At 39.8% G+C, this 144,179-nt stretch overlaps 1 protein-coding gene across 2 annotated transcripts; it reads left to right on the forward strand.

Annotated features, from left to right (window-relative positions):
• The first annotated feature begins 40,128 nt into the window (after positions 1-40,128).
• Positions 40,129-111,011, forward strand: NECTIN3 (nectin cell adhesion molecule 3). Of its 2 annotated transcripts, XM_087758125.1 has the most exons (9): positions 40,129-40,461; positions 68,463-68,801; positions 75,871-76,167; positions 78,032-78,149; positions 81,097-81,248; positions 95,186-95,324; positions 96,660-96,741; positions 107,451-107,513; positions 108,064-111,011. In XM_087758125.1, the coding sequence occupies exons 1-9, from the start codon at positions 40,233-40,235 to the stop codon at positions 108,238-108,240; spliced, it is 1,596 nt and encodes a 531-aa protein (XP_087614251.1). In that variant the 5' UTR covers positions 40,129-40,232; the 3' UTR covers positions 108,241-111,011. The 2 variants fall into 2 exon arrangements, with proteins under 2 accessions (XP_087614251.1, XP_087614250.1); XM_087758124.1 differs by lacking the exons at positions 95,186-95,324; positions 96,660-96,741; positions 107,451-107,513; positions 108,064-111,011 and adding an exon at positions 89,790-94,863.
• The last annotated feature ends 33,168 nt before the right edge of the window (positions 111,012-144,179 follow it).

The raw sequence follows: 144,179 nt of genomic DNA on the forward strand, positions 1-144,179 counted from the left end.
CAAACCTGAAAAGGGAATTTTTTTTTTCTTTGTCCATAGTCCATTGTAGGCCTGTGCAAAGTTGTTTCTTTTTTAAATGCAAACAGCCATATTGGTGAGAATGATGCCTGACTACTGATACAAGAGACAGAATTAATTTTAGGGAGATTATTGAGACATATTACAAGCTTACTAATGAAAGTTTGTTTGTGTTGCTTACTGATCATACTCCTAGGATGCATACAGATAAATGCAATATGTCCTGTAGCTTATAGCAGTATGAGCTCATATTTTCTTGTGATTAGACATGATGCTAACCTCCATTTGGCTCTGACCAAGCCAAGTCTCTAAGAAATCTGTCTTGGCAACTCAACAGCAAGAGGCTAAACAGGTTAAGTGTACATTTTATCTTGATCACCTGCTAGGAAAATTAACATCCACTTTGACTTTATGGGATCAAAACTTCTGCCCATAAAGAAGGTAAGGAAAAACTGAGTGTGGTAAAAGTGTGTATCTGTTAGTCAGTCACAGTAAGAGTCAGCCAGCACCAGGGAGACCACAGGAGTCCTCTTCATGTCTTCATCTTAGCACCCAGTGCTAACTGGGTGTAAACAAAGAGTAATCTTAACTGTGTTACTCTATAACACATCCTCCCCTTCCCCTGCCTCCAATAAATGAAATGATAAAGCTTCTCTTGATGGTATAACTCTGCTTGTCTTCACAGAGGTAAACTTATATGGTGAAGTTCAAGTTTCCTTAAATTAGGAAGCAAAGGCCCCTGTCTTTTATTAAGGCTTGTTCCCGTCATAAAAACAGTGGCACTATGAACAATCCTACAGGTTCAGTTTTGTTTTTCCATTCAGCTTGGCTTCATCTTTACTGCTCTTGACTAACATCCAGCTGTTTCTGCTAACCACGCTTTAATCAAACCTAGCTATCAACATTAGGTATGCTCCAGATGAACAATGTGAGCTGAGAGTGACCATTAAAGACATCCATATAAATGTGATTATCTTTGCATCAAATATCACTGGGCCAGTTGATAGCTATGCTTATAGCATGTCACCAGTCTTGTGAAAAGAATGCAAGTAATGGTAGTTCAGCTCCCACCATTAAGAAACAAGCTTCTCACCTGCTTTGAAAGAAGAAATGGGGACTTTTTAGGAAGGGGTGTTTATTAATAGTGAAATTTCTTTTGTAGTGGGCTCCAAGATTGTTAGAAAGTGTATTCATTCTGCAGTTTGTGACCTATTACAGCTCAGCAGAAATACAGTGATTGGTAAGCAAATCATTTAGCACATTCTTTCTTCCAGCTGCTGACAATCAACCTCTCTTCAACCATCAAAACAAGTTTACCAAGGCTCCTTGTCCTTCTTAAATAGACAGAAAATGGTGTTTTGTCCTTTTGACACCTTGCTTAAGACTGCAGCAGGTTGGAAACCACCTGGTTACCCTTGTTGTTTCAGAAAGGTTTTGGCAGGGTGTAGTTACCTTCTCCCTGCAGATGGTTTTTTGTCAATTTTTGTCAGTTTATCTGCTGTGCTGTCATCTGTTATCCCACAGGTGAATCAAAGGGATGCATCCACTAACGCAGACACGGCTTCAACAGTCTTCCAGATGAGCAGTGCAAATTGGCATATCCTAATGCCTAGTACCTGCCTGACCACTTTACCTCTTGATTTTTTTCTCTTTTGGGGTTTATTCATGATTAGGTTTCATATCACACGTTAGTGAGAGCTCGAAAGTATTTAACTCTCATGCTTTGGACAAAACCACTGCTTTTCATTTAAGAAGAGAACTATGTTATTTCAGAGTTATCAACATAATCAAGGACTGGAAAAATACCTGGGTTTGTAAAAATCATGCGTATAATATGTGACACTGTGGAGCATTGTGGTACAGATTAGGGGAGTTTAAAGAACTAGCATTACCAGAAGGGTAGAAGGGCATCTATTACTAAGACCCTTTTTTTTCCCTAGGATTTGTTAACCTGGAAATTTGCAAAAGTCTTCTCATAGTTCACAATTCTCATCAATAATCAAGGAAACAATATCTATTGTTGAATATTTATATGTTATCATAAAGCTATAGTATGTTTTACTTGTAGGAAGCCTAAGAAAGCCAGGGAGTTTCAAGTAAAAATCTCTACTGCTCAGTTAAATGTCATCCATTACACCAAGTAAGATAGTCAACTTTCAAATAAAACTAGCGTTTTATCAAGAATAGTATTGCAATATTTATTTCCAGGCATTTTGTGATAAAACATTGAAGTTTGAGGTATTATTTCAGCACTTTTAAAACAACTAGCAATTAAATGGCAATAGATAATTCCCTGTCAAAGCTAGAAAAAAACAAACACACAAAATACATGCCTACCTTCCTTTTTCTTTTTCTTCCTGTTTCTTTCGGAAACCCACTTTTTGTTCTTATCCCCTCACCTCTGCACAAAACATACAGCTAACTCTGTAGGTCTGGCCAAGTGCCTCTCTAGCCTTTTAATGGAGTGGCAGGATATGATGTCAGCTGTTGAAGTATGATATACAAAGTTGCATTTTACAGTGAAAATGGGCATCGTTTTCCCTTCAACCAAATGAAGCTGTATTACTGGCAAAGTATTTGTACAGCTAATGCCAGCATGAGTGAGTTATCAGATGAACTCAAGCCGTAGGCTCATTCATGAGGAACTGCTTGAAGACTTTAGGAAGCTGATAGGACCGGAGCTGCAAAGTTCTTTCTGTTATCTTAGCAGAGTTCTGAGGAGCACTAGATAAATCTATGCATCAGACTCACATTAAGCACCTAATCCCTCATCCCAAAAGAATAACTGCATGGTTTTATATTTCATTAACATTTGCTTTCCTGCAGCAATAAAAAAATAACAGAAAAACTTTTTCTTCTTTTCTAATAGAAATATTTTCACCTCATTCTTTGCACTATAATATGGTATATGAATAAGAATCTTTGGCTTGCACGTCACCCCAGAAAAAGAGAAAAGCATTGGCCACAATAGGAAAATAAATCAACATCTTTTCATTATAGAGGCCTGCCACCATGGTCTAGCTTTGTAAAATTTACAAAGGTGAAAAATTAAGATTTTGATGGCCAGGTTGCCAAACCTAATGCACCTCATTTTTTCTGGAGGAAGAATGATAAGAAAAGTAAATGAGAAGTCCTAAATCTTGATCTCTAGAAAATGAAAAAAAAAAAGAAATGCAAACCCTTCCAGAAATAAAATAATCCTATTCCAAATGTCTTCACCACAGCTTTAGTTTCAACACTGAGGCTTTGAAACTTCTAGACAAGGGGAAACAAAGAAACAAGTTCTTTTAATTAATTTTAAGGAAAAGAACAAGAAGTCATCAGCATATTTCTGCCCTGCTATATCCAAACAAGCTTTTTGCACCTCTCCTCACTGAAAAAGAAGTGTTCTTTTTGTGCCTGATACTTAGTGATACAGGTACAGCTTCCCAGAGAACATCCTAGGATCCACTTTGTGACTCTAATGTTATCTGACTTCTAATGAGAATTAGACAATATTTGCAGAATGACGTATGCACATATGCTTTTGCTTTCTGATTCCAGTGCAGCATGATGCTTTTTTTTTTGTTAACTTCTACATTTGAGCAAACAGCTATCTCACCAGAAGGTTTGTTGTTTTTATAAGGCAATTTACAAAGCATAAGAAAATGTTTTAAATGTATTAGAAGGTAATCAATTATAATGTCTTTGTGACAGTCTTTGAAATATACACACACACTCCCCCAAACACATGCTTAACTTGGGGCAAAAATCTACATATGTTTCTGATTCTGGTACCATTACTGTCTGTTTGAAGGACATATTTCCCAAACTAGCACATACCTTCCAAACAAACTCGGACTGCGAACATAGGTTCTCACCACAAAATTTCAAAATATTTACATCTTGGAAGCCAAACTATGGAGCCAGCTAATTCACCTCCAGTTTATATTATATGGCTGTATAACTAATAAGTGAAGTCAGAAAACTGAGTTGCGTTCCTGATTAATGCAGCAATTAAAAATAATTCTGCAAATATAGCATCATTGAGTTCTCTGCCAGTCATTTATGTTTTAGCTGATCTGGTTTTCTATGGAAAGCAGTGATTTCATGTCTGTTGTCTCCATCAGCCACCTCAGATGTGTCAGTCATTCGCAAGTGCTCAACCTGGCTGAGTACGCTGTGCAGGGTGCCGTGCTGCAGCACCTCAGGGAGCATCCCAGCATGGGTGCCACTGGGGACAGCAGGCAGCCCACCCCAGCCATGGCAGCGTGTGCTTGTCACCGCTGCCTGCACTGTTAGCTAGCCACCTCGGCCCCACGCTCCAGGAGTCTCCATGATACACAAGAAAGTACCTCGCACTTCTGATAGCCTGAATTTTCTGTATGCTTGTAAAAATGACATGGTGACTTAAACTTTAACTAAAAAACATTATAAACATATTTTTATAAAAAAATAGAAATTTATTTGAAATTTTTATAAGCCAACATCTTAATGATGTACATTTTGTACAAATAGCTCAAAGTGATTCCCAGGAGAAGATAAGTTTCTTTATCCCCAGTTACAGGTGGCAAAACTGTACATCAAAACCAACATGGGATTCTGTGTTTCACATAGTAAGCCAGTAGCACTATGCCAGTGATCTTCAGCTGTGGAAGAAAAGGTCATACACAGTTACCTCTCAAAAGCTAGTACACCAAATATTCACTAGTAAAATATTTTACTTGTCAAATGTGCTGTCCCTTTAATTTTGCTGGACTTAAACACGTGCAACTAGAGGAGAAAGTCACCTGAGCACAAGTATAATAGGCAATATGTCCTTTCATAGGGGAGAAACACAGATCCTTTCAACCAGTGCACACACTACATTCATTGACAGCACTGTAGGAAAAAATACAAAAATTAAGAAATTGAAAGAGGGCTATTCAGTCACAAAATAATTTGGACTGGGAGGGGGATACCTCATTCAAATAAAAATGGTAACTTTCTTGGAGAATGTGATGAAGGGGTGGTTTAAAACAAAATCTAGAACAGTGGGCAAAACCTTAGCATCTAAAAATTGACTTTGTATGTGGGACATTATTTGTAAGCAAGAAAATTCTTCTGCCTCCCTTTTTAATACCTGGGAGCATAGCAATGTTGTATTTTGCTGGCAGAAAGGACCTTGCCCTGCCCTCATGCAAAGCACATGCAAGTTTGCTTTCACATCTAGTGAGATATGGCAAGTCCACGTTGCACTACTGAACCCAGTTGTATGGTGCCTTTCAGCAGGGCTTAGCTCAAACCACTGGAGAGACTAGGAGAGGGCTCACGCCTGGCTGCCCAGATTATGAGCAGGAGATGGTTGAATCTAACTTTGGCAGCCGCCACTGTCAGTGCTGCTGGTCTGTTTTCCCCTGTCACACTGGAGAAATTTGCACTCACTCTCTTGCACTGTGTAGGGGTCAAGTGTGAGCAATGAGAGCTTACAAGTCCCTCTTTTCACATTTCTGTTGGAATTGGTGTGAATGAGGAGGAATACTATTCAATTCCACCCTGAACTAGCTAGCAAGTTTTCATTTACACACAGATCGTATCATGTTGCTTGTCTGAATACACACCACGTTGAAATCTCCCAGGCAGATTAACAAACATGTTTTAATGCCATGGATTAACAACATGCAAAGCAAATGTTATACAAATATCCTTCTCAAATTAGCAGAAGCAGAGCTCCTTAAATTCACAAGGTTTACATAGACCAAGTAAGCAACACAGATCAGAAAAAAGTTTTAATGTCATTTATGCTGTCAGCAATGTCCAATTCCATTTTGAAAAGATATTGCCATATTAAATGGGTCTGTCAGAACGCACTGAAAACAGAAAATCTCATGTAATTGAATATGTCCATTTGGAGTGAAGCTCTGTTTGGTCTTATCAGTACTGATTTATCAGTTCACATCAGAGAAGTCTCCAGTACTCTTGGAATAATGTATTGTTTTTTATTATCTGCGTGAGCACATATGGTATCTCACAAAACTCAAGATGAGAGAAGTATTTTACTACTGTACATTTCCAATGATCCATCTGTTTGCAGCAAAAGCATGGCAAAGAGATTATTCAACAAAGCGGATTCTTCTAAGTAGACTTCATTTGAAATTTTGTTTAATGAAAAGCATAACCAAACAACTTGTAGAACAGGAAAATGCTTAACGCAGTGGTCAGCACCATCTCCTGCCACTCAGTGATGAGGTGTATGATAGAGCATGATACTTCTCTCTAAAGGGGATAAAGATAATTGCTTGTGGGATTACTCACAAGCTCTAGGAAGAGTTTTGGGTTTTTTTCTGGGTGAACACAAAAAGAAAATATCCGTGCTGGCAGGACCTCCATTACTGTTTACTTCCTTCTTCAGTTCTCCTCAAGGTGATCCCCAGAGCCAGTGTGAATCTTTATGATCTTTTGGACATTTTCTGTCTTTCCACTTATGAATATTTAGAGCCACTTTATTTACTGATGACTGTGAGAACTTCTGAAAGCCTAACATCACCAGCTTGAGAGCCCTTCAAGTATGCACAGGTTGAAACTTCAAGGAGACCAAAGAACTGCTGAAGGATGGAAAGAAAAGCTTCAAATAACAGAAAATAAAAATTAAGCTAAAAACCAGGAAAAACTTCCTGGTCCTTCAGCCAAGCGCAGTTGTGAACTAGATAGCCAAGGGAAACAATGGAAACTCCATTGACTAGAAAAACCTAAAAACAAGCCAAAGAGAACATCAGTGAATTAAATCCATTCTATGATTTGGTTCATACCCTACGTGCATATCTCCTACAGTACTTTAGGTCAGGCTAGGTTTACATTCAGAACATTCTGCTGATACCCTCAAGTCAATGTGAAAACCAGAAATCTCTGGTGGATGTCATGATGCCAGCAAAATCATACTATGGGCAGTTGTTCCAAAATAAAAGATCTTTATATAATTCAGGGAGCTGCCAGAGAAATTTGGCCAACAGCAAACATCTCCTATCTGCCTGATCTGGGTCTACATGAGAGGTTCTCTCAGCGGCGCTACATGAGTGTCTGTAGACAAGGCTTCAGTAGTCAGCCCTTTGGGGGAGCTGAGCTCGCAGGCAGTAATGCTGACCCATGAATAAACCTTGTAAGACTATAGATTGACTTACCAGCACGATACAGTTATTTGTGCACTAAGTTTCACTTTATTTGTTAACATAGTGAAAAAAGTATGCCTTCTTTTATGCAGTCCTGTAATTCATCTTCAGCACAACTACAGCTTCGTTTTTGCACATGAACGAATGCCAAGCCCTGGCATTTTAACATAATCATTTCTATCTAGTTGTGATTCTAGCAAGACTGGTAAATGTCTACACATTTTACACATAAGCAATGAAACTGGTGAGAGCTTATGAACACAGTGATGAATTTATAATCTAAAGCCAAGCTACGGTGTACTAGTGTAACAAGAGTTCATAATTCTTTCTGCAGGCTAAGGAATGTCAATAGGCTGCTTCATAACATAATGAATGTTTGTAGTAATAATTTCATGGGTTGACTGCAATTTAATAGCTTTTATTTCCAATATAAGTTTATGAAGGATATCAGTGGTAAACAGGTTCTTATGAAATATGTCCTGTCAGAATTGCTATTAAGCTGTTGTTGGTGTGTTTGTTGCAGTTTTTACATGCTGTTACTGTTTATGTGATGATCCGGTTTCATAAAACTTTATGTGCCAATTAAAAGCTGGACATTTGCAATGGCTTTACTGAATACTCTTATCGATCAGCTAGGAGCTGGCATGACTCTGGGTTTTAAGCACCAGTTTTATGCTTGTCCAATACAAATTACTTCTGAGTGGCTTTTGATTTACGCAGCACGAATCTATAGGCACTTTGCATTCTTTCCCTCCATCTGCCTGTGTGAATTTGTGGTGTTGGAAGGTGTCACATTCACTACCCAAGGGATTAATTTCCTACTTATTCAACAGGGACAAAGGGAGCAACAGCGTCCTACACACAGACCTGCCAATGTGCTCAGCCTTGACCCGCCTCTAGGGCAGAGTGGGTAATGCATTCCCTCTGCTGTTGCCTCTTTAATAAGAGCACTGAGAAGAGAGAAAAATCAGTGCTATTAGCACTCTTCCGCTAAGAAATGGACCTCAGATCTGTTACATGTGATTTGAACTAGTGACCTAAAGATAAAGATTTTGTATGCTTTTATTGAACCTTTGAGATATCTGGGTTCAGCATTTAAAATACATGCTTATTTTATATTCAGTATGTCCAGGACACAGTGAATTTGGTGATATATTCATGGATTTTTTTTTTTTTTGCAGTAGCAAAGCTGGCCGGGGCAGTTCTCATTGCCCATTGCCACTCCCTCCCTCCATCCCACTCCCTCCATTGTGTATCAACAACTGTTTGTGCAGTGAACCAGATTTAAAACTGGAGTGCCGTGAAAAAATTGTACAAGAGAACAAAGTGAGAGCTACGTAAGCCAGTGCTGATGCCAAAAGAAAAATATGTGCTACCATGTTCTTTGTTCGTCCTCTACTAGTTCTGATGAAGCTGGCTCTAAGTATTTATAAATTAACTATACGGGATAGTACAGAAATTATTTTTACATTCCAAAGCTTGCAGGATAAATCTATATAATGAAGTAACAAATCATTCTGCAACTGCTGTAAACTTATCCTCTGTATGCAAACAACAAAACACAAACAATAAACTATTAAATGGGTAGTGAGGAGGATGCAGCAACATGCGACAATGACAGCAGGAGACTGACCTGCATTCTGACTCAATTCTGTGCAAGTCATTTACAAGTGCTTCAATTTTTGCTTTAAAATGTAAGTAAAGAAAAAAATCACCTTTCACTATTAAGAAGCTCTGAGCTCTGGAGGAGATGAAAGGAGTTATATAAGCGCAAATTACTGTGCTTACTCATTTATATTAAGAAAACGTCAGTTTTTCATTAAATGCTTTGCTTTGCTCAGAAGAATGAGATCCATATCTTGATGTAACAAACCTTATTCAGCCCACTCAAATGACCAGAATGTGTGATTCATTCGCTGTGTGCAGCAGCATTAAGCTTTGCAATAGCTTTGTCTGTGCCCCATAGTGAGATGGGCTGTGATCTCAAAGCCTGGCAGCCTAGGGCACGCTTTGAGCTTGGATGGGAGATCTTTATGAATGCACGTTATATAGTCTTTTTGCTTCAGCAGGTGTCACGTTTCCTTGAGTCAGTATTGCATTAAGCCCTTAATTTGGCATTAGGAAGCAGTGTGCTTTTGGAGGTGTCCTTTACCCAATAATAAAGTAATACCAGGAACCCAGCCGCATGGGTGGACTTCATTTTCTGCGGTGGTGTTTTATCAGGGATACATGTAGGGCTCATAACTCTTACTAGCTGCAAAGCAACATCACATACTTGTTTTCATCTAGAGAAACACCAAATATTACAAGGTCTTATCTTAACTACTTTATCTTATCTTAATCCCCTTGGAAAAAATAGGGTTTCTACACCTTCTGGCTCTAAGACTAGCCAGCCTGCTAATTCTTACACAGTGTGCCTGGCCAGCCTGTTGCTCAGTGTTCCAGAGGTGGATATACATTCTCTCTGGATCTATTCTATTTTTATTGCTGTCTCTCATTTCCATTCCTATCGGCAAACCTTAGATTTGTTCCTCCCTAATCCTCTTTGATGTAACACCATCCACTAACTGACTCACCGGTTAGCAACCACTGTCAGATAAGGTCCTGTTTTCAGGGCAGCTGTTTCCAGCTGTCTGAAGTAGGATTATCTGTAGGGCCAGTCCAGAACATTTATGGACTGGGCATTCCAAGTAGTCGCACATTGCCTACACATGAATAGTAATATTGTCAACAGTAACAATGAGCTGTACTTACTAGAGTGGGGACAAGAGGTTGAAAATTGAGCAGAGAGCTCCTCCACACCAGTTACAAAGTGCTAAAGACAGAACAGCAGGAAGGGGAAAATAGTCTCCACCTACTTGAAGTAGGTCTGAACCTACTTTGTGACCTGCCCTATCGAGATGCTGATCATGACTCTAGTGCATCAGAATAGCCTCAGAGCGGCTAACATCAGCCGCTCACAGCTGAGGAGTGAACCTAGCCTCACTGGTGACATCCTGCTAACTTAAGATGTGCCCACTGGGCTGGCAACAGAAAAACAATCTAGAAGGAGGGTGGTAGCTCTGAATCACCTGGAAATCCAGCAGTGGAGGGAGATGCTCTGAGGAGACAGACACGCCAGACAGGGGAGTCACAAGTAGAAGGTTGTAAAGCAGTCTGTATCTGGCCTATACATCTCTAATGCAACAAGTGTTTCAGAAAAAAATGTCATATAAATGTAATGTATTTTCAGGTTTCATCTAGTGTTACTTAATTTCTCATTTTTCTGTTGTTTATGTTGTAAAAGGTAGTAGATGTGCTCAGTATGCTAACAAGAGTACTTAATGCCTGCTTGTCATTTCCAGTGGCTTGCTTTAGCACCCAAAAGCACATCCTGTTCCATGACTTCTAGCAAGTGTATGCATTACTGAAAACTTCCCTATAGAAAGCTTGTTTATCAGAGCAAATAACGCCTAGCTGTTTAACGCTTGCTGTGCAACTTGTTGAGCTTGCTAGTTCTTTCACACCAAGCTCAAGAGAGACCTAAAATCCAACCTAACAAAGGCTGAACAAGTGCAAAATGTTCAGTGTCTGTTAAACCACTGGTATTGATGTAGCCTCCTCTGGATCCACTGGTGAGGCTTTTGCAAAGACATCGGAAAGATGGCACTACTCACTTTTCCTTCCTTAGGCTTGTGAAGTATTTATATGCTTATGGCTGATGGCTTCCTTGAGATGCTTAGATGAAAAGTAACAAAACCATCCATGACAGGATTTTCTAAATTTTGGGTGACTGTCTGTCTCACTTCTGAGGTTGGAGCGGGAATTTATATTTGAGCTTTGAACCCAAGTATGGGAAATTATGTTTAGCTGTGTCAGTGATGATGTCTGTCATCACAAAGGATTTTGAACATGAATTACATCAGTGATGAATGTAAACAAATCTTTCAAAAAGATAAATGGAGATAAATATACAAAGGAATATTGGCATGCACCTTAGTTGCATGGAGATCCAAGTCTGGAGTTATAAATGAAGTTCTGTATCAGTTGCCATCTGAAGTGGATTCTGAATGGAATCTGAATCTAAGAGAAGGTTTCATCTTGTCCTCCCCCACATCTGCTTTCATGTCTGAAATTTTGTGAAGCCAAAAAGTAGGTCTCAGCATCATTGAACCCAAGGCTATGTCCTGAATAGGCTTCAGACTTGGACTCCTTACCCCAGAACAATAGAGCTATGAATGCTGACTCCATATGCCAGAAATACCACCAAGGTTGGGAGCAAAGTGGGATTGCTTCTATCAGCTGCAGGGCTCATTTATGGCAGTTTAAACCGATCATAAAATTACAGCATTTTTCAAAATTTAGTCTGCAGTAGCTGTAAAGTGAAATAATTGTATTGCATGAGTCAGGTAAATGGTTTGGTAATGATCTAAATAGCTGAGCTTTGGATCAAGACTATAAGTTTTGTTAAAAAATTGAGTTAAGTTTCAGTTCAGCAGGGCAAAAAAGGCATGAGTGCAAACACCCAAATGAGTTCTAGAAACAGCCCTGTCCCCAGGCAGGAGCTGTAAGTCTTCACAGGCCAGGTGACCCACCAAGCAAGAAGTCTGAGGATCTCCTGTCCATGACTGAAATTGCTGAATACGTTGACAGTTGTTAAGCACAGTTGCAAGTTGTGAAACTATTAAGTTGATCCCCTCTGCCAAACCTTTTGGACACATTTTGGGCTAAAAAAATAGTCGTCCTTAGAAAAGAAGCCTGAGGCCATCTGACAGGGTTAAAAAATGTTTTGTAAGCACATGCACATCCCACTTCACTGACTTCTCTTTCATTCTTACTGCCAGCAGGAACTTGTCAAATCAATATGATTCAAATGTATCAGCCCACAGACTTGTGGCATTTATATTTTTATTAGGAATACATATGTGTGCTCCTTTGTCCTCTCCTTAGCTCATTTTTTTCACAGTAGGAATTCTCTCAGCATATTTGGCGTGGAGGCACATCAGCACAGTACCACCTCCAGTGAGTACCAAGAGGCTTTCCAACATGAAGCTGATGAATCCACAGGACTGGAAAAAATAAATGTGAGAGGCGAAGCGCAGTTCTGTTTCATCGCGCTGTGCACTTTGGAGATCATTTCCCAGGCAGCTGTTTCCAAGAGGCTGCTTGCCCCCTCTCTCCTGCTGCCGGAGCATCCGTGCCAAGCTGGCTCTGCAGCTCCCGCAGCACCAGCCTCCTGCCAGGGCATCTCGGCGGGCTGCGACAGCGCGCTGGGGCGGGCAGGGGCAGAGGGGTAATTACTCATTAGCAGTAAGGGAAATGTCTGCGGAGAGACCGCTTTGCAGCAGTTCTTTGCCTTGGGGATGTCCTGTAGCAGTCACTGCACTGGAGGCCTAATTTATTGCCGCCCTTAGGATAAGTATTTCTGCCACAGGAATGATGTTTTCTCCCTGCAGGTCCCAAGAGAAAATAGAGAAGACGGGCGGTGGCTTCATCTTTAGTCAGTTCTTTCATGTGTCACCACACTCAATGTGTGTTTCTCTGCCGAAACAGTCCTTGGGCGCTTCTGAAAATTTCAGCCAGTCACTTCCCCGTGCTTTGCTGGGTCTTTTTGTTCGCAGTCTGGTATTGCTGCTTCATTCTTTGTATTGTTTTCTGCAGTGAGTGGAAAAGGCATGTTACCCCGCAAGCTAAAGGTGGCACAGGCTGTTCTCAACAACATCACTTTAACATAAACCTATACAGATAGAGGTTTTGTTATTTTGTTTTGAGCTGCAGGGAACTTTCCTAGTTTTGCTGTTGCTGCTACAAAGCGTGCAGTGCTCTGAAATGGCTGTCTGCCTGCTAGAACCTTGCTTTTAGGAGACGGGAACTGGCATTTATCATTCATTCCAGTACAAGACTTTAAAGGAAAAGGTGCTTTTTATTCTCATTTTCACATACAGTTTTTTGTTTGTCCTCCCAGACTGAAGAAAAGGTTAAAATTAGACAACTGCAAGGCAAACACACCACTTCACTTGCATGAATGCTGTATTATGCTTCCATCACTTACCACAGACATTTTTCTGTTGACTGCCTCACATGAAGACCTACTAGAAAATAAATTACTGGCTTTTTTTGATTGAAATAATTGTCTTTTTTTTTTCTTTGCTTGTGTTTTCCTTTTAATAGGGAAAGAAGGATAGAAAGAGGGAAATAAAAATGAGTCAGAAAATGATGAATGGCATCTAAATGAGTTGCATGGGAAAGTTAGAAAGTTCCAAAAATAAGGGCACTGAATTAGGATCACATGTGTTAAGAAGTAAGTGTAATAGAATTAAAGCAAGATGTAGATTAGAGGTTCACGTTTCTGGGGTATAACACAAAGGAAATGATAAGTGAAACAAAGATTTGAGGAGGCAGCAATGTACATTAAAGTTAATATTGGTTGAAGAGAGAAAATGAACAGCTAGACTGAGTTTGTTTGGACTGAGGTAAAGAAAGAAAGAAAGTGGTTTCTGATTGTGGTGTGCCTTCCACAGGAATGCAGACAATTGAGGATCTGAAAAAGCTGCTACACTGATGACAAGACGGGAGGATTAAAAAAAATTTGCTGTACTCTACTTGCCTGTCTTTGCCACTGAGTGCAGAAGCCCTGGCTGATCCCTTGATGGCACAGCTTCAATGCAGCTGTGAAAGGTGCAGGAGGAAAACAAGCCTGGGCTCTGAAAACACATGAACTGCTCAGGGAGCACATGCAAAACAATGAATCAGATGTTTTTTAAGTGAGAAAAAGCAACATTGGTCAGGGCAGGGAATGACTTTCATTTATTTCGTTGCTGGCTGACAGTTCTGTTTAATCTATGGTTAATGTAAAACTTTTAAACAATATTTTCATCCTTAGGTGCTTAAATGAAGGCTTTTAAGTCCATTTTCAGCACAGAAATGAAGGAGGCCTGGTTTTCAAAGGCAATGACTTCAGTGAGGTTTATTGGTGCCCTGTCAGTTCCCAGCTAGCTGCCAAAATACAGATTTAGGAGTCCAGCTGTAGTCACCCAAGTACAAAAAGTCTGGCCACAAAATCTACTGGTGGAGTCTGGGTGGGTGCCTTAAGAGTTTAGAGCAAGGCTTTGGGGAAAAAAAAAAACAAAACACAACAACTTTTTGATTGTTGTTGTAGTAGCTAGGCTGATTTAGACAGTTATTTTATGCGTGTGTTACACCTCTGTATCAGTACGTGGGAGTGCAGCAAAACTCTGATCATTCACAGTCCCTCTGAACACTTGGGTTTTCTCTCAGCCCCCGCTAAGTCACCTTAAAACTTTGGCTTGTTAAAAACCTGGGATGCATCTATTTGTGAGAAAAATTAGACACTACCATGCTGCGGTCCAACCCCACCAGCTAGTCTCAAGGCAGTGGGGGCAATTCAGGTGACTGAGCAATGCCAGGTAGAGAACGCAAGCCTTGGACCAGTGTTCCCCAGTACAGGGCTCCATCCCCAGCCCAGCCTGCTTCTCACACAGCTCTCATTGCCCTCTCCTCATGTAAAGCACGTTGAGGTGTGTCAGCAGTAAAGAGAGAAACACACCCATAAAATGCTTTCTCCTCTGAGACATTGTAAAATGACTTATTATTCACTGCCCTTGCTCTCTGTGGTGTCTAGCATAGGCAGATGTGTTGGGGAGGTGGGAGAGGGGTGAAGCAAAGGGATCTGTAAAGTTTTCACCTGTTTGAAGTTTGTGTCCCTGGGAACACAATGCTTGACAAATCCTAGGATTGCCTACGTTGCTTCTTTTTAATATATTCCCTTAAATATTCCTCTGTTTGTCTATACATAGGCGAAGTACGAACAGCTCTGGGAGTAAATTAAATGGTTATTTTATCTCCTGAATTTCATTTTATTTGCACTGCTACCTGGAGAATAAAAGTTCCTGTAGGCTTTCCTTCTAATTAGAAGGCAAAAGTCATTTACAGTATTGAATCATTGACAAATTAAGTGGAAATATTAAAAAAAAAACAAAAACAAACCAAAACAAAACCAAACAGAATAGAGGAAGTATCATTTAGTTCTTCTGAGACAACTGCCTTTAATGTATTCTACCCCACTAAACTTTGGCTTGTTGAAAATCTAGGATGCAGCTATTTGTGAGAAAAATTAGGTTATCGCTCCTTGTTGACTCATGACTTTTTCACATCATTGGCACAAACCCTCAGTTGAAAAAAAAAATTATGAAGCTTTTTTTATAGGTATTTCTAAGGTTTATCTGAAAGCAGTGTCCAGTTCAACACTTTTTAATATTAAAATCAGTCTGAAAATCATCAAAGAACATTATTGGTCCTTGGTAGACAAGGAGCATGGTACACACTGTTATTCTCTGCCAAATTATGAGATGATACCTTACCTACAGGTTCCTAGCAACACTGTAAAGGACCTCATGGGAGTTATGAAGCCAGCTGCAGAACTGCCTTATTGAACATGATGTATTTGATCAATGGAAAGCTGGCAGCCTTCATACAACGGATTGTACTGGCATTGCTGCATCTGGGCACATCTTCCACAATCCTTTAATGGTCCAGGTTAACATATTGCTTTTACATATCAGCATTCGAACATCTCATCGTGAAAGGGGCTGGAGAAAGCGAAGAGCACCAGGAAAAGAGAACAAAGAAGTCCGAAGAGCAGATATAATTGTCCTGTAAATAGCTGATAGAGGCTTTTACGTTGTCCACACAAGTGCATTAAAAGCCACGCTGAATATCCTTCAGTGTAACTAGCTGCAGGCTGAATTTAAGTACCAGTTGAATAGATGGTTAGCAAGGATGCGATATCCATGTTCGAATCCCTGGATTAGTCCTGCAGTTTACACGAGGCAATCCCTGAGGTCCACTTTGTAACTGTTTATCATCATCCAAGGATTTCCTTTGGATTAATTAAAAGATTAATGTCTGGAAATCCTTTGAATTTCCTTTCAGCAGCATAAGGAAGCACTGAAGTTATTTGCCAATTAAACATCTTTGTTTGACTTTCCACCCTTATTTTAAAAGTGATTTGGCAACACAGATAAATGAATATTAATGACAGTTGTCCACCCTTCCTTGTCTTATCTGTGCTTCATCCTCAGCTGCTGCTGTTATGATGATCTGGGATTTTATTTGTATTTAAATTTATGTAAATGGAGGAGCAAACTGGACACGGTGTTGCAGTCCCTGACATGCAGCCCATTAAATCCTCGTTCCAGAGATGCTTATTGTTAAATGCACAAATGTGAACAACTTTCTTTTCACAAAGTCCTCCCTAGACAGTGAACTACTGCTCTCCTTCACAAATTTCTATCCGAGAATCTTTCAAACAGCTGACCTCTTTAAAATCCTGCTATTGTCCCTACCTGCTACAAGTAGCTTAGCCAACTGTGAACCAAAACCAGAGTCTTTTCACTGGATTATGCATTGCAAAAGGCTTTGGATTATTTTGTATGACTGGACCCCTTATTTATAACAAGAAGATTATGGTATTAAACAATAAAGAATTTTTGGACTCATGAGGGTTCAGATCTTTTAATTAATTTGCTAAAAATTTCAGGATAGAAGGCTCTTGCTAATCTTCTAGTGCAATTGATACCATAGTAATTGGTACATTTCTGAACGCTTTAAGCAATGGTACACACAGTCTCTCTGATACTCTAGGTGGCAAAACAAGTCCCGCTCAATTATGCTGTGTAGATAGTGACTACAGCACTGAGGCTTGTTAACTTAGCTACTAGTTTAAAAAAAAAAACACTTGAGAACTGGTAAATTTTAGCACTAGTTATTATTCTGTTGTTATCAGCATTTACATATGGCTGTCTGTCTCACAATCTTTCCATTTATTCATGGTTATTTACCCATGGGATGGTTAAATCAGATGTAACTCACAGTGGTAGAAGAGGATCCCCAGTGAGAAATCCATCACACGGGAGGTTCCACAAGCACCAGACTGATGAAGCTTCATTTTTTGTGAAGTGTTGTCTCATGGCTGACTGTCTTTGGCTTTTTCATTCTGAGGTCAAGGTGAAATTTCTGCCATGGATGGGCGTTTATCACACTCTCTGATGTGTGCATTCTCATGTTCCTAACAAGATACAGGCTTAAATGGTAGTATTTACCATAAAAAGGCACAAACAGGGTCTTGTTCACTTCTGTGACCACTTATTTTCTTAAAATTTGTAGGAATTGAACTATCTTTTAAACCTGTATCTCTCTATCAAAGATTATTGAAATTGGTTGACTAGTTCAAATCTACTCAATGGAGGGAAAAATGCAGTGGGATTATATTATCCTGTTTCCATAGGAAACAGAGCTAAAAATTAAGTAAGTGGCCTATTTTATACCAGTGGTGCAGATGAAGTATGTTCCAGGACCATGACCTTGATGAGATGAGAAATAGAAAGTATTGGAGTCAGGTCTGGTGCGAATGGGGGGAGAGGAGGAAACCTGTGAGCCCTGACGCTGGCCCGTATAGCCAGGCTTGTATCCACCCACGTGGCTACGGGGACACGTACAGGCCTCTGAGGCTCGCGTGATCTCTGCAAGCCAAAGTTTCTCTCTCTTTTTTTTTGCAGCACAAACTGTGAGAAGCGATGTTAGAGGAAGAATTAATGGAGATCAAACAGGCAAACGAGGAATTGGTTGGGAGTGAATGCGGTGAAGTGCTGTTTATACAAAATGTGATTAAATTGGTACCCACAAAGGGATAAGTACTTGAGTAGTGGCAGGAAAGGATTTTTTCACCAGGGATGAGACAGAATAAGTGCAGATGCCCTCCAAGAATGCCGACTACTTTATTTATACCACCATTAAACTCAGCTCATGATCCCTTGCCCCATAGGAGTTTTGGTCCAGCCTTCGCTTTAATGAATTTGGCCCACACAGGACAGTAACCTGGAGAAATTTCTATTTACTTGTAGCAACTTGCTGCTACGCCATGCAATCTGCATTGCCTCACAATGTCTTCTCTTACTGTAATAGCGAGCAACCTTGGAGTGATTTGAACTGTAAATAACTTCTGGGGCTTATCAGACAAGGAACAGTGTGGAGAATAATAAAACCGCTACTGTACTTCATATGCTGAGAACTCCAGGTTAGCCTCACCTCCAGTGAGGCAACTAACTACCTTCTCATGAAAACGAACGGCAGCTCCCTTCCCTGAGACAAGGATCCATGCTTTGAGAACAGATGGTTCTACATTTTATGCCAAGCATTCTGCACTTCACTATTTATTAAATTGGCCAGAGAAGACCATAAGACCAGCTCTCAAATAATACACGTGAGCCGTGATGCGTGCACTGTTCACGCTGAACCCCCATTTACTCTGAGGACCCTTTACGCTGTTAAGGAGTGGAATACACACATGACTGGAAATCAAGTCCTCTGTGATTTTTCCTCCAGCTGATTTGTTTTTAACTCTGTTTCTATTTTATTCCTTGATTCCTTTTTATTTACATAATTTCTGGAAGATCATAGCAATTGCTTTATTAGGCCCCCAGTACAGATGGTGTCGGTCCTAAAGCTGGTGGAAGGGAAGCACTACTGCTTTGACTTCATGTCTTTCTGGCATCCCCTTTGAATCCCTCCTGTGACATAGGTACGTAGTTCTTCATGAGTGCTCTACTTCCTCCTAAAATAAGTGCCAAAACTCCTATGTCTTCAACACGAGCATGCCCGTAGTTTCCAGCAGAGTAGAAAGCAAACCTTCTAGCTTTCCCTTGACTCATCTCCCCAGTAGTGACCAAATACACTGGGACACCCCACATGGGTTGCAGATATTTGCTGTTCTAGAGGGAGAAATTGAGGTGTTTAGATGCTTGGTATTTCTTAGGATTCAGCCTGGTTGCTACCACATTAATCTTCTCAATTTCAGTCGCCTTGTCAGCACTGTAATACAGCACAGTATTATGATCCACACAAAAAAAGAGGCCAAACTGAGCTAATCTCTGTGAAGCTGCAGTTTCTAGAAAGAACAATTCCTGTTATTTAATTTTGGCTACTTGATATTTTTGTGTTTTAGAGACTGCTCTGAAAGGAAAGTATGACCCTGAAATAGAAGTTTAAAGCACTTCACAATGGTCTCAAGTACTAGACAACTGCAGTTATGCATAACCTGTAATCACCGTCTACAGGGGGGCCTACTCTGCCCTCAGCTGTGAAAAATCACACACCGTGTTTCTTTATGAATGCCTGCAATCGCAGTGGCAAGGCTCCTGAGAGAGGCAATATGAACCACAGGTGCTGGAGCTCCGGCCTGTGCGTGTTGGCTGGCAAAAGATGGAAGTGGTTTAACAGAGCCTATGCCCTCTGACCACCTTTGCATTCACTGCCTAGGCTTCTCTTCTTTTTCCTTTTTTTCCTTTAAATAGAAAATAATTCTGCTTTGTATTGCATTGACTCCCGTGTTTGTGTTTTCAGTTTGAAGACTGAAAACAGATCTCCTTACAAATAGACATACGTTTCTGGACAACTTAGCTCCTTAAGCAAAGGGATCCCAAGCCTACAAAGATCAAAGTGGCTAAGAAAATGTTAAGTTAAGGAAGCTGTTTAGTGGTCAAAGTCCTGGATTTACAAGCCAGCGGAAGCTGCATAATCAAATCAGGTCTCTTACAGTTGGTTCCAAAGTAACATCGGCAGGTGGGTTTGAAGACCTGCAGGATGGGTTTACTGAAATGCCACCACCTCTGGAAATTGCACACAGCAGTGGGAGGGCAGGGAGAAGGGAACCAGCTGAGCAAGCAGGGAAGCGGTAGAGGAGCTCTGGCTTAAGAGCACTCATTTTGCTTTCTGTGTGGCTGGAAGCCATGCTTATTTGATTTGTTAGTCCTCACTAGCCAGAAGACTTCAGGAAATTAGCTCTTTTCATCTTTATTCAGACCCAGACTAATGCACAGACAGAGCATTGGACAGCATACTTGTTAAAAGGAAAGATTATGTACTGGGATCTTAGCATAGGGTTGGGCTTGCATGGGGAATCACATCTTCCAAACGGGACAATCGGGCGCTGCCCCATGGCAATGGGGGTGTCACTTGCACAGGCCCTTGCAATAGCATCTTCAGCTGGATCAGGAGAGACCTCTCAAATCACTGTTTTGCTCAGTTCTTATAATCCAGCAGGCCACAGTTCTAGTATACCTGTTATTTCCTCTACTTTGACAAAAGAAAGAATTGAGAGCACAATCTGGACTTCCATTAGGCTGCTTTAATTAAAAACATATTGAATCTTTCAATTCTCAGCAAGGCTGAAAGAAAACTCAAATTCAGTCTGATCATTTTTCTCCTGGAAATACGATTTATTAGGATGAAGTTAGCTTCTTCTTATTTGAGAATTACAGTATCCTATAAAGTCTATGACTCTTGATACTCATATTTCATAATGAGTACATTTCTAAAAAAAAGCCATCCAGAAAATGGCCTGAAGAGAGGAGGAGAGTGGGGAGAAGAGGGAGAGGGAGAGGAAGGGAAGGCAAAAGGCATTTTCTATATATTTCAATGTAGTATCACTTATTCCAGCAAAACTACACTAGTGGTTTTACACTGAGTGAGAATTTAAACTGACATGACTAAATCAGTACCTAAATCCCGGACTCAGTACCTAAAACCCCAAAAAGCAGAGCACCCACCGATCCTGGCACTTTCTCTTTTTATATGCATGTATGTAAAACAATCTTTAAAGGTTTTACTGGTAGCACATTTACTTTTTCCTCTCCAAATAATGACATTTCCATGGTAATCTTTCTTCTCTTCGAAGCTTTTATCCTAGCTTTACAGGATTTCTACTGTACAATAGCAGTGTTCACCAAAAGCTATCAGCAATGCTATCACTTATCTGTAGATACTCCAGTAAATGGTCTTTGGGACGGCCACCTTCTGACATGAGAGGAAACATGTAGTGAGTTGGAAAATAATCTGAAACTCTTCCCTTGGATCTGTATTCTGCAAACTCTTAAACACCCTCAATATTGACTGATTGACAACAGGAATGTACAACACTTGGTTCCCTGGTGGAAACGATCCACAGCTTACAGAATCAGATACCTTGCTTTAATATTAAAGTGGGTCAAGTAATACAGATGTAGCCAAATAATATCGCCTATTTCCAAATTATATGATTGGTTTTATCAAAACAACATAAAATGTTTACTTACAAAGTCTTAACCGTAGGCATTCAGACAGCTTTGTCTTTTTTCATGAATGTTCATCAGAATGTCCAATAGTTTTTCTGGAAGACTAGTGATATTTTACTCTATGGTTAACTAATAAAGTATTAAAATAAATTGCTGAACCCAAAATAAAAGCATGAATAATTCTGTAGGGGAACACACTTCAGTGAGAAGCGTGCCATTTGACTGGATGAAAAGATTCCTGATACAGTTCTTGGGAAATAACTCCATTCCTTCTTCCTGCAGCCATCACCTTCTGTGCAGTACAACAGCTTGTGCACAGTGTTACGTGCGATTTCCCAGATCATGACGTCAGCTTCTTGTTTTTACTTATTGCCAACACCATATGATGGCATCCATGCATTCACTAAAAACACAAACCTATTCGAAGTGATTCTTACCTCACCTTAACCATCAGAAACATAGTCATACAAGAAGAAATCAATTAAAGTTATATACCCCCCCTTCTAAAAACGTCTGCATTTGTCCAACTATGAATTAATTATATTCAGTGATTTATTAAATCACTTCAGGTAACAACATGAAGTTTGCTGGAATGAACAAACATGATATCAGCAAAACACAGCAGACCTTAATCTGTATCTGAAAAGACACTTTTTTATTATTTCAGTGTTTGTATTCTATGAATAAACTTTTTCTTACCATATTATATGGTTTATATTATTATAATATATTATATAAACCATATTATTATATGGTTTATACACAAGATTGGTATAAGTGAAGGAGATCAGAGTCCTAGCTAGCTAGTTGTCTTAACTAACATTCTTTCACCAAGCTTTTTGTTTCTGCTTTTCTGTCCTTGTTATAACAAACATCTTCACATTGAAGTAATAAAATGCCATGCATTCCCATGGACAAAACCAGAGCTTAAAAAAAGCTCAGAAAAGATTTTGCACAGTTCACATGTCAGACAAACTTGTACAGGCTCAAATTGCAACAGGAGACAAAGATCAGAAATTCCTAGAGGTCTGTACATATGCATTCACTAAAGTTGCCTGTAATTCTCGAGTAATATTGGTACAACGTTGTACAGGCACAGAGGAAACAATGAGCAGTTTATAAAAATCTTTACCAGGAGTTTGAGAAGACAAAAGCAAGCGAAGACAATGAGAAGCCTGCATGCAGATTCCAAAGCTATTTCAGTCATGGGAACGCAAACATGGGTCAGTCTTGTTTTTCAGTAAGATGTAATGAAGTGACTCATAACACAGAGACCAAGTACGAATTAGCATGGTATTACAATGACATGGATATTGAAAATGTGAGAATTATATACAAATGTTACTAGGTGAGAGAGAAATCTCAAATTATGTCAACATTATCTGCATAAATAAATGTATGTGTGTATGTGCATCATGTGCAGCCTCCCTCCCCCTGACTTCTAGCACAGAAAAGGTTAAACATAATTTATTTTTTCTTATACTCTTTTACTTATACTTTTTCTTTTACTGGGTCACTTTGTGCTCCCCCCCAAATTCCCACAGAAAAGTGGAAAAGGAAGTTCCATCAAGAAAATCCACTCACGTTAAGCTGAAAGGAGTGATTTCATCTAGCAAAGAATTTACCTAAAAGGTTTACTTTCTGTAGGCACCAGTTCTGCAACAAACATCATTCAAATGATAATCTGTAGTGTGTAGGGGGGGGGGATACTGTCTTTTCTGTGACTATTTTAAATTGTAGGAGTGCTTCAGAAATACGATCCATTGTAGGGCTGAGTCCTAGATCTCCCCGCTTTGCTTGGTTCCCAAATTTATGGCTCATAGGAGAGTTTCAAAGGATGGTGTCTTAAGCTTTGTCTCTGTTCCGGCCCTTGGGTGTCAGGCAGCCCCTCCTCCCCACCAGCACCGCTGGGTAAGGCGACCTGCCACAAACTCCCGTGCTTCCATTCCGCAGGAAATATTGCAAATATTATTGCTGCCACACACTGCGTAAGCTGCTTTGTACATCTCCTGGCTCTCAGTGAATGGCAAGATAATAAAGTGTTTTTCTATAGAGTGCTTGAGTGTGGGCTTGTATTTCCTACAGTTATTCTGAAGTCCTGGACAGAACTGTGATATAACTGATGGTGATGGCAATGTAAATTACAGTCCGGATAGAACTTAAAATATCCAAGATAGAGATTATGTTTATTACTGATGTGGCTTCAAAATTATATCAGTGTGGTTTCAGAGGTATGCTAAATATCAAGACTAACTGACACTGAAACTCTAATGCCTGAAATGGCTTTTTAGTCTGCCTTTTTAGCACAAGGATTGCAAAAGGAACATAAACTGAATTCTTGAACTGCCTTCTTTCTCTCATACAGACAGGCATTAAGCCATACTAGACACTGAATTTCATTTTCAAACTGGCAATTTTGTAATTTTTGGCCACATACTATGTCATCACGAGGAACATAAATTAGATTCACAGTTTTGACACAGGTATTCACCATAATATTTATGATTAAAACACTTTCTTATTTTCATTTACCATCACTGTGTGGAACTTTGCAATTCTGTACAGTCAATACTCTGAACAGTAAGAAACCATTTTTAAAATTCTCTTTTTTTTAATGAATATCATTTAAATAATAAAGATTTTAACTGCTATGCATGAGAAGTAATGACCCAAATTGCAATAACAAAATTAAGCATCTGGGGTGATGCATATAACAATGATTTTAATGTACCTCATCACAATACTGATTTAGCGTCAATTCTGGGGGGAATATGGCAACTATTTAAACACCAGTATTGTCTTTTCTTTTTTTTTCCTAGGTCTACTTTTTAGGTTCCAGAGTAAGCAGTGACCATAAGTAGTAATGGCGTAAAGAATTTTAGAGCATACTTAAGTAACTATAAGAAATTCAATGAAGATGTCTTTCTGAGCCAATATTTAATTAATTCTTAATCATGGCAACAGGAGATCTTTCATGCTTAAGTTGCCATGTTCTCCAGACAAACTTGTCCAAAGAAATCAATGATCATAAAAGTACCTAATAAATTAATTACAAGCATAAATCTCAATATTCTGGTCAAATACTATTTTAGAAAAAATGGTTTCCATTAAGTCTTCTCAAATTTTACATTGTGTTTTTAATTTTCACTACCTCTTTTAAAATATCTCAGCCATGTAACCCTTTCCAACACCGTAGTCTTAACTCTGCTAAGTTGATCTCATAACTTAGAAGACTGCTGAGGAATGAGACACCTGTGAAACGTCACCATGTTTGATTGTAGTTTGGTAAGTTTCTTAGTTATTATTTTGTTTTCTGTTATTTTCTTTGGTAGCTAGTTCTTCTTCAGCAGAAAATGGCTGCACTCTATCAAAATGTCAAGACATATCATTGTTTGTCTTAATATTAATCCTAATTGTGGTAAAATGGGGAAAATGTTCCCTTTCAGCAAATCCAGAAAAGATGTTAAAACAGTCAGTGAAGTCAGTTGATACTGAATCACTACTGTTTGATATAGATACAAAATTTTCATAATAACCTGACAAGCGTTACATGGCTCAGGTTCTGCAACTACAACTCAGTGTCATGCCAGAAGTTTTTGTGTATGGCACTAAGCTGGAAAAGAAATCAGTAGGAGGTCAATAAAAAATTACTGTGATTGTATGTCAATGTGCATAGGACTCCAAAATGTTAATCTCTCATGAACTTCATCCTCCAGTGGAACTAAAGGGTTTGTCATGTGGATTAAAAATGTAGGCGTATGTTTTGTAAATTACCTCCCTAGTGGGGTGCCAGAAAAGAGAGAAAACACCATCCAGATTTCACATTTGAGATGGATGTCTCTGAAGGGAGAAGTCTTAGAGAGGAAAATGGGTTTGTAGCACCATTTTTATAATTAATTAAGGGCAAATCTCAGGAAAGAGTGATTTTAGACATGAACTCATGTGCAAGTGTATGCTTATACCCATGGAGAGAATAATAACAGCACACATCATTATGCCAACATCCAAAGAAGGCTGTGTGTCCTTTAGAGCCTGACACCCCTGAAGGTGTGTCATTTTAAAAGATGCACATACAAAAGCTGCATATATATAGTTATGTTTGGGATTCATGTCAGAGAAAACCTCAGCATGGAAAGAAGACTGATGGTTATTAGAGCCTCCAAGGTTTTAACACCAGGCTGTTAGTCACTTCTTGTGCAGTCCATGGAATTGTTGGTCTCAATAGCTTACCTGGATGCTAATGGTGTTTATGGTCTAGCGGGACAGCAAAATAAGAAAAAAAACCTGATAGGAATCTATCTTCAGTTAAGTGAAAATAAGTAAGCAAATTCAGAGCTTCCAAAAAGTAGAGCTACTGCATTGCTTGTGCATCTGAGAAAACAGAAGTCACTGCTGTCAATTAGTGGAGTTGGTACTCCACTATGGAGGTGCTCTAAGATTCAGCGCTGGGAACCAGATGGAATGAAATCCTGCACTTTCCCTTCTGCAGCTGTTCTGAGTCTGGGCTGCTTACACGCACAGTGCCTACAACTGGCGTTATAGCACAGTCAACAACGCATGAACCTAGTAGCGACCAAAGAGGTTGTAACATAGTTAAAAAAGTGTGCAGTATGTCTTCCCTTTGCTTTGTAAGCTATTGCACTAGTTTTCAGTTAAAGTATGCTCAAACACTTCAATTTTCTTTTCACACCTGTGCAGAGGGCACTAAGCCTGTCTCCAGTCACATAAAGTCTGCTCAGGGGCATACTCTGCTTGTTAGAAAAAGATGTAAAATTCATATGTAAATGACTTGCACAAATTATGATAAGTCTTAGTCCAAAATATATTCATAAAGACTGGACTTCCCTTTCCCTAGTTTTTATGCCTATAATGCAAATGCCTACACCTGAGCTAGTTAGCTCAGGCTTTCTAAATTGTTCAAAGTGAGAAGCAGACACTTTTAAGCATATGTTCACCTACCCTATTTTAGTTGTCCACTTTAAGATGAGATGAACTGCACCACAGAAATGCCTTTTCCTCTCCGCTGTCCATGAAGGAAATCCAGACTGGCGATAATAAATTCAATTTTAATCAGATTAATCCGCCTATGCTTTTTAAGTCCAAGAAGACCTCGTACAAGACACTTCCTCCAGGTGTTCGTGGTGCCATCCTGAGCCTTGGAGTCTTTGTGTACAATCCATGTGACCATTTAGTGGCCTTAGCTGGGTTTCTCTTATCCTGTTGTGAATTTTTGTTCCTGGAGGGTTATGTTGCGGGGGGCACCCCTTGTTAAATTACTAAACTTCTTAAGAAGTTACCACCTGACTTGCATGAAGCCATATAATATACTTCCAAGGGCGGTTGTCATAATCTTCCAAAAGGAAGCTAGCCGTAAGCTGCGTCCGCACTGCCAAGCACCTTTGCAAGGTTTCCTAGCAGCAGCTGGATGTGCCGTAGGGATGCAGTCCATAGGTGGGCAAGCGCAGTTTCTCTAGTTCTGCGCTCTGCTTCGCCCCAGGAGGAAGAAGCTGACTCAGCCATTCAAAGGCTGAAACCGGATCTGTTGTGTTGCTGGGGCTCCATCCATTAATTACCCCGAGGATTATGTCTAAGGCCTCCAGCTAACTTTGGAAATGGTCTGGAGCCAAAAGAAGGAAAGAGGCATGAACGTCTTTCATTTGCGAAAGGCTGAAGCTAGTCAGTAGAAGGTGCTACACTTTACAACACATGAATTTGTCATCCTCGCCTACAGCTGCAAATTCTGTGAATTACAGTAACCCTACATGGAGGTGAACAGTGCAAAACCCATTGTTCTATGTTTTTTTTAATTAGTCTAGTGAATTTTACTCATATAAAATATCAGAAAGTTACACATTTGCACCTACATGGGTATTTTAATATCATTAGTTATCTGCTCTGAATGAATCTGATTAACTACCAGCTGAATTTTATATGGAGAGCAACGAAGAAGTTCTTTTTGCTAGCAGGAGAGCTGGTTTTGAATGTTCACATTCTTGTTTGGAGTGATCTATGGGTAGTCTGGAATCCTGTAACAGGAAGGATTTTGTAGAAAATAGCTGGCTGCCTGATAGAGTCAAAAAGTAGCTGCTGCAGCAGTAAATCTCTGCCATAGTTTTGCTTAAAGGCATATCTAAATGGGGAAACTGAGCATTATATTTTAGAAACACATATGAGAAATGAAAGTGTTACAAGTGACAAACAATGGCTATTTCACCTGGGAAGGCATACATACAAAACCAAAGCATGCCATGAAATTGGATTCTATGTTACATTTCAAGATGGGGAAAAACCCAGCAGATTAATGTTGTTTGTATATTTCCAGCAGTCCTGCAGTCACCTTGTACTTAGCATTGGCCATGAAATGATGGCAGAATCAAACTTAGTAAATATTTATTTAGCTCTAAGGTATTAAGACTAATCCCTTCAGTTTTCCCCTCTGTTTTCCTTTCACACAAATGTGAAAAAGTTGGCGCATGCAAACTTTAATTCACTAGCGATAACCCAAGGGGATACAGAGCCATTTCAACTTACAGAGGTGCTTGCATAAGCAGTTATAAAATCATTATATTTTTGCTGTAATATAGGAGAAAAGGTTTAAACTTTGTAGCGTGGTGGCTCTTAACTGACTGGTGGAGCAGAGGTCTTCTGTACAAAGGTTTGAAGCTCATCATTTTATGGGGATAATTTTGTACTGAGGATTTCTGTGCTTCAACCAGGAGCCAACAGATGCTTGGTGGGGTTTCACTGGATCAGCTTTACATCACTTCAGAAAAAAATATGTGAAAGAACATGGTCCAAATCCTTTTTTTCTTTTGCATCAGCACAGCTTATTTAATAGTTAACACTTGTACACCCTGGAATTGTGCCATGCATCTTAACTCTTCTTTGCCCAATTTATGAGATATGCGTGTCGCACTTCCATGCCAGAGCTCTGAAGTGGGGCTCTGGTGTGTTTCAGAAACGTCTTTCAGATATCCACTTCTGAGTGCAACAAGCTTTCTGCCCCTGTAGCTGTCCCATTCTGCTTCTTCAGCAGATCTCCAAGACTTGAGGAAATAAAGCAAGCCCACGCCGTCCCTTATATCTATCTATACAGGATGGCCTTAAGCCAGTCTTTCAATGAACTCTGTGTGCTCTTGATCAGGTCCTTACCATGACAGTTTTTTTCCTGCAAAGCTGCCTCATCATACCCTGTACATCTTTCAAAGGACGCAGTGAATTAAGCCAGGCCTCTTCAGAGCCCTGGCCTCATTTCCTGCTCTAATGTACTTCAGTTCTCAAGACCTAGTTAGGCTAGTCATGCATTCACACACGGTGCAGCCACCTTTACTTCATTATGTTACCTGTGAACACTGAAAAAACATATTAATTGCATTGTCACACAGTTATGGGTTTTTTTTCCTTCCAAAATGTAACTGGATCTAAACTGATACGCATACACTGGGTTATTGACCCCTACAGTCATTACCAATACAGCAGAGCAAATTATGATTTTTTGAGTTAAATAATTACAATAAAAAAGAAGGGGAAAAAATCTTCTACTACACTGAAATTGAAATGGACTTTTTCTGTGTATTTTTCATTGAAATGTTGCATTTTGTTCTCAGATTATGTACCTCTAATTATTTTGTCTTTTAAAAATATAGACCACTCGCCAATGAAAAATGTTGTTCGAAAGGAAAAGCCAAAATGATTCATTAAAAAAATGTCAAAATAAGCAGTTGGTGTTCCTGAAATGAAACATTTCAGGTCTTTTTATACTGCTTCCATATTTTTTCAGTCGTAATTATTTGCCAAATTACACTCATTGGTGTGAACAATTTCGGTCACTTTAGAACTGTACTTTCAGCGACTTTTCCAGTAATTGAAAAAAAAATAATCTATCCCTGCTGTTATAACAATAAAGGATGTTAAAATATTCACTGTAAAATGGAGCAGGAACAATAGACACAGTCATAACAGCTGAATAAGAAACAGTATTTCTGTTTCATGAAAGTAATCCAGTAGGCATTTTCCAGGCTGTCTACACTTAACAGTCATGAGTGGTCTATAGCTATGTCTAGAAGCAAGCCTTCTAGCACCTCACGTAAAACATTCCTTCATCTCCCAGGTTGAGGTTCCTCTCTTGCCTGAGTTAGATTCTGCATTCGGGTCTCCAATAGCATATCCTCGCATCAGTACTTTAGTGACTTCTTTCTTTATCAGTGCTTGTGCCATTGTCTCTGTCCACTGAAGATACCTAATGTAAACAAAATTCAGCAAATAGGGTTTTACATCTCTCAGCTAACTTTTAGTCTTGGACATTCTCACTCGCACCAGAAATTCCAGCCTTTTTGAAAATGGCATATACTCTCTTGTGAGAAAGTCTGATTGAAATTCACCTACATTTCTGATTAAAAAATAGTTTTGGTGAGATTTCCCAACTCACTGTAATCAAGTCAGATCAGGGCTTCTATATTGCTAAAGTTAACAGACAGACTGAACTCTACATGTGTCAGTGACATTGTTTTGGTCACACCTGCCATATAAAATAAAGCTTATGCATAAGTCTTTGCAGGGTCAGGTCACTCATAAGACAAGTTGCATCTAACATACCTATTTAGATAAATATATCCATACATAGGTAGAAAAATGCTACATATCAGAATGATGGCTGGGTTGCAACCATAATTCTATTTTGTTTAGAAAAAAAGAAATGTTCCTCTAGTAACATATAACTAGAAAATCATAAATTACTGTCTGTCTTCTACCTCTGTGCCCTTAACTCCTAAAAGACATACTTATGTATTACTGGTCAGGGACATATAAATATTTAATGGAATAAATCTCTGCTCATAATACACCGAAATTGAGGACTATAGCATTTTTCCTCCTGGAAAGGAGTTGCACAGTCCATAATTTATACTATTTTCCACACATATGAGAGAGAGTGTAATGTCTTCTGTTTATCGACCAAACAGGCAGAGACAGCACCAAAATCACCTTTTCTTCTCATACAACCTGCCAGAACGCCAACACGCCAGTTCTTACGCAGGGTTCATATCCTTGCGAGTGCAATTGTTTACTATTGTCTCATGTAAGCTGGTTTCCTTCATCATTTCTAAGATTATTATAAGAATGTTATCAATAAGAGTACAAGTCATTCAGATTTTGGAGAGGCTTTTTTATTCGTCTTTCTTTCTGAGAGCTTATGACCTTGATGAAGGCTTCTCGTGGGAAACTGAAGTGATATAACCAACAAACGATGCAGCTAAAAATGGGTGTCAGGGTTTGGACTGCGTATTTTAGATCAGTCTCAGCCAAGGATCCATGGAAAATTTGATTACAATTGGTTATACATTTTCTGCTATCGAAGTCTGAATATTTTCTGTCCTGGTGAAAATGTGCTTACTTTCTCATTGAAGTTCTACATGGTTTTGGGGGCTAATTTTTATGTTGGTATTTATTCTTACACACCCCCTCTCCCCAACAAGTTCTGTTAAAAACATTATGCTACGCATATAACCACAACTATTTATGCAGTTTATTTAAACCCTGTGCTAGTAAAACCTTTCTAAAGCATTGCACTGTTATTCAGCTCATGGAAAACCATCATTTTCTGAAATGCTCAAAAGAGTCAGACTTGGGGTGGCCGGGGTTAAGGATGATCGGGACTATCTGTTACTTCTCTGTATTTCCTATTTTATTTATTGTGAGTTTCTTTCAGTTGATTGCAAGAAGAGGAAGAACATAACTGATAAAATTACAGAAGCTCTAAAACTAACATAAAATGGCCATTTCGGCTTGAAACGATTAAGTTAAATATCCAGTCCGCTCAAGGCTAACAGCAGAAGTCTATAGTGGGAACGTGGAGTCTTCTCTGAAAACACAGCTCATGAATGGGCTGCTGCCCTTCCTGAGCCATGTAAAGTCTTTTACACAACCAAATTGTAAATATTAACAATTTTTTGTGTTCATATGACTATAAACAGGTAACAAACGAAGAGACTAACAGAAAAATCATCCAGCTCCACAAACTTGCTTCTAGCCCTGCAGAACCACGAGGCTGACGGCTCTCGCTGCCCCAAAAGTGAACACAGCCACCGTTGTGATGCTTCACTACCGGGTAACTCTGGGAGAAAAATCCGAAAAACAGGATTTGTCAGGTTGGCATCGTTCTTCATGCTCATCAAATTGTTTAGAGAGCTTAGCTGAAGCAAAAAGTGAAACAGGATAGCAGCTGGTGCAAAAAGATCCTTAAACAACATTTGATAGACGACGTACGTAAGCGAAAGCATGGCTCTTTGGCTGAGGGAGGGAGAACTGCAACAAAGACCTCCATTTATTTTTGCCATTCTACCTATTATACCTAGGATTACCTCAGAAAACAAAGAAATAATGGCATTGTTCCTTTCGAAGTACAAAGCGTGACTGACTGCATTTCATTCTGCTCTATTCCTTCCGCAGATTAAAGCTCAAGAGTTACGACTATGTTTTCACACCAAAATATAGAAACATAAATAAATCAGTAAATGAAAATGATCATCTGCTGCAGGACAGATGTTAACAAAGCACTTGTGGTACAGAAGTGAAACTGATATCAAAAACATTTGCAAACAACTCTAGGATTGGCAACCGTCGAAAGCCAAGAGATTCATATTTAATGCTGGTACTTTTCTCTAGTTCAGATGTAGTAAAAAAAGAGACACCATATGCTCAGGGGTGGGAACAGGGTGGATATACCAAAGTAACATTATATAGAAACTATAATAAAATCACTGTTGAAGAATTGATCCCAGATGACATGCTGTTGAATGTACTTGGATGTAAATGAGCTGACAAAAAATAGATAATTAAATATATAATGAGGCCTTGGAACTTGCAGTTGAAGGATAGTATTGAGGATGCAACTAATTTTACAAGGCATTAGCAGGTGTGAGTTTGTGGGCAGGAGAAATATGTTTTACAGCCTTTGTTTCTTAAGTTATTTACATGTACATGCAACTTAGAGCAAGTTTTCTCTCTTTTAATTGGGTTCTTCTCATAAAGTTACACGTGTGTGTGTTTTACCAGTTGAGTCGGTACTCTTCCTTGACTGTGTCTGCTAAAGGATGACATTAGAAGAACATCACGTGCTTCAGTATTGTACACCTCACATAGAATATTCCTTTAAACTGATTTATTTCGTGTAAGCTGAAAAGAGGACTTTTGTATTTCTGTTGCAGGGTGGCCTGTTTTGGATTACTTAATCCTTTCTGAGTGGATTACTATAAATTAAGGGAAAAAATTCTCAGGCCTTGTGAACTCTTAAATAAGGTGTAGGTGTACCCTTGCTCCCCCCTGCCCCGACAGAAGTAATATTACTCCAAACCTCATTTTTGCAGAATCTGAAAAGATTTGTGAATTTGGGACAGTTTCCAGCCAATAGCAGAATGTCTCATTCTGGAGGACTGAAACAATGAAACAGTAAATATTTCCAAAATGAAACATTGGTACTTCACATTTAAATGATACTTTTGTTTAGAAACTGACCTAATGTGAAGGGGTCAGAAATGTTTATAAAAGCCAAAAAACTGAGCAATACTTTTTTTGGCACAACTGAATTGTCATTTTTCCCATATTTTGGCTGGATGACCAAAGAAAAAAAAAAATCCATTACTCGTGTGCCCTTAATCTACACAGATTTTTCCCTCGTTATATAACAATTTTGATCATGAGGTGATTTCTAGGTAAAACAGTTATATAACTGCAATTTAGGTGTAGTTATTATCAATAAAGGTGCTCTTTCTCCTTGCAGGAACAAGGGTATTCATTGCTTTATAAATGCAGCTTTCTCTTGCATATGGGAATAGTTGAAGTGGTGCAAGATCTTTATGTAGATGAAGACTTCAACCTCAGTAACTCTTTCCATGTGCACCAGCGTACTTCTCTTCATGTAAAGACACAGCTTGGGACAGACCGGTGAACGCTCAGGTTAAAGCAGAGCTTTAGAGATTTTCTGTATGCTTCTAACAGCATCTATTAAAAAGCTGTATAGAAACGAAGCACTCTGTGCACAGAGGCTTGTTTTTAAAGTTTAATAAGGTTCCTTCAGTTTACAATTTTTTTTTCCAAAGGATCAAAAGTGCGTAGGTGCATTCTGGGCTACTCTTTTCAGGTTGAAAGTAGAAGGGCAAAATCTGAATTCAATTATATATGTAAAAGCATAAAAATAGCTGTCTAAAATTAATATGCATTTCTCTTTGCCACTCGGTTTTAAAAGCCTTGATCTGGAAGTGAGTTAAAATGTGCTCAAAAAGCAGAGACTGAAACCTTCATTTAGTTTCAGGCCAACATTACTTTTTATAGACATTCAAAAATGGCATAATTGAAACTGCAATGTACACGGGCTTCATACAGCAGAAACCTACAGGTATATTAAGGTGATTTTTTCTTAGTGAACCATGACATGTTTCAATCATACGCTGGTTTTTGAATCTGCAGAAGTTAATATGGTTTCAAGCACAAAACATGGATGTAAGCAGCAGGAATACAGCATGTTACTGCAGTTACCTTGTGATTTCGCCTTGATGCATCTTTCATATATTACATATCCAAGCGGCGTTCCTAGGACATAGGCAGGCACCACCTTTGGGTTCGTGTACTCGTCATACTGTGGAATACCTGCTGCATTTAACACTCAATCCACAGAGGAAAAGACAGTGGAAAAGAAGAAAAGCAAAGTAATAAGATTACACCATTTATAGTAGTTCAAATCTCGCCAAGATGTGCTCATTTCTAAGGATAAGAATAAGCACTCTCAAGGAAAATAAAAAGACTAAGGGAGGAGCAGTTGAGAAGATGAAGAGAGTAAGTCTGAGAAGAAAAAACAGCAAGTTCCTTCGGGGAATTCTAAACCTGCTTCTTCTCCCATAATTAAGTGAAGCTGGTGTAACAGTTACTAAAAATGAATAAAGGTTCCCATTAAAATGAATGTTAAAACTCCTTTTTCCCTGAATCAAGAACTAACCTCCTGCTGGGGCTGGGATCATGTCAGTGAATCGGGACAATGAAAATAAATATCATCGTGAAATGTAGGTATGCACTATAAAATCGTGACCTCATTGGGATATAAATTTTTTTTCAGGAAGACATCTTTCTTCTTTTTGACCCTGTAGAAAAGCAGATTCATTTCGGTTTTCTTTAGTCACGAGAGGAACATCTAAGTGGGACAACAAGACTCCTCTTACAGAGCTGAATCAGGACTATCTTGGGTAACTATCCCTCCTCCACCACTATACCACGCGGGGGCTGGATGAAGCGGAAGGTCAGTGGCTCTCTCTTGCGCAGGGAAATCAGCCAGGCGGTGGAGGTGTGCCTCGGGGCGTCTGTTTGGCCACTGGAGAGACCACTGCCAAGGGCAGGGAAGTGGGACTGCAGTGCAGGGATGTCCCGTTGGCACCCACGCAGACTGGCAACACTCTCGGCTTCTGGCTAACAGTTACGGCCACGGAGCAGCCCCTGGGGGAGTGACCCGAAAAGCGAGACTTGGCACCCTCCCTCTGCTGCACCAGCTACTCCCCAGCTATAGATCAGGGTACGGTCCTTTGGGGTTCTTCCTCTCTTCCTAACCGTACCACTACACTCCTGCTTCTGAAGCGTCATGGTAACGGCCCTCGCTTGCTCATTCTCTTTTTCCTCTCTTTTCCACCCGTTCCCTTCACTTCTCTCTCTCTCTCTCCTTCCTGTTGTCTCTTTTTGCTAATCTTAAGTATCTAATGCTTGTGCCTAGAAAGAAAAGTGGCAGTTTTAGAACAAAATACACAAACCATGCATTTGTCCATACAGATACATATGAACAAAGGATGTTTTGTATTTATTAGTATATAATATCGCAATTCTATATAAGTATTCCTAAATAGTTAAAGAGAGAAAGGCAAGAAAACAGGCATACAGAAGGAGAGCCAGAGACTACAATAAGAGGAAGCAGAGCAGAAAGAAAACAGAGGAAGCATTGTCTGACTTGCAAATATTCTTCCGAGAGGAATCCTTAAGTTTTCTGTCCTCTTTCTCAATGAGGTAAGTGGCAACCAGAGAGATCTAACTGGAAACCGTACCATTTCCTCACCTATTATTTTTTGTCTGTCAGAAATGCATAGGGAATTTACTTAGTTGGCTGGGAGTCTTAAACCTCTTGGCTGGGACAAGGGGAATCTCAGTTGCATTATAGACTGGGTGATAACGTGCCACGGGTATGAAACGTAATGTTGGGGGTGACTGTAGTCAGTAGCTATTACCATTTTGTGAAAAAAGCATGAGCTTTGGGACTTTTCTGAGACACATAATGGTTCTTGCACAAACATGTGAGAGCAGGGCCACTCCGTGTGCAAGAGAACCACAGTTTTCTAATTGTACTTTGCAATGAAGAGGGAGTTGGTCACTCAGATTTCTCCTTAAAGGGATAGACTTTGATTGAAACAAGATTTAAGTACGTCACCTTTAATGAGCAAGGTACTGGGCAAATGGATTTTAAAAATACCACATACCATGCGATGGTATGTATGTTATTCTTGGCTAAGCTTGCTTATGATTTGAATCAAAATATTATGATAGATTTTTCTACAGGATGACAACCCAGATCATCTTGCATTATACTGTATGCAAGAGCTGGGAAACATGAGAATAACCCAACTTTACAATATATTCTTAATATCTTAGTCATTTCTTAATAACAGTCATGGTGGTAGAGCATCCTTCTCCCCAAAATTCCTAAGTGTATCCAACACTCTTAAAAACATAATTTACCAACGATAAGCCAAACCCTGTGGATTGTGGTGAGCTGTCTGAGCCTTTCCCAAACACGATCATGGATGATCAGATCACCAAGTCCACCGTTGGGTCAGGAGACGTATGCACATAAATATGCAGCCCACGTTCTTTGGTCCTGCTGAAACTGCTGTAGTCACGCCTGCCGCACAGCGTACGGAGACGCCTTTCCATGGCTTTCCAGACAAGGAATTGGACAGGCACTTTTCTCCATACAGCACAGAAAATAGTAACTCTGGCTGAGGTTTTGCTGAGGCACGGCCAGAGACACAACTATTCTGACTTTAGCTGGAGGAATGATGCAGAAACACAACGACCTGTTAGAAAATCGCAGAAACTCTGTGTAATAAGCGGCTAAATATCTCATCCAGCTGGAAGCGCGTGAAAAAAAGGCAGGTTTTGTTTGGGGTTGGTTAGGTGTGGTTTTATTTTAAAGGGTCATAAGGGGTGGTGGTGCACAAGCATCGGCAGGGAGGCCCCGTCCCATCCGTTCGAATGGAAGCGAGAGTTTTCAGAAAAGCGCATTGTTCTGCCTCAAATCTATTTGCCGATTCCCACTGAAGTGAATAGCCCTTCATTCCAGCGGGAATTTGTGCCATCGCTTCAAATGTTATGCATATAAGTTAATTTCACACTGCTTCAGGACTTTGTTTTCAAATGACCAAAAGGGTTAAGAACAGAGAAGTAGATGCTTGCCAAACACCCCCGTCTAAATGAAGGGTAAGGGCTGGTTTTTTTTTCATGGGGGGGAAGGGCAGGTGGGTGGACAATGGCCAGAAAGAGAGGGAAATACGGACTGGAAATAAAGTACAGTCTTTTGTATTTCTACAGCTCAAAGATGCTTTTGAACAGGACTGCTGCCAACTGTGGAAAACCTTCTTTTTATGGAAAAAATTATGCCAGTAACAACGGATTTACAAGAACTGAGCCAGTGTGTCCTAGACGCATTTATTCAATATTATGCAAGATTAATTGTTTGGAGCATCATGCCTTCAGGAGTGTTCTAAGCATTGGGGAGCCAAATTTAGCCTTGATATCATGAAGTCAAATTTCCTTTTGTATCACAAAGTCCCCAGGATGCCTGATTACAACAGTGCTGAATCTGGCACTGGAAGATGTTACCTACAAACTGGGCACAGCTCTGTTTAAATATGACAAACTGCATTTGCTTCCTTAGCCTGCACGAATCGATGTACATATTTTGGTGCTAGACCTTCAAAAAATTTTATTTTAAACAGACTTAATGCCTTTTGTTGTTTTGGAATGAGAAGAAATGAAAATATTATAGCAGATGACAATTTGATTATAGCTGTCACAAATAGGATTTTAAGGATTGCGCTCTCAATTACACTATGGCCACATTATATTTCCTGCCCGTCCTAAGAGTGCCTTAAACTTGGTGTAAATGTAATTATGAGATGTAATTTGCTTCGACTGTTAACTACAAAGGGGGATTTATCTATGTAGGACTCGTCTATACAGGGAAATGGAATAATTACACCCAATTAAAACATTTACCTGGAATGTTACATCTGCAAAGCCGTACCAGTATAAATTATTCTGCTACAATTACGCTCATCAATTTTGCCCTGTAAAAAGGCTCTTAGCATAAATAAAAAGTGAGCTCTAATGATTAATTCAGTATTATATTTATCCAGGTTTATTGGCATGGTGGAATATATTGGTTTCCACGGAATCAAAACGGCAAAGAGTCTAACAACAGAGTAAAGGACCAGGCTTCAAAAGTATCGGCAGAGTGGGAAAGCCACTTGTTTTCCCCTTTAAACAAACTGTCGTACAAATCTGTTTACGCACTTTTGGACAAGATCCCGTGAACCACCTGAGCAATCCTGAGTCCCGGGCGCAGAACAAACTGGCATGAGAACAGTTTTGTGCTAGCTGAGGATGAGACTTACAGAATGACACTGATTTCGCAAAACTTTGAGAGTCCTCTCAGTTATGTTGGTTTGCAGAGCAAAATGTTGATGAACGTTGAACGTCCATCACGGCTAGCAGTTTGCCTCTAGTAACTTCGCCTGAATTCTGTTTCGTTTCACAGTTACAAATTAATGAGGCCAGTTAATTGGCAAACATTCAGCGTAGCTGAAGACTGGATGAACATACTATTGTGGGCATCTGATAAACTTAGCCATGCGTAGCTTTGAGAGAAACTGCTGTTCATGCCCACCGTTGAAGGAAATTATCAAATATGACACTGCATTGAGGAAAATGTGAGGCTTATATGGAACCTGCTCCCAGTAGACGTCTCAGCAGCAGGTATGCTGTGGTATATACAGCTATTCAATATTTCCCTTGAAGTTTTGCAAGGATAATGCATCTGAAATGAAAAAGCACATGTAGGTTGCAAAGAAGCAAAGCTCTCAACCCAATTCTTTCAAGCTTCTGTATTTTGCTATTGAAAATCTGATGTGGGGATAGATCCGTTGACATTGTGCCCACAACACTGACGTTCAGATAGGTGCTGCGATGCAGCGAAGAAACTGTATTTGCTAGAAAAGTCATCTTTAATTTTGTGACCTGCTTACAGCCTGCTCTAATTGCGAGACAGCCCTTAGCTGGACTCCTGGGACCTCGGGCAAAGGCATGAACCCCCTCTTCACCCCAAGAGCGGCCACCTTGCCCTGCCACCTTACTTGCAGCAATGGCCTCCACCTGTGGCTGGGGCATCATCGCTCCTGGCGGAGCAGCTCTGCCCTCATGGATGACAGCCTTACCCAGAGCAAAGCTATGACGTGCTGCGCCACAGCCAAGAACCCCCGTGGGCGCGAGCGTGACAGAAGCCCCCGCTGCTGCCCCCGGACCCCTGCAGGCCCCTCTGCGAGGGCTGCACAGGGCCATATTTGGTATTCCTCGGCGATTTCTGTGCAGGGCTCACGCTGCGCCCGGATGGCTTCAGACCCCTTAGCTCTGCCGGAGTTTGCCTTCGGATGCCGTCATCTCTTGCGGGCTTAGGACGGGGCCCGCATTTTTTCGCACCCGTGCGCTCGGTGCTCCCCTTAGGCTGCCGAGGTGCCCGCACAGGCGGCGCCGGGAGGTGCTGTGGAGAGGGGTGCCCCTGCCCGGCACCTCGGTGGCGACCGGGGAGCACGGTACGCGCCCCTCCCCGGGGGTCCGCCAAGGGCAGAGTAAGCGATGAGGGGACGAGGGCGGGAAAGTTGACTGCCGGTAAAACCACGGGGCCGCAGCCCAGCGCCCGCTGCCAGGGGCCCAGCCCCCCGCCGCAGGGCCCGCTGCCCCCCGGCCCCGCAGCGGGGGGGAACGGCCGGTCCCGCCGCGGAGGGAGCCGCGCCGGCCGCCCCCCCGCGCCTGCAGGGGAGCCCGGGAGCGGCCCTGACCGGCCCCCGCGGCGGCCGGGCGACGGGGAACGCCCGTGACCGCGCCCGGCGGAGCGGGCTGCGGCCAGTCCCCCGCCGCCCCCCGGGGGACCCCGCCCGGGGCATGCGCTGCTGGCCGGTCCCCAGGCCGCGGGGGCAGCCGCCGCCCGGCCCGGCCCGGCCCGGCCGCACGGCTCCCCTCTCCCGCCGGCTTCCCGCTGCCTCAGCGGGGCCCGCGGCCGGCGCGCGCCGGACAGCGGCCGGGGGGACGCGCGGCGGAGCCTCCCCTCCCCGCAGGGGCGAAGCGGGCCGGCGGAGGAGGCCGGGGCGGCCGCCGGGGCTGGAGGGGGAGCGCGGGGGACGGGCGGCGAAGCCGGGCCGGGCCGCCGGGGCGCGCGACGCCCCCGACCACGCTGGGGACGGTGGCGGGCGGGGCGGGGCGGGGGAGGGGGCGGGGCGGGACGTACCAACTGCCCCCCCGGGGGAGGACGCGGTGGTACCCCCCTCCCACCAGCCGCCCGCGTTGCCACGGGGAACCCCCCCTGCGCGCGGGCGCGTACGCGAGCCCGCAGAGCGGGGCGGGAGAGGCGGGGGGCGAGGCGACCTGCCCCGGGGCGGGTGGAACCGGGGGGGAGCGGGGGTCGGGGCAGGCGCGCCGGGCACGCGCCTCCCGCTCCCCCCCTGCCCGCGGCGGGGTGGTGTGGCCCGTTCCGAGGAGGGCGGGGAGCGGCGCGCAGCGCCTCCCCGCTCAGTGACACACGCTCCCGGCGCGGGGCGGCGGCGGCTGCTCGGGGAGCGGGAGCGAGCGAGCGAGGGAGCGGGCGGGCGTCGTAGCGGCGGCGACTGGGAGCCGAGCCCGGAGCATGGCAGGGGCCGGAGCCGCTGCGGAGGCTGCCGCTGGTTTCCTCCCTTCGCCGGCTCCTCCCGCCCGCCGGGAACTTTTTCCAGCGGCCGGCGGCGGTGCCTCCCCCCGGTGGTGGTGGTGGTGGCAGCGGCGCAGGCAGCAGCAGCAGCGGCGGCGGCTCCGCTCGGCGGTGCCTCCCGGGCCGGGGCTGGGGCTGCTGGGGCTGGTTTTCTCTCGCTTCTGCTGCAGTAAGTGAAACTTTTTTCCCGTTGGCGGCCGGGGCAGGGCGAGGGGGCGGGAGGAGGAGGAGAGAAACCCGAGCCCCGGCAGCGCCGGGGGACTCGGCCGAGTTGGGGGAAACTTTGTGTGCGCGCCCGGCGGGGCGGGGTGGCGGTTGCCTGCCGTCCGCCCTGCGGACGGGGGAGGCGGGTGGGACGTGGCCGGGATCGCGGAAGCTTCCCCCGGGAGCGAGGGGGGCGAGGCGGACGAGGCGGGGTCGGAGCCCGGACCGCGCCGCGGAGACCCCCGGGGTCTTTCCCCCGCCTCCTCCCCGAGGAGCCCCCCGCAAGCGCCGCCGCCGGGACGCGCAGACGCCTGGAGGCCGCCGCCGGCCTGGGCGGTGGGAGCGGGTGCCGGGAGGCCGCGGCGGGGCGGGGCGGGCGGCCGTGCCGGGCGTTGGGTTCGCCGGCCGCGGCGGGGACCGTTACTCGCGCGAGCGCGGGGGGCCGGTGGCGGGAGCCGCCCCGCCGGGCGCCTCCGCCGAGTTTGTGGGGCGGTCGGCGGCGGGGCGGGGCGGGGGAAGTTTGTCCGCCGCTGGTCCGCGGTGGCGGGGCTGGGGCTTGTTTGCGGGAATTCACGGTTCCTAACCTGCGGGCGGCAGGTTATCCGCCCTGATTCCCGGCCCGGGCGGCGGGCTGGCGCTTGTTTGCGGGAATTCACGGTTCCTTTCCTCGCCCCCCCCCCCCCGCCTCCAGCCGGCGGGAAGGGCAGAAGGGTGGGTCTTCGTGTTCTCCTCCGGCTGTACTTCGGGGGGAAGAGTACGCCCTTTGCTCCTGGGGCGGTTGGCTCGCATCGTTGTTTCCTCTTCCTTATGGTGAAATCGGTGCTCGTTACCGTAGGGTTGTGTTTTTAGATCGTTTTTCTCTTCTTGCGAGAGCGGGTTGGCGTACTCCACGCCACCCTCTCCTTGAGCCGCCGCTGCTGGGGGCACTGCGGTGCGGGGCCCCCGTCCGGCTTGGCGTGACCGCTCCGAGGAAAATACCAGCACCGCCACCCCCTGCCTTTTCCTGTGGAAAACAAGCAAGCGACGTAGCAGTTGGAAACTAAATCAGAGCAGGATTTTTTGTTTTTTACTGCGTGCGGTGTAGTGTGTGTAGTGTCATTTTTACAGCAGTGGAAGATGAGGGGGGAAAAAAAGTGGACTGGGGGAAGAGCACGTCGAAAACTATCATCCTGCTGCTGTATTCCCAATGCGGTAATGAATAGCTAGTAAGGATATTATATTATAGGATACATCGTGTCCTTTCCCTCTTGAAGGAAGGAGGAACAAGTTAGAGGAGGTAGTCTCTGGAGGTTCATGTGATAAAAATACCAAGGAACTTGCAAGCCATGCCACCGTAAAGCAGTTGTATAGTATCCGAGAAATGCTTTTTCAGGGAGGGAGTTGAGGCACTGCTGCTGTAAAATTGTGCTCTTGCATGTAATAGTCTCCCCCCTCTGGCAATGGTGTAGCTTTCAGAGAAGATGATTATTACTAATTTAAGCTTAAACACATGCATTTGCTGAAAGAGAAGCCTGTTAAATTGCATGTGTTCTAGCTGTCCCTGAATAAAGGCAACTATGGGAAAGACAGAAGGGTGGGTATTCGTATACATAGGGTTTATTTTGGAGGAGGAAGAGTAGTTCGCCATCATTTCTTGTTCTGATGGTGAACCTGTTACTGCTTCAGTTTACTGAGAGCTAGTGTGCTTGCATAAATTTTGTTGAGAGGACAGATTTGGCCCTAATCAAGCTGAATAACGACTGCAATAGTTGTTACAGCACAACGCTTCTGTGGGACTGGGTGACTGTCGTCTTAGCCAGAGATTACTGGGATGCTTCTTTAGAGAAGATGAACTACATGTTAGTGAAGCGGTCTACAAGTTGAATTGCTTATGCAAAAATTTTTCTGTGTTGCATAGAGTACGCCCTGGCTACAGGATTAAGTCTCTAAATTGACAGCTTTCTTATTTTTTAATAGATCATCAGCTGTTAAACTAAGTTGCTGTTGAAATAACTGAAATAAGATCCGTTGCCTTCTTGCACGTTCTCTAGAGCTACTTGGCTGAATGTTTTAAAAAGTGTTAAAGACCGATTTTTTTTTTCCTCTTTAAGATACATCCAACAGTTTAATTTCCCACACATAAAACTTTGGAGCTCTTAGTTGATACGAAACACTTATTAGACAGTATTTGGCTTTATTTGTCATAAATCGACTTTTTCGGTATTAAGAAGGCACCGCATTTGAAAACCTTAAGGCTTGAAGACTTAGTTTTTGTAGGGCTGTCAAACTTGTTGCTCTAGCAGTTTTTTCCCCTCTCTTTGTTCAAGGGTGACTTCCGCTCTTTTGTGATTAAAAAGGTGAAGTTGCAGACTTGACATAACCTTGCCAAGCTATTTTTACATGTAAATGTGAAGATAATAGTAACAATGAAGTTAAGAGCATCCCTGTGCCGAGTCATGCGGTGGTTTACTATTTTAGTCTTGATGAGTGTAATTCAGATGTCAGTCTTCCCAGATTCCTTTTGGAGTATGTGAACTTGACTGATAATGCTTCAGAACATCTGCCAAAAGTGGGAATGTTGTGTTGAAATAATGTTCTTTTTCAAGTGCAAAGTTTTGAAGCGTAATCTAGAGATATAAGGGGAAACTTAAGAAACTACTAGTGACTTCTGAACTGTGAGGTAAGAAGCAGGGGAAGATGTTTTTTTGTCAATATCTTAGGTTTTAGATTACTTTTTTTGACCCTGAAATTTCACACGATTGTTTTCCTTAACTGTCACAGGCGAGGGTGAAGGAAAAATAATGTGATGATTGTAGCTTTTAAGAGTGCTCATAAATACATTTTGAGCAGGATTAGATGTCGATGGAACCTGAAACTGCTGCCTACTTCTGGTCACCATACTTCCTACTGGTTGGTCAATTCTGATAATGCTAGCAAAGGGAAAAATTGAAAATGGCACCACAAAAAAAAAAAAAAACGGAGCAGGAAAAACTTCAGTATAAAAACAAATCAGTTTTTATGCAATCATTTTGACTAAGAGCTGGAAACTATGATTTATTTGATCTATAATTCCTCAGACAAATATTAGAAAAAAAAATATCCCAACACTCAAACCAAAAAACTGAAGCAGGAAGGAAGAGAGAAGATGTATATGGAATCTGAAATAACAGCAACTTTTGGATAGACCTGCTTTAGTAAATAGTGCTCTTTTTAGGAAAGCGAGACTATCAGGTCAGCTCACATGTACAAGTAATTCTTCGGCTTCAGTCGAACAGTGTGTGATGCAGTGAAGTATGTACTAAACTTATATGATCAAATTTAGTTGATTTTTTTTTTTAAAACAGTCGGGAGTACAGAACTCCAGACTGTAGTGGAGCTGAAAGGGTGGGATTATAAAGATGTGGATAAATACAACTATACAGTGTACTAGATACAATAATGGAGTAGCAAATAAGAAAAAAGAATCCCAAGTAACTATTGACCAGAACAGTCTATTTGACTAAAAACCTTTTTATGCTTTTCAGGTGAAGTCGTGACAAAAATGTGAGATCAAGCAACCCAAGTTACTACTTTGGAAATGGGAAAGTGTTGTAGAGTGTTCAGAAAGACAATAGAATGCCTTTTACATACAATGAAGAAAAAATACTATGATGACAGTTTAGAAATTCATGTCTGAATATGCATTTATTTTTTGAAAATGGTGTGGAGAGAAATGAACTTTTAAAAATGCTATTAGGTTAGCCAATATGACAATAGTAAGAGAAGGAGTAGGAATACTATGGAAGGTATTTGAAAAGTTGGAGAGAATGAAATGCTGGTGAACTATGTAGTAGGTAGGGCAGCGTATGAAACTGCTGTGTGAAGAAACAGAGCAACTGCACTGGTAGACGTAACAGAGTAGTTTCAAACAGAGGGAGAGTTAAACCTGGATTGTTTGGTAATTAGCAAAAAAAATGAAGCCAGAAGTTTGTCAAGCCTGTACTTCAGGATAACTCAATATACTATGCAGTGTGCTGTTATGGAACAGTTCTTAGCTCTGTTTCATTGTGGTAGGTCTGTTGTGTTCAAGAGCACTGTTAAACTGTGGTGCTCATGTAAAATAAATACAAAATAACACAATGTAGATGCTAACATTTTAATAAAATATATTGTATAGGCTTATAATTCTTGACTGCTATTTAAATTTTAGACAAGACAGATAAATTAATCTGTAGCATTGCATGGAAATAGTACAAGTTGGAGTTGCTCTGAAAGAAGTGGTTATAAAACTTGCGTGGACAGGGGGAAAGCAGGTTACAGTAATCACAAATTTCAGGATGAATGAAAAGCGAGGATGCCAACTAACGTTTTGGCTTCCAGTGTCCAAGAACTTCCCAGGTGAAGTGTAGTATTATTTGAGTTGTTAAGATCTGAACGCTTAGAGTATTATAAAAGAATGGTGATGGTTGTTTAGCCACTTGTGCTACATAAAGGTTGAACAGTTTCTTTATTTAAACAATGTGTTTCTCTCTTGCCTCCTTAAATAACTTAATTTTATGTCCTGGAATATGAAGATTGTTTGATATTGAACAAAAGAAGGCTCTAGCAGGATTTATTTCTTGTAAGATTACAGAGTCAGGTATCCTGCTTAGACATATGGTCAAGTCTAGGTTGTTCTCTTTCCCACCCCCTTCATGTAGTATTGCTCCCAGGATGATATTGGGAAACAAAGGACTGTTCTGTAGCAGGAGAAGCAAAGATTTGTTGTCTTTACAGAGCATCTGTACCAGCTGATTACCCTGCGGGTGCTGGTGCTAGAGCTTTTAAGGCATGCAAAATCACAGATGTAAATGCATCTGCTGAGAAAAGGGAAAAGGAGTTGGGGGTGTGTTGCTTCAGTAAACAGTGGGGCGGGGCTTCTGTAGCATTTGTGGAACTCAAAGAAAAATTGAATTAGAAGCTCTAGAACTGAAAGTCTAAATCGCAATTTTTAGAAACAAAATCGGTAGTGAATGGAAGTAGGGTAAGAGAAATACAAAACCTGGTATACAAACTGGTAGAAGGTAATCTTGCTAAGTGCCAAATACCTGCAGTGCTGTTAGTAAATGTTGTCTTTTTTTAGTATTGATTCAGTTATCTGTTGAAGAGCAATAAATTTGAAGAGTACTACTTTCCATCCCGTGTTACACCACATTGTTGCTGTGGAGGTAGCTTGACCTGCTGTCCTGTGGTTGAATGCAACCTTGTCCAAAGAGAGGTCTTTATCAGAACGTATGGCTACAGACTGGTTAGATAAGTCTGCAAAAAAGTGAGAGTGCTGAGATTGCTTGTGTTGCCTGCTTGCTCTGGAGTCTTGGTACATTGCCTCTTAAAGATGAGATGTGTGATGACAGATTACTTTGCTCTAGCACTGTTTGTCTTTGTACTTGGACTTCTTGTTTCCAACTTTGAATGTGTTGTATTGAATACTTTTTCTTATCGTGAAGACTGCTATACTGATTGGTATATAGATGCTAATGCAGAAGTTCTTGTGAGGAGTTTTCTTAGGGACCTGATAATTGAATACTAACTGAATGGCCAGATTTTCTTAGTTATGTGAAGAATAGCTATAGGTGCAATTCTTTTATTATTGTTATTTTGTTATGCCATGTGTTGTTGGTTTTTGTTGTTGTTTGAAGAGGAGGAGGTGTATATGATCTTTAAAGGTCCCTTTTAACCCAAACCATTCTATGATTCTACACAGGGTTTTGTATGGGTTTTTTTAGTAAGGTTAGCCTATCCAAAACAAGATTTTTGAAAAGTACTTATTTGAAGGACAGTTGCATTCAGTGTCTCAAAGATAATAGCTATTTGAAATGCAGTAGCGTATTTTTATAGAGAGGATGGAGAAGATGATGAATTATTGGATTAAGCATGAGGTAGGTTGTTCAAGCTTTCTTGTTAGAGGTAAAGGGATCATTAACACTGTTCTCTATTCCTGGTTAGAAAGCAGATGGATTGCCTTGAAAAGAGTATCATGTAAGTATGGGAAGAAATCCCAAGAATAGCTGAGTAAGAAAAGGTGGGAATAGTTGAATGTGGATAAAATACAAGGAAATAGGTGAGAAGCAATTAAACAGAAACGTGCGGTAAAGACAGTGTCAGGGAAGATGATTATTGTGTTCCCATCTATAAAGTGAGGAGAGATGAAAAAGCTGTTAGGTGAGAGCTTGTCTTACTCCCCTGGATGTGAAAAGATAGTGAGGGTGTAAAATAGCGGGTTAAAATGAGGTGTAGGTATGTACGAGTAAGACTCTTGAGGGGGTTCATGGCCAATATTTACCTTTGTTCTGGAAACGCTAGGCCGGTGGTTGCGTACTACACAATTTGGTATGCAGGCTCATGGTGAAGAGCATCAAGTCATAGTAAAACAACTTCCAAGTCACAGAAAACCACCAAACAAACAACCTTTTTTTTATTATCCAATAGATGAATGCTTCAAGAGTTATTTTTCTCCTCATTCCTTTCAGGTAATTAACTTTTAGTCTTCGGACTGTTTCAAAAGTGAACTAAAAAAATTGGTCTTTCTGTCCATGAGTTACCAATAAAATAAAATTAGCAGCAAGAATAAAAAAACTTTCAAAGTCTTGAGACTTCAATCTCTATCCTTTTACCTGTGTTTTCCCACATGTGGGGAGCTGAGCAGGTAAAGTTGAATATCCGCATGTTACCAAGATCACTGTTAGTTCAGGCAGTGAAAAGTAACAAGCTTCCAGACTATGCTCTTTAATCACTACTGCGTTCTTCTGTTCAATATTTTTGCCTCTTTGCAGTTGTTTTTCAAGCAATGTACAGAAGTAAAAGCAATTTTAATTTTGTAATACCTTAAAATAGCACGTTTTTGCATTCTCAACATGAAGGATAGTCAAGTGTAGCTTCTCTTGAGTTGACTGGTGTGCTAGGATTACCTGCAGCAGTAGATAGCTCTTGCTGATTCCACCACCCACCCTGTCCCCTGTCTCATATGAGATTTTCATTATCTGGCATTTAAGATAGCTTTGTATGTCTACAGGGGATCATTGTTTTCTCCTTTTCTATTAGTCAAGGCTGGTATAACATGATATTTTTTTAAACTTGTTCTTAGTATCTTCCTGGGATTAGTTTGAACAGAATGTTTTCCTTAAGTGACTGTTGTTTTAAATACTTAGAAGGTGCTAGTGCTATCACTGTAATGCAGTGGCGCATGCAGAATTTGAAGTCATTGAAATTGCAATCTCCTGACAAAAAGCATACTTGCTAAAAGGCGAGTGAAGGCTAGTCAAACAGGTCTCCATATTTGATGTGCATACAGATGAGTGGAAGAAACAAACTGAGCTAGTTTGAATTCATTAGTTGCTTTTGGATCTGTTCTTTTCACTAGCCCTTGAGTTAGAAGATTACAAATTAGCATTTGACTTAAATTTTTTATTAATCCTGTTCTGCGTGGGCATTCTTTGCCCACTTCTGTTGCTTCTTTTTACTTGCAATACCACCCATGCTGCATATGGTTAAGCTGAAAACTAATTGCTGGGACAAGCACGCTTAAGAACAGTCTACTGGAGGAAGGCATGCTGGAGATAGAATGTGAAAAAGTTGAGATTATGTTCAAGTTGGGTAACTAGCTTTACTTAATTTCTTTTCAGTGTACATAATCTGGTAGAACAATAGTAAGTTTAGTCAAGCGTGAGTTAAATTACATCAAATGCAAGCAACTTCTTCATAATAACAGAGTAACTGATGGGGCAAAACTTTTGACTTGTATTAATTTGGGGCAATCTTTTTTCCCCAAATTCCTTCTTTAATTTCTCCTATATCACCCATTGGCCCTTACCACAATAAAAATATATTTAGTCAACTCTGCTAAAGATTATTACTAGAGGTCAGAGAAGCAAAGGTCAAGAGCTGTTAAGCTTAATTCCATTTTTGAACATATTTGTAAACGTTGACTATATTTGCATTATAAAAGCCTCTGCTCAGCCCTTTACCAGTGATGCTACTTCTGTGCTTTAAACACTTTGATGCACTTTTGACTTCGAAAGGTAAACTTTCTTGAAACAGAAGTAAGGCTGTCATGACTTCATTAAGGTACTTCACATTTAAAGAGGCACTATAGAGCTAAAGAAATCAACCATGAGAATTTGATGGTAGTGACCATACCGTTAATCACTTCTTAGGAGATTTAAATGCATCCTGTTGAAAGCTTCAATGTGTTGTTGATAGGTGAGGTAGCATAAAATAGTTACCTCCGGTAACTAGCAAGTGCAATATACCCATTTATCCAGGATATCTTCTATAGGAAGGAGTATACTAAGTTATGCATAGCTGTGTTACAGCAGTTCATGGTATCAGAGGTAGTTCAAGCCTCTGTGCGTAGCTTATATGGCAGGGGGTTGGAACTAGACAATCTTTAAGGTCCCTTCCAATCTAAACCATTCCATGATTCTATAAGACAACTGTTAAGTTCAGTGACTGTAAAACAGTAAGGCTTTTGACTATAACCAGATTATCACAGTTAATGCATCAGTGTTTTCACATGAACGTTTAGTAACTTATGTTACCTTCTGACAAATCGGAATGTAATCTGTTGTCGAGTAATAGTTTTGTGTAAGCTTCATGTAGGATCTTTTAAAGATTCTGCTGAGAGTGTTCTGCCTTACAGAAAGAGGTGAGGACTATGGAACTGTTAGTGAAAGTTCCCTTGGTGATGTATTTTGAGAGCTGCTCTACAGCTGTGTTTTCCAAGACTCAAGAGGCATGGTTTAAGTGTGATAAATTGATGTGACTGCAAATAAGGTGAAAACTGAAGTAAGGGAGGAAAAGGAGTTGTGGTGTCTCCACAATTTGAGACTGCTCTGAAAAGAGGTCCTGAATTGATTGCTGTGAGTACATAGGATAAGACTGTGGACAAAGGAAGAACAGTGAAGGTTATTAACCTTGAGGCTTTTAACAAGGTTTTGTAAAATGTCCTTGTAGCCAAATTGGTGAGAGATGGTTTAGGTAAGTGGATTGCTAAGTGGGTGAAAAATTGCGTGTGCTTCTGGACTCAGAAGGTTCTGGTCAGCTGTACGAAGTCCACCTGGAGGCTTGTTACTGGTGGCATGCCTTTAAGGATCAGTGCAGGGGCAGTTTGTCTTCATTTCAGCCCCTCTTCCAGGTCAGCAATGCGCTTTCAGCAAGTTTGTGGATGCTACCAGATTGTGAGGGGCAATTGATATGCTGGAGACTAGGGCTAATTGAGTGGGATGCCTGCGGGCTGGAGAAATAGCTGGCAGAAACCTGATGAAATTCAACAAAAGCAAATCCCGAGTCTGTCTGGGGCAGAATGACCCTGTGCAGCAGCATAGATGTGGTGCTAATTGGTGAAAAGCAGCTTTACAGGAAAGAACTTAGGGGTCCTTGTAGGTCAGTATGTGCCTTTGTGGTGTAAAAGGTGAAGAGCATACCAGGCATGGTCAGCCAGTTGAAGGAAGCAATTATTTTCTACTATTCAGAGCTTATGAGACTGCATCTGGAGTACTGTGCCCAGGTTTGTGCTCCCAAGTACAAGACATGCTGAGGTGTCTGTGGAAGGCCACTAAGATAAGGAGTCAGCAGCACATGATGTATTAAGAGAGGCTGACAAGTGAGTTTGTTCAGCTTTCAGAAAAGCAAAGTCTGAAGCGGGGGATCCTAATTGCTGGCTATAACTGTTTACTAGGAGATGAGAGAGAAAATGAAGGCAGGCTCTCCTTAGATACGAACAGGGAAAGGATAAGAGGCAACAGACACAAGCTACAGGAAGGGAAATTCTAATAGCATGTTAGTAATATGTTTTCCCACACAGAGAATGAAGCGCTGAAACAGGTTGTGGAATATCTGTCCTTGAAAATATTCAGAACCTGACTATGGTATGACCCTGAGCAACCTGATCTGACTTCAAAGTTGACTTCAAAGTTGGCCCAGCTTTCATTTGGGGATCGGATTGGATAACCTCCAGAAGTGCCTTTGTCTAAATGAGCCTCATTTTGTGCATGGGTTGGCAGGAGCTAGCATGCTATAGTTGCTATCCCTGCAAGAAAAGTAGAAGTTGGAAGTCTTTTTCTATTAAGGTGAAAATGCCCAAGTAAAGTATGGAATCAAGATTTTCCTATAAAGGAATTGGACTGCTAAAAGCTTACTTTAAAATTGGATCCCATTGTTAACTCCTAATGTAAATAATAACTTTTAGAAAATCTCTTAAAGAAAGACTTGCCTGCCTGTCTTCTGTTACTTCAGTAAGTAGCCAGTAAAACCAGTCCCTTACAGCACAGAGCTGAGTGGCAGTGTGACAAGTACTGAAAATATAGTTTGGCAGTAAATAGAGCAGCTATTATACAGCATTAATGTACTTGGCTGTTGGTTACTTAGACTTACTGTCCTGATGCAATTCCTGGACAAAAAGGGGTTAACTTCCTGGAACAGCTTGCAGTGGAGGGTGGCCTTAAGAGCTAAAAAAAAGAAAAAAAAAAAGCCTGCAGTGTCAGCAATGCAGGGGGCAGCAGGCATCCACATAACTTTGTAATGTAACTGGTACCTCAGCAGATCTTTTCATGGACAGCTGAGATTCAGGCATCATATTTTATGATTTGCTGCTTCTGACAAAATATGTTCATTTTATCATAGAATCATAGGATCGTTTAGGTTGGAAAAGACCTTTAAGATAGAGTCCAACCATTAACCTAACTCTGCCAAGTTCACCACTAAACCATGTCGCTAAGCACTACGTCTACCCATCTTCTAAATACTTCCAGGGATGGAGACTCAACCACTTCCCTGGGCAGCCTGTTCCAGTGACTGACTGCCCTTTCAGTGAAGAAATTTTTCCTAATATCCAACCTAAACCTCCCCTGGTGCAGCTTGTGGCCATTTCCTCTTGTCTCCTGGGAGAAGAGACTGACCCCCACCTCGCTACAAACCTCCTTTCAGGTCATTGTAGAGAGTGAAAGTCTCCCCTCAGCCTCCTCTTCTCCAGACTAAACAACCCCAGCTCCCTCAGCCGCTCCTCATAAGACTTGTGCTCTAGACCCTTCATCAGCTTCGTTGCCCTTGTCTGGACATGGTCCAGCACCTCCTCAGTGTCTTTGTTGTAGTAAGGGGCCCAAAACTGAGCACAGTATTCAAGGTGCATACTATATTTCTTAATATGGCTGCAGTTGTTAAATGTTGGCAGATAACATTCAAACTTTAGAAGTAATTGAAAATGTTAAGTTAATGTTTAGCTGTCTTCCTGAACTTGAGACTTTGCTACTTTATGTAGTGCAAAGTACAACCTCCCTTCTCCTCCCCCAGACCTCAGTTCTTCTTAGAGTAGGTGGCATATGGCATGACAACTTCTAAAAAGTGAAGGAGTGGCCTGCTTAAGGGAATAGGGGCTTTCCTAGGGATTGAAGGTCTTGTTCCTTCATCTAGGACATCACACATGCCAGTGTTCCTCACCAGTTTTTAATGGTTTTCTAATTTCAGTCTAGGAGGTGCAGCTGTTGGGGCAGGGAATGCTGAATGCTTACAGCTGTTGCTATATGCTTAGCAGAATTTCACGTTCTTCCTTAAAATTAATTTCACAAAAACCAAAACCCAGCCACCTCCAAAATCCTGATACCTGGGTGCTTATTTTAAAAAAATTCAGAATTTTTATTTGGACAGAATTTTTTGCTAGCTTATCCTTGAGCTTTCTGTAAGGACTGTGTACACTCACAACACCAAACACAGAGGGCAGTCTCTCTGAGTGTGCCACGTTTTCTCCATTTGAAGTTGGCACAATGTCCATTTCTGCTTCACTTAAATTTTTGCTTTGATCTTCCTATATAAAAATAATATCCTATTAAAGACATTTAAACATGTTAATATAACAGTATTTTTCCATTGGTCTTGTTCCCCCCAAAATGACTGAAATGCCCTACATAGTTGTGTTTTGTTTTTTTTTTATAGTTACCCTAGGTCAGGAGATGTTATTTGTGCCTAAAACTTCATTCTTGGTTAGGTTTCATAAGAATTTCACAGACACTGCTTTTCAATATGACACACCTTTAAATGACTGTCATTTTTTGGCTTGTCATACCAGCCAGCATTTCTGGTAGTATGTGTTAAAAGTTGTTTGGGGTTTTTTTGTTGATTTGTTAAACTATCTTGTGTTTACACTGAATGAACTTACTTGCCTAGGACAAAGGAGAGCAATCTGTGTAGTCTTCACTTTGACTTTATTGGCTGTTAAACTGGACAGTTCAGAAATCCTTCTCCCTCCTACTTTTGAGTAGGTAAAATACAGTTTAGTTCTAATTAAACCGTAATTGTGAAATCCAGAAATTGATGGTTAATTGTTTCTCAGAGTCCATAGATTAAGGCACACTTAAGCTATGGTTAATAATGTATGGAGAAGTGGAGTCTGAGAAGTTCAGTGTAGCAGGGGAAGAACAGAAAGTCCATAGGTGTGGAAAATTAAGTTACTGTATAACAAATAATTAAGTACTGCACATGCCTATATTTATAGGCATGGAAATACAGTAATTCTTGGTTTTGATCTTTATTGCTTCTCATAGCCAGCTCAGTTGACTGTCATTGCAACAAGTGTGTCGTGCAGTCTTACAGTTAATATGTAGATTTTGGCTGACCATCGTGGCTTGCTTGTGCTGGCTGGTGTAAATACTGGGAAATACCTGAAGGATCAGGTATTAATTCACAAGCACTAAGACTTCAGCAGTTATAGCCCAGCCCAGATACTTTAATATAGTGTTACTGGCTGGAAAATATCTGCTGTGGGCTTCCCTTAGTTGCACTGTAGGGTTATAACTTTTCTAGGCACTGAAACATTTGCTACTTTAAATGAAACTGAGAGAGAAAAACTTTTTTTTCTTTAATTTCTGGACCTTTATGTAATAATTCTGCTTGAACTAATGGAAGACAGACTTGCTTATGAAGATGCCTCAGTCAGCTATTGCTTTTGGTAACATGCAGGATCAAATTTTGGTTTGCTAATTCCGTAGGTCATGCATTCAGCAGTATCTGCTAGGCCTATCGGCATAGTGGTACCTTGACTGTCTTTCAAAAAGGTGTCAACTGAGAGGTGTTGTGATAGCTTTTTTTTTTTTCTATTTAAGAAAACTTACTAACGTATTGGCTACTAGCTGGTATTTGCACTGCTGGGGGAGTACCTAAAATTGTAGGCTTAACACTTTTAATTATCAAATGGGGGACACTAATATTGCGTAGTGGTTTCATCATATGTTTGCACCTAGTTCTGTGCATCTTAATAGTCTCCTGTTTTGTGTGAAGGACCTAGTATTGTTGGAAAGAAAAGGAGGGTGATAGTTATCAGAGAGAGTTTCCTGTGAGGTTTGGTAGCACCCCAACTGGTGACCTGATTTGATGTCTTTCAGGGCCATTGGATCCAGGATGTTGTAGAGAGACTAAGTTTGGTCTTTTGACTGCTATGTTTTGCATATATCCATATGGTCACCAATGATTCTGCCAAGTGTAACCCTGAGCATTACCAAGAGTGCTAAACAACTTTGAGGGCAAAGGTGAAGGACGTGAGTGCCAGCCCCAACTTGGGTGCCTATCCCAGTGAGGGAGAAAAACTCAGGTAGGAGTGAATGCATCTGGCTGCTGTTGAAGGTAGGACTTTGACTTCTCTGATCACCGAGCTGTCCTTGAGGAACAAGAACTGCGAAGCTAGAGTCAGGGTCTATCTGACAAAGTAAGAAGGCAGTTTCTTTTCCAATAGTGTTGCTAACTTGCGAGGAGGGCTTTAAGCTAAGTATGTTGGGATGTCCTCAGATTTTTCTCTCTTCTGAAGAGAAGACATGGGGAGCAATAAAGAAGTGTCTGAGGGAGATATGGTGGGGCAGTTTTTCCCCCTCCCATTGTGAAGGCAGCACAAATGAGGACTCTGCACAACTGCAGACTTATGACCTCATTGGGATTCTGGCAATGTGGTGGGATAGCTTGCCTGACTGGCGTAGGGCAATTAGCTGGATTCATACCTTTCGGGAAAGGCAAGCTGGGAAGGTGAAAAAGGTAGTGCTCTACAGAAGAGTGGATAGAATGTGTGGAGCTTTGCTGTTGAGCAGGTGACAAGCCAGTTAAAAGCTTCTGGTAATGTTAACAGGACAGACCAAAACAGGTGACACCATTAGGTGTCTGCTACTGCTGGCCTGATCAAAAAGTAGATGAAGCCTCCTTTAGGCACCTGGAAGCCTCATGATTGCAGGCTATGGTGTTCTTGGGAGATTTCAGCCACCGTGGCATCAGTTGAAAGAGCAATAGGGCTGGACACAAACTATCCAGGAGATATCTGGGGTATGTTAAAGACAATTTGTTGATGCAGGTGATTGTGGACCGACTAGGGAAGATTCTCTACTTGATGTGTTACGCACAAACAAAGAAGAACTGGTTGAAGATGTAATAGTCAATGGCACTGTTGGCTGAAGTAACTTTGAGACTGGAGTTTGAAATACTGAGAAAAGTCATCAGGACTGATAGACGAATCATAACCCCGGACTATCAAAGAAAATATTTCACCTTATTTGGGGATCTGCTTGTAACGTTCTCATGGGGAAACTGTTCTGGTGGGCAAATGAGCTGAGGACAGCTGTCTGATCTTCAAGAGAAACCTCTTCAAACTACAGTAAATGTCCCCTGCAACACGCAGGAAGTCCAACAGGTCTGGCAGAACGTCAGCATGGAAGAACAGGGAATTCCTCACCAAGCCTCAAATGCAGAAAGGAAGCCCACAGAAGGCAGGAGCAGGAGGAACATAGAGATAGTATCTGAAAGTGTAGGTATAGAGCTGGGAAAGCTCAAGCTCTGCTGCAGCTGGAACAAGTAAGGGACGTTACGGGTGACAGGAAAGGCTGCTGTAACTACACTGTCAGCAAAAGAAAAACTAAAGAAAATGTGTGCCCACTGCTCAGTGGGGCAGGGGGCCTAATGAGGAAGGACATGGAAAAACCTGAGCTGTACAATATCCTGTGTTTGCTTTGATTCTCACTGATAAGGTCTGCCCTGTGGCTTCCCGGTTCCTTGAGTCTATTAGCAGAATCTGTGGGATGTAGTGTAACCCACAGTAGAGAAAGATACAGTTTCAGAGTACTTAAGCCGTTGGACATATTCAAGACCGTGGACCAAAAAACATGCTTCTGAGGGTGCTGAGTGGATTGTCTGATGTCATGTTCTGTCACCTTTGAAAAGTAGTGACTGGGGGAAGTTCCTGATGAGTGGAAAAAGACAGACATTCCACCCGTCTTCAATAAAGGAGGATCCAGGAAACTACAGCCTGGTCAGACTTGCTTCAGTCCCTGGAAAGATTATGGAGCAAATCCTCCTCTAGGCCTTCTCCAGGCACACGAAGGACAAAAATAGGTGGTTGGGAATGGCTTGGAAGGGTGGAATTCAGTTGTACAGAGTCCAGCTGGTGGCTAATTGTCAACTGATACTGGGGCAAATATCGTTTCATGTCTTTGAAGGCAGGATACAGTGCACTCAGTAAGTTTGTGGATGGTAAACTGGGGTACAGTTGATATGCTAGGAGGCAGGACTCCTACTTTGAGGGACCTCAGCATGCTGGAGGAACAGGCTGGCTGGAACATCGTGGAGTTCAGCAATAACAAGTGTGAAGTCCTGCATCTGGACTGGAGTAACCCCATGCAACAGCATGGGCTGTGGTCCAGCAGGCTGGAAGGCACCTTGGCAGGCACAGATGGGGGGTCCTGGTGACCAACAAATTGAGCATGTATCAAGCAGTTTGCCCTTGCAGCAAAGAAAGATGACCTCATCCTGGGCTGTGTTAAGCATGATAGCAGGTTGAGGGAAGGGATCCTTCGCCTTTGTTTGGCACTGGAGTGCTGTGTCCCCTTTGGGGCTCCCCAGTACCAGAGAGATACTGAGGTACTGGAGCGAGCCCAGTGGTGGGCCACCAGGTTGGTGGGGGGTTGGAGCATAGAGTGTGTGAGGAGAGGCTGCAAGAGCTGGGCTTGATCAGCCTGGGAAGGGAAGGCTGAGGGGATGGAGCCGTTGTTGCTGCCTGATGGGAGCATGTCAAGAAGGTGGAGCAAGGCTTTCTTTAGGGGTGCACCACACAAGGGAATAGGAACAAGCTGGCATGTGGGAAGTTCGGCGTCAATGTAAGGAAGAAATACTTAGGGAGGGAGTTCAGACACTGGAGCAGGTGCCCAAAGCAGCTGAGGAATCAATCTCATTCTACAGCGATATTCAGAACTTGACTGGACGAGTCTCCAAGCAGTCTGATATAACTGGACCTACTTTGAGCAGGACTGGGTGGCCTCTGGAGGTCCCTTGCCTCTTACCTACATGAAATCATCGTTCTCTAAATCAGTATTAGAGCTTGTTTGCCTTTGCCAGTGAGAAATGCATTATGAAGAAACCTATACCTAGGAGTTCATTTATGTTTGTGGCAATTGATGGGTGTCCTGGTTGGAAATGAAAAATATAGCTTATACCTGTGTCAGAGATGACCTGTTGAACACTTTGGAGACATCACAGACTTTCTGTGAATGTGTGTTTTTTACGAGCTGGTACTGATAAATAGTGATTCCTGGGACTTGAGCACTCTGAATGCTTGGGCCTGACAGGTGAAGTCAGAATGATTACATGAAGAACGTCTTGCTGCTAGTAATTTATACTCTGGGATAGACGTGAGCTTTCTAGGTCATCTAGCAAGATACACATTGCAGTTACCCTTATGATTAGTATGGCAGCGTATGTATCTGTTGCTGTATAGCAGAATAGTGGCATTCTACCTTATAATGCAAGATGGCAAACAGCAATGACAGAAGTCCTATACTGATCGCTTTGTATTGCATTTTTGGATTCTGATTGCGCTTGCCTTGTATGTCTTGTTAGTCTATGTAACGGCAAGTTTATTATGTGGTAGTACTGAAACAACAACCATATAACTTATTGGACTTGGTGTGCATCTCCTGGAATACAAACCCATGTTTTTGCAAGTTTGTGGCTACATGGAAGAGACTATGCTGCTGTGTCATCGGTAACACCCAGATTTTTAAATGAAGCAGGAGCGATGGGCAGTAACTCTTCAGACTCCTGTGATATTTAGTGCCTTACTCCCCACCCCCAATTTTCCTCTTCCTTTCAAAAAAAAAAAAAAAGGCAAATATTGTGATAGCATTAAATACCATTAAATTGCTTTTCCACGTAAGGAGTGGACAGGTTTGGAGTCTGGAGGAAAGTGTGAGAGGGTGTTAATCTGACCAAACCTCCAGTTAGCAGTCATTGCTAGGACCTTTTTCCTGGAGAAAATTCATATGGTGGAAGCTGTAGTTCTGAGTGGTGCTGGAGGATCGTAGGATCTTGTCTATTGCATTTCTTGGAGTATGAGATGCCCTAATGAAACATAACTACTTGTTGCTGGTAGCAAGTTGGGATAAAGATGAATTACACAGAGTAATGGAGGGCCTTATGAAACTGAATGATTGAATAATGAAACAAGCTGAAGTGTAGATAAATGTTCAGTGATGCCTGTGAGGCCTCCTTTGTGGAGAGGAGGAGTAAACTTCATATATATTATAAATATTATATATTTGTATACTTGGAAACGAGGCCTTGAGTATGCGATGGTCAGTTCCATGAACTGATGATTTTCTATGTTAGTTATCTTGGGGAGAGGGGGGGGCAGCAAATCGAGTGTTGGAGTAAGAGAACAGAACATGCTGTGATAATGTGTAAATAGGTTGTTTGCTTGTTCTTCAAATACTCTGTTCAGTTTTGGTCCTTTGATCTTAAAAGCAAACAAAAAAAACCCCCAAAATTTAGGGTTGAAGTAGATTCAGATGAGGGCAGCAAGGGTCAAAGATATGAAAGTGGGCTTGTACGTGAAGTTGGCTAAGACTTCTCAGTTGGGAAAAGAGGTGATTTGGGAGGAGGGGAGGAACATAGGGGGATCTGTGAAATCATAAGTGATGTCAACAATGCTTGTACAGATTAACTCTTACAGTGCAAGAAGTAGGTGCTCATTGGATAAAGCTAAAAGGAGGCAAGCTGCAAGCAAAGAAGGTGTTTTTAGAACTGGTGGCAAGATTGCTGGCACTCCTTGCCATAGAATGCTGTGGGTGCAGAAAGCCTGTGAAGTCAGCAGGAGATGGATCAGTACTTAATCAACCAAGGGTTAAGCTGACAGGTCAGATCAGGCTTGGGACAGCTGAAAGTATTAGGAGTAAATGTCTTAACAAACTGCCCCCCACCATGCCCTTGCATGTTATTGCCTATATTTCTGCATGTGACTACTCTTGGTAATTTTTTGCTTGGTGAGAGCACAAATCCTTATTATGACTAGCTATGCTGTTAGGTTTCCAGGTGGTGAGGAAGTCTGTGGAGTGCAGGGAAGGAATCTCAATCTAGAACTGCCATCTTGATCAAAGCATCTTCCCTTTTTGAAGCATTTTATCTAAGAGTTATTGAAAGGTGAGGCTACAGAGGTGGCATCAGTGATTAACACACACCCCACACCACCCCCCTACCCCAGTCTACAATAACTTATGTAAAATGTTCACGTCACACATTTTGTAGTGAAATATCAATCTTTTGATGGCTTCTTTTCATCTATGCAGTCAACTGTATGTGCAATCCTGCTTAAGTCAGGTGTGTCTTTGACAGTGCTGCTCTCACCTGCAAGAAAATCCTACAGTAAGCCTCACCTCCACTGGATTGTCCTTCGCTGGCACAGCTGAGCATCTCACATACAGTTTGAATGTGGTAGAATAATGGTGATTTATAGCAGCTTGAATGTCTCATGCTTGTCTCTGAAGTTTGGACTGTGGACTGGAAGCTATGTTGTCTTCTCAGTTTTACACTCTTAAGAGAAATAAGACTATCTTTGCCAGAGGTCTTGCATGAAGGCAGCTGAACATACAAGCTATGAACAAGGTAGTGTACTGTTTTGAAGCATGTCCTCTTATGTTGGCATCTGTTTTGAACTTAAAGCTTAGTAATGCCAGTTTTGGGACTTCTAGACTTGGCTCTGAAGAGCATACTAGAATTGAAACCTTTTAAGAATGAACTGATGTCCAGAAAGTGATGATTTTTGTGTAATATACATAATTGTCTCTTTGTATCATGAAAGGCAGGTGGTAGTAGGTGATATGGGGCTGACTTAAAGGCAAATGAAGGTCTGTGTACTTGATTTATAGAAGGCAGAAAAGCTGAAGCACTAGCTGACTAAAACTAAGTGATTAGGTGTTACTATGTACTTCCTGAGTGGAATTTCTGTCATCACCTTAAATTCATAGCCCTGCAAATAAATGAAGAAATTGAGCTTTTAAAATAAATTTTAAGCAAGCAACACTAAACTTATGTCTAAACATGAGGTTATAACGTAACTTATTAATGAACATACTCAGATTTAGTTACTTTTCTCAAAGCTGAAACCTGTCAGTTATTTCTCCAAGTCTTATTTGTGGTTGAGAATGAGAAAACTAGTCTCTAAGGAGTGATCTGAGTATGTCACAGTGACTCAGTTGAAGACAAACTGGTGCTAACAGAGATTTCGTGTGGATTCATGTATACAGCTTTGAAGAGTTAAAAGCTTTTAAAAATACATGACAAAAGCTGAATATCTGCTTGTGGATCAGAATATAAGAAATAAGTAGTAGAGAAGACTGATCACCTGCTGTGAGCTGGCTGCCCCTCTGATGAAGATGAAAACCTTTACTGAAAAGAGTAACTGGAAAGGATACAAATAGAAGAAGCAAATGGTGAAAAACTTTTGGTGGGAAAACTAATTGAGCTAATTGAACAGGTTGAATATAACATTCAAGTTAAATGCCAAATGTGGTAGACCTGAGGATGAAAAAAGTAGTTGAAAGTGCTCTGTCTCAATAAGTAAATATGTGCTAGCTAAAAGCACTGGTGCTCTTGAGCACAGAACTTTTGATTTTGTAATTTTTTTTTGAAGTGCTACTAATTGAGCATTAAAAATGAAATGAATTGGCCATCGTAGATGTCTTCTGAGTTAATTTCTTCTTTCTGTTTTTTGGTAATTTCTTCATGTATAATAACTGTGTTAGTTCCTTGATTTGCAAAGCAAGTGGGGATAGTCTTGAAAACAGAGGTGGAAAAATTGTGAATCAGCAGGTTGCTAGTAAGAGGACTGGGAATGAGAAGACTTCTAAAAGCAATGTAGTCTGAAATCTTCTCAGAGTAATGACATCTGGGTGAACCAAATGCTCATGAGAGAGCAAGTGGTATAAGTGTATGGAATGGATTGTTGCAAATAAGCTCCTGAAAGGAGAGCTTGTAATGGAGCCCATCAGCATGTGTGTTCTATCAGCTAACAAGAATATGAAGGAGGACCAAATTATTACTTTACTAAAAATGTCTGTTAATAATCTGATAGTAATTAGGCCAGCAAAATCCTTGAACAACAGATCATGTATCTACCCCAGTGCAGGATCTGCTTGGGTTAGTTTGGGTGTTTGATTTTTTTTTTTTTTTTTTTAATAACTAAACATCAAACCTTTCTAAAGGTTATGGAGATTTACTGTTTTGGCCTGTGGTGGGAAGGGCATTCTCTTTTGTCAGTGTAAGTACTTCAGGGCCTTTATTGGGTTCCCTTCTTTGAGAACAACGATCAGTTCTTCCAGTCCTTCCTTGTAGGTCATGTTTTCTAGGCCTTTGAGCACACTTTGTTTGCTTTGACTCTCTAGGTGGCTAATACCTGAAGTATGATGTTCAAGCTGAACAACTCCAGATGGAGCCTTACTGATGTTGGCTAGAGCAGAGAGTTTACTTCTATATTGGCATATTCTAGAGTGGCACTTTCAATTCTTGAAACATAATCATTATATACTTGCTGTAGCTTTCAGGACAATGTTTGCTCTCTAACCAGTTGCTTAACGTCCTGTATCTGTTACTTGTACTTGTTCCTGCTGACTACTACGCTAATTAGGACCCATTAGAACTTGAAGCTTTTTCAGGCTGACTGGGAAAGATTTGTTATGTACGACTTCACTTGTTTTCTCTATCTCATGCGGTTATTTGGCAGCCCCACCATGATACAGAACAGAAGTGCAATGCTCCTTTTGATCTCCCACTATATCTGTTAGATGTTTTGGTTATGTGTTTAAACTGGATGCCACATGGGAGGATTTTAACCTTTTGCTCCAGGTCGGTTTGTCAGAAATACTGACTCATCTTTTGTGTTTCAAAAGATTTTGAAGATTGTCTGGAACTGTTTAACAACCTTTCCAATCAAAGGTTTGAGTTACATGAATAACTGTATTTTTTATCTCTTTTGCTTTCTTTTTGTGTATTTATACCTATTGTTCTGGTACTTGGGGATTTAAATTTATTTACATGGGAATGTGAAGCATTTTGTGGTGTTTAGGGAGAGGAAGTGGTGTATATTGCTTGGATAACTTTTGAACTACTTGTTTACTCTTACTACTAGTTTTTTGAGGGAGTGGGACTAAGGATGAGATGTTCTCCTCCAGTCCTGCTTCTGAGCTTGACCCATTTGTTGGAAAAAGAGTGCCTCGTTGTCTCGCTTGTTTCCTTTTAAAGGGGGTGGGATTGGGAGGTTTGTCTGGTTAAATAGAGGCTGGAATGTTCATTGCGGAAGAACTTCCAGCTGCCTCATAGCTTGCCTCACTTATTAGTTCAACATGTCTTGTAAACATCTAGATGCTTAGTATCGGGATAAACACAACTGTCTTAATTTGCTATGTGTTAGCATACAAAGAAGATGATAATGTAAGAGCATGTAAAACAGACACTGCTAATATGGTTTAAGCTGAAATTCCAGATGAGTTTTGAAGTTCATGGGACTTCAAACATTCTTGGTGAGTAGTTAAATTTAAAGCTTTAACCTTATAAAATTGGCTTTCTAAGAGTGTCCTTCACAACTCGGTTTGAATCATGAGCCTAACCTTTTTAAACTTTTCTCTAGTGTCTTAGATTGCATTTAGTTTCCTGCTGCTTGACACTAAAGGTCTGTGCAGCATGGTAGGAAGCAGAGTATGCAGGGGCACAGTCACTGCCTTGCGTGGAGGCAGTGAAACTAGAACAGAAGCACCAGTTAACATGTGAAGACAACAGCGCTGTGAAATAAGAATGGTGGGTCACAGCCATCCCTGACTTGAAGTCCAGAGGTGTGGAGCTTTTTTGAAGCTCCAACTTATGACTGTATGAGTTGGGCTCAAGCTATGTTAATGTTAAACTCCAAATTTAACTAGTTTTTTTCTTTGACTTCGTGTTGCACTGGAGTAAAATACATCTTTCTAATACGTTTCCTTGCTTTCTGTGATGAAAGCATCAATCTTGCTAATACTAAGTTTTTATTGTGGTGCCATAGAGGTTTGCATACTCTATCATCTTGACCCATTTGTATTAGGATGAGAGTACTTTGTCCAGTATTGCATTATCTGGCCTTTTAACAGGCAGTATGAATCTTCTCTCTGTGGGCTCTGGATGCTGTCTTGTGAATGATAGTTGCAGCCTTCCCCACAAATATCAGTGTTCCTTGATATCAAGAGAGAGACATGTTGATTCAGCAACTAGAGGAAGATAACTGACTGTCCCTTCCATCAGCTGCGGGGAATGAAGCCATTGAGTAACATGAGCCTCTTGATAGAATGGTGTGCTATGTTGTCAGCTCTACCCTTAGGGAGCAGCAGGTGGAGGGAGGTTCAAAGTACTTAGAAATACTGCCAAACATCCTATGATGGCACTTAACTGATAATTTGTCTGTCTTGAGCTTGATGTTTTGAGTAAAACCCCTGCTTCAGCAACAGTTAAATTTTGATTGGGATGGTACTGAAATTAAGAGACTGTCCTTTGCATGCATTCTCAAACTCAACCAGTTCTTGTGTCCAGTGTCTTCAACTTCTAGGTTGCTTTAAAAATTTCACCTTTCTGCAACATTTTTTACAATTTTCAACTAGAAATGATGTTCCCTTTCCTATAGCCTTTGTAAGCACGTAGGTTATAGTCATCTAAAGGAAGGCTACTTAACATGTTAGATAAAGTGAAGACTGGGACCTAGTTTTGGTCCATTTGTAGGTATAAAAAGTTAACATTCAGAAGTTAATAGATGCATTTCCAAGTGACGAATGTGCATGAGCCACAGTGGTGATATAGAAATGCGATGGGAGAAATCTAGAAATACGTCATTATTTAAACAATCATTGTCATAATGTGCCTGTTGGTATCGGGTAAAGTTGACCTCTGGATTCAAAAGATTGAGTCCCTTGGATGTTAATAAAATGACAAAGCAGCCTGAGATAGCTGGCAAATGCACAGAAAGGCTAAGAGGATTTCATTAGCCTCGACTTCAGACTATTCAATTGCTATGCCTCATTTCACCAAGATTTTTTGCCTTCTGGTAGGCTTTTGCATTCCTGTTGTACTGTTATGATAAACATTGAACAAGGCTTTAAGAATTGCTCTTCTAAGATGGAAATAATATACCTCTAGTTTGCTTTTTAAAAGGCGAATGCAGTACAAAAAAGGAAACTTGAGCTGAGTCTAGTACATGTAATGCTTACGGAAGCCAACCTCATGCCCTGTTTCTGCTCCCAGCCCACTTCCCCCAAAAAACTTCATTGACAAACTAGCACTCCACTTCAAGCAAGGACTGTGATAAAGCAGATTCTTAAGTGAGAACAACACTAGGTTATAATACTATCTCTTTGTAAGTGCAGGGTTTTTTTCCTAAGTAATTGCTTAACAATTCTGATTGGAAGCTAGTGTTGAAGCATTTTGTACTACTGTCTTGAATCTGTTCCATTCCTTGGTTCTGATCTTTTTTTGACACAGTAATTTGATCGTGCTCTGGTACTCAAAAGACACACACTGACTTCTTCCCAGTAATTTAAGCATGTATTTTTATAAAGCCTCAAGTTGAGGTTTCAGGCTTGTTTTCTGCAGTGCCCTTAAGTGATTTGGTTCTCTAGCTAAACAAATCTTAAAATGCCACTAGAATGTGCGGCTGTGCTCTTGTTGCCTCTGTTGCATTGCCACTTGTGATTGACTGAGCAGGGAATGAGCCAATTCAGAAGGCTAGATCAGGACAAAAACCAAGTGAATGTTTTTGGAGGTTGGGTGGTCTCTTAGGTACCTGGTGAGTGCTCATGCAGGAGAGGGAGGGCTGGAAGAATGAGTCTAAGCTTTCTGATGTCAGCTAAAATTAAACTGACCTAACAGTAATGCTTAGCCTGACCTTAAGAGAGTTTCATGGGAAGTTCTGCTGACATAGCAACTCGCTGTCACCAAAATGGGATGTTCTTATTGTTCTGCTCCGCTCTTGACTGGAACTCTTCTGAGTTCCCTGTGTTAGTATGTGCCAAGGCCAGATACACCCATGAGCTGAATAACTTCTGATGTAGGGAAAAACTTCAGGTTTTCTGCTCTTCTGCAGTTTGGCTTTATTGTCTTGTGGAAACAGTTGACGGCTAGTGCAAAGTAAGTGGCCAGGAAGTGACAATGTGGTCTCTGTCTTGCCAGTGGTGTGCTGTTAAGCAGGCCATGGTTCTATAGCAGGTAACAAAACTGATTGCTTTTGTAATTAGACTTGTGCATGGCTGTTCCATATAGAAAATCTCTAAATCTGCTGTTCAGTAGAATAAAAAACATGGCTGGAAGTGTGGAGACTACTCTCTCATTTCGTAGCATGAGTACTTTGTTGTATTAAGAAGGTCATCATGTTTTCAAGACCCAATATTTCCTCAGTATCTTTTTTCAGTTAGTGAGAGAAGTTTGGTTAAGAATTACTAGTGAACAGCTGCTGTTATTCCAGTCAGTATTTGATAGCTCCTAGTTCTGTGGCTCTTAATGCTAGAAGTGAGTTTTAGGGATTTTTTTTTTGTTGTTTTTGTTTACTCTTCAAACTGCATTTTGACAAGTTAAGTGATAATGGTAAGTGCCTTGCTGTTTTGAATAAGATTCTTGTAATGGTCTGAAACTGGAAAGCTAGTGAACACAATGTAAATCTGATAAAACATTTTGTTTGAAAAATGATGAAATCTAGTGGTTATCTGAAATAAAACAATAGCTTGTACAATTTGGACTGAGATACATTTGCAGTACTGGGCCTTGAAATCTGGTCTGTGTGGTGATGTGACAGATGGGTGGGAAAATGAAGAGATGCTGCAGCTCTTTTTGGGGAGGGAGCAGAGGGTGTCAGAACTCAAAGGGTCAAAAACATGCTCCTCTGGAAGGTTTATGCTTTCGCTTCCTGCACTCTCAAATGAGATACTCCATTGTTCAGCTTTGAAACTATTTTATCTTAAGACTTTAAGTTGAGGTAGAGCAGTCTCATGGTATTAATAAGTAAGTGTGGAGCCATGAATAGTAAATGACTGTGGTTTTAAGTCCTCTAAATTGGTAAAATTAGAGATAGAGAGAAACTGTTGCAGTTTGGGAAGCTGAGATGTGGACTGTCAGTGTCTGCACGCAACTGTTATCTGTGAAATAAGAGTCTTATTAGTGTGTTTGAAAATAGATTGGAAAACAGGTGTGTCAAGTAGATCAACTAGGAGGAGTATCCACCTGCTTAACTTCTCTTAACTTTAGACACAAGGTAGTTTTGTGATAGACTTGGACATGAAGTATTACCAGCATGGACTTGGATCACTGTGTAATCAAAACTTAACTTAGTGAAAGTGAGATCTTGAAAGTTGCAGCAATAAAAAAGTTAGACTTCTGAAAATATTCATGCAGTTCATGTGAGAACATAATGTTCTCATGGCACAAATGAGCTGTTAGAAATATTCCTTGATGGGAAAAAATGTTTTATTTTCACATCTTCAAAAAAGAGATAACTGTTAGTTGAGTATTGACTTTTTAAATGTATTCTGGTCATCTTTATGTAGCTAAAGCCTCTAATTATTGGAAGTAGAGTTGTCAAAAAAAAAAAAAAAAAAGAAAAAGAACAGCTTGTGTGTTCCTCTAACTAGGGTGACTTTCCAGTTCAGTTTGTTACCTTCCCAGAAGCCCAAGCAGCTTTTGTGTAAGTTTACTTGTAGGGCTTTTCTGTGCTACGTTTGTTGGAGTTTATATATAGCTGATCATTATGTTAAGGTTCAGTACAGGTTAAGATTCAGTAGATTTAAATATTGCAAATTGCTGATTTCTGAACAAAAGTGTGTTTTTCTTTACTGAACTGCATTACACAATATGTATGTTCTGTACATTCTGAAATACATTGCAGAAATGTACCTCGTGGGCCTTATATATAAAGGTAGAAAGCAATAGTTAAATACTTTTTAAGGAACACTTCACCTTATGCTTAAACGTAGCAATGGCAAATGGAGACACAGTTTCAGCAGAATTCTGCGCATTTCAGTTAGTGTTCATGTAGTTACCCTCTTTCCAATGTCTGTCTCAACGACATGTATTAGTTCAAGAGGCATGAGGAGGCTAGACAAAATGTTCTTTCATTACTCATGGATTAGTCATGTTGGATATTCTCTATATGAAACTTTTTCAGTTTTTTGAGTTTTCTGGCTTCTCCCCCCCAGCCTCTCTTGGTGACTGGCATATCAACAATCTTGGTATAAAGTTCTAGCTTAGTTTGATTTATTTGTGGAACTTAAATGTTTTCATACCATTGACATTAGTCAGTAGTTTTATACTGAAGAAATCCATAGCTGAATCTTTAAATCACTTGCTTAGGTTGCTTCATTGACCTAGTTATGGTTTGAGCACTGAAAAATCAGTTGATGGGAAATGGAAAGCTTTCAACAATGGACTTGTACATAAAGGCATACAGAGAATTTTTTTCCTGAACACATGGTTTCTCTTCTGTGGGAACTTGTTGACTGAAAAAGCAGTTAATGTCTCAAGTTGAATGACCTCTTCGTGCTTGTGAAAATTGGGCTACTAAAATTTAGATCTGAATCCTGTTGCATGAGTGAACATTCTCAGTAACAGCTTGAGTACTGATTTGATAACTGAAGAGAAAATCAGCAGTTGAAGTGGCTGTGTTAAAACTTAAGCACAGTAAAAATAAATACAGAGTGGACTAAGACTTTGATTCTTTTTCATCATGTTAGCTTACTCCAAGAGAACAAATGATTGAAGTTGCTGGAGCATCTGTTTGGCAAAAGAAATTGTGAACCTGTGTTTTAATGAACTGCTTTGTCCTGGTGGATTTCCTTTCTTGAAAGGAGGTGTTATAAAATGCTGAGCTCAGAATGCAGTTGCTACTGTGGAAAGTATTTTAGGTATTAAACAGAAATACACTGAATCTTAAGCAAACACTGACTATACCTACTCTTGTATATTTACTGTGTTAATAAAGAGGGAAGATCTAGTGTGAAGACATTGCACTACAGTGTAGCAGAAAGATTGCGTGTGTATGATGGTACATATCTTTGGAAACAAGGATACAAAAGCTAAAATCAAATTCTGCGACTGACTGTCACTGTTAAGATGGAGTAGTTTGTGGTTTTTTTTTTTTGTCTTTTTTTAATTGTTGCTTTGCTTTTTAACTAGTTACTGGTATGGTAAGTGGTAGAAGTTTCACTTATGCATTTCTTCTTAAATTATCTTTATTACCAGACTTATCTTTTGAAAGCAGAAATAAGTGCAGTAATTTAACTAAAATTTTTACCTGATGGTCTGGATCAGTAATAAGACTGCTCAAGTACCACATGTGATTACTGTTTTTTCTGTGAATCTGAATACACACAATGCTCATATCTAGTTAAATTCCCAAAAGATTGATACAGCAGTTACACGATTATCAGGTCATTTTTATAGGAAGTTGTGTATTAGTGATAGTATTCTCTGAAGAATGGTTGATGTACACATAGCTTTGATGTTTCTGCTTAAAGCATGCTTTTGTAATGTTTCCACGCTGATGTGAATAGGCTAGAATATGGCTGTTCAGAAGAAAGTAGGAATTATCTTTGAAAAAAGGCAAGCTAATTACTGAAGAAAGCTTAATGTGAAGACTTAGACATAACCTTCTTGAGTACCAACTAATGATTGCTTTGTTTTTAGGTGCCTTAGCTGGACCAATTGTTGATCCACATGTGACAGCAGTTTGGGGGAAGAAGGTTGCACTGAAATGCATAATTGATGTAAATGAAACAATAGCACAAGTTTCTTGGGAGAAGATACATGGTAAAAGTTCACAGACTATTGCTGTTCATCATCCTGAATATGGAATATCTGTTCAAGGAGAATACCAAGGAAGAGTGTCATTTAAAAACTACTCACTTACTGATGCAACAATCGTCTTAAAAAATGTAAGCTTTTCTGATGCAGGAGAATATATTTGCAAGGCAGTTACATTCCCACTTGGAAATACACAGTCATCAACAACTGTAACAGTACTAGGTAAGTCAACTTCTTTATGAAAGGAGGTGAAATTAATAGCACGAACTTGTTAGTGAAATTCTGCAAACTTACTAATGTGTTGTATTTTACCTTTTATCCCAGTGACAATACCAAAACCTATTCTGCAGTCTTTTGTATCAGGTGTCTTGGTATTCTTACTAAATCTATTGAGGAGACTTCTTTTGGGTCTTGCTTCTTTAGAACTTGCTCTTTGGTTGTCCAGATATTAAAAATAAATAAGCAATTCCTATTTAGGCATTGTGTTAATCTAAACATTTGGACGGTGCTGTAGAACTTAAACCTGGCAATGTTGATACCAGGGACCTGTGTGTGTGCTGAGAAGCTGCCAAACACAGCTTTAGCTACCACCTTGCCTAAATTCCCTCATAAATTTGTTGCTAATAGGATAAGTTAATGTAGCTGCTTGAGGCTGGTGATGTAAACTGTTCTTTGCACAATATAAATGTAAAGCAAAACTGCCTAGACTTACCACTGGGAGTTCTGGGAAGAAAGAGGCAATTTAAGCCCTTGACTGGTTGTGGATAGTCATAATGTGAAGCTTATATAAACTCAGTATTTCACACAAACTAATTTTGCCTGTCTTGTTGAGGCTTCAGTATTGCTGTCATAAAGGACTAGTACTGAATCACAGGTAGACCTAGGTGGTAGTGCAGTATGAGGTAAAAACTCTACCCTGAAACTTGAAAACCTATTGACTTGCCCTCTTATTACAATATTATACCCTCTTAGAATAGAGTAAGTTACTTCTGTACCTATTGCAAGTAGTCAAGTGATATTTTCTATGCTCAAGTCCTCAATGACTCTATTTTGGTAAACAAATGTGCTTTTTAGGATCTTCTTGGTCTTTGATCTCTGCTTTCCATGGTAGTAGAATACTGTATGAGATTAATCAGATGGCTGTAGCACAGTATGTAAACTGGTTTTCACCACAAGGTGGGGCAAAATAAACGCATCAAAGCAAGTAGCTTAATCCAATTTGAAACAAGTAACTTGACCAAGGAAGTTCCTTGTGATATACAAAGCATGTAGCTTTATGGCTCTCTTTTCCACCTGTCTTCTGTCTGTACTATGAGTGGCTATGTCTGTGGCTGTTGTTGCAATCTGTTAACTTCAGGTTTCAGCTATTGTGCTTTACCGACATACAGTGGGAGGCTCTTGTTTATATTTTCTAGTCAGTCCTGATTTCTAAGATTTTTTTTTTTCAGATCACATTAGTAGTTGTGTCCATTTTGCTCTTTGAATTTTAGGTTTACGGAGAACACGAGGAGGGACTTGGAAAGCAAATGTATGGCCTGTATGTTTATTATTCTGCATTTGAAAATGTAGAAGGACTGCAACTTGCTTGATAAGATATATATTATCAAAACTTGCGGTTGGAATAGGTAAAGAAGTATTTGTCAGACATGCAGTGGTCCTGATCATAGTGTTTTTTCATAGTTGATGATTTAGATGGCTGCTGGTAGTTGTAAGCCTCTCAGTGACTTGATATCAATCTCTGAATTGCAGTAACCAACTACTACTTGCAAAGATGCCTTTCCATCCTAGTTAGCAGCTGTGTTTGGCTTGCATGTACAGCTGAGTAACAAACCCTCTGTTGGACTTATCTATCTTCTGTGGCCTCAGCAGAGCATTTTCTGTCCTTCTGAAAACTTCTTGCTGTGCTGACATCTAGACTTAAACAGTAAAAGTACTGGGGAAATAATGGTTTTCGGAATATGCATGTAACTGAACAATTTTTGACCTTTACTAGCCTGAGCTTAGCAGTCCCAAGCTCAGCTCAGTCTTAAGGCATGGAATAACTCCATCAAAATTTAAAACCTGATGTGACTTAAAATCAGGTTTATTCTGACTGCGTTCTCCCACTGTTCTAAAAGTCTGTCCCTTAAGTGAGGAGTTCTGGGCCTGAAACTGTTTCCAGTCCAAGTAGCATTGCCTTTTTTCCTAGTCCCTCTCTGTTCCTATTTAGCAAAGAATGTTTCCATTCTATGCGTAGTGGACATACCTAACTTAATCACATAGTAGGTGCTTGTACACTGTAAGGCAGAGACACTGAAGACATGTGAAGGAAAAAATAACTACAGGATAAAATGTCCTGTATTTTGCTGCAGTACACTGATCACTTAAGACTGTATTTAGAACCTCTGTCTTACACTACTTAAGCTTAACAGACTTACCATATTTGACTTTGCTCGCTCCCGGTTTGCTTGGCTTAGTGCTTCATGGTGTCTTAAGGAAATGCACTGTAAAAGAAGATGTTAAGACAGTGAAAATATGAAAATGCTTTTTGGGTCAAACAGGTGTATTGATCTTGTCTAAAACTTTGGTTCTTCAAACTTAAACCGTTAACCGAGGGCAAAAATTGCAGAGAGTTGTATGTTAAGCTGTTTCTTTCTCAAGATGCTGACTAAACTGGCCAAAATGGTGTGTGAAGGCAGAAGAGATGTTTTATGACAGAGTAGCTTGCAGAGCTAACATAATTTTATGTTACTAGCTTGAACACTGTACATGACTATTTAAAATACTTGGTTCAGTTTGACTCCTCCTGTCTTGCTAAGCTAGATTTCTCAGAATGGGTATTGATAAAATAGATCTTGTTCTTCGGTAGGCTAGCTCTTACCAAATGCTACAAGTGAAGAATGAGCTGCACAGATGAGAATAGCAAAGGTAAATGTAGGTCTGTCACCATGGATAGATCCCAGATGCACTAAGGTGGAAGTTCTTAGAATAAGGAATTAAAGGAAGATGCATGTCAGGCAGTATGGAAAATGGATCCTCTCAGACCATTCTGATAAAGTAATCGTATTTGAAAAGTGCGAGTTGATGAGATGTGCACATTCTTCTTAGAGTACAACACAATACTCCAGGCCAAAAAGTATCAGGTAGATAAATTAGTGAACTGACTGGTCTTATTTAAAAACAAACAAACAAAAAAAGCCAAAACCAAAGCCAATAATAAACGATTAATTAGTGGGCAGGGTAAGTTACACAGAAATACAAGGCTGCTGGTTTTGAGGGGAGAGAAAATAAAAAGTAGAAATACTGTTTTGGAAAGAAGTCATTCCAGTAAGTGTCAGTTGTGATGTAGAAGGGGCTGATAATTCCCAGTGTTATGCTGCTGCCAAGGAATTAGTGAATTTAATGGGAAGTGGAAATAATCCTGTTTGTGTTGTAATCATACCAATTTCGCCCAGACCTTCTGTGCACAGTGGTAGAAGAAAATTAGTTTTAAAACTAACATTAGCTGTTGAAAAAAGGCTGATGAAGTACTTAAAACCAAGAAGAAATTTTGAGGCCTGGAAACTTAATGTAATAGGATTTAAGGCTCTGTTTTCTGGATGCTTTATTGTGTTGCTTTTCTATAAAGAAGCATAAGGACTTGAGCAACAAGAGATCTCTGATTGTCCATGTGAATGTCAGGTGAAGCTAGAGTAAGTAGGGTTAAATTAGATAGTGGTTGTGAATTGCTAAAAGGGCTAGCACAGATGTGCAAATTAATTGAGACTTCCTAAACAGCTGCACATCTAACTTCCATACTTCAGCCATCATTTCTTAAATATAATTCATGCTGTAATATTGCTTTGGATTTGCATGACTAATCTTCTCCAAAGATACATGAATGAGATGATCCATGCGCGCTGACCTTTTGATACACTGACTGAATGGACAGAGGTTATCTACTCTGTTGATTATTTAAAGGGGCTGGGGGAAAGCGCCACTACCCTTGAACTCTTTACGTTGTGGAAGCAGGTCCCTTCTGCTTTTGGATTTCTGTGGGATTGGTGGCTTCCTTTCCCAAACTAAGTGTTGTCTCCACCATCTTTTTCATTTGACCTGAATAGGGCATAATGTTTCTATTGAATGGGTGAAGCAGCTTCTCTTCTTCCCAACCTCCTTCACATGTCCACCACACGACGACCGCTGTGAGCAATGAAAGTCTGTAGGGCACACTTCAGTATGATTCACATGGCACACCAAATGGTCCTAGGACAAAAGAGGACGGCTACAAGAGCCTGTATATAGAAGTTATACTTGGGGGGGGGGGGGGGAGGCGAGCCAAAAGTCCACCAAAAAAACCTTCCAAACCCCAGACTTTGGGTAATCTTTTTTTCCAAGTTGAAAACCAGTAAAACTTGTTTCCCATTGTGAGAGGTGAGATGCCAATGGCCCCTTCTAATTAGGGATTCATTCATAAGATATTTATCTTAATCCATGAGTGAAACAGTAGAATGTGTAGCTGGGTTTCTGCTGGTTTTGCTTCAGTGGCTGGGACAAAGTAATCCTGAAGGATAGACTATAATAATAAGTATCATAACAGCAGTTGCTTTCCACGTTTTGGTATGTGGCTGTTTGGTTATCTAGTAGTTGGTGTGTAGTCCAAGAGTCATGATTTATGGGGAGATGTGACAGTAGAAACCTAACCATTTGTGAAGTATAAAAAACTCTAAAGTACCAAAACACATTGGACTGGGAATAAGTATATTTTATGAAGTTGAGTAGCTTTGAATAGATCAACTTTGTTTTTCTGACAAGTGTAAAACCAAGAATTACACAATGAACTAAAACTGGCCAATCTCACAAGTTTCAGATATCACTTGAGAAAGCAAAGTATGCTTGTTTCCTAGTAATGATAATCTTAGGAGAAACTAGGGTTTTTAAACCAGTTTATATCCCATTCTCTGGCTGTTATCACTTAATACTTGAAGACTTTTGTTTTCTAAAAGCACGGTAAGTGAAGCAGCATACTGAGTAGTCTGCTTTGGGTCTGGAGATCTCTGCTGCCTTAGTTAAGACTTCTTGTTGACTTATGTATCCCTTCAGAAAGGGGTATAGGAAAAAATTCTGGAGTTGTGTACTCATTTTTGAGGAAAAGTCAAAGGAATAGAATATATGAAACATTCCAGCTGAAATGATTTGGGTCTGTAAGTTCTGGCATAAAAAGATAATGATAGCTGCTAATTTAATTGATTTCACTGTGATGGAACTCTTGTGGGGGGGAGGGTACAGCAGAAATTAGTAACTTTGTAAGACACAATGTAAATTTGGGTGTTCTGCATTTCAGTAATATTACAGAAGCTATTGAATTAGTGATTTGAGGGGAACAACGTGGTAATGTTTATGTTAAATCAGGGAAACCAAATTGTAGGTCAAATAACAAAGCTATACAATGTCAAGTTCTCCATACCAGGTTTTAAAGGCTTTTTTCAGATGATAGAATGCTTCATATGTACATCAGTTCAAATATCCCAGCTTATTGCAGAAAGCTTTAGTTGTTGCTAGTGTTAGAGAGCAGGGAATCAAATTTTGAAAGAAGCTGTGTTAGAGATATGTCAGATCTAGAAGAGTGAATATAGGACTTGGCAGAAAAACCCTGCTGTTGGTTTATTTACAGTAGGGTCACTAATAAATCAGAGGGTAGGCATTCAGAGAAACAAAGTAGAAAATAATCCACTGTAAGTATCTGCCCAAACAAACAACCTTTAATTAGGTAATGAGGTACGTTATTTAAGCACTTAATATACTTTAGGCATAGAACAGAAAACATATTTTTATAAGGTTATCTGTTTAGTAGTTGCCTTTCCTTTTAGTGTAATTAAATAATACACCACCTTCTTCAGACATTGAGCAGTGTTAGACTGAGCAGAAAAAAAATAAAAAAAAACCTGATTCTGGCAGTGAATTCACTCAAGCTGAAAATATTTGTTATCCAGTTATCTCTTGAAAGTATAGGTAGCTGGAGAAATATCTTGCCGGGTATGGTGAACTGTGCTCTATTTCATTTTAAGGTATGTGGGTCAGCTTCAACTCCTTGGAAAGAAATTCTGTGAACTAAATTTATTATAGGATACTGAAAGGTGCAGAAGTTGCAAGAGTTGTCTCTGCCTTGTGAGTACTGAGGGCTGCTCCACTGAGGTGGATTCTGAAGCATTACGGTGTGTAGCGATAGCTTCATTCCAGAGGACTCTGATAGCCTCATTTAGATCAGAAGACAAGGATTATGTAACAGGCTGGTGTGCTAGTACTGATGATAGAAACGGGCCATCCTAGAAAGCAAAACCTTGGTTTGTATCTGAAGCACCAGATGGTATTTCTGACTTAGGCTGCAACTGGTGGATGGCTTGTACAGGGCTGAAACAGATTTCTTATATAAGGAGGAAATTTTTTAAAAAGGTTTTCAGTCTACGGTCCTCAATAGTAGACTTGTACATTAGGAACTCATCTTCCTTTTAGAAGGAAGTGTGTTCTCTAAGCCTCTAAAATTTTGGGGTGAGCAATGGGTTTACAAGGAGGTCGGATCCTTCCACTTGCAGATTTCTCGAGTCTTGGACATAGTATTGAGTTCAAGTTTTTACTTCTGTAGGTGATGGCCATTTATATGTAGACAGAATTTTATTTATATATAGAAACAATTTATTTATATATAAAAACATACAAATTTTATAAAATGTAGGTATATTGTGTATATTTGTGCACATAATAGATTTTATATATATAGTGTATGTGTATATATAATGAAAATATTTTTTAGAAGTCACATGATTCAGCATGGAATCAATTTGTATTGTACTGATCAACAGAAGCTTAAACTCTTAATACTGGGTGTTAAAACACTGAATTAAGTAGCTTTGCATTGACACAAACTGTGACAGTATAGATTAATACTTTAAATGTTTGAAAGTGTAGCAGAATCCAAGCCTTTTTTAAAAATCACTGTATAGTTTCAACCTAAGATCTTAAGCTGTTTGTCAGACACTGCAACTGGAGCACTGCAGTTGGTGTTTTGAACCTAACCACTTTGGAATTCCTTCTCAATATATTAGATGTAGTGAATGAGCAGCATTAACCTTTGTCCACTTAGTAAAGTTTAACAGTATCAGCAGGCCAAAGCTTTGTAGAGCTTATCTCTGATATCTGACATGATCTTATTTCTAGGATATCTGATTAGCATGGGCTTTTGCAAATGGATTAGATCTTGTCTAATTCTTACTTAGCAATAATTTCAAAGATGTGGAGTCTGTCTTGTTTAAATTTACTTTTTTCCTCTCCCTAGTTGAACCTGTTGTGAGCTTAACAAAAGGACCAAGCCCTCTAATAGATGGTGCAAATCGGACAATAGCAGCCACTTGTACAGCAGCCACTGGAAAACCTGCTGCAGAGATTGACTGGGAAGGAGGTCTTGGTGAAATGGAATCCAGCTCTACTTTGTTTCCAAATGAAACAGTGACGGTTGTAAGTCAGTATATGATTGTCCCTACACGATTTGCAAGAGGAAGACGTATAACTTGTATTGTGAGGCACCCTGCTTTGGAAAAGGAGATAAGATACCCTCATGTGTTGGACATACAGTGTAAGTATTCTGCAAGGTAGCAATTACTTGGTAGATATCTTATAACCACCCTCTTTATCAGTGTATACCTTCCACATGAAGGAGATGAGCACCTACTGCTTCAGGAAAAAAAAGGGAAATGAAAACTGTAGAGAAAACCATGTGATAAGAGGTAGGTCAGGCAGGAGTAGAAACCTAGGGTCTCTGTATTAAAAAAAAAATCTAGTCACAAAGCTAGAATACCATTATGTTTCTACTATTTGTTTTGAATGTTGGCTCATGGGTAAACATTAGTATTCGTGTTTATATTTAACATTGAAAAGATTACAGACAAAATAACAAACTCAGCTGATCCGTAAACTGTTTGTAGTGCCTCGTAATTTCAGCAGTATTAAAAAAGAATTCTAATGAAGATTCGTGTTTGAGATGACAATTTAAAAGTAGGTCTTATGGGGGTCAGTAAGTTATTTTCAAATTACTCACTAAGCTTTTTCCACTCTAATTTGCATAAGGAAACAAGAACATAATGTATACACTCCTAACACTTGTTATTCAGCTTCAGGTTGTGCATGTAATTCAAACCTGTACCAGGCTTGTTTAACAAATTTGTGGCTTTAAAACACATGAATATGAAGTGAGGTGGCTTACAATGCTGCCTAGCTAAAACCAGTTAAGACAAATAAGCTTTAGGCATGTGATCCATTTTTTCTTAATGCATATGTGTCCAAAACAAGCCATTTTCAAGTTCTTTTGGTATCCCGTCTCAGTGCTGTGGTGCTTTAAGGTTCCTAAATCATACAAGTCTGTCAATTCAATTAGAAGAAACATAGTGGCTGGAGTAAACTTTAACGTTAATGCTCGTTTTGTTTGACTAGAATCTTCTGAGGGTTTGGTTTTGTTCTGTTTAGTAAAGTCTCACTTATTTGGGTGTAAAATAGTGATTAATATGATGAATAATGATCAGTACTGGTTTATTTTGTCAGTGTTGAAATGAAGTTCTAGATTGAAGTGCCATTGATACAGAGATGGAATTAAAGATTATTTGTTCCCATTATTGTTGCAAACAGTGAATAAGAGAAAGTTCTGTATTTAAAGTGAAATGAGGGGGCAAGTTGGTGTTAAACTTATTTTTATCTGAAATAGTGCTAAGGCGTGTTTCAGATCTTCGAACAAAATTGTAAACAACACAGCAGCGAGTGAGCAGCAGAGATTTTTGTCTGTGTTCTCTAGTGTTCCTTCAGTTTTCCCTTACGCTTACATCTTTTGCAACGAGTCCTCCATCTCTGCTATAAGAGCTTATACCAAATCACACTGGTTCTTTTCTCTGGGTTCTGAATGTTTCAGCTATGTCTCCCTGGCTTATCTGAAGTGGCTTCCTAGCTTTTTAGAGCCATAACAGCATAATTCTACATTATAATGGCAGTGGAAAACTGTTAACCTTTTTAACTGGCATCTGTGAACTTTTTGATGATTTCCTAATTACCTGGCTTCTCAAAACACTGTTTCTGATCCTTTGCTGTATGTTGTCAGTGAGAAGTAGCTCTAAATTACCATTCCTCATTTGCAAAAAAAAAAAAAAATTGAACTGATTCTTTTCTTCTGAACTCTTTTCACTTCACCAAAGTGCTGGATGTTTGCTGAAAACACACAGAGGCACGTTTGCACCGGTTAAAACAACTTACTGTTCCTGATCTAATCCACTGCTGCATATTATGCTGTAGCTTGGAACTGTATTGGTGTTCTCTGTGTATTTTGTTGTTTGTTTTTTTAAATTAACAAAAAAAAAAAAAAAAACCAAAAAACACCTGCTCCACTGAGCTGACCATTACTCACAGTTTGTGTTTAAAGAAAATAGTGATTGATTGGTTACATCTTTTTTTGTCAGATGCCCCAGAAGTTTCAGTAACTGGCTATGATGGAAACTGGTTCATTGGAAGAGAGAACGTTCAGCTCAGATGTAATGCTGATGCAAATCCATTACCTATGGAATTTATGTGGACCAGGTAACTATTTATAAAAAGAGGCTTTCCACATGATTAAAATGGTATAATCTCTTAGGTTACAGTAAACACCTGTTTTGAAAACAAGGAGTATATGACTTGTATTGGGTTGTAATGGTATTATCCAGCCTTTTAAAAGGAAGATACAAGATGTGTGTATGTATGAATATGGGTGAGTGGATATCTTGTAAATTTACAAGCCCGAACAGTTTGTCATTACTCTCGGGATAAAAATCTTTTGTAGTTACTTAGTAAAGTAGACTAAACTGTGTATGTTGGAGTACATAGAGCAAAGCCCAATAAATGTAGTAGGGATCCAACTATTATTTCATTAGTTCTGTTTTATTATTACTTAAAGTAGATTATAAACACTTGAACAGACTTTTCAGTATCTGCGTTTTAAAATGTGGAAATTACAGTTGAGATGGCAAATACTGCTTACTGAATTACAGAATTTGTCATGTTTTTCAAAAGTGCTCAAGTAGTTGCCAAGACAGATAAATGTGGTGTTTTGCATAATGATGGAAAGTAGATCTCTAGTAAAAAAAAAAAAACAAAAAAAAACCACCAAAAAAACCCCAAAAACCAAACAAAGAAAAAAACCCAACATTCCTTAGATAACAGCAGCATTTCATGAATATGTGGATTGGATGGGCCCTACTCTGAAATTCACGGCTTTGCTTTTGCAGCCATGGATGTACTTTGGGCAAGAGACAGTGGAAGACAATAAAAGCAAGCATAGATCAAAATCTGTCCTATGAAGAAGAAAAAATTAAATAAACCTAGCTATTTTAAATTGATTTGTTGCCTGTAGAAACAAAAGAAATAACTTTCCTAAGGACAGTGTAAATTTATATGTAGCTATGTTACAGTGCTTCTGTTGGTAAAATCACAGGATTATTTACTGATGTGAAGCTGTAGTCCGTTTCCCTACCTTCTCAGTGGTAGATATAATTTAGCATATAGGAACAGTAGTCATAATGTGGTTTGAAAATGCTGTATTGATAAGTTTGGAATTGCTTGATGGCAGTTTCACAGGGGAAAAAAAAAAACCTGTTACAGTAACTGACTCAATCCTAAAAGCAGCCATTGAAATCTTAAGTCAGTATTGCAGCTGACTGTAGTCAGAATGGCAGGACTACACTAAAGTAGGTTTAGTAAAATGTATGCTTTACCTACATGCTACAGTAGCATGTTAGCTCAAATTCAGTGTGATGAGAGATTTCAACACACAAAAATTCCTATGTTTAAAAAGGCATGCCAGGCTCTCAACAGCAGTACTGCTTGATTCTTCAGATGAAGTGGGTTCTCAATTCTCTGATTTGAATTTGAGATGCATGTAAGAACTAATTGATACAACCTCTATTTCCAATTCTGGAAGAAATATACACACCACTTCAAAGCACTTCAAGCTTCAGAGGTCAATTTTAAACTTCCTAAGGCTAAAACTGAACCGACTTTTACAAGAAAAGCTTAATTTTCTGGAATAAAACTAGTGTAACTTTTTGTTTGAGCAACAACAAAACCCATCCAAGAAGCTGTAATACTGGTGAATGAGGAACTTCAAGGGGAAAAAAAAATTCTGTGCAAAAGAAGGATAGCTTGAGTGTTTAAGGAAATGGAAGCTAGCTGTATTAAAATTGTGTGCTATCTTCTGGTTTCAAATTATAATAGCTTCTACAACTACCACAGCAAAAAATCTTTATCCCTTGGAAGCAGAGGTAACATTGTTTTTGCTAGGATAGTAATATTTTCATGGTCGATAATATTTTAGAATGTTGCATATATGAGAACTTTATTAGAATAGAGCTTTCAAACCAATTGACTGTTTTATAATGGTTTTTGAAATACTTCTGGTACTATGAATTATGAAGTACATGCTTAATCACTTTTATCAACTTCATATGGCTGAAGCAATTCTGGGCAATAATGATTGTCAGCAAAGCAATGGGAATGTTGTCTTGAACTTTGCATTTGTTGGGGATTACGTTTACTGTTAACTGTGGGGTTTTTTCTATTTGAATACTTTAATACTTTTTCCATTTGAATATTTGAATGTGTCAGGGGTGGCTTTTTTTGTTCAATACTACTTATAAAATCATACTGGCTAAATGCTTCCAGGATACTGAGACCTGGTGATCACATGTTTGAATATTGATGTAGTCCTGCTTAGCTGTTAATAGGTACTTAGATAAAAGCAAAGTGGTATACAATGGCATGAAATTATACAGGTGTTTAATGGGCAGTTGGCAGCTCTGTTAAACTAGTTCCAGTGCCTCTGCCCTTTCCCTGTTGTGCTTACACAGTTGTTACTGCAATCACATGCAGAATGCTACAGGGAAATAATAGATTTGGAAAAGCCAGTTGACTGGAAACAATTTTTTTTTATCCAGTTATTCCCCCAAATGTATCACCAAGCACCAGATTTGGTTTCAGTGCTATAATTTAGATGTAAAAATGATGGGGGATGAGAAAAAGCAGGTTGAGAGGGAAGAAACTGCTTGAACTCTTGCTCAGAAATCCTAATCAAAATGTCCTGCAAGTTAAGTGTATACTGACAGAAATATTTATTGTGATAGCTCAGCCGGATGGAAAAGTACAGGCAGATAATCCTGACAGCAGTATAAGTGCATCTTAGTTTGACTGTTAGTTTTTAGAGCTTGAGTTGGATTGTTCCTCCAAGTTCTTTTGAGATAATGTTTTCTTAGTTACGGTATTCACTTGTAGACAGCTTGCTAGTGCCAGCAGACTTGACATTTAAAGGATTTGGCACAGAAATTAAAATACTATATGTTCAGGTGGGCACAGAATATCCAATGAAAGCCCATTGAGAATGTCAGAGCACAGTGAAAAGTTCACTCTAGACTATTGCAAATATTTTAAACTAGTTATATTTAGACTTTAGTCTTAAAGATTCACATTTGAAATATAGCTAACTGTTTTGTTTTAGGTTGGATGGACAATGGCCTGAAGGATTGCTGTCTGTCAACAATACTCTGCAGTTCAGCAGCCCATTGACTTACAACTACACTGGGACTTATATCTGTAAGGTGACTAATTCTCTTGGTCAGAGGAGTGATCAGAAGACTATCTACATATTAGGTAAGTCTTACGTCTCAGCAAAGATGGGATGTTAACTCGGAATTTTTTGTGGTCAACTGAAGAGCCAGTTGCTGCATAAAATATTTATGTGTTTTAATTGGGTGAAAAACTATCGAAAGTATGGATTTGAGAGCTACAGTAAAACTTGGGATTAAACTGAGTCTTCAATAACAGCAACATACAGTGGAAATTCTTAAGGTTGAGGTAGTTCTCATAGCGATCCTGAGATTATTACTTTCTCTTGGTAGGTGAACTTTTTTTTTTCCAGTGTTAACTTGCATTTTAGCAAGGCATATTGACTGCAATAAACAGTACCCTGTCTGTAATAAATTGAAAAACCAGATGTTAGTGGGAGGGGAACAACTACATTTACAAAAGTCAAAGGTGCTCTGCTTTAAGGAAATTAGGGTTATGTTCTGAATGTGTGCATTGTACTCCAGTTACTAGTTGTCTCCTTTTCTTGAGATGCAAATATCCAGTAATCAAAGTTTAAGTATCTCATGCAGAACTCTTGCTGATCTACTTAGTATAATATAGCAAATTTATGTGTTTAGCACCACTGCTGTTGGAAAACATCCTTGTATCTATTAACACGCTGTAATTAATGTTTTACTATGACACCTTTGTGAGGGAACAGCATGACTTAGGGTATATGTGAATAGTGTAGTACAAGTGTGAAAAAGCTGTCTAGTCTTCCATAATGGATTAGCTAAATTAGCTAATACCTAGCTTGATCAATAAGTGCTAATATATTATCATTTTTTAAGGAAAATAATACAGATATGAAAATTAAAACTTCATTCTGTTGTATGATGATGCTGCTCTCCAATAAGTTCTTGACATTAGTTATTCCAAAATGTGAATTAAGTGTCAGAGTGCATGTTGGCCAGTTTACAGGATACAAGCATAGATTACTTCTTTGTAAGAACTTAAAACTAAATATAAACACTTAAGGGTTGAGATGAGAATGAAAACTTAAGACTAAAACTGAAAGTACGGAATGTTTGAAGCCACATCTGTCACAATTCATGTTTGATTATTATCTGTATCTTTAGAACAAAGGATGGTGTTTCAGTCAGACTGACATAGAATCATAGAATCGTTAAGGTTGGAAAAGACCCTTAAGATCATAGAGTCCAACCGTTAACCTATCACTGCCAAGTCCATCACTATACTATGTTCTCGAGCACCACATCTATCTGTTCTTTAAATACCCCCAGGGATGGAGACTCAACCACTTCCCTGGGCAGCTGTTCCAATGCTTGACCACCCTTTTGGTGAAGAAGTTTTTCCTAATATCTAACCTAAACTTCCCCTGGCACAGCTTGAGGCTGTTTCCTCTCGTCCTATCGCTCATTACTAGGGAGAAGAGACCGACCCCCACCTCGCTACAACCTCCTTTCAGGTAGTTGTAGGGAGCAATAAGGTCACCACCCCTCAGCCTCCTCTTCTCCAGATTGAACAGCCCCAGCTCCCTCAGCTGCTCCTCATAAGACTTGTGCTCTAGACCCTTCACCAGCTTCGTTGCCCTTCTCTGGACACGCTCCAGCACCTCAATGTCCTTCTTGGAGTGAGGGGCCCAAAACTGAACACAGTCCTCGAGGTGCGGCCTCACCAGTGCAGAGTACAGGGGCACTATCACCTCCCTGGTCCTGCTGGCCACACTGTTCCTGATACAAGCCAGGATGCCATTGGCCCTCTTGGCCACCTGGGCACACTGCTGGCTCATGTTCAGGCAGTTGTCAACCAACACCCCCAGGTCCTTTTCAGCCAGGCAGCTCTCCAGCCACTCCTCCCCAATCCTGTAGCATACTGCAGGCCATTGTGGAAGACTAGTTAAGTTCTAATTAACTGACTAGTTAATGAGCTAGGTAACTGGAAACTTCTAAATAGTTTGAGACAGTGGAGCTATTGTAAACAACTTAACAGTCTTTTAATAGCTAGAATTTTATATAATTTAAGTGCTGCAAATTAACATGAAAGTTACTTCTGTGAGAAGTTACTTTTGGATGCTTGGTTCTAATGCTTCCTTTATGGAGAAGAACTCATGGCTCTGTAACAGTCTCAAAACAGTTACGAAGACTGTCACATTGTAAGAAGTATCAACAAAAAAATTAGAATATCATCATTAAATAGGATGAAATATTCTCCTGGAATGTAACATTCAAATATACTTACTCAGAAAATAACAATACAGTTCATAGCTCTGTTCTCAGCCCTATTCTAACTGTAAGGAGACGGGAAGTTTTTTCAAGTCCACCGCTTTTCAAGTTGTCTATGAGTATGATCTGCTGTAAGTAGAACTCATGCTTTTTACCATGACTGTCATGCAGTGACTATGAAATAGCAAAAATGTCCATCTTAAATAATAATCAGTCAGGTTACTCTACAGAGGGAACATAGAGACTGATGTTGAGAGTACAGAAAATAAGACTGAAGTAGTAGACTCGAGTCAAACTGGTTACCACCTTAATAGTAGACTTAACTGAGCAGATACTATCTAGCAATGGTCAACATGGCACTGCTGTAGTGTAGAGCAATCATTTAATTAGCTCATTTTTCTATCTTGGCTATTTTCCTCTGTATAAAACTTGGCAAAAACACAAAGTGAAACTTGGAAGTTAGCAGACAAAGATGTATGATCACACCACTTTTCAAATTTTAATTATGAAGTTGTTGAAGGGGATTTATGAAGTTAATGTTTCTGAACAGTCATGATGCTGGTAGTTGAAAAGCTTTTTAACTGCTAGAAAAAATAACTTTTAAGTTGAAATATGTTGTAGGATTGGAATGTAAGCTGAGCAAAAAATGCTGTTGGTCCTAATATGCATTGTTAAAAAATAAAGCTGTATTTTTAATAAATTCTGTTGTGCTCCTAACCTTTATGTTAATACTCTTGAAGTGAAATAGGGAAGTCTAAGAGAGGTAGTTGACAGGGACTAAATGATAGATTCACCAGCTTTCAGGTACAGGAGATGGTACATCCCTATGTGGACAGGGAAATACTAAAATGGTGTTTGAAGCAAGAGACTTTTTTAATGTTGGTTTTAAGGCACAGATATTTTTCACTATTTCTTACTTGTTCAGTGATGTAAAGTTCCACTTGGCTTGTATAGTTGTCCAGCAAAAGCAAGTCATGCTCCTCATGATGTTCAGACTGATCAAGTGTTGTTGAAGTTCCTGACTTAGTCCTATGGCAACAGGTTTTCCAAAACAAGCTGTCAGCTTGATATGTAAAGCACTTCATCTTGTAATATAGATTTACTCAGTTTTTTTACACAAGGAATTGAACTTTATTTTCTTGGCTCTGTGTTCCCTCACCTTCATACTGTTTACTGAGGCTTCCCCTTTCTCCGTTTGCAAGAGAGAGGTGACCTGCGAGACTCACATTCAGATAAGAACATACTTGCTTCCTCTGTCATCTTTTCAAGTGACTGCTGTTGGAAGAGACTACTTTTTGTTAAAAGTAAAGCCAGCCTTTGTTAGCCAGCAATCCTAGCAATTCTAGGAAGACGTGACTTGTAAGTACAGTCACCTTCTTGTAGAGTGAATATTGTCAGGGTTAGCATAGCAGAGGCTGATCATCGGTTTTGCTTTTGTTTCTTCATATATAGACCTCTTTTCTGAGAGAGCATCGTGAATACAGATGCTCTTTTATTTTCAAGTATATATTAGAAGGGATATTGATAAACTGGTCTTTTCTGCTGTATAATACAGAAAAGGTCATCCCAGGATATCCAAACTGCTAACTTGCATGCTGCCCTGGTATAGCAGGCTTTGAACTTTTGAATATAGTTACTGACTATTCCTTGCAGACTTGAGGTTATGTTAATGATAACAGGTTTTTTTTCTCTTGTGTCCCGAAGAAATGCCAAGATGTTCTACTTAGTGTGTGGAAATCCCAGCTAGAAACTGCAAAAGTACACTGAACTTTGAAAATTGATGGTTGACTCTGAAAGAATTTGTTGATTGCTTCAGGCTGATCTCAATCTGCATATCTATCATGCTGCCAAAATGGGGGGGAACAAACTGAAGATAATCCTAAGTCAAATGCTTAACTCCAATGTGGAACCTGTGTACACAAGACACTTTGTTGGGAGAGGGTTACACAGTGTCCTTACCCACTACTTGACTTTTGAGTGGGAATGGTTGGAGAGAGAATGATAAATTTCAAAATCATTTTCTCGGACATTCAGAAAGCCTTCTTTCATGGAAAGGCTAGTTTCCCTGCTGTTACAAGGGAGTTACAACATAAGATTTTCAGCACTTGAAAGAAAGGGCTGTTTTTATAATGCCCGGCTACATAAAGTTATCAAGTACTTTAATTTTTAGGTACTTAGCATCTAAGGGAAATTTAGCAATAACAGCAGGTTAAGAAGCAGAGGTAACTATGTCTCTGTGCGGACATACATGTAATACATATACAGGCAGACACTTTCCACTTTCCAAAATGAGAACTGCAAAGACAGCAATCTTGTAATTTGTGAAAGCCAGCTCACTTTTGGATTCTAAGTAATTGATAGCAGGTCCTTGTCTTGCAGAAGGCAAAGAAAGGGATGTGGGAGTCGAAGTGTGGATCTTGAATCGTGTGGGGTGTGTGTTTCGTTTTTTAAGTCGGGAGAACTAGATTTTATCATGATTTTTGAAACTAGACAGACTTTGACTATCTGTATTAATACACAACAACTAGCCAAGGTACCTTCCCTTCCTAAACTTTGTTTCTGTAATGCTTAAGTGACAAATTTTAGCCAAAGGAGACATGTTCCAGTACTGAATTTTCTTCCTTATTATAGAGCTGGTCACCTTACCCCTGAAATACTTTATAGTGGGCTAAATCCAAAATGGTTTCTCGTTGAAAAATATTGTGATCTCTAGGTGATTTTTACAATGGTGTGCTTGTTGATAGCAAGACAGGACTTAACCTAAGATTTTGAAGCTAATGGTCTGGTTCTAAGGATAATCCATCCATCCATCTCTTTGCCTAGTCATCTTTCTGACGCTTGGCTTCTTGTTGGCTTTGAATTCCCACAGAAGCAAAAATGGGTTCTGGACATTTGAACAAGGATGTACTGCAGGGGGACTGAGGGAGGGAGATGTACTGTTTGGGGACATGAGACACATGTAGTTGGATGTCTTTACTATACTGAATTGTAGGAACTCATCTGCCCAAGGTAAGTTGATGGTGTTGCAAGAGCTGGGAAAACTGTATCAAGAATACTCATTTAAGGGAAAAGTAAAAATATCAGACTGAAGCTGTTGAAAGTTGATATCAACTTTCATGGGAAACATCTGGAAAATAAGTAATAGAGGGAAAACTAAGCTTACTGTACAAGGACCGCGGTGCTTTGTTTGAGAAGGTATTAGAACTTCATTTGAAGTAAAGAGCAAATCTTGCTTTTCTTGGTAGAAAACTGTCAAGGGCTTTGAAACAAACTAGGAAAACTTGGCTTCTTTTTATGTATGGAGGGAGCTGATGGGTTTACTCTTTCATACCAGAAAATAGGTTTTTGCTTTCTTCAGTTATGTCTCCTATCCTATTTTAATGAGGGTGATAGCTCTGTAATAGTAGAAGATTTTTTTTTTTTTCCTTGTGGGTCTTCACTTGTCCTCATCTTTACTACAGGGTATATGTAATAAGGGTTTGAACAGGGCCCAGAACATAGTAATAGACAAAAATGGAAATCAAGATGCATTTAACCTAAAACCAAATTTTTTCAGAGTTTCTGCTGCTTTCAGCTCCCTGGCCTGCATGGATACTTCGATATATTGTTGTGGTTTGTGCAACAACACAAGCCTGCATCAGTGAAAGAGATGAGAGCTGTTAAACACTGGGGCATAAGTAAAATGTTAAAGAAAATAATCAGTAGGAAATTGATGCTTTTGGATAGTGCCATTTGAAACAATTAAAATGATGGGCTTAATGTTTTGTGGAAAGCATTAAGAACGCAAAGAAACAGGTATTGGTGATGATCTGAAATGTTATAATTAAACAGCTTGTTGGTATGAAAGAATATAGTCTTTCATACCAACAGACAAGAGTGGCATTTTCTTAATTTGGAGATAGCAGTTGATATGATTTGCAAGCAAAATGTTATGGAGTAGAGGTAAGAAACTCTGGCATTCCTGGTCTTAATGTTGTTTTCTACTTGGGAAACTTGCTTGATGCAGGAAGAAAAAACATAAACCTAGTTTTACATTCAGAAAGCTCTGGGTGACATCAGAAGTTAACTTCACATGTTCTTAGCTGTAATTGGCCTTATAAACGAGGGGGATGATTTTAATTTTTTCCTTCTTCAACAATAAAGGGTACTGACACAAATAGACAGTAGAAGTATTCATGGTTATATATTCTGGGAATACATATAAAAAACTACTGAATTGCTACTACATTTGCAATGAACTTAAGATTAATATGTTAACTAGTGCTTGTAGATAATGCAGCTGAACAACCTGACAACTGATGGATGAAACAGAAGTTTTGAAGGAAAAGCTTTTTTTAAAACACTGGTATTTTAATATATTAATAACAGAGTGTAATCGCCACTGTGTTTATTTGACATATGTGATGGTTAAACTTGCCAGGATGCAAATACTACAGACTTGTGAATGTGTATTTTATATCGTGGATGTGGAGGATGAGATTTAAGACCTCAGTGTCAGAGAGAAACAGATGAATAATTACAGAGCGTGTTAAGTATATATAGCCTGGAAGAAGATATTGCTGGTACTGTCTGAAATTGTATTTTAAGCTAACAAATCTTGTGTCTAAAGCAAATACATTTTCAAGGAAGAGGGTTTTGAGTGTAACTTCTTGACCTATGGATTTGTGGGACATGGGAACCCTGGTAAACTTGGATTCCTTTATTTCTACTTTGTTAAATTATTAAACTCACTTTAAATCAGTTTTTACTAAAATCATAATCTGAATTCCTCTTGTTCATTTTGGTAGTGCATCTTCCTTGTTCAGTTTCCTGTCTTCTGTCAAATTAATTTCATTTATGTATAGCTCCTAACAAATCACCACTTTTACATAGTCAAGTAATATAATTATGTGCTTTGTAAAATTTTACTTATGTCAAGCTTAAAATGTTGCGTTCAGCAGTGAGGTGCAGTCTGAAGCATGATTTACAGTGATCATGACAAATGTGGCAGTTCTGTCTAGTATGAGAGAATTGTATGGCTGTCTCTGAGTAATAAGATTAAAAGTCATATTTATGGATCTTTAAAGTTATGATTTGTCAAATAACTGGAAGCTTGACAAATCTCCAGTTCTATCTATTTTACCTTTTTGTGGTGGTAAATTTAGGGTGCCTCTGTAGTATCATAGTAATTCCATGAATCTTGCTTATGGGCATTTAACTAAATAACATGACATAATGAGCTACTTGGCTGTCCATGTAATATTCTCTCTAAAAGATTCAAGCTATAATAACATGTTTAGTGTTTGTTGCTTTACTGATTTTAAAATTACCTTGCATTGGGCAAGGCAAAAAGCCAGTTTTATTCAGTGCAGCACAGAAATACAAACTGGAGTTGCATGCAACGTTGCGATTGACTGTGATAATCTCAGGAGGCTTTTGCAGTGTCACCAGCCCATCACTTGCAACCTTGTCTTCAATACAGATGCATACCTCTCAAGTAGACCTAAAGAACAAAGGAAAAAACTGAGTGCTGGAGAAGCTCGGTATCTGGCAGTCTCTTGTTTACTTGGATAACCTGACATGAAATCAGTCGATATTTTATATTGAGGAATGAATATGGAAATTTCTTTGTGCATGAGGGATCAAATTGCTTTTAGGAGGAATGCATAGAAATAATTTTTACTTCAAGTGTTGCAGGTTCTTTTTATTTTAAAATCCTGAAAGCTCCTTGCTCAACATGAGTGTTATTTTGAGATTAATACATGCCATTTTAAACTATGCTTCTTTCACTAATCCCAAGGTGAAGCCGAGTAAGTTGTATTAATGCAACAAATGGTTTTGGAGAGAATAGCTTAAAAATAAGTAGTTCATGTGAGGCTGGCTGAGCACACAACTCATAGTTTTTCATTCTTATACTCAGTGCCCTGAACAATTTCTGAAGTGAGAATTTAGTGTGGAATAATTGACTCTGTCATAATCAATTAATTTGATCCAGTATTCCCAACTGCTGGCTGGACTGCTTGGGTATTTCCTAATGGACAGCATTCTTCCATGGGGGAAGTAAATAATGAACTGTGAACAGTGAACATCTGAGCAGAAAAGCTGCATCTCCTTACTTTGAGGAGGGCAAGATGTCTACTTAAAGATTATTTTTATTTTATTTTCTCCCCATACCTCCTATCCTGCTGCAGCATAGCTCAAAACCACATGTAATGAAGCTAATTCAAAGCCTGTGGAAGGTGTAAGACTTTTTGTAGTGCCATGAACTTGAGAATGAAAAACTATTCTTGTAGAACATACCCATCAACTTTGCTTTCTTATAAACCCTTAACTGATTTAGCTTGCATTGACATTCTGTGCCTTTTCTGTGTCTTGTCTACTTCTTTGCTCTTTCCATTAGATCCTCCTACTACTACCACTCGACTGCCCACGGTTCCCTGGCATCCTTCGACTGATGGCATCACAGGTTTAGCAACAGAACCTAGAATAATAGATTTCCCAACATCAACCTTGCCAGCAATGCAGGAAGACACTTGGGGTACCATCATCGGTAGTGCGGTGGGTGGGGCTCTCTTCCTCATACTTGTATGTGTTCTGGTTGGAATTATCTGCTATAGGAGAAGACGGACGTTCCGTGGTGACTACTTTGCTAAGAACTACATTCCACCATCAGATATGCAAAAAGAGTCTCAAATAGATGTTCTTCAGTCAGATGATGTGGATTCTTACCCTGACAGTATAAAAAAAGAAATAAAGCATCCAATGAACAGCTTAATATCTAAAGATTATTTAGAAGACCCTGAAAAACCAGAGTGGAACAATATAGACAATATTAGCAGGTACCAGGAACGTTACGAAAGACCAATGGATTACTATGAAGGTGGAACATTGGGAATGAAGTATATGGGTGGTGAATGTTACGATGACAATGAAGAAGACTTTGTTTCTCACATAGATGGCTCAGTAATATCTCGGAGGGAGTGGTATGTGTAGTAACCACTGAAAACTAAACGTGTACCTACAGTTCATTTCATTGGTTGATCACTTTCAGATTGTTTATACTTACACAAGAGAAGGAATAAACTTTTTGAAACTGATTTTTTTTGAAGGTTTTTATATTGTGACTTGACAAATGGAAATATTGAATCTGGGGAAAATGTATTTGAGCTGCTTTTTTTCCCAATGCTGTACTACTGTTTAAGATTTGAGATTTAATGCAGAGTGCTTATATTGGTCTATGTCAGAGGTAAAAGAGGTTAAATTAAAGTTGCCATTCAAAATTGTTTAAGAATAAAAAGCGGCTGTCTTGGCTCTGATTTAAAACGAAGTTTACCTGAGGCAATGATCAAATATAATCTTTTGGGGCATTTACTTTGCAGATTAAGTGAATTACTCCAATCTAGATACCATCCATGGTAAACTTAATGCTTCTGTATAGCAAATACTTTACCAATTAAAATGAGTTACAGCAGAATCAAAGCTTTATTTTTAGGTTTTTCTGCACAAAAATGAATACCTCTTAGCATTTTAATGAGCCTTCTTGTAACTATGTACGTAAAAAGTCATTGCACTGAGAGTAACTTATGAACAAGATTTGGAGGAGTATGTAAACAGGTCAAAGGCTTGTCTTTGAATAAGATGAAAAAATATTTTTTTATAGTCATTGATTTCTAAAGCTTATACTAGAGTGTGTCTATACATACAGTAAGGTATTTTGTTAGGCCTCTAATTGGCAGGATGTCAAAACGCATTAAGGAATACAAGACTTTTTGCAAGTACACAGGGTACAATTTGAGAGACCTGTTTCTGAGGCTTTGGGGGAATCTTACCATTGAATTTGAAAGCTGGAGAATTGGACACAACTATAGGAACAAAACTCTAACAGATTTCTAAGCTGGGGGCTAATGTGAATTTGCCTATTTTCCCGGGTGCCAGTAGACATTAAGCATGCTAAGAGGTGTCAAAGCATTTGCTAGAATTTTTATGACCAGAAGTTAAAACAGCGGTTTTACACTGCTGCTGAATAAGTTACAATGCTTACTTTGAAGAGGGTAACTAGAATTTCAGATTATTAGTAGGGAAGCGGATACTTGCATTGCTACTTTGTGTAGTGAAAATATACTCTCTGATGGTGCAACTAAAGAATCTATGAAACAGGAGTTTAGATAAATTGTGCAGTCTCTGTACTACAGTAGATTCGCTTTCCCTGCAAATAATCTATACTGATTTAACAACATATTCTTGTTCTTTAAAGTGACATTGTGTATAGGACGTCTCCGACATCTGAAGTAGTTCTACTTTGTCTTGAGCAGGTTTGCCAAACTAATTCTGCTGATTATGTAAGGAGGAATGAAATAACATTAGATGAATTACAGAACAATGGTAAACTCCATAATTAGAATAGTAGATCCTTTGAAGTGCCATTTATAAGTGTTTAGCTCAAGAAAATGAAACTGATAAGGCTATTAGTATTTGAAACCTGAAAAGGGAAAAATCTCTGCTGCCTTTGAAATGAAATAGGCTGCACAATTATGGCTGCTTCATGAGCATTCATGCTGGAAGTTCTTTTCTATACTCATGATCTTTGGTAGCTTACAGCATTTAGAGCTTCACAAAAATAGTTGTATTGAGCGTTGTAGACAATACACTGTGATTGCTTATGACTGCATGTCTTTAAAAAAGATTAACCCAACAGCTTTATTTGAAATTCAAATGGAAAAGCATCCCTAAACAACCTAAGTTCACGTTTGGATTAATGGAGTACTGATACATGATTGACCAAAGTCTCAAGAACAATAGCAAATGATATTGTGTGTATCTGTAGTTTGAGTACAAACACAAGAAAAGGAGTTAAATTTCTAGCAGAAGGTTCTGATCCAAATTATTTCTGGAATAAAGAGATCATACTTCTCTTCAAATAAAATACTTGATATATCATCTTTAAAAGATGGTGTTACTTGGAAATAAACATAACCATAAACCTGTTCTCCACATGGGATATCTTGCTTTTGTCTCTGTGGATTTTTTTGTTTTGATTTTTAAATATATATATATATATATTTAATTCCTATGGGTTAAGAAGTTGAAATGTTTTGGAGTTGAAGTTGATAATAGGGATAGGACTTAAGTGTGTTGCAATGTTTTGTACATTATGTCTGCTGTAAAAAGAATTGATTGTAAGTACAAATGGCTGTTGTGTGAATAAACTTTTTGTTACATTCTGGAACATAGGTAGTGTTCAAAAATGTTTGACAGATATATTCTTAAAATTGAATATGAAAAAGCATAATAAAACCAGAGGCTGGGTAGAAAGAACTAAAGCATTTAAGGTGTTTAAGATGGGCTTTTTAGCATTTCGTCTTGGAGACCCTAAGCTTGTAAAACAAGTGTCTTTAGAAACTATTTCTGAAGCATGAACCTTGAGAATGATAAATAGGGATAGCTGCTGTCCAAACAGTTGCACTTTAAGCACAGCTGATACACTGTCTAGGGTTCACATTCTTTAAAAAAAAATAAGATTTTTTTGTTATCAGTTGCTGTAGCCCTGCTTTAACCATATTTCTTGGAGTGAATCAATTCCCATACATTTTTGACCAACTGGTGGTTAAAATGCTGTGTAGCTGGCACCGTGCATCTCAGGTGCTCTCTGGCTTGTGCAGCTTTGCATGATAGTCTGGGTTTCTGATCGTTCCTCTGATTAAACTGAATTTTTGTACCTACTTTTTTGCCAGAGCAATTCAAAAAAGCAAATTAAGTGAGCCCTGTGGTAATGGCACTTCAGTTCTGTCCCTGTATGTTGCTACACGTGCTGGAATATTGCTGTTTTTCCTCTTCAGAGGTAAATGGGTGGCTATTGTCATCTCACCCAAAATAGGATTCAGTGGCTGAACTTTCAATGAAAGTATAATACTTTATGATGTTTCAACATTATAGCAGACTTTACCAGAAAAAAAATACACTGTGAAGTTAGTACAGGATGAAACAGTCAAGAAACTCTTCTGGTATAATCACAAGACCAAAGTATGTTCATGAATTCTGGACCTAACAGTGTGTATTAGTTACCTGCAACTTTCTCACTTAAACAAGAGGGCACCCAGTGCAAACTGTACTTAAGCCAATTAAAATGCAGTGGTTAAGTGAGCCTTCCACTGATTCATATGCCCATTCTTCAGGAGAAAATGGGAATTTTGATTCTTACGTGTATAGACTGGTATCTGACAGACAAATGGAGCTCATGCCCAGAAAGCTGTTCTGTAAAATAGAACAATGATCGCTGAAGGTGGTATGCGACGTTGATCTTCTGGAGTGAATTAGCTTCCTGCATGTTGTTGATTTATGACTTTATCCCTTAAAGTTAAGAAAGTCACAAAAAATGCTTTTTTCAGTTTTGTTCAATCTACTTAAATATACTTGCCTGAGTGATCCCAGGGGAGTAGTGCTGTCAGGTCTTTCATATGCAGTGAGAGGACAGGAATCCCTTTATCAGATTGGAAAAAAGGTGGGTTTGGTTTGTGTGGGTTTTCTGGGTTTTTCGGTTTTTGTTTTTTCCAAAATGAGGAATGAGAAAAAGATTCCTTTGTCCAGCTTTCCAGCATGCAGGCAGAACAGCATTAGAATTGCGAGTAATTGATGAAACAGTTTGGATAGGTTTTTTTGGTGTTTTGACCTGTGAATAGAATATGTAGCTGGAAAGGCTCCTAAAACATCCTCTGGGAAGAGATTAAATAAAGGATGGTTGTGTGGTGTTTGGAGAAACACAGCATATGATTATTTCTGGAGGGAAATAGCTGAAGTAAACTGCATTAGAAATATGTAACAAATATAGAACTATGTTAATGTTAAACTCCTTTGCTGTTACCTTTCTGATCCAGTAATCAATACAGATCAGAGCATTATTTTTGTATGCTACCTGTGTTTTACAGGTTAAAGTTTTAGTAAAGCTAATGTGAATTATTCCAGTTGTGCAACTTTTTGATAAGCCTTTTGTTGCAAGTTTGAAACACTGAGATTGATGATATTGAATTAAAGTATGCTAACAGGTTTCACAGCTTTGAGGTCTAAAACTTTTTGAATTCTTAGCGTAGTGAAATGGGTGACCTTTAAAGACTGATAAGTGCGTTAATTCAGTATGAGAGTTGTTAAACATCGGATTTCACAGTGATGAGATCAAAAGAAAAATGCTTTAAAAAAAAAAATTAGCTTTTTTCCCCTCTTGTTAAAATTTATTTATAAAAATTACTTTCTCATAGCTGGAAGTGTGAAGTCCTGGAGATGGTAGATGGTCGTAGGGGTTGCTTTGATAAATGTAAGCGAAGTATTAGTGAGTTTGCATGTTCAGTGCTCCTAATAGTATATCTTTTCTGGCCTGACTTTGTTTTCCTTTTTCCTTTCTGTAGATTTCAGTGGCTTTAAAGAAAGATTGCCAATAAAGCCATAGTTGTCTAGCTTTTTGAATTAACACCTTATTTGCTCATGTAAGTGCAAAGCATGTGTTTTGGAACTTCATCTTGCCTTGAAATCGAAAATAAAAGCATGCAGCTAGTATTTATTAAAAGTAGTCAATGAAATTTTTGAAATTACATTAATGATTCATGAGCTCTCTTAATTCAACTGTTTTCGTTTTTTTTTTTAATTGGGTGACTGGAGCCAAGACTGCAAGAGTGCTAGTGCAGGACGAGGCTTTCTGTTCGGTCATGGAAGGAAGAAACATTTCTCAGAGCATCACTGAAATAGCGTATCTGAGTATTGAAAGTATATGAACTTCTCAAAGGAGTAATCTATGCTATCACATTGCAGATGTGCCATTTAAGCAGACATCTTCTGTTGCTGTAGCAGGGGCTGTGATTGGAGCAGTCCTTGCTCTTTTTATCATTACCATCTTTGTGACAGTGCTGCTGACCCCAAGGAAAAAAAGGCCATCCTATCTTGACAAAGTGTGAGTATGTTGAATTTTTTTTTAATTGAAAGCAATATGCAGAAAGTGTTCGTTCTATACAAGAATTTAAATGTCTGAGTTTCCTTAGCAGCTGTTCAGCTGTCATAATTTCAGGGCTGGTTTTTTTCAGAGTAGACAAATGTAAAATCACTTTCATTTCTGAAAAAGAAATGAGGAAGCTAAGAATGGCTTCAGAGGTGATATAATTCTTCATCTCTTCAGAAGTTTTTTTGAAAGAAAACTCATCAATTGAACTGGAGGGCAGGGGAGAGGTCAGTCTTGACTGATGGTACAGACTACTAGTTTATCGTAACTGTAGGTCTAACATGAGAGCAAATTGACTGTGCTTTGCAGAAGTGAAAGTCCGGTAAAATTTATCCTGATATGTGTATAAAATGAAGCAAGCACCCGCAGATGTGCTTAGAAATGACTGACATAATGTGCTTTCTGGAATGTTGGTTGTTTTTTCAAGTCTCTGGCACAGATGTGGTTTACTTTTTTAAGCACCCAATATGGTCAAACAAAAACAAGCAAACAAAAAAAGTCTGAAAAGATTTTGTCAGTTGAAGTGGATGATGTCTAGACCCTGTTTGGAACATGCATAAAAAGTAATGATGGCTTAACACTTAAACTGAATGAGAAATGAAAATGTCTGTCATGCCTTTGTATACTTAATGAGGAGCAGAATAAAATAACTTCTAGCATTTAGCATAAAATAAGTTTCAGCATTTGAATCTCTTGAGCTAGCAAGGGGAGTCAAGTGTTTTCTTACAACTGAATAATTTCAAACATGGTTAGAAATACTGTTTTGTTGTTTATTTCTCTTAAATTCTGTAGCTGAAGCATATTTATATGAATAGTCTTAAACATTTTAATTCTTTTATAACCATTTGTGTTCACTAAGAAAGTTACAGTAGAGAAGTCTTGCATGTAATTGATTGTCAGGCTTTCTCGAAGGCTTTTCAAAGAAAGGCTGTGGTAAATGTTGCTCAAGCTGTATCTTATAACCTAGAAATGATAGTAGGATTAGGGACTACTGGTATCTTAGTTGGAGGCTGTGTGGGGTTGTGGGGAGTTCAGTCTACTTAACACCTCATAGGATAAATAACAAATTATGGGCGGTGCTTTCCTACAAAAAGTGTGGCTGAATTATTGACAGTGGTGGGTGTGTTAAGATTACAATATTCTATGTATGTGTCATTACTGACTGAAAGGTGTGTGTCCCTGAATCTGAGTGTTGGATGATCTGGCAGCTAGAATAAATAATATCTAAATGACCATTCAGTTGGACTTCACAAACACGGCATGTCGTATTTCATTCTTTCTTTACTACAGGATTGATCTTCCACCCACTCACAAACCATCCTCACGTGAGGAGAGACCGTTCTCTGTACCACAGAAGGAAGCTATGCTTCAGGTGAGTAAGTGATTATATAGATCTTAATTGAGGTAGGAGAAGTGTTAACTTTCCTTTATTATGTTAATTCAGTCTGATTTTGCTTTCCTGGTAACGCATGGAGTTTTTTGATTTTTGATTCACAACAAAGAGGTTTTCCTACATATGTGATATCTGAATCATGTTCTTGGTGTTAAAGTCATCCTTAAAGGTCAGGAAACTGGTAGATAGATTGGTTTTGTACCTCTAATAGTGTTTGACAGACTCTGCTCCTCTTGAAGTAGAGAAAGCTACAGTTTAAATTCTGTGGCGATTAAGAGAATACGCATAGCTTTATAAAATAATCTTCCTAAGGGGGAACAAATGTAATTGGCAAACTTAGCAAGTGACTTCAGCATCATCCTCCTCCTTGCTGGTTACAACTGCCATTCTTTTAAGCTGTTAAAGTTTGAGTGGTGTCGATAGATTGGATTTTGGGCTTTAGTGTGGCTAATTTACCAAGTATGGTTTTGATTCCTAGTGAAGATCACTAAATCACTTTTAAATGCTTGCAACTATGTAACTTCTAATTTTGTATTTTTTCTTGAATTTATCAGCAACAAAAGACTCTGTACTAATTCTGTGACAAGTAATTTAATTTTTAGTACGCTTTCATGGGTAGCTTCATGTGATCTAAAGTAGTGCTGTCCAAATAAGACAGCAGGCAATGAAGTTCCTTACCAGCATTTAGTGTTTGTGTGAGTGTAGTCTGAGATAACAGGGTCATAGAGGTGATATGTTGGAAAGCTAATTCCAGCCAATGAGACAGTTAAAATAAGTGGGGAGCAAGGAAGGATAGCACTGCCCTTCTTAGCTACAGCATGGCTTTGCACTGGATTGGGCTGCGTGTGAAACTCCAGGTGAATTCAGAAGGCTTCTTTTGCGCTAGGCAACATAGAAGGGACCTGGTTATAGGAGACAGCTTCAGTTAACAGCACTGGTTATTACACTTCATATAATAAACCAGTCTGTTCATGAAAACTATAGATCCTGACTATAGCCGCTGAAGTGTGATAGGTTTTTTGGTATGTATTAAATCAGTCAGTCCGACTTTTAGATTTATGCTTACACTGAAGAAAACTTTAATCACCTGTCAGTATTAGTGAGAACTAGATTGTAATTGTTCTTAATGGGATTTTTGTTCCATCTTCAGTACTTTATGTAAATAATGTGATTCTAACCAATGATGTGCTGAATTATAAGGCTGAGGTAATTCAGACAATCAGTTGTTCATTACAAATACTGTTTTTCCAATACTCTGGTGTATCTTTGCAGCTTTAAAGACCTATACAGAAGCCTTTTTTTATTCTGCTAGAGGGATGCCCTAGGAAAAAAATATTCACCCATCTTCAAAGATGGATTTTGATGGAGTAACTGAAAATATTCTTGTAGATTTTCTTCATGTGATTGCTGCTTACTAAAGCTCACCAAATATGAGTGGCCGATAAAAGCTTTCTCCTCTTTGTCATGAAAGTAATGCATGAAAAGAATATTATGTATTACGTATATTACATTGAGTAATACTTGCTAATATTGTTGCTAAATGAAGGAAGAAAGATCCATCACTATTTTTAGTAGCAGCCTGATGACTATAACATTATGAAGGTATAAAACACTTGGTTGGCAAAAAACATAAGTTTTTTGTGTTCTGATCTTGAAGGTGGTATAACACCTAAGATGATACAAAAGAAACAATGTGTTTCTGTGCTAGCTGTGTAGTAAGTCTTTCTTCTGTCACTATGATACTCAACAAATGCAATATTGATGAATCATGCTTCTGCTAATACATTCCTATGCTTTAAGTATTATGGTAAAAGGTTATCTTGCTTACAGAATCAGAAGATATGGACTATTTTGTTGTTTGTGCATCTGTAGTGCTGCTAGATGGCAAAATGACAAGAAAAGGAAATGCAATTATTTATCATTTAAAGGGCTACTCATAAAGTGTATACCTTATTGTTTTCCTCTTCTGAACTCTTCTGTCTTTGAATTCTTTCATGGTTTTGCTTACTGTGGCTTCTGTTAGTGAATACTTAAGGACTAAGAAAAGCTGAAGCTGACTGTAGTGTTTGAACATATCATGAAATGTTTTATCTAAATATATTGTGTAAATAGAGAAAAGACCCTAAACAGACTGAATCAAATACTCATTTCCCTCAAGCTGGATAAATACAAGGAAAGGAGGAAAGAGATCTAATTATTTTTCAGGCTAGATGTTAACTATGCTTTATTTAAAAATAATGGGTGTTGGCATAACATTGTCAGTGTACCTGTTCTTTTTCTCTTCTGTGGAACACCAAAACTGAAAAGAACTGAGCTGGAGGCCGAGTCTTCCTAGCTGATACTACCTATAATCAACGTGTACTCTCTGTTGTGCTTGAAGCAAGAGCTTCTGCTTTATCTAATAGAAATAAGTTTCAAAATACTGGCTTTAGCCAAGAAATTATGGGTTGCATTGTTTTGGTGTAATAAGCCAACACTTGAATAGCTGTAAAGAGGTAAAAGAAGCAAGTTAGCAGCCTGTCACTGTTCCTTGTCCAGTTTTTACCCATATCTGAGTAGATGGGTGTTGGTATTAAAATGAAGGGGGATGTTGTAGACATTTGATAATACTGGATAGCCAATGTTAACTCCTTCAGACTTGGAAGCTTTAAATATTCTTTAAGTTTACATGCTAATGTTAAGTAATAAGTTACATGTATGTAAAAGCACTATGTAACTGAGTACTCATAATAATCATTTCTCTATACTGGTGTTTTCAGATACCAATTTATATATTCATGTGAATTGCTTAAGAATTGAGAAGAACCGGTTCACTTATGGCCCTAAAAGAGTGAGGCAGAAGTCCAAAACATAGGAATATTAAGTGGAACAAAGAAAAAATGTCAGTGTAAATAGTTTTACTTACTGCAAATTCTGTAGGTTCATCTTTATCAACTTTTTTGGCAACAAAGCTATTGCTTTTGTCTGGGTGGTTTTTAATAATCATTGTCATAGAAATACCATTCTGTTACTCAGAACTGGTTTTTGTGTGTAATGTGAAAGAGCAGCGAGCAGCCTGAAGATCATGTCCTTGGGGAGAGAGGGATCTCTGCTTGGCAGCTGAGTTTTGAGGCAAATCAAGAGGAAGTTGAGCAATGCAAGAATCCAGTGGCTTGAAGAGGAATTCCTCTGTTGCATAGTATTTGTAAAAGGAGTGGGAGGGCGGGCACTAACTCAGGCAATCCTTTGAATCATTAGAGTTAGTTTCACTATATTTCAAAGAATGTCGCTAAGAAGCAAAACTTTTTAATTTGCCTAGAAACATGACTGAGGTGGACAGTGTTTGACATTGTGAAAGAACTGAAGAAGTCATGTCTAGCTTGACAGGTGCTTCTGAAGGAAAGAGGAAAAAATGTTGCTTTGTATAACATAATGCATGAATGTTCAGTGTTCTTGAAACATTCAAAAATTAATAGGGCTTTTTTGTAGCAACAGAAATAAAAGTGGAGAAGGGAAATACAGCCCCATAGGTAATTCTAGCCGTGAGAAGGCTGACTTTAGACTTGCAGCTTGTAAGAATACCTCACATACTTAGCCAAGCAACCTGGTCAAATGCTAAAGCTCTTTAATGGTAATATTTGTATTCCTATTCAAAACAGGAAGGAAGATGGTGAAATTGTATTAGCACAGTTAAAAGCATATAACACCATTTACTGGATGATGATATTTCTGGATCAAATTGGGAAAGATCACCCACAGTGCTCTTAAACCAAGCATAGTATTGATTCATTTATAGATTACGGCTCTCTAGCACTCTTCATAATGGTCTTAATACAGGTGGGAATGTCTCTTCCTTGATGAAAAAGGAAGCATTATTGTTATAATTTGCCTTAGACTGAAGAGCTGTTTAGGCAAACAAGACCAAATTGAAGGAAGCACAAAATGTGCATAAACTCATCTATATTGATGAAGGATCTTATAATGGAAAAAAAACCAAACCAGATAAGGACTAGAATGAGGCACAAGGTTTTTATTAGTGGATGCTTTTGTAATGGGATTTCTAAATTGGAAAGGATGTGAAAATGTAAGATGAAGATGTTGGTGAGATAATTGGTTTAGGCTTTTAGAGGACTGTTTGAGAAGGAGCACGTTCAGAGTAAAACTCAATGCTGTTATGAAACCCTGCAAAATGGAGCATTTTATTATTAATATTTATAATTATTAAATAATTATTTATTATTAATGTTTATAATAACCAAACATTGGAGCAGGCTGCCCAGGGAAGTGGAGGAGTCCCTGTCCCTGGAGGTATTTAAAAGACGTGTAGATGTGGCGCTTAGGGATATGGTGTAGTGGTGGACTTGGCAGTGCTAGGTTAACGGTTGGACTTGATCTTAACGGTCTTTTCCAACCTAAATGATTCTGTGATTCTATAAAATGTAAAGGTAAGACAATGCAAACTATTCTAAGTATCAAAGCACAAAACCCCAGATAGACTGCATAGAAACACCAGTTTGTTTTTGGGTTTTGTTTTTTTTTTTCAGCACCAGTTTTCTTTGACAGAACCTGGTGATTTGGCTTCTATCATTTACATGCTCCTTGGCAGTAAAAGGTGCAACTCCCTTTTGTAGCAAGGGTGTTGTGTTTTCATGCCATGTAAGATGATTTCCTTTGTCTCTAGTTTTAATTTAATAAATGTACCCACTGGAATTTCCTGTTCTGGTTTCCAGTGTTTGTCTAAATCATGTCTACATCCACTGTTGACAGGAATTCTAGAGCAGGCAGATATTTTTTTTGCTCACAGAACATTAGCCTTTGGTGATGTCAGGATTCTTGTTCCCCACATGTTTCGCCTCCTTGTGTGGTGAATTCATGTCTCCTGGTAAGCAGTAAATCGCATATTCTCAGAATTGATCTACAGATTGCATTCTAAGACTTGAGCAGCAAAAGCAGTATGACTTCAAAAAAACTTTTTTAAAAAAAAACCCTTTTAATGGAATTACAAGACAGAAAACATCACAAACAAAACTTCAAAAATAGGTCTGTGAAGACAGCAGAAAAGAAGTGTTGGAGGAGTGGGGAAAGTACAAAACATTAGATGAATTTTCAACTTGTTTCACAATGAATTTGCAAATCATGTTAAAAGTTAAGTAACTCCAAAATTGCTTCAAAATTTGAACTAAATCACGAATGTGGAAAAGGAAAAAGTGAAGGGGAAGGAGGAGAAGAGAATGAAACATTACTTGAGATTGGTGGGGTTTCTGCTGTAAGATCAGCAACTTAGCTGCTTTGTGTTGTTGCTACCACTGTGAGGCTGTTGGGGAAAGCAGGAATTACAAAATGGAAACAAGTGTGCAGTTGTGCAAAAGCTGTTGCTGTAGCCTATTGTGCCCCTATACTATGAGCTAAGTGTGGCATAGAGGGAAGAACTTAATTAGGAGTGATGATACCATAGCGTAAGCTGTATCCTAAGTCATAATTCTCAGATAGCATTGCTTGGTATGATTAAAATTGGCTATCCTTTAACTCAGGCAGCTGGTGATTAACTGCATGTTTGGAAGTAGCCCATTTCAGTAACAAAGTTACTCCATCATAATGGTGACAAATTTTTGAAAGGAAGGGAGGTTTTGAATATTCTGTGTTAAGTAACTTACATTATAATCAATCGATTGTATAGCTGTCTAATCTAAAAATTGTGGTGTTATATTCACTTTTTTAAAGTAAGCTGGTGCTCATGTAGAACTATTGATGAAAATTAAACTGGTTTTTAGAAACAGAATTATTATCCAAAATTTATGCCCCTATATGAAATAGAACATAGATATATCACTGGTATGGTTCTGTAGTTCTGAAAGCCATTGGAGGTGTGAAGGGATAAGTGAGCTGACTGGTGGAACTGGGCAAATGGATAAGAAACACCTTATTAAACTCGAAGCAAACAAATCCAAGTGTTATTTCTGAAACGTTTGTGAGAATTGTATTGGCTCTTGATAATTTCATAAATGTACCAATCTACTACAATATTAGTTCAATACATGTAGACTTCTATTTACGTTGCAGATTTAGCCAGTAGCTGTTTTTAGACATTGCATTTAATATTCAGGAAAAGATTTATTTGTTTGTCTTGAATGAGACTTTAAACTCTTACTTATTCAAACCTTTTTTGCTACTGAACAGGAAGGGGAAAAAAATCCTGGGCTGTAATGTCTCAATTGTATGAAGGTCTGGAGTGGGACAGCTAGTTATAGTTGTTCTTCTGTTTTCTCCCCATAGTGCTATTAGGCATTAGTGTGACTGTAAAAATATTGAGTTTATGCTATTTTTAGTGAACTGTTACTTCCCAAAAAGGCTTAAATAACAGATAAAGTGGTTAGGATCAAAACTGGCCCCTCTGACAGTGAGCTGGCTCAGTTGTAGGACAGTGTTCTACTCATGAGGAAGTGGTTTTAGTTGTGCTAAATCTTCCCTGGAGAAAATATTTTTATTTGTAGAGGTGCAAATGTATAGTTACAGTACAGTTTCTTTTTTAAAACTAAGGTTAAAACTAGGAAGAAAAAAAAAGGTGCAACATTTAGATACTCTCTACCACTTTTGATAGAGTTTAAAACTGTAAATGCCTAACAAAGAACTGAGTTCTTTGGGATTTGAAAATATGGGTTCGAGTGTGCTCTCTGTAACGTGTGCAGTGTATTTATTAGATGGAGCCCAGAAAAAGGGCAAGGAAGCCTTTCTTCCTGAAATGGGTAGAACTTTGTCTCCCAGATGTAATCAAATGAGAGGTAAATATATAAACATACACAAAATGACAAGTTATGTTTTAATTAATGGTTTTATAAATAAGTTAATTGAGTTTTAGTTTAGCTGTTTGGTCTGTTTGGAAGGTTCTTGTATTGCCTGTCCTCTTGAAGATACAGTGCTCTGCTTGTGTCTTGTGCTTTGGTTGATTGTTTAGGGGAAAATCGGTGAGGCAGTTCCAGGCCTGGGCTCTTTTGCTTAGTCCAAATTCTAACTAACGTGGCACATTCAGGATGTTTATATAAGCTGATCAGTGCTGTAACTACTAATTGCATGGAAATATTCAGCAACTTCATGTATGCGGGCAGGTGTTGAAAATGATGACCTATTTAAGTAGTGAAGAAAAAATTATATCCAACTGTTCTTAGTCTGAGTAGGTTTATTATGAACAGTACACTGTTTGTATTTTGTTCTGACATGAAGCCTGTTACAGAAATGAACTCTTCTTGATGTGATGGTTAGCCTTGATCGATGATTTTTCTTCATGCTCTTGCTCTTAATGCAATGCAATTGCCCTCTCTTTTTGGAGATAATTACAGGCACCATATGTTTGTCCGCTCTTTGTCTTCCATTTTGTCATATAATCTTATAACTTTTACTACTATGTTCTGCTTCTCCATAAAGCTTCACCTTTCAAGTCATCACTCTGATATCTCAGAGCAGTGACTGTATAACCTCAAGGTACAGGTTTGTTCCCTTTGGCTGTACCTGAGTGTGCTGTCTTCAGCTGCTGTAATGTTATTTCAGCTGTTAACCTACTTGGTCACCTTGAGGTTGCTGATGGCAAAGCAATGGTAAAGCTGTGAAATTGGCTAGGGACAGACTGGAGCTGAAACAAACAGTATTACGCTGCAGAGTTGTCTGTTTTCTGAATAAATCTGATAACTAATCATTGAAGGCTCCCTATACTTGATCCAAATGTACTTGGTTGTGTGTTACTATGAAGAAAACGTCTTTTACTTACCTCCTTTACACAGCATAAACAGGAATTATTTGTTTTCCAGGAGTTTTGCTATCTTTTCCAAAATGATCCCAGAGGTTGGTAGAGGGTTAATTCTTTGTTTAGAAAGACGATGACTGAGGGAGGAGCATGGATTGGAGGTCTTGAGCCTTACAGAATAAGCTTTTAAGTTGGAGGGGAACAATTTCTTAGTTGAGAAGTGCTGGCAGTGAGTCATGAGTCAAGCAGTAAAAGTCCCAAGAACCTGCTAGGGTGAGACCTGAGCAAAATCTAGATGTTTCTTGTCTCCAGTTGCATCAGTGTGGTGAATTGATCAGGTAAACTTCTATTCTTATTATCCAGTAGCTGCTGAATTTAGCAGTAGTCTGCCTTTTGAGATTGGACCAAATTTCCACTTTAGGCACTGGGAATATCAGAAGGTATGCAGGGCACTTCAACAATGTTTATCATGATGTGGTACATGAGTAATGACTGAGGGAAACAATTGGCCATTCTGAAAGAAATATTGAAGGACACAGTGTTCTTCCTACCAAATGAAGGACTATTTTGAAGAACAGCAATCTACTTGCTCTCCTTTGGCTAAGACCAGAAAAGAGAGGGGGGGAAAAAAAAAAAAAACAACAAAAAAAACCAACCAACCAACCCCCCCCCCCAAACAAACAAACAAACAAAGCCCCAAAACAAAACCAAACAAAAAAATTATTTGCAGAAATGAGATGTTTGTGTTGGGTATTAGAAAAGCTTGCTAATAGAAGAACAGAGAAGGTATTAGGTTGCCTGGGAAAATTATTTGTGGTCTAATCTGCTTTTGAATGGTATCTCCAAACGCTGTTCAGGCAAGACATAGGTATGGGCGATTCTACGTCAACCAAATGTCTGGGTGAACTCTGGCAGAAATTCCTTTCTGCAATGTTTTTCTAGCTTGCTTCCGAGAGTACAGTAAGTGTGCTGATTTATGACACTAGAGCTGGTTTTCTAACAACAGAATCTACCAATAAATGTTACTTCCTCTATACGTGCATGTTAACCATACATTGTTGAGTATAAATAAGTTACATGTAGCTCATTTTTCTTCAGGTGTATACAATGGACAAGATTTCCATCCATTGTTATTTCTTAAAGTTAGATGATTTCAGCCTAGCTGGTTATAAAGCATTTGTGTACTTGAATATGGTTTTGGTTGCCATTAATATGTAAAGTGTATACTAAATGAGCCACAACTATGTCCTTCTTACAGTATCAGGAGTACTAATAATGACCAGCTGTTCCAGAAGTAATATAGTTGACAAGCTAGAAAACCTTTCTAAGATATTCTTTTCTGCGTAGAAGTTGTCTTCAGTCTTTAACCCATATATGTTCTAATGGACAGGAGTAACATCTGCATTATGTACATCTTTTATGTACTTGTAATTTTACTTATATGCATTTGTTCTCTCAAATTGAGGGCTAATGCAAGCACTTCTGTCAGGCCAAAGCATAGCCACACTGTTGGGAATCTTGGTGTTTGCTATGTGTGTTCAGGCTCAATGATTAGCTCATAAAGCTTTCACAGAGCCCCAGTACATACGGGAACGGTTTTGTTAGGAAATATAAGAGGTATGGGTAGGGCAGAGAGCAATGACCATCTGCTACCTGAGAAGCTCTGTTTTTATTATGGAGTTTCTGTGAGACCTAACTGAAGAGTTAAGTGATAGAGACACCTCTCAAACGCTTTGATCACTAGATCACTGTCAGCTTTAAGACTGTTTTGTTACTGTAATAGCTATGTGGCACTAATGAGTTTTGAAACTCAGAGTTAAGCAGTCTGTAAAACTATATTGATCTTGGTGGTGGGACTGTTCTTTGGGAACCAACAAAGGGCAAATAACTGCAGAATAAAGTGACTTTCTAAGGCTACTTTTGTAAGTGGGAGAGGGAATCAGGTAGCAGGACCCAGATGGCTGGTAAGTAGGGTGTTTTTTTGACGTATTCTAGCATAGCCAATGTTCCAAAGGACTGATGGGCTTAATGAATCAAGCAATGGACTCCTATTTGAGTTGCAGAAGAACTTACTCCTGTATATGGCTATGTTTTTATTAGCAAGCCATGCTGAACAGTAGGAGCAGACCTACAGCTGACATTGAAATTTTTAGGGTCTTCATGTGATACATGTTTGGAGGGATTTTGCTTGCTGTTAGCTCTTGTCCTGTCCTGTGAATAGAATGCTTATTAGTTCCAGATGTACATCTAGCTATCAGGCCTTGCTAGACCTCTGAAATAATACAGAGAGAGATACTTGAAGAAACAAGTTTTAAGCCTCACAAAAAAAGTTGATAGTAAAATGTCTAGGCAGTGTGGACTGTTAGTTGGAAAATGAGTCAGCAAAACAAACTTTTGTAGACAAGTTGTAAATAATGAGTTTAATTTTACTGAAAAGCATTTTCTTTGTTTTGGGTAGTCTCGTTAAGTTTTTAATTTTTCAGTAGGAAGTACTTTGATTAATTTTATCAATTTAAGAAACAGAAATATATACTCCCTTCTACTCTCAGTAACGTACAATTAAATTCCTTTTCAGTTAAACACTTGGGCGATATCAGACTCGTTATTTATCCATATGATACTTGTGAAAACTTTATACTGTATAACTGATTTGGGATTTTACTTTGTTTTAAACCTCTGGCTTATCTAAAATCAATGTAATGTTAAAATAAAAAAGCTTTAAATATTTCTCAAATATGCTTATGCTTAAATAAAAAAATCAAAATTAAATATGTGTAAATAACACTTCCTAAATTGACAATAGCATCTCTTTTCCAGCAGAGATTAGCTTGCAAGAAGTATTCTAAATGGTAGTCAGTTAAGACACTTCACAAGGCAGAGTGTATTTTGTGATGACTAGCACTTTTGTATAAACCAAACCTGTTCTGCAGTGTTGAATTTTGACTTGTTTCCACTGTAACTTTTCTTCTTTCAGAAAGAACATTTTGCTTTGCAAAACCAGTGCAGAGAGAAAGATGCTGGAAACTTGCAGCACACGGTAAATAATAAGATGGCTCGAATTCCTGATTGAAGCTTCGATTTCATCTTGTTCTTTGAAATAAGTTTATAAGGATGTTTTTCATGAAGAGCAAAGTATTTGTCCATCCTAGTCAATAACTGTTGGATGTGTGGGTTTGCTATCCATGAAGGGGAAAGAGTCAATATCATTTTAATATCCTGTATTTCCAAGGTAGTTTTGCTGACTAATTTAAATACATAAACATTAGAGCTTTTGAAGTTCTAGTTGAATAAAATAACAAAGCACAGGAGTGCTGACAGACTTCTTCATAGTTTGTGTTTTGCTTTTTAGATTTATTCAGCCTTAAAATCTAACTTCCTTTGAAACAAAGGTTTGAGGTTAACTCTGAGTAGTTACAAACACTTCTGTCATATGTCTGTCAGTGATTAGAATTAAGTTCATGTTTCTTGATTCATAGGGCTGTGTTGGAGATCATGCACCTTTTATTTTGCTTAAAGCTTTAACAAGGATAGGAATTGCAGGTTCTATAAATGAACTATGAAACTGATTACTTCTTGTGTGCGTTTAGAAAGCTGTGAATGGAAGGCAACTTACTTGCGAGGCTGAAGAGCCACAGGAACAAGAATGTCTTCAGCATATGTATCCTGTTTATCAGCAAACATACTATAAAAATTGGAGCAGCAGATACCCGCAAAACTCAGGACCTGGAAGAGTCTACATCAACCCAAGGGAGCATTATGTATGATTCTGTACCCAGATGTCTTAACTTTTAAGATACGAGGGTTTTAATACCTGTTGACTGTATGACCAACATGTCTCATTGGCTTTCATATCTAAAATAATCGGTCTTTTTTTTCCTGTGGGAAGAAATTGCCTGGAGAATTTTATATAGGTAAACCCTATGGAATTTGAGACTTAACTTGCTTCTAGTTTTTGGTATGTATTTGTTTTTGTAGTTATATCAACCAGCCAAAAGAGACGAGCCATTTAGCTTTATTAACCTTCATAGTCATAAGACGTATAAATTAGATTAATTGCTTGACACATGCCAAAAAGTAGTTAAGCTGTTTCCCTGGTTATTTCTGGGAGCATTCTCTCCCCAAATAGATATTTTACAATAAAGTGAGTAAATATGAGCAAGACAACTGAATCGCTGGTGACATAAGCAGTCTCAGGCTGAAAGTAATTTTTTTTGCAACTCGGAAAACTTGGGATAATTATCATTTTGAATGGCCTTAGCTATTGATTTCTCAACCAGCTCTACCTCTCACAGTCAAATGAGCAACTAGACTACCTCTCAAATACTGACTTGCTGTTTCATAATGTATGTTTTGTGTCTTCCTGTCTTGTTAAAAGTGAAGCTATTTCCTTACATCAGAAACGTTTTGTTTTATATTGATCCTGGCTGTCAGTTGATGTACTCGCTGGTTGTAGTTTCACAGTAGGTCTATATGAAACTTAATTGCAGGAAGTAGATGACTAGACAGAGAAAACTTCCTTGAAAGTGTCTTACATGTAGCTACATCTTACCTACAAATTGCTATTTAGCCATTTTTCCAAGTATGACTTCCATGTCAAGTGTTGCAGAGTTTGTCTTGCTTGGTAATAAACAGATTTCATGTTCTTTTGGTTTCTTCTCAGTTTGCAATAAAACTGCTTATGATGTGTTCTTGCATCTTAGCAAGAAAAGGAAAGCTTCAGTAGACTTCACGTAGTTTTCAGCACTGTTCTTTAATCTTAACCAGTAGTGTGAGTAACTGGAGCATGTCCTGATGTTACCAGTGCTAACGGTATTCCACATGAAGTTTCAAGACTGTGGGGTAATGGTTGAAAAATGTGCTCAGGATCTTTTTAGAAAAATAAGTTTTCCTTTGGAGTGAAAAATAAATATTTAGCAAGTAAAAAAAGTGTATATAAAGTATTAGTGCTGAAATGAGCTCACAGGACAATCTTAAAATATTTTCAGACAGCAGGAAATAAAACTGACTAAAATTTGCTGGAGAAACTTACACAACTTACGCGCATTCTGTACACATAAGTACAGAATAATGATTTTCAGTCAGATGACCTTAAGACAAAATGTTGAGAAGAATGGCTATGTCATACTGAACTAGCTATTGATACAGAATTAAACACTACTTCTGTGATATTAGTGTCATCTCTGCAGATGATTGGATTTTTCTGAGGAAAGAGTCATAGCTGGAGAAGCAATAGAATTGAAAGCTAGTATAGTTAAGTGTGCTGCAGGCAGGATGCCGTTATAAAGCCTGTATTCAACCTGCATTCATCTCCATCATGGTAAAAGTTAATGAGATCCTTATCCACAATAGCGCTAGGTAAATATTTCTAGTTTGTTACAGGTAGCAGCTAGAAGATTATGGCTTAGGTGCCTGTGTTCTGGATACTGTCCAAGTAGACATTAACTGTTCTCTTGCTAAGCAACTTTCTGTTATATGATGTGGATGCAGTTGACAGCTGAAGGAATGGCAAAGTAAAAGGCTGGAGAGAACCTGTTTCTTGGGAGCTTTCTTTGAACCACTGTCAACTTGCTTTTCTCTTAGGGACTGAGCACATTGTTGTAAACTGAGCAACTGTTTTCAGTTTTAAAGCCTTCTGCTGTATTTGAGACCTAAAGAAGGGCTTGTGTGCCCCAAAAATATATTTTCCAATAATGTCAATTTAAGCAGCTACCTCTTTCCACAAGCATTGCCTCACCTATCCTTACATTACTGCGGCTCCAAAAAACATCTACTGCCAGAACATGAAAAGAAAGCAGTGTATTCACCAAATGTTAAAGAGAATAGAATGACAGAACATTGAGATGAACTGTACTGCTTGAGATAATTTTATCAATATCACTGAGCAAAACTTCATACAAAAAATATTTGGATATACATTATAGGGTGGTTCAAAACAGTGTTATTGTGATAATGCTTCCACTACATTCATTAGTACAGTGTGATATTGAGCAGGTGATCATTTTCATTTCTATTATGTTTGCAGATGATGTAAAAAACAATTATTTTGGGTTCAGACCTCTTCTACTGCTTTTTATTCTTATTTGCAGATACTTTTTTGTCTGAAGAGTTGAAACTTTGGGGGAAGGAGGGCGGAAGGAAGAATGCTATCAACAAAGCTATAATTGCTTTTTTGAATTTGTAAAAATAGCTTAAAAAACAAAAATGTAGTCCAACTGTCTTGCCCAAGTTATGTTTCAACAAACTACAGAAAGCTTGAATTGCAAAGTACCCATCAGCATGTAGTTTGCCCTAAAGTCATTAGGGAAATATTACCGTGTTTATCACCTGTGAGAAATGGTTTCTTTGTCATCTGTTCAGGGACATTTAGTGTGTTAGGTTTTCTGAAATGTTGCTTGTAGTCTTAAGTGTGGCTGGATTTTGGAGGAGAGGATTTGGCATAGAATACTCTGAAGAGAACAGAAAAATGTCTGCTGATTAGGATTTCCCACAGAAAGGACTGCACATATAGAAGTAAGTTTGATCTGCTTTTTTAAGATGTAGGAAATGTCCTTTTTTATTTTTGTACATTTTCAAATGTTTGTATTTTGATTTGAATAAAAACATTCAAAACAAACTCTTCATATGTTGTTTAGATTTAAGATTGCTTAAAGTATGGATGCTGAAATGAGATACCCTTTCAACATTTGTTTTATTTAACAGGGGGCATATAGTACTTTGTGAAAATGCAGCACTTAGGTAAACTGAACATCCAAAATCACTGTTGAGGGAGGTAGGAATGGAGGGGAAGAGGAGTAATTCATGTCTCTAGCTTTGATAAATATAAGTTGTCCTCTGCTCAAGTATCTTTAAATTCTACAAGCTAGTCTAATTATGAGAAAATACAAGATTTAATGTTTGGTGTACGTCTAAAATGTTTGTGGATGTAATACAAAGGAAAACTAAGAAAATGTACTAACTAAAAGAAGGGAAATGCTTAAGATATTATTAAAGGACTACTGCCGTTAGGTCACAAAATGATGTAATATATTGGGTATCCAGCTCAAGGTGTGATAATTCATGAAGAGTGGAGGGAAGGTTTTCACCTTCAGAGTTCTTAATTTTAGCTGCTTTCTGGCAGTGTTACTGCTATTTCCTTCTCCGAGTGATACGAATTCGGGTGCAGAATGCTGTATTGTTGTATAGATAAGTGCTTAAAATATAGTATAGTAACTTCTTTGATGCCACAGACCTGAAGTTACTCTGTCTGAACCACTGTGGTGTTTGAAGGCTCTGCATGTGAGTGCTGTAGTAACAGAGCAGATGAAATTGTTTTGACAACTTAGGTCACTTCAGAGATTACTGACTGGGAGAGCTAAAGCTCCAGGCAAGAAAACCAAAATGGCCTTGGTAGTTCTTAACTGCTTAGTTGCCTAGTGGGAGGTGACCTGGGTTTTTTTGTCCACTTGTGGTACATGTCCAGAGTATTGGAAGACTGGGTTTGGCTTTTGGAAACATGTTTCTTTCCAAAAGCAAAGCTAATGCCTCATTGCTGCTTACACATGTAACACATCTTACCAATGTCCTCAAAACATTAAGTCTGAGATGAATTGAGCTAGCCAGCATTTTTAGTGGTGTTACCTGGTTTTATACAACTGGTGGTGTAGATCTCTGGAATAAATACTGGGAAAACTGAGAAGAACCTGCTTGGTGTGGAAAGACACAAATGACCAGGCCAGTTGTTGTGAAGGTGGTTAACAATAGTTATATTCTAATGAAGGGCTAAAAAGATATGTAAAAGTGATGGTAAACTGTTAGGGTGGTGACAACTAGTAAAAATCAAAAGCCAAAGAGTGGTTGAATCTCAGCAGGATAACACATAATAAAATTTTTAGTTTATTCCCCTGTGGAGGTAGATGGCTTAGAAAATTCGGTGGCATTAAAACCTACCAACCTTGGGTTTTTGGGTTTTGGTTTTTTAACTGTAAGCAGTGAAAAAGTGCTAGGCAGGAGTGAGTTCACTAAGAAACTAGTCCGTGAAGGGACCTAATTGTGGAGAGTGCTTTCCATAAGAACTTCGGCTTTTGAAGTTTAGGCAACTTTTAGGTTATGCTGTTCAGCATTCTGCTTCTAGTATTACCAGCTGCTTTGAAAAGTAGAGGCCTATGATTTGATCCTTAGCCAAAAACTGGACTTGTAAAGGAGCCTACCTGTCGAAGTACTGGTTCAAAGTTCTAATAAACCTTAGAGTTCCTTTCTGACAGAAAGTAAAGATTTGACATTTCTGTATTTATTGAAAAGTATGGCATTCTTCTTGGTAATAGCTTAATACCTTTAGCTGAATGATACTGAATGAAAATGCACAAAAAATAGATTGAGTATCTTTAGTAATAATTATTCAAACAATGTGAAACCCAAGATGCATTCAGCATTTTAATCTGCACTGACAACCCCTCCGTGCAGCTTTTCCTAGTCTTGTTTTGTCATCTTACTTGAGTTGATTTTATGCCGTATCTAAATCTAGATCCTTCAATTGCCAGTCAAAAATAAACTCTGCTTAGGAGCCTACAAGTCAAACTGTGATTCTTCTACCCTTTGTGTGACTAGTAATCAAGACTGTACAATTGAAATTTAGCTCACTATTTCGAGACCAACTTGGAGACAAAGTAGAGTCCAGCTTGCTCACCAGCTGAGATGAATTTGAGTTTACTGTGCAGGGCTACACACAGAATGCGTAGAGTATGCTAAATATATTAAAAAGTCATTTTAATTTGACTGAGTTAAGCCACAGATTTATTATATTCCAACTTGAAATGTACTCTTACATTGGGATAAATTAGAATTATGATCTAACACAGACTTACAGGAAATAACTTTTTTAATGCTTATTGCCAGAGGAAGAAGTTTAAATATTTGCTGTTGCACCGCACCTGAATTTGTTCCTGTTCTAGTAAAACCTTACTTTAGTGGGTTCTGAGTTTTTATGATGCCTGTGACACTATATCAGATACTCTTACTGCTCTTAATGTAACTTGGTAATTTAGATGTCTTTGGCTAAATCCTTGTCTGCCACTTTTGCCTCTGGTGCGAAGCCAGTGCCATGTGACTTCGGGCTAAATGCTGGAAAGTAACTTCATTTTTGCATCTATGTGGAAATAATAATCTGGCTGTTATCACTTAAGGATTGTAAGCAAAGTGTTAAGAGATGCTATGAAGGATTCAGCTGTCTTTTTTTTTTTTTTTTTTTTCCACTTGTCCTTTTTCCCGATGTTCAATTTTATTTGTTTATTACTGTCTTGGATGTCTGAAATATTACTCCTAATGGTCTTGCTGCATTAGATCCTGTCTCTAGTGATGGTGTGTCTGCAGTTTCAATCTTCCTGACACTTCATCTTGTCTGTCCTATTAAGAAGTTTCTTACAGTTCTCTGTATGACTTGAGATAATCTGTGCTTGAACAGCTCCTTAGTTGACAGCAAAACATTTGGGGCCAGTATTTGTTTGTTTATTGTGAAAGTGAAGTTTTTCTTGCTGATTTATGGTTATGTGCAGTATTAGATCATGTGCAGTGCAGCAGTGTACCAACAAAAGGTGCTTCAGTCCTTGTTGCCTGCTGGCTGGTCAGGGGAGAGACAGATGCCTATTACAAGATTAAGTGTGCTCTCTCCTGTCACCATAGTATATTGTACTCATAAGAAAAAAAGAGTCTGCAGATTGACATAACTTTTCTGAACTGCTGTAGTAATTTTGGAATAATTACTTTTAGGTACTATTTGTGACAAAAGCTGAATTCCTTGTCAAGTATGGTAGATGAAAACATAAAGCAGTTGGATTTCTGTCTTCTGTTTGACTAAATTGGCTCTTGCAAGACCATACTTCAGCTACTGATGTGACTGCTCCTATTAAGCATAAAAACTGAAGCTGCCTGAGTTGAATCCCACAACTAAAAAAGTTCTTTCCTTCTTTGATGTGAATTGAGAGGAAAAAGGGAAATTGCTATGGGCAAATAAAATGCCTTTGTATGATCCAGGTAGCTTTAAAATCCAGATTGACTGGATAGCATCATTTGTAGATTGGTTTTTCCAGGTAGGCTAAGCAAACGGACAAAAGACTTAAGGTTGCCTGAGGAAGACTTGCACCATTTCTGGGTACAGTGCTTTGCTACTAATGCTTGTTACTTGACTTAATGTGTGACTTGCTGTCAGCTGGATCCGTTTTCTGTCACCAGGAATGTTGCTTGAAGCCCTGGATTAGTAACAAATAACAAATATTGGGTAAGGCAAAAAGTCTCAGGTGTTTGTATGTGTTTTGTGTTGGCTCTTCAAGCACTTCTAAAATGGACTACTAAAAAATTGGGTCCTAGAAGTCCCACTACCTTTAACTAAAAAGTCAAGCTATCTGATTTACGCTTCCCGCTGCCATGGAGATCAGGAATTGTTCCTGGCTGGACTGGCATATGCCATATGGCGCAGATGTATCTACGTACAATAAAGTTGAGCGGTCTCTAATTTTCCAGTTGGCATGGCCATTATCGAGGCTTGTGTCTGGGCAGAAAGATGACTTTCCAGAATCTGTCACCATGGGATTGTTCATTTGAGCAGCCAGCAAAGCCCCTGGTGTTCTCTGACTATACACTGGATGGACTGGCCTTCAAATTCTCCTGCCTGCCCTCTGTAACGTGGATCTGCCTCATTTCTGTTCTTTAAAAGGGAGCTTTACAGATTCACAGTGTGTTTCATTTGGTTCCATTCAGGGTTATTAACTAAAGTAATTCAGATTGAAAAGGTCTCAGACACCTTAAAAAAACCCTACTTTGTTTCTGGCAGTTCTGCAGCTTGTCTATCTCCGATCCCTTCCCTACGGCTTGGCTCCTACATCTGTAGCGTTCTTCATTCCCCAGTCATCTCATATCTCATTCTTTGCAGCAGGGAGAGGCAATAGTTTCTCCCCTAGGATTTCCTTTCTCTTTATATTCTTGGCTAAATATTTCCCACTAATATACCTAGCTAGGGCTTTATTAAGGAGAAAATATCTAATGCATTTCTAAGATTAAGAATAGTTTCTATGTTGTACCATATTTGTCTCTTATCCTTCTGCTCTGGCTTCTCGGGACAGTGTTAACTAATTTTCAACTCTATATGGAAATGGTTGAGATTCAATGTTGCATAATTTTTTTTCTCCTCCTTCATGTTCTGTAACGGCATGAGGGATGTGGTGTATATATATGTATGTGTGTATGTATATGTTTAAACTGAGAAATTTTCAAAGTGGAAAATGGGAAACTTCAACATCAGCTATCCTCTTTACAGCTGGAAAAATGAAGAAGATACAGCCTTGCAAATGGTTAAATCACCTTACTTTCACGCTATAGATGACACATAGTAAGCAAGAAAAAAGGCAAACATGGAATGGACCGTAATAGCTTGGAGGAAAGAGTCCTCTGCTTATACAAGAAGGTGGTATCATTTAGACTACTTGCCTATTGCTTTCTTGAGGCAGGATAGCTGGTGAGTTAGCATGTTCAGTAGTGGGATTTCATGACAAAATACCTTGACCTCCTGACGGTAGAAAAGAGCTCTATGCCTCTAGCATAATAGTGTTGTGTTACCAATCAACAAAAAAATAGTATTCTCTGCCAAAGCAGTGACTGACTTTTCAGTTTTCTGAAACTATTTTAAACAAACCGAAGGTGACAATTCTCTAGAAAGCTCCTCAGTTTCTGATGTGTCCTAATAGCAGGAGGAATCTGGTTAGTTTGGATGATGATGCTACTTAGCTGAGTGTTGCAGGGTATAGTAGGGTATCCAAAAGCCACAGTTTTGAGACAAAGTGAGAGATTGAGAATTGTCACTTTCAAATGTGTTACTACGAAATCACATCCAAGTTTCACCATCTGTTTAACATTGGATCTGTATACAGATTAAATAGCTGCATAGCTGTCCCCTAGTCCATTAAAAGCTTAATCTAGAAAGATGAAGATAATTGAATTTCTAGTGTCACTGATCAGGCTGGAGTGCATGATTTGCACAGCAGGTGTAATTGACCCCATGGATATCCATGTGAAATAAAATGCCTCGTGGATACTTGTATGTAAAAGCATTGATTATACAGTAAGTAGTTGGGTTACTGTATGAGGAAATAACTCAGTAATTTTTAATGAATCAAGGAAATCAGTTCTCTTTAAAGAGACTGGGGGGGGGGGGGGGGGGGGTGAGGGTGGAACTGCAGTCAAGATCCCAGAATGCGAAGTGGCAGCTTAAAGTAGAAAACAACTTTAACTGCAACTGAATAACCATAGCAAGTAGCAACACTGGCTCCTCTTGTGATGGAAGCTTCAGGTTTCAGATAAGTCTTTCTCTTGCAAGAATCAGAACTTTGCAAGCCTTTGTTTGAAAAAGTCATCAGCCTTTTGTGTCTAAAGATGAAGCGATGGGAGTGGAGACACGCAGATGGAGATGAATGGATGCTGTAGACGCTCACTGCACCTTTGACTTTCAGCTCTCTTACTGGACTGTCTGTTCCTCTTGTGCTAGGCTGCCTCGTAACTTCAGCAGAAGGGCTTCTGCTGCAATTCAGGTTCTCTGGACATCAGCAATTGTGGTTGGTACCAAATTTGATTCAGGACTTTTCTCTGCCTGTCCCCTTGCCCCTTCCCTCCCACCATCCCCCCTGCTGACACTTTTAGCAGTATTTTGGGGAGGTTTTTTTTTTTAAAATGCTAATGTTCTAGAGTTAAAGGAACTGGTGTTGGTGCAATTCTGCGATGTCATTTTAAATAAACCATGGTAGACCAGAGTATGATGATGTACTAGCAGGCTAATGGATGCCCTGAAAGTGTTTTGGAGCTGCCTTGGACCTACTCCAGCACCATTAGACAATTACCATCTGAAATAGTCCTGACTTGCATTAGAAGGAAGAGCTTCCTTATGAAACCACACAGAGTCATAAAGGTATTAGTGGGGTTTTTCTGCTGGTGATGTTTTATTGCAGTTCACAGCATAATGTTAATAGTCAGATAGCATCTTAATTTGAATACATACAATTCATGTCTTCCCATTCCTGAGAAGACTTTCAGTAAAGAGGAAAAAAAACCACCTAGGTCATATGCAAGTAAACTCGAATCTGAAATGACCACACTAAGTGCTATACTTAGTTAATGCAGTTTATATGGGAGCTCACTGTGTTACTCTCTGGATATTTTAGACAAGAGTCTGGGAAGCTGGGCACTTACCATTATGTGCCCAGGTATAGATATGCCAAACTTTGCAAAAAGTGGGAGGACACTTTTTAAAATTACATGCCATGAAGTCGCCCTAACTCCAGTTGGCCAAGTTGCTGCTAATCTAAATAAAAATATTTTGTAGCATCCATTTATACCACACAACAACAAATCTTTTCTAAAAGATGTAGGGAAATAAGTGAAAGAAAATTCTTTTAAGCTTCCTACACACAACTTGCAAATGACAAGATTCTCTGCTCTCTTGTGCATGTTGGTTGACGTGGGTCAGGAAACCATCCGTTCCCTGTCATAAACTCCATCTTTGCATTTCTTGCAAGTCTGATTGTATCAATAATAGCACACTTCAACACAAAGTATTTGCTAGCTTTTATAACTGGGATTTTGGAATCCTCTAGGAAATCTAAATATTTTTAAGATTTTCCCTGAAACTTATTTACTAATTCCTCTTACAGAGATAGTCTTGCTGCTCCTCTGAATTTAACTAAGCATTGTTTTCTTTCCTTGGAGATGGAAATTTCATTTTGAAAGATCAGACATTGTTGTCCATGCTTGACTGACATAATTAACAAGTCCTAAACAAGAGCCCTCTATTTAGGGCTTTTTGATAACCCTTCCCCTTCCCTTTGTGGCTTTGAGTCTGAGGTCTTTTTACTGAGCTTTGTATTTTCCATATGTCTGTGCATTTAACAAGTGTATTTGTTTGTAATGATGGTTGATTTAGACTTACTAGCATACCTGATATTTTCTGAAGATACTGCAATATTTGGTGCAAACTGAACGGAAGAAAAAAAAGCCAAAACTGACCAAGTAGGAAGCTGGTATGTGCTTCCACACAAGTGTCAAAAGCCCATTTTAAAGGCTGTCACTGAAGTCCCACTGTGCTTTACTGGAGCACTAAACAAGTGAGGCTAAAGAGAACAGTGGTTGTTGAGGACTCCTGTGCATCTGGATAGCACTCCCTCTATCTCAGCATAGCGTCAGTTCTATTAAAGAGCTTGTAGCTCACCCTGATTAGTGTCAGGAAATAATTAAAATATAATCTGGCTCTCTTCATTAGAAATGTTACTGAATCCTTTGAAAGCTGTCAAATAACTGTCTTTAATACTGAATGCTTCCATAAATAAAGTAAAGGGATAATATGGCCTCTCAGATATTTTTTTTCATGCATGTTGGACTCTTAATACCAGCATAAGCACACACTTGTTATGTAAATGCAGATGAATGAAAAGTTGTGGATATTTATATAGACTCACAGGCCAGCAAGACCAGCTCCTCTGTAAGGCAGGAATTCCAGAAAGTCACCATTTGAAGTCAGCTGGTGAAGGGATAAAAGATGGAATTCAACCGAAGTGTAAAATGTATTTAACTCTGAGTAGTTGGTACACTAATACAGGTGAGCTGTTTGCTCTGCTGTTTGGATTTCCCCTACCTAGTCCCCAAACTTAAGTCTTTTATTTAGACAAAAAGTATCAAAGGTAGCTTTTTGTGTGTTTCCTTCTGTTAATTGCTTTGCTGTTATTGAAATGTTTTTTATTCACAAAATATGTTAAGTGAACACATGGAGCTAATTGCTACTATATACATACTACCTATAGTATGTTTTATTTATCTTCAATGGAAACAACATGTATCAGGACAAAGTTATGGTATCTCTCCCTGTAGGCCTGTACAGGTAGTTACAAAAGAAAGCCGACAGTTATTGCCAGGTATGTAGTCAATACTGCTGCTCTTATTAGGTCTGTGATTGCCTGGCATAACTATTGAATAGTTTTCCATTTGTGTGGTCAGTTATAAGATATAGAGGAATATAAAATATGACCATCACGGTGCAATGCTGCTGAACCCTGTCAAGTGAATTTTGTCTCTTTGAGCAGTTTTTCCCTATTTTTTCCTATTTGACGGAACACTGTATGTACTGTGAAGTTGCTCAGAACAGACTGAAACACCCTATTGTTTCCCAAATTGCAGACCTTTGAAAAACCACAGATGAAATTCTAATTTGAGCTGATGTTAAACTTTTTCAAGAGAACTTAGGCTTCCTTTTAGCCTTTGTGAAATCTGAAGGTGCACGGTTTTATTGTGAAGTGAAGCCTAGTTGTATCTCAGGGTCTTGCGCAAATTCTGTGTATCAGATTACAAGGAAAAAAATGTCCTGGAAGGGAAATAAGGTTCACTTTTATTTCTGTGCTGCTTCAAGTTTGTGTTTGTCAGTATCTTCCCTCAGTCACGTTTTTGCCTTTAGTAGCTGTGTCTCAGAAATGTATTCAGCTGTGGTATTTCCTAATAGGTCAGAAATTTTTCTGGATTTGTTTCAGTGGATTTTTTGCTGATAAAGGAAAGTAATAGTCTAGCCAGAGAATAGATCTCTCTTCAGTTATACATTTGTTGATGATGCCACTTCTTTCCATTTCTTTGTGTGAGTGCATCTTAAGATCCAAGGGCGAACCGAGGAAAGAAAACAAGCCTTTTGCATCAGGATGGGACGCCTTCAGCAGCTGAAAATGGTATTGCAACAGACTTTTTGTGCATTGAAACATGGTCATCCGTGTGGTGTAGTATGTCACAGGTAGTATGTCTCTGTATGAAGCTGATAGGATAGCAGGTGGTTTTGGTTAGTATGTCACCAGTGTTTGCTGTACTGAACACATTGTTCGTCCCGCAAGTCCCTGCTTAACACTAAGATGGGCTATCAGTCCTGACTCTGCTCCTCTGCCTTTAGAGCTACCCATATGGGGTGCAAATGTAATTAAAGGACTACTTCTTTTGCAGTTGCCTGCTGTCCCAAGTGGCTAAAAATGCCCTGAATACTTAAGGAATTGCTTAAAAAAGAATGAAGATCATCTTGGTGAACACAGGAAAAACTGATAGGGTGCTCTTATTAGGTAGAATTACATGTGGTGCCAGAACAGCCTCTGGAGACTGAACTGATGGACTGAATTTACAGATGGGGAGAAGGTTTTCTGAAAAAAGTGTCCTGCTTCAGCTGTATGCTTGCTTCATTTTGGAAGTCTGGAATTTTTTGTCACTCTTAGTCACTGCAAGAGAGTTGGCAACTGCTGTCTAGTATTGGGAGGGTGAAGGCTAGACAGAGCACTCCCCATGGGGCTTCACAAGTGCAGAGGAGGGGAAGTAATCGTTTCCTTTTACCTGCTGATACACTCTTACTAACAGGGCCCAGTAGGCCGTTGGCCTTCGTTGCAGCAGGGGCACACTGCTGACTCATGTCCAAGTTGTTATTCACCACGGCCCCCAGGTACTTTTCTGCAGAGGCCAACACTTGCTCTCTGCTTTCTCAGTTCCTGTGGTTTTTGACATATGGATCAAGTTAAGCTGCTGTAACTGAAGGATTGAATCCCACTATATACCTGGTTGAATACACGTGTACTGTGTGTATAGTTAGAATGGGTAGTGGTCATCAAACTTTGACCTTGATAAAAATGTTGACTCTTATAAGGTGAAAATTAGCTTTGTGTGTGTGTTCACACTCTGGGTTCGTGGTTTACTCGTTGTCACGCTTGCGGGGGCATGGTTCACTCTTCGCTGCCGTGGTAATGACTCAGAGGTTATCTGCAAAGCAGACAGTTGTGGTACGTGCAGCTTAAGATGAGCTCAGTCTCTTAATAGTGCCTTTTAATATTGCTCAATCATCTCCAGAGACCTGCTCCATCTCAAACATTTTATTTAAAAAAAAAAAAAAACAACAAAAAACCACAAAGAAAACCTAACTATTTGTGGGTAGAAAAAAGGAGCAATGATGCAGTCACTTTATTGCTCCAGTTTCTTCATAAATTCTGTTGTAAGGACAGAATCTCTTTAGTGAGTCATCACAAAGCATGGCTTATTGTAACTTGTAGCTTCATAACAGGTAATGTCTAGTGAAGATAATTGATTTACTAATCTAACTGGTCTTTTGCCTTTATCACAGGTTTTTATTGGGTAATTAATTTGTAACTAAGACTTTTTATGCAACTTTTCCCAGTTTTCAGGAAGCTGTCCCTAGCTTGGTAGGCATATAAAACTCTTTGTACAATAAAATGATCTTTCACACTGCTATACTGGAATCTGCTTGATTATTGTCGTGTTCCATTCTGGAAGGGGGAGGTATTTGAAAGGCAAGGAAGAGTGAACTTTGTCTGCTGTCCTGCAAGCGTCCTTCTCTATTGGCAGAACTTGAATGTAATCAGGTTTAGGTTAAGACACAGGTGGATTTTGCTCTGAGTCACTGGAGCACCCAGATTCAGGGTTTAAGGAGAAGGAAGTCATGTTGAGGGTCAAGGGTTATGAGTGAAAAAGGACATAGCTTGCTATTTGTCAGGATAAAGACTGATGAATCTGTGTGTGTGTGCCAAGTCTAGTTAAAAAAAAAAAAAAAAAAAAGCCATGTCCTATATATACACCCCCATACCCCACTCCCTGAAAACAACCCCAGAAAGGAGCATGGTGGGGTTTGGTAACAAATAGTGAATTATTTGGCTTCAGAAATAATTACGTTACGGGGGGGGGGGCATGGTCTACTTCAGAACTGTATGATTTTAACTGTGCTTTTCATTCTTTTCTTAGCTGTTGATCCACTCTGCAGTTTCTGAAAAGACAAGATTTGATCTTCTGCTGTCTTGACCAGCAAGGAAAGTTTCAAAAGTGCTGTTTGCTACTTCGCATTAGTGGCTCAGTCTAAAGTAGACACTTCGATCACATTTGTAATGCTAGCAATGGAAGATGGCTGTTCCCAGACTTTACTAAGGCTGCCCGAAACTGACAGTGTGAACAAGCTTGTAAATGATGTGATGAACAGTGAAAGAGGGACAAGGATTAGCTTTATATTGCTAGTTAAACATCCTAATGTCCAAGCAGACTTCTGTTGAAAACTCACTTAGGTAACATTTATGAGGCTGGGGAAAAATGCTGTCGGAATTGTCAGCAGCAAATTAAAGCATGGCTTCTGAACTACCCAAGCTATAAATGAAACTGGAGAGAACACAGGCTACCTGTTGCTTCAGGTTTAACAGATCTTACACTAGGTACCTCTCAGGTCTTACAAGGTGCTTACTGCAACTTTGAATTTGTTGTGTACTCCTAGATATTTTATCTGCAGAAAATGTATGTAAATAGTGATCACGCTTCCCAGAGAGCTGAAATGCTTTCATATTCCTGGTTTAGACAATGGGTAGATCAAAAGCCTAGAAGGCGAACCATTGCCCTGTCTTGACCAACGCTTGAACTCTGAGACGTTTGTGACTGGGGGAGGTGGGTATGTGAAAAATGTCCCAGTGAAATCTGCTGGGACATATGGAGCACTTCAGAACTTAAATGCAATACTAGAAGGATATCTGAGGCTGTGAAAGTAAGCTTCGCTGTCACATCTAGTTGCTCTTACACTCACTTTCACAGATTTGCATTGCTTCATCTGGAAAGCTGTTGTTCTGTGAAAGACTATTTAAACACCTGAAAGCTCTGTTGGCTGGGGACCTCCTGGTTTCCAGCTTACAGGTATATTTGGTAAATCCATACTATTTACTCTTAAGATGAATTGTCCTCAGTTTGAATTCTTCCTTTCTGGTGTCACTGTTATCTCCTCTTAGTGCATCTGTACACAGCAGCTATATTTCTGCCCCTGCCCTTCACTGGGCTGGGTTAAAGAAGTTGAGCTTTCTGTCGGCAGTGCCAGGCTATTGGATGGAACCGCCCGAGAGAGACAGTCCCTGAGCCTTCCTCTGTCCTGCTTTGTTGTGAACACTTGGTACTTAGGCTTTCAAATCTCATACCAAACACGCTGTCAAATCTCACACACAACATCCATGTTTTAGTCAGTAGTAGTATTTACTAAAATGTAGAAGAGGGTTTTTCTTTTTCCATCCAGACACAAGGGAAACAGCATGGGGTTCCTTTGCCACATGTGGTGGCATTGTAATGTTCCCAGTGGCTGGCAGAGTAATTAACCTGGCTTTAATTATTTGAAAAGCTATTTTTGTCGGAGGAGGATACATAATATGAGGCATTAGGATGAAATGAATACCATCAGAATGTCCAGGAGGTCCTGGAGAGCTGACTTCTAGTGCACTTGAAGTCCTACCGATTAGTATGGTGAACTCTTTGGGCATTGCTAGTGTTGCTGGCTGGTAAGCTGCTATTGAGCAGAGCATCTTAAATAAGTCTGGCGTTGCCAAAAATGTAACTGCCGGTTTGCTGCCACCCGACATTCTTCTGTGGCCTGTGCGAGGGACCTGCTGTCTGGGGGGTAGTTAATGATTTGTGCTGCTTTTAAAGTCTGATGATTTTTGCATCCGAAATAGATACTTCGTGTTCCCCAACAACAGGGATGGGAAGATGGTAGTTGTAACAGCAACGATGTCTTTGGGTGAGAATTTACTGCAACAGCATGCAGCAGAAACTGAAACCCTATTGCTTTACTGCAACTCATTTAGACAGCTCCACTGTTAGTGCACGGGGGGGGCAAATGAGCTTCCCCGCCCCCCCTCACCGGCATTTTGCACAGTAGAGGTACAGCCAGTGAAGAGCCAGGGTTAACCTGTGCTGCAAGGGTCTGTAGGGTTTCTGTGGCTTCCCCTGCCGGGGGCCAGAGGAGCCACGAGGCCAAGCGAATAATGAGGTGTTTGCTAGACAAGAGAGAGAATCGACCACCCTCGTTAAGCTATCTGGTGGAAAGAAAGCAAGGTTTCTGTCCCTGCCTCAGTTAATTTTTCAAAAGAGAAAAACTCCAGTGGGGGATATTGAGAGCCAGAGTAGAACAGACTGAGTAGGCATTTCTAATCCCCATGTTGAAGCACCCCTGTACAACAGAGGCAAAATTTGCTTGAAGATGAGGATTTGAGGCTGGCTTTTTTGACTCCCCAGTAAGTGTTCTCATGTTGCCGGTTAGCTCTTCTGGGGTTTTGTGTCTTCTTACGAAATAGCAATAGGTCCCTGACTCATTGAAGAATGAGAAAATACTGGCACCTTCCAGCTTTTTTCAATGTCGATAACTCTTTCCAGCCCAGGTATAGTCATGGTAATTCTGTCTGATTTTGCTATGTCAATTTAATGCTTTGTGGCAGCTTTGGTGCCTGCTGCTAAGCAGGTATTGCTCTGCAACTCAGCGGTGTCAGTATTTCACTGCTGGGCAAGTTATTAGCTGTCTTGAATGCGCTTCACCAAATGTACAGAGTATTTTAGGATCTTCCAACATGGAAAACAGTCTAAAGCCCCGGTGCTATTTCTTACTGTTACTACTAAGTAGTAGGTGTTAGAGGCACGACAGAGCCAGGCAACGTGGAAAATTTAAAACAAATCCTGCTATAACAGGATGAGAAATAAATGGCACCTCCCCAGTAGCTCAGATCTGTTTAGATGAGGATGGAACCTGAGAAGTTGTAAAGCCCGTGCCATTACTTTTGGCTGGTTTTCTAGCATGCCTGAAATAAGGAGTCAACACAAGACTAATCAGCAGCAAGTCCCATAGCAGAGGGCCAGCGAAGCACTGGTCAGTGCTAAACCTGCCAATCGCTGAAGCACAGCAGGAGTTACACAAGCAGCTACTGTCTTGTAGGATTTGCAGCCTGAGCGCTCTCGCTGCTGGTGTTGCCAGCTATGTTGAAATCTGAGGGTTTGTGGGTTTCTTCTCTTTATGAAACTAAACTCCACAAATCAATGTTGCCATGGAGAAGTGCCACGTAATCATCAAGGGCAGACAATGAACTAATTAATTGTAGAAATCTGACCACACTAGTGATAATACCGCTGGGATACAGAACAGTTACCATTACATTCAAATAGCCATTTTCAGGCAACCAGTATTTCTTTCAGTATAATGTAGCGCTGGCTGATCAACTACGACAAATGGAAGTTTAGGCAGCAATGAATGCATAATCAGGGATGTGGATGCTCAGCTAGTTATGAGTGAACAGACACCTGATTTCTGCCTTCTTTTGTACAGATGTGGGCATAGGAAAGTGGAGAAAAGGTCCTTTTATGCCCAGAAACACGTATGTGCTTGGGTCACAGACTGGTCAACTGAAGATATGTAAAAACTTTTTTTTTTTTCTGTTGTTTGCCATTTTATTACTGGTCTAAACATGATACTCTAATGAAAGGGGCTTGCTGATTGCCATGGGATTTCTACATAACTGTTCTCCCTCTTTTTTTTTTTTTTTCTTGTTTACCCTATTTGGTTTTGGCTAGGAAAATCCTTAGTCCTGTGTTCCTGTCCTAAGCTGCTTGCTGAAGTGCACTATTAAGGAGCAGCATGTAACATGTTTAAATAGAAGTGTTTACTGCACTAGAAGTGCTGAAAAATTGGTAGTACACAAAATGCATAAACAAGTTAAATTAGTTTGGGGAACTGCATATAAAGTGTGAATTCTAAGGATTTTAAATCATGTTGGCATGAAGACACTGATCAATCTCATATCAAGGGCACAGCAAAAATCTCAAAAGGCTGGAGAAAGTGGTAAAAGATCAAGTTGTGTGCAATTTGAAAAGGATTTTTTAGTCATTAAAGAAAGCAGTTAAGCATGGGAGGCAGCCTGCCTTGCTCTGCCATGGCTGAGGGAAGAGGAAAAGGGGAGATGCCACAAACAGTGTATGGCTAGCATGTCAGAAGGGAGCTGGGATGCCCTTTCCATGTACTCTGTGCAGCTCAGAACATGTAGGCTCATCAGTCAGTGCAGAAAAGGGCAGAGAGCATTTCTTACCTGATGTTCAGAAGTGCCTTTGAAACAAAGACCTGGGCTTTTTTAGAAGGCTGCAGGGTTGTGTCCTTTCTGTATGTAAACCTCAAGTCATGCTTGTCCAGGCCTGGTTACATCCCCTGCATCTCTATTCCTGCACCTCAGTAAGAAGTGTTGGTCTGTAGTTACAGTGGAGCCTGGATCAGCAGCATGAAAGAATCTAGAAAACAAACATCCAGACCCATTACTGAATAATAAAGAAAATGTAAACTAAGAGGGCCTGCAAGAAATCCTTCACAGTGCCATGGCATGTTGAGCAGGACACTTTTAAGTCTCTTCCAAGTGCTGAGTAGAGTATTTACCCAGACTGGCCAAAGGTGCATTTCTGCAGCCACTTCAGTGTTTGAGCTTCATTTTCAATTCTAAAGGTGGATTTGGAAATGCCTAATGAGATCTGTCTGGTTTCCAGCTGTGAGTGCCATTACAAACAGTGCTGACCTGTCTCAGCTCTTGGGCTCTAAGCAGGAAAGCAGTGCGCTAATGAGGGGGCTTGGCTGTGTATCCTACCCCTCCTTCTGCAAGCCGGGAGCTGCCCGGCTGGGCAAGGAGGGGTGCAGCAGGGTGGATGAGGAAGGGAAGCTGGGTGCGATGGGGTGGTGTTTGCTATGGGCATTCGGATAAAGGTGTTGTGGGCAGAATGTGGATCTTGTGGAGGAGGATGTCCTTCTGCCTAATATTTTTAGCAGGTGCCTTGATGAGACTATTGATTTTGGGAAGTGTATTCAACAGGGAAGCCAAGTCTGCTATGTGCGGACACTGCTAGGCTGCAGTTGCGAGCCCAGGACTGAGTGCACGCAGACTGATTTCAGGTGGCAGATGCATTGTGCTTCTGCATGTATCTGCAGTGGGAAGACTTGGCTGTTGTTGCAGTGAAGTTACTGGACTGAATTAACCAGTAGTTCGAACTGGTGAGGCAAATGCTGCTTTGTCAAGACTGTTCATCATACCACTGCTTGAAAAATTAGTGGATTTGTTGTGAAGTAGCGCTAAGGGGGCATGTGAGGAGAGCTGACATTTGCAAGCAGCAGACCTTCCTATTTGTAGGTCATTTTACTTCTAATAAATTGCTTTGACATGGAAAAAAAGAACAGCGGATGCCTCTTTCTCATAGTGGTCTGGTTTTTTTGCCCAGTTGTTGCAGCAATGCCAAAGGGAACCCTGCCAAAAGGAGTTCATTTACACAGGATTCCTCTTCCTTATCTTCTGTAGCAACGAGCTCAGTTATTAGAGTATCCATTCCTGGTACAACACTGAGAAGGATGATGCTTGGGAATGAATGAAAAACTAGTGGAGTCATTGAAACACTTTGGGGGCATTTTGGTCACAGACAACACTTGAATGCAGATGAGTAAATAACAGCACAAGAAATCTGCAAGAGGCTGCTGCTTGTGGTTAAAGAACAGTGAAAAGTCAAATTAGCATAGAAATGAAAATGAATGGATACAAGGAAATGAGGAAACTAAAGTTGCACCTGTGCTAAGCTGAATTGGTAGGGTTGAGTGTTTCTGTTGACCACGAAATAAATAAATCAGAGTTCCAACTAAAGTGGTGTTGGAAAACATGTACCTAGAGGCTAATATAGCCTTTCTGCTGCCAGAATATCTCTGTTGGATTCAAAGCTAGGAATTAGCTGCCCTAGGTGAGCTCTTATAGAGAACAGAAATAGAAATGCTGAACACAACCTCACCCCCCAAAAAAGTCATACAGCACCACATAGTAATACAGAAACGAAGGGAGGCAGCAGTCACTGCTGTTGTCTTGCCCAACAAGGACGAGAGGTTTGTACTACTGTGACTTCCTGAGGTTAAAACAAGTTCATCACCGCCTCGCTGCACACCAGAGAGATCTCCTGAAGACCTTCCCTCTCCTATCCTGTGTCACACCATGTCTCAGAGTAGTCCAGGCAGCTAGCAGGCTCACAAAAATCTTCCACGGGAACTGGAAGTCCTCCAGTATGCTTTAGATCTAGCTTTGCATCATATGTGCTCTTCGAAGATTGTTCTCTGCACAGAGTAGGTTTGTACCAGCAGGCAGGAAAACCTGAAGAGGGTCCTGGGCTAGTTTGTATTAGCAGAAAGAAATTCTTCAGAGGAACAGGTGGAGTCATAAAGATGTTAAGGTAAAGATGTTGGTGTTTTTTTGTTTTTTGGGGTTTTTTTTTGCCTGTTCACAGATGAGTTATTTTGGTTCTTCGCATAACTTTCATAGTCAAGTAACATCTTTAATTCAAGTATAATTGACTTTTTCTCACCTCATTTCATGAAGAGCAAAAAGCTTCTTCAATAGAGAGGAGAAAGATACTCGGGTGGTGTGTGAATAAGTTTGAATCTGAAGCACTGAGGTCTTTGTGATGAAGTGGGGGTTTCTGAGTTCTGGTGCTCATCCATTAATGCATCTATCCTGTTTTCAAATTCTGCATATTTATGACAAGATACCGTCATCTCATTTGTCTGTGGGATACAGAAGTTGCCATTTTTTCATCTTAAAAAATGCTGTTTTTTTCTAATATAGAATTTCTCATGTCAGGTGCAATTGTGATAAACTCCATGGGAATACTCAGAACTTAGGGGTATTCTCCAGTGTTTTTACTTCATGTAAATAGCTTAGACCATAATTAAAGCTAACAGGTTCATCTCTCCCTGTAGCTAACCAGCTCCTTATAGATTCTTTCATCCTCCTGCTCTACCTCCTCCCTACCACTTCCCCTGTCCCAGCAAAAAAAACCCAAGAAAATTCTTCATCAGGTTATAGTTTTACTAATCCTACTGCCAGATCTCAATCCCTTGCCACAACAAGCTGTAAACCTCTTCTCTTTCCTCTCCATTTGGTGACTTAGCAAAATATGAAACCATAGTTTTAACTTAACTGTATAGCAGCTGATTTTTTGAAAGAGGCTGTACCAGTCTCCCAGCTGCTTGCTTCCACCGTGCATCAAATCCAACGGTTCATTTTATCTTGCTGTCAGGAAACTGGCAGATGAGTCAACTCCAATCTAATCGTGCTTACTTTTGGGGGGTGTTGGTTTTTGGCTGGATCAAAGATTTGCACTGCAGCCACCTGACTGCTCAATCCAGTTGATGGGAAACAGTGGGAGTATTTAGGTAGGGGTGGGTATAGTGGGGGAGACAGACCACCCCTTTGGCAGTAGCCTCCTGTTTGGCTGGATTAGGCATGTTCAGTCTGAAATCTCTAGCCATTGAAACATAATGCCTTGCGTTCACCTGAAAATTAAAAGATATGCTTAGTAGAATCATTTCACTAGGATAAATGCGGAGACTTCATTGCTGCTTCTTGACAAAGACCAGACACAAGTTAATTACCCCTCATTGGAATGACTGGCCCTCAAACTCTTTCTTCTAGGGAGACCAGTCATTACTGAAAGAAAGAGATCGAGTATGGGCTTGTGCGATAAATGTCTACAGAGTTAATCTAGTTAAGCTTTCAGGAATTAATCTGTCTCTGCTAGAATTTGAAAATACTCCATACTTTGGCAATTCTTTAGAGGGCTAAAAGTGGATGCACTTTTCGAAGTGAACAAACTTCATTGATATAATTGTCTGGATTTGTGTTGCTGTACCCAAGAGGAGAATCACGCCAGCAATGCAAGGCCTTGTACAAAGTGCCATCAGAAGAGACTGCACAATACACAAGACAGGTGGAAACAAGGTGATAAAATGGGGAGAAAAAGGAAGTTTCCATGGGCAGTTCTGAACCCTTTCAGAAGTTCTGGTTCATTTCCTCACAGGGGGTCAGTGGCAGAAAGGCTGAGCATGTGCTAGTGGCTGAGATTTATTCCCCATGACGAAGCTGTTAAAAGCTCACTGGAAATTACAGAAAAGCTCTTTAGAGGACAATAGCGTCACCAGGTGATGTATTCCACTGCATAGATGCTGGGTTTGAACATAAGCCTGCTACCTGTATGAGTTTGATTTAAAATCTCCTTCCCTACCAAGGAAACAAATCTATTAACTTGATTTATTTAGGCTTGAATCTGTAACAGTTGTTATCTCTCCCAAAACTTAGCAGGATGATCTCCTCTGAACTCAAGGGAAGCCAGTATGTGATTGCTGTTGTACAGGACAAGGTGGACCCCATGGGCGATGCTCATGGCAACAGTGCAACATTTTAGAAGACGCAGCTGTGCATGTAAACAGCTGCTTTTTGTCAGCAGTGCTGAAATACAAGTTAACTGATGCAGTCCTTGCACAAATCATCGGCTACTAGTATAGCTGTCCTCCAAAAAGTTTTCCCATAATCTCCAGTGAGCCTTTTTCTTCCATAATAAAATAAATCTTAGCTGAATGGCACACTTGCCATCTCTTCTATTGAATTATGTATTCACTTCCAGCACTTACTTGCTCATTTGAAATCCTGTGCTGTCATGTATTCATCAAGGAAGCTGTCTTTGTTTAGTCTGAGCAACTGCTCAGATTGTCCATATCCAAGCAGCTTGCTCTTCCTTGGAAAGAGGATGTTTTGGAAGAGGTGGTCTTCCTCCCTCCCACCCCCTTTGGCCTCTTGGATTTGGAACCAATAAGTAAAGCAAGTGAAAAATACAGTGCAGAAGAGCGATGGACTTGGGCTTAGAAAGGAAATAGCAATTTTATAAGCGTTGGATCCTGCAAAAGTCTGAGGCACTGCTAAATTCATGTGCGTCAGTATTCTCGTAAAGTGGTTATGATGGTTACATGGAAATTCCAGGAAAGGAATATCTACGAAAGATCAAGCCTGACACATGAAAACTCACCCTGATATCATGCTTGCAATCATGGCTTGGGGTTTGGCTGGTACTAGTAGTAACTGAGTGACAGGAAAGCCTATCAGGATAAAACTGATGCTGCTGTTGTGAATCCTGCTGTCCGGTGCTTTATTACTGTGAGGTTGTTACAATGACTTTTGGTCTAAAGTCTGAACCTGCTTTCTAGTTTTCTGCTTGTTTATGATTTGATCTAGGTCCGTTTACTGCCTTTCTGGCCTTATTTTTATTTCTTCATTTAAACACTATCTTAACAACCCAAGTGCCTGTTCCAGAATCTGCCATTTGTTAAGACTAATGCGATATGTTTTTCCTGCATGTCAACCATGTCCACTCGGTTTCCTTTTCCTAAGTAAGCATCTGGGAAGGAGGGAAAAATTTTCCATAATGTATAGGGAAGTCCCTGAGGACAGTAGGTTTCCCAAAATAGGAAAGATGCTCAGCATCTCACAGGAGTGGCATTGCAGTGTGAAACCCCCAGGGAGAGGTCTTGATGATCGAATGAGTAGTGTGGCGTACTCTGTACTCCTGTGTTTTGCAGCAAGGTAGGTCCAGGATTGGGCTGTAGATTTTTTCATCACCCTGCTGCTAAGTTCTGTAGTACCAGCAAAGATTAGAGTGAAAAAAGAGCTTAAATGACATAGTTTGAAGGAGGGGGCGGGGGGGGAATGCAACAGGCTTCATGTTGTTCTTGCTTCTGTGCTGCCATTTGAGCGTAACTGATCATTGCAGGCATTTAGAAGTCATGTGGCCTCAGGACACTGGTCTGGGGAGGCTGATCTGCAGTCTGACAGCCCACATTGATGTGGAGACTGCAGACAGCCCTGGGCTGTCGTGGTATCAGAGAGTTCCAGGAAGGCTTGTAGATGAAGTTAATACCATGTAAGCTGGCTAACAGCAAATTCTGCTATATGAGTAGGACTTAAAAGGAGGGCATTAATAATCAACACTGTCAAATGTGAACTGTTGAAAGATCAGATATTTCAGACTTCCTATGGCTTTTTTTGAAGGTTTCCTGCCTTGTTGGGAAAGGTGATGCCATCAATTAAACTTCACTGGCACTCAGAAGGTACTGTTTGCCATGCTGGGCTTGCAAACAAAGATTTTATTTTTTTTTTTTTTTATAGAGATACTGGTTTAATTCCCGTTTCAGTAATCTTATTCTGGAAAGACAGCAGCGTAATACATTTTTCTTTTCATTGAGCTAAAAACTATTGCCTGGTAGAAATGGAAATGAAGAAAAATTATACTGGCATAAAAGCATCTTAAAATAGCTTCTACCTGGAGTTAGCAACCTTTCTGGCGTGCCAGATAATATTTTGCTTTGCCAAATTATAGGTAAAACATGCCCGTAAACAACGCTGGAAGCTGAAAGATTGTCTCTTGGAGGGAAAATGCCACTCAGCAGCTGATGAGCAGTGCATTGCCTTTGAACGGAGGCAGGAGTCCCAGCTAACCTGAGTTCAGAACATGCCCAAAGCTGGAGGCTGCTGCCTCTCCCCAGATGCCACAGCTTCCACTGGTGTAGTGTGTCACTCCAGTCTCCTCCCAGGCTATGCTGGGCACAGGCAGCCAAGGCAGCAAAGTCCGTAGGCTGCTTTGACTGATCTCTGTTGTGAAGCTATACCAAGAACAAATTGCAGTGTAGGGGAACTTGCCAAAAATGCAGATCTCGGAGTTCATACATGTAGTTGCCTGTGTGGTTGCAAAGTCAAATAGATCTGGACACTTAAAGAAACTGCTCAGAGAACTGTTGCTCAGGCCAGGATGAATTTTCTTGCTAAACCTTAGAATTAATTTTTTGGGAGAAAGGTAAGCTTTTCAGTTAGTGTAAATAATGATACAGAAACCATAACAGGTAATTCCAAAGTCCAGGCACATGTTAAAAGGGATGAATCATTGTGTCTGGCTTCTTAAAAATGATTATATTAATACTCAGCGTGTATTGACATAATCTCCAGGAAGTTTTCCAGCAGTGTTTTATCTCTAGCATTTTTGGATCAATAACACAAAATTAGAAATGGTAAAGCTTTTTTCCTAATGGCTACTGCTGACTGGCTCAAAAAGAATTCCAGTCAACTAATTTTATTCAGAAGCCATTGTGTCTAATTGTAAGATGCTGATTAGTTATAATAATATGCTGCCAACAATTGATGAGTCATGCCAATAGTCAGATCAAGAGGTTTGAACAACAAATCTAAATATAGTACATACATAGAAATTGGAGAATCTAAAGTCTATTGCCAAGGGCATTGCTAGCACAGCTGTTGGGATACATGGGGGAATATAAAAAAATTGTTTGCAATATGAAAATGTCAGTAAAACCCTGTTGGTGCCTCTTGCACTCATTGATCTGACAAATAACTCAGAAACTTCTTACTCAAGCACTCTTTTACTTGTGCAATGCACACTAGTGCCAGGGTATTTATTGCATATGAAGATTTATTTTTGCTTTGGAAGGTCAGCTTGGATTCTTAAAAATCAGTCCTCTTCTTCCCCTTCCCCTTTTCTATTTCATTTTTTCTATTAGTAGAAGGAGGCATGAAAGCTCCTTCCTGAGACTTTTCTACCTCAGGGCACGTATCACCGTATCTGGTGTAGAGCCATGAGCAGTTTGTAGGAGGACTCATTGGCTTTGGTGTGGCTTAGATGTTCAAAAGGAGTGCTGCATCTGGACAGCAGCTCTCAGAGTGGCAGAGGGACAAGGCCCAGGTAAGCAGATATCTCAGCTGTTGTAGGTCACAGTCAGATGACGGAGGCTGCTGATGGATCTGTCACACACCACCTGACAGCACCTAGCTATAGAGGAAGAAAGAAGTGCCAGCTGCAAAAATTCAAGCAAGAAGCCTGGAAGAAACAAAATCCAAATGTAAGTTGTTTCAGAGGAGGAGCAGCTGAGCTGCTGGGCCAGCTGGTAAATACAGGAAGGAGGGGGCTGTCTGGAAGGACTGCAGCTGGTGTTAGTGGTGTACTTGTGGGTGCAAGAGGCTGGAACATGGAAATGCACAGCTTCCTCTAACGAAACCACTGGTTGCTGATCTGACCAAACATTAGGGGAATCAATATATGTAAAAGTACTGTATCTATTCGCTTTGTTTTATCTACTGATATTTTAAATGAGGGGTATGTGTGGATCCAGACGATGCCTTTGGTGTCAGTTCTTCTATCTGGTTTACAGAAAAGCTAAGGACTTCATATTGAAACCTTTTTCTTGAAAGTGAGAGTGAACAAATGGCCCTTGAAGTTAATTACAGAGTTTGGATGTTATTGTCTGTCAACTCTCAACATCATTGCAATAGAGACAATGTTCTAGGTGTTATATGAATAGCAAAGGGAAACCTCATTTTCAGGAACTCTTATTTCTTTTCAAGAGAAGATCTGCTTCTGGTTTGTTTGGTGATTTACTAACCCTCAATGTGTAAGTATGTTTTTCTGGCCTGCTTTCTAAAATAATAATGAAAAAAATCACAACTGCTCAAATCATAAGGTATCCTTTATTGAAGTCACCTGTGTCTGCACCTGCTACAAGTCACTGCATCTTATTGGTTTGATGCATTAGGAGTCCCCTTTAGATCCTTATCTACAAATGATGTCAGATGGTTTACAGTCCTGTTCTGGAGTCATGCCTTCAGCTCTCAAGTTCCCTCCTTTATTCCTTGTGCAAGCTACTCTGCTGATAGTTGTGTGTTATAATGGTGAGGGGGAAAAATCAGGTATACCCTGAAAGCCCTGCAGCTGTGGTGAATTTCACAAGGCACACAGCCGTGTAAATCCTTCAAGTTCTTGAAGGGGGTGCCTATATCCAACAGCTTTGTAAAGCACAAGAAAGTAATGCAGAAGGTTAGTTTCCACCTAAATTTAGGGCTTTAAAAAGTACATGATAAGTGCAGGAGAGAAAATATTAACTCTGCAAAATATGAGAACATTCCTTTGAAGAGTCTATATCTGAAACTGTCTTGGCAAGTAAAAATGTTGCCAAACAGTAGCTTCACACTTTTGCTTATATGCCTGCAAGAGAAATATGTGGCTGTGGAAAAACTTTGCTGTGAGCACGTGTTAGCTCAGGTTATCTAGCATAGGCCCAGGGTTTGTGCAGCCTGGCTCAGAGAGTGCTCACAGCAGCCCCTCTGCTTTAGGGAAATAGTCTAGAAGGAAGAGTTGCATCCCTCTAAGCTTCGTTCAGAGAATGGGAATTTCCTGGATTTGTGCCTCCATTTCTACTGCTTGAGAGTGATATTTCCAAGCCTTTCTTCCCTCAGCTATAGCAGCTGAAGAATTTGGGCAGGATCCGAGATGAATCAGAAGTCTGACGTGAGCCTGTCTCTGGCAAGAGTGTGTCTCTGTGCACTGACTGCTGCACAGGAGCACGACTCAGTTATGTGAATGTGGGCGCTCTGGAGGATATCATGGCGTACAGTTAGCTGGCTGGTGCTCCGAGGGTCCCACTCCTGAAAGGGAGAGCAGGTTCTCTGAAGAACTTGTGGCCCCAGTATAGATGATGACTGAGGTATTGAAAAAATGCTACATGTTACTATGAACAGCAGATGAAGCAGGACCCTAGGCACTAGAGCAATGAGAGGTTTCCTTGCTCAGCCTATTGGTTACATGCCAAATGGGCCAATGGTTTATTGTAGCTATTTCATAGCATGTTTTTCAAACCACTGGGTTGTATGAGGGACATGAGGAATGATGACAATGTCTACAAAATTTTTTTAGACCATGGAGGAATTACTTTGGTTGTCGTATGAAGTTAAAGGTTCAAAGGACTTGTGGGTGGGAAGTGTGACAATTTCGACACCAGAGCTCCACTGAAGGGAGAGAAAACATGCTCATTGGATAGCCATATGCCTCAGTAGGTCAGAAATAAATTTGTTTGATGTAGATGATGTTTAGTTTTGTAGATAGAAGGAAGAAAAATTAGTATTAAAACACTTCCATTGAATGTTACATTCAGCAGACATACCGCCTTGTATAAAGAAAAAAGGAAGATGTTAAGGCAATAAGACAAAAGTTAATCATAATTTTCTTTCTTGGATCACTGTTAATCAGCTGTTTTATTCATTGCTTCATTTCCACTAGGGGCCAATGAATTGGAATTACAGTACTTTTATAGCTGCATCTGCCTGAGCCCACTTTGGAAATGTTAGCTCATTAGCAGGAAGCCACTCTAAAATGCTCCACCTTGCTTGTCTGTGGCTCAGCACAACCAGTATGCAGAGAAAGCATAGATTTTTCTCTCAGATAAACTGGAAAAAAGGACTGCTGTTGAGTATCATGCACATGGGTCATGCAACATGGACTCAGGACCTCATGGCGTGTGGTGGATTGCAGCTTGGTTGCAAGCAGTCTTGGAGGGTGAGAATTGTCTGTATGTGGGAGTGTCCACATAGCTGGACTGGAAACTTGACATCAAACTGTTTCATAAGGTTTCTGTTGTTTGCTTTTTCCAGCTGGGCCGTTTACATTAAATTCTCTTCTTTAGTATTGCAAAATGTGTTTCCCTCATTACTTTCCTCCTCCATCGGTGTGAATCAGCAAAGACTTGTATAAAAATAAAAAGGGAATTAACCTGGCAAGTACTCAAAGGCTCTTAAGGTTGAAGAAGTGATGGAAGTGCATGTTCAAATGTGAGTAATCCTGCTTTTTGTCCTTTGTCAGCAATGGATGTTTTCAGCCTGGTGTTGCATCTGAGCCTGAAGCATGGGAAATAAGCTTAGTGTAGGCAGAAGGCCATACCAGCCAGGGAAGTTACTGGCTGAAATGCAGGCCTTTGGGCGTTCTGAGGTCAAGGTTCAAGGTGGTTTCAATTGTCGTTGGAAACTTCAAGACGTGCTTTCAGGTTCTGGATCAAGAGGCTACATTACTGCACGTAAACCAAGCATGCAGGCAGCCGGGCGTTCTCAGGCTCACTGGAAACAGTAGTTCTGTAGAAGACTATGTGAATAGTGTGTCAGGCGTAAGGAAGGCTTAGCCAGTTAGTTGTGCTGAAGAGCTTCCTAACTGCTCCCTGCCACTTTTTGGAGGAAACTAAATTATACAGAACGTCTCAAGGACAATCAGTGAATGTCAGCTGTAGCACAGCGTACTTGCCAATCCAGCCACGGTGTGCCATTGGCCCAATGGGACATTTGCAAATCTTCTGGACACAGATGGTCACTGCAAGCGCTCACAGAAATTAGGACTCACTTTCCTGCATCTGATGGGGGGGAGTAAAGAAGACACAACCAAACTTCTCAGTGGTGCCTAGTGGCAAGACAAGAGGCAGTGGCCACAAACTAAAACACAGAAAATTCCATCCAATTCCATAAGAAAACACTTTTTTACTGTGTGGGTGACTGAGCACTGGCACAGGCTGCTCAGAGAGGTTGTGGAGTCACCATTCTTGGAGATATTCAAAGCCTGACTGGACACAGTCCTTTGCAACCTGCTGTGGCTGAGCCTGCTTGAGCAGGGGTTGGACTAGATGATCTCTAAAGACTCCTCCCCACCTCAACGATTCTGTGAAAATGGACTTGGGTTGTGTCAGACATGGAAGCTTAAATGAAGAAAACTTTATCCAAGTAGAATTTGGATTAAGGTGAATAGGTTTAGCTCAAAACAGAGCAAATGTTCTGGTTTTGTGAATATAGGTAACCGTAGAGGATCTCCTTGTGATCTTCAGTCTTCTACAAGCTGTACTCTGTGTGGTGCTTGGCATAATGAGGATGTAGTACTGCAGACCCTGCTGGGCATAGAAGGGTATGTTCTTCATTGGCTTTCTTCTTGCCTTGGAGGTCTCAAAAGATAGCTATAGGCAATTACTTCCTTTCACAAACTGGACTTTTCTGGATTGCACCAAGTATTCCACTGTGCAGGCTCTTCGATATATAAGGGGTTGTTTTGCTTGAAAATGTGGCTTTTTTTCTCTGCCAGAAGGTGGTAACATCTGCTTCTCTAAATTATATTATACTTGAAAAAAAAAACCTATTTTATTTGATTTATGCTGTCAGGACTTGACTGACTTTTTCACAGCCCGGTAGATTAAAATCCACTATATTTAGTCTCTGTGAAAGCCAGTTAGTCTAGGCAAACGAGAGAAAAATCTGCAAGTACTTTCCAGACTTCAGATACTGTCCATGAAGCATTGCATTTAGGAGAGGAAAGCGGACCAGCAGCTTCTCCTCCTACTCATACTTGGAGATGGACATTGAGAGAATGCTTGAAAAGAGGCATAGGCTTGTTTTGTGCTCTACTAAAGCTGCAGTTTAGTTTTTCATGGCTTATTTCAACAGAACTGATGACAATTTTGACTGAAATTTGGCTGCAAACTTGTGTAAAGTGAGGCCACAACAAGGTGATAAAACTTACGTAGATGAAACCTTGTCGTAATGAGCACCAATGATAAATGCATCGATAAACTTTCAAGATCTTGAATGTAGCCATCAGCAGAAAAAAAAAATGCGTAATTGGCTGACTAACAAGTGTAATAGGTGCGCAGCCAGGATTAGCATACATCTGACTGACTTGTACTTGGTGTTTCTAGAACACCTGCTTTTCAGGAGTTGCATGATTTCCCTGTTTGCAGATCCTAAACTCACGATCTCCATCACTTTCAATCTGATCTATGTTTGTAGAAACAAAAACAAACCCAATGATTCTCTGGAGCCAATGTTGCTAATTAAGGAACCAGAGGCATTTGCATCCATTTATAGCTGGATCTGGGGTGGTGGTGGTTGGTTGTTTTTTTTTTTTTCCTAAATCGTCTTTTAATTACCTCCCAAGCATTTGCTTTGCCTATGAAGGGATGTAATTGGCCTTATGGGACTGGAAGCAACACAGAGAATTGTACACTACTTTTCAATGGCTGCAACTGTGCACAAAACTTGAGGACAGCGACACGTGAGTTTTGATGCTTTGGGAAGAGTGGAGACTCTTGGTCATTACAGCCCTGTAGCCTGCTTACTTTGTAAGCTTAACCACTTTGTAAGGCCTCAGGACTGATTCTTACCAGGCTTTGTCTGAATTTGCCTTAGCCAGCCTAGAGCTTTAGTTTTGTTTGTTTAGCTGCAATAACAATTTTTTTAATGATGAGGAGGCTATTGCCTTATTCCTTTTTCTCTTCTGTATAACCATGTGAAATTACTATAACTTTATATAGGTAATTGTAGCAAGTAGTTATTAGAATGAAACATTTATGGCCGTAGGGTAATGTAGGTGTGGTATGACAGTAGAGCCGACCAAAGAAGTCACAGAATGTGGTGTAGAAGAGTAGAAGCATGGGGTGATAATGGAAGGGGCAAAGGATAATACTGGAGGCCTTAGGGCTATTGACAACCATGCTCAGTAAAAGAACTGCAGAGCTGGACAAAACCAGTTTTAGTGGTAACAAAGAGAAAAGGACCAGGTATCAGACTTACGTAGAGAGAGTTTCTTACTTATCACAAATCTGGATGTAATATCAAATTGTGTATCAGTGAAGAAAGATTAAAGTATAAAGTTGTGTTAGGAAATGTATAAAAATACTCAAATGTGTGCCCTGGAGGGAGAAGGAAGAAACCATTGACAACATCCTCCTCAGTAAAGGGGAGGAAGAATCCCCATTGTGAACATGATGCTACTTCTAGCAAAGGACTGGGGACGCTAACAACTTGTTGCAACCTCAGTCCACCGTCCTCCCCCCGTTGATTCTTGAGGATGACTTATTGTCACAATTGAGAGCCATAGGGGCAGGGTAAGGGAGAGCATAACACCAGAGAACGCTTTTGTATAGCAATCTCTGACTGTATTACTGAGCTGTGCATTGTATTGTTTAGATAATTTGGACTCCAAAGGTTAGTATAATTGTAACTGCACTGTAATAACAGTTTATTGTATTTTAGTTAGGCTGCTAAGATTTTAATTAGTCTAACAATAAATTATTGGCTTCCCAAATGAAGCGTTTCCCCTTTTACCCATAATAAGACTTTGAGTGTAATAACTTGTCATGTAGGTACTACAAGGATTGAAGAATGACAAGTGTGTTTGCAAAGAACAAACAAAGGACTGTGCTGATGCACTGAAAGAAATCACAGAGAGGAACAGACAAAGCCAGAAAGATCTTCATCCTGATGACTAATGATAGAATACTTGCACTGTATTACTTATGTGATTTTAGCGATCTCCTGAGAAACCCAGTGGGAGGTGTTCCTGGTGATGTGCAAAAGAAGCCAAAAAAAATAACAGCTGTCTGAAAGAATTTTCTTGTACTAGGTAAAGCAGGGATATGATGAGGGGAAAAAAAATGTTCAGCTGAGATAGCTTGCATAATTCATGCCAATTTCTGCTCTTAGTTTAGTTCACAGTTGATTTGCTTCATACCATTTGCAGGGAGGGGAAGCACTAAAGGTCTGATTCTTTAATGTTCCCAGTATATTCTTGGTAAGTTTTTTTCCAGCTGGGTAAATTCAACAATGTGATGGAATTGGGAAATTGCCATGAAGCTGGCATCGACTAGAGCCAGCTACAAATTTAATCAAAGCCAACTGACAGATTAGGTACAACACTGTAATAAGACAGTAAGAAGATGTGAAGGAGACTCAGTCCAGCACAGTCCATGTTGTTTCTGACCTCCTTGAAAAGTACTCCAACTCCAGACCATGCACCTTTCTCAAGAAACCACTATTGTCAACACCTACCAGTAGCTGTGATATTTTAGGACAATTTAAGTCATACACATCTGTCTTTACCTGGTGCTGGCACCTGAAATTACTGAGTAAACAATTATGTCAAACAATTCATAGCTACATATTGTGATGATTCCTAAGCAGCAGTCAAAGCCTGTTGTGTTACTTGAATGTAATATAATGCCTTAGGCTTCTTGGAGAAGCTCGTTCTATGCTATATAGCTTTACTGCTTTCTCTGAGATGCTTAACGGAAAGTCATGATTGTGACTTAAGGCCAAAGGAGGTGAAAGGTTGCTTGTTTAGCTTGCAAATATTTAGAAACTAATTATTCCTTATATTCTCAATATCTGATCTGGAATTTCAAGAGTGTTTCATCCATAGAGTATAAACTTAAAAAAACCCCACCAACAAAAAACCTCAAACAGGGCAAAAGTAAACAACTAAACATAAATAAATAGAAGACTAATGAGAATATATTTGCTGGTAATTGAAAAAGGTAAATCTAGGACTGTAACTTGCATAAACACTTGGACACTTTCTTGCTGCTTACAGTTAAATATATTTCATATTGTCTCTCTAAAAATCTTAGCAGTTTTAAAATGTGTTAAACTAAAATTAAGATTTTTTTTTCTTCTTCTTCTTCATGGTAACATGCAGGAAGAAAGCTTTTTTTTGTGTGTGTATAATAATTTCAATTTCTTTTGAAACAAATTTTAGGGGGGGGGGGGGAATGTTAAATTATTTGATTTGCTCAATCTGCATTTTCTGTGTTCACCCCAGGAAAATATTTTCCATGTTACCAGTGATAGGAACCACATGGCAGTGCAGTAGTGTTCACAGCTTCAAGCTTTCCATAAAGGTTAGCAACACTAGAGGCAGAACAGCAAGCTGTGACCTAGCTGCCAAGAAAGAAGAGAAATGAGGTTGGAAATAGTACAGAAAACTCCCATGGCCCTTCCACAGCATGCCAGTGCAGAGGAAACAAGTTTAGATCATGTTCTTCATAAGCATTGCTTCAGACCTCACCTCGGTGCTGGCCTCAGAGGCTTCTGCTCAGGACATTGGTGGTCTCTTCTTGAACAGCGCATCAGGCAGGATGTAAATGACCCAACTGCTACTCTTGGACAAGCAACGTGTGCAGCTGGGAATGACTTGGAGGGGAGCACCCAGTTGTCCTGCAACAGGGAGCGGCTTGGTTTCAGGGATGTGTGACAGGTTGCGGCAGGATAAATGCTGTGCCACGGTGCTCTCGGCAGTGTCCCTGGGCCTTTCTCATGGTATTGTCTTGAGCCAGGAGCCCTTAGCACAGAGGGAGGATGAGATGTGGGAGGAGGGACTGGTGCAGCAACTCCAAGTGGTGAGCTGGGTCTGTCTCTTTGGGGACCCGGTGGGAGCAAGGCCAAGAGCCCCTCCTGGCTGCAGAGGCAGCCCCTGAGCTTGGGGCAGGGCAGGGAGACCCAAGGAGCATCATTTCCTCCAGGATGGAACATGCCAGCGTCCCCCCAGGAGGGATGGGGACATCTAGGTGTGCTTCTGAATGCTGAGCCTGCAAAGGGGAGCAGCTCTGGGTCAAATACAACATTTGCATTGCTGGGGCATATGGGAATAGTGGTGATTAGTACAAAAACATGGCAAAGATCCTTGTGCTGTGATAGAGCTCTGCATTGTGCAGCCCCCAGCACCCTGCATGCCGGAGTGATCTGGGCTCCACAGACACAATGGAAACAACACTTCAGGCTCTCTTCTTGGAGCAGGAGGGCTGCTAGGATACAAAATTTTCCTCTTTGCCTACAAAGCAGGCATTTACCTGAGGCACAAAGGAATTGATCTGCTCTAGCAGCAGGAGCTGGCACTTCCTTGTGCTGCACAGCAAAAATCTTTGTTCAGCGTGTGTGGAACAGGGTCAGACAGACTCGCTTCACCGACTGGTAACAACACAGAAAATATTGATTTGCTTTTACCTTATACTGAGCTCTGTGACATGTGGGTTTGTATTTTTTTGGGTTTTGGTTGTTTTGTTTTGTTTTTTTTTATCTTATCCCTAATGCAGAGTTGGACTCTCAGGTTGAAGCTCTGAGTTAAGTGAAATGAAGTGCTGACCTCAAAGTCTGGGGTGAGGTGATCTACAGAGCGGCCTCCTCATGAATCTTCTTTAATCTGGAAAAGAACCTTTTGCCTTCCAATGATGCATCTGTTTCGCTTTCCAAAGTTGACAGCCGTGCTGATCGAGTGCGTTATTTGGTGCTACAGGAATGCAGTTTAAGAGAAAAGGGACCTTATAAATGATTATTAATCCCTCAGCATCCACAGGTGCAGGTAGGTGGTAATGTGGTCTCCTCCACTGCATGAATTATTCACAGATTTGTTAGAATTTATAGGTAGACATTGAACAATTCTTCTGTACCCAGATGAGATGGATGATTGAAGCAAACATAAAAACCAAGAAACAAAAAAAACCCATCGCTGCTCCAAAGTGAAAAGTCAGTACGTATTCTCATAATGATTCTGGGGTTTATATCTTAAAGCTTTGGGTCATGATAATCTGTCTAGTGAATTTGAGCAAGGGGGGGTGTGTTTAATGTGATGGAGGAACACTTATGAAAAATGTAAAGGAAAATTTAACAGGAATAAATGAACTTGATACTACTTGGAGGCTGGTCTGACATAGGTATATATTCCTCCTGCAGACAGTTTCTTGGAGACAGTCTATTTTAGAGGGAGGTGGTTAGGCATAAAGTATAGCATTAAGTCTTCAGCCTTGGAGGTATCATTGATTTATTTGGAAGTTATGACTGATTATGTTCTAATGATGTTTTGGAAGACATGAAATGAAGTGCATTTCACTACGTGGATGACCCTTGGCTTTAAATTCCAGCAGATGACAGTTACTGGGCACATCAGTGAGGGGACAGAGGGAAACTTGCATGCTGTGCCAGTGTAATCACTGTAAAGCTGTGTCATCTGTTTGAGTTCAGTAGAAGATTCTGCAAGAAGCCAGAGGAAGCTGTAACTAAGGGGTAGGTGGGAATAGATTAACAGATATGCTGCCTTTGTTCTTTATACAAGTAGCTTTGGTATTTTTAAACCTCCTGGTCTTTTGCTGAGAAGCTGGATCATGTGAGGTATGATACCTCATGTGAGGTATCTGTTCTGCTCTCTGTCCATTTTTTGTGATTCATTCCTCCTGGTCTGTGATACATGGGTAGTTTTGTTATCCGCAGTTCAATTGCTGCTCCTCCAGCAATTACTGTTGTGTTGTTGTAATTGAATCCACTTTGTGATCAAAAAGCAGCTCTGTGTCTGCTCCTCTTTCACACCTCATTTTCTGAAGATAAAGATGCCAAGTAAGCAATAGTCATGATTCTTG

Source organism: Nipponia nippon, unplaced genomic scaffold (assembly GCF_047370975.1).
Source record: "Nipponia nippon isolate SJK-2023a ecotype South Korea unplaced genomic scaffold, ASM4737097v1 scaffold_2, whole genome shotgun sequence".
Classification (NCBI taxonomy): Eukaryota; Metazoa; Chordata; class Aves; order Pelecaniformes; family Threskiornithidae; genus Nipponia; species Nipponia nippon.

Coding starts and splice junctions, on each gene's coding strand:
- NECTIN3 (XM_087758124.1), top strand. CDS start 40,233: ATGGCAGGGGCCGGAGCCGCTGCGGAGGCTGCCGCTGGTTTCCTCCCT. Junction 68,802..75,870: donor AACAACTGTAACAGTACTAG/GTAAGTCAACTT, acceptor TCCTCTCCCTAG/TTGAACCTGTTGTGAGCTTA. Junction 81,249..89,789: donor GAAGACTATCTACATATTAG/GTAAGTCTTACG, acceptor TCTTTCCATTAG/ATCCTCCTACTACTACCACT.